Here is a 127,476-nt window from a genome sequence, read left to right on the forward strand (position 1 = left end):
TGTTACGTTCAGAGTAAGGACCCACACGCAGACCAGGGAAATCCAAGAAAACGTTGTCTTTATTCCGTGCGAAGTTCGAAGCCAGGTGATCAGAGATAGTGCGGTACAGAATCGAGTTTCCAGAAGAAAAGTAAAAAGACAGGCAAAAAGTCAAAAACCAGGAGATCAGAAATAGCGAAGGTACAAAGGGGCAGGCAAAAGAGAAGTCAAAGAAAAGCAAAGGTCGAACCAGATCAAACAAAACCAAAAGGGGCAGGCAAACTCGAAGTCGGGCAAAGGGGTGTCGCAAGAATCTCAAAAAACAAAGGCTTACAAATAATCGGCACAATGAATCTGATCAACGTTCTGACAAGAAACAAGTGGAAAAGACTGACATTTATACACTGGGGAAGATAACAATCAAGGAGGGGTTAAGTGAGTGAGGGCGGAGTAACAAACAACATCCAGGTGAAGAACATTAGGATAACTAATTAAATGACAGGGGACTGACAAAACGCGGACTGGAATCACATAGACAACAATGATAACAGACGGCCTGGGTTTAGCAGGTAAAACACGTGCAGAGAGAGAGAGGTGCAGTTAGAGCAAGAGACAGGTGCAGGCAATTGCAGAACTCAGCGTTAGAGCAGGCTAGAAAGAAAAGGGGCGGAGCTACAGCGCAGCATGGAAAAGGGGAGACTGGTTAATGTATTAGTATAGTGATCTAAACTATCAAAAACCCAAAACTAGTGTGTGTTAGTCCATTAGTAATATTCACATGTTAGTATATTAGTGAGGTTAGTACTTTACAATCTATAAGTTAGTAGGGATTAGTAGAAATTAGTAAAACTAGAAATCAGCAGGAAGAAAGTAAAGCGAGACTGGAAAGAAGGGGGGAAACCACGAAAACCCGGAACCACCCGAATAGTGAAATCACACAAGTACAGGGGAGTGAAGCAGCTCAGGGAACACAGACACAGAGACAGTACTGGGGAGACAAGTGACCGGAAATACAGACTACAACACAAAGCGCTTTACAATTGATGCCTCTCATTCGCCAGAGCAGTTAGGGGTTAGGTGTCTTGCTCAAGGACACTTTGACACACCCAGGGTGGGGTTTGAACCGGCAACCCTCCGACTGCCAGACAATCGGTCTTACCTCGTGAGCTATGTCGCCCCATATTATTATATAAATATTAAATATAAATACACTAAAGTTGTACTTTTGTACAACCTTTCTACAACTAGTTGTACTTAAGTGTACTAAACTGGGCTACTTTTTACAAAATGAAAGTATATTAACAATACTAATTGAAAGGGCGATTTGTAGGTATTGGAGATACAGTTTTGGTACAATTTTAATTAATCACTACGATGTTATTTAAATTCTTTATGTTCTTTAAGATTTTTAAACTAAACACTATTCCAGGTTATTTGATGGTAGCAAGTGTATTTATAACATAATAATATCACAATCTATATGATGTTCGAAGTGCACTTGAAGTTCAAAGCTATCGTAACAAAAATACTATATTACGCAGAGTGGGCCTCAGAAGTCTGATGTAACACAAAGCAAAACCATTAACAATATATTTAGTTTTTCTCTAAAATTGATAAGTTGAATAAACTGAATAGGCTACATGAAAACTGGGTGAAATGTAATCAATTTGTGTGCAGTCCATGACTAAAGAAATTACTACTTTAAAAAGAAAAATACCGCACTCTGTAGTTCTTTAACTACTTTTTCTATTTTGTGCTGTTTTGTTTTGAATTTACAAACAACTTCACACGTCCACACAATAAAGCCCCAAACCTAGGGGATTTTGTGTTTTTTCCTTCATCTTCTTTTTCCTGCCTAATTATCATCATATCATCATAAATGCTCCAGGCCTAACAAAGAATATGTCTCCCCATTGGACATTTAGGTACATCAGCCAATAAAAAACATTGGATACACACATAAAATGGACATATAGTATATATGCAAGTGCACTTTTTGGATGAGTGACAGACCCGGGTTCAAATCCTGCTTGGACTCAAGCAAACCTCTGACTCATTACATTGGCTTGCTAGCTAATGAAAAATAAAACATTTAAACTATTGTTTTTGAATCTGTACAATCTTTATGGGAAACTCCAAATAAAATACACCCACATTTATGCAATTCCGCTTTCAGTATTTTTCCCTGTATAACATTAGTACAGATGCCATCCAAAATAAAGCAGCAACATCTGCATTCCAAATTCGGTCTGCTCCGGTAGGTATCGTTATTAGTTGTATAGAAACTGTCTCAAGGTAATGACTTTTTCATGCCAGATAGCCTATATTGATTTTCTTTAAGTCAAAACAGTTCATATTCACTGCTGCGCCTGTTAACTGGTAACTACTTTTAACTAGGCTACTGTAGCTACCCTGCAACGCCACATTTCTAAATTAATGTTAGATAGCCCTACAGATCCCCTACCAACATACAAACAATTACTATGTCTCTTGTGTACAATAGCCCATTAAAAACAATTCCATTTAAAAATATGACATACACTTCCATTTATTTGTCATTCATCATAAAGGAATAATGATTGAATTTATGCCTGTGTTTCTTTCAACTAGAATATAGGCTGTGTGTTTGCATGCATTTATGTGTATGCGTGTTTCTCATAGCCTACATTTATATGGATTACTATTATCACTTACTCATAACAAACACATTACAAAAAGAAATATCTGTTGAACAACACGTTTTCCACGTACAAAAATGCCAAGTTACTCACATATACAAAGCACTGTGTATAAGTCATTCATTCAAATCCAGCCTGCCATTTAAAGTATTGATATCAAAATTGCACCAAGTTACAAAAAACAATGCCTGTGTGTTTTTTTAGAATGTAGGCATGCATTTATGTTCATGCATGTCTGTCATAGCCTACATCCATCCATCCATCCATCCATTATCTATACCCACTTATCCTGGGCAGGGTTGCAGGGGCTGCTGGAGCATAGCCCAGCGTGCATTGCGTGAGAAGCAAGAATACACACTGGACAGGCTGCCAATCTATCGCAGGGCACACACACCATTCACTCGCACACTCATACCTAAGTATTGATATTAAAATTGCGCCAAGTTACATTAAACAATATTGGCTATCTTAGCTCACACAAATTAAGCAAGCTGTATTCCTAATCAATGCTACCCAATGTTTCCTACATAGCATTTAAGTTGCGTCATTCACGATTCCTTTCTATGCCCACAAAAACATACCTAGCGCTTAGTAGCTGAGTAATTGCGAAACTACAGTAAATAAAATAACATTTTCTAAATAACTTACATAGCATACAATGCCTTCGGAAAGTATTCAGACCCCTTCACTTTTTCCACATTTTGTTACGTTACAGCCTTATTCTAAAATCGATTAAATTCATTTTTATTCTCATCAATCTAGACACATTACTCCATGACAAAGCAAAAACAGGTTTTTAGACATTTTTGCAAATTTATTAAAAATAAAAAACGGAAATATCACATTTACATAAGTATTTAGACCCTTTGCTATGACACTCAAAATTGAGCTCAGTTGCATCCTGTTTCCATTGATCATACTTGAGATGTTTCTACAACTTGATTGATTTACCTGTGGTAAATTCAATTTATTGGTCATGATTTGGAAAGGCACACACCTGTCTACATAAGGTCCCACAGTTGACAGTGCATGTCAGAGCAAAACCGAAGCCATGAAGTTGAAGGAATTGTTCAGAGACAGGATTGTGTCGAGGTATAGATCTGGAGAAGGGTACAAAAATTTCTGCAGCATTGAAGGTCCCGAAGAACACAGTGGCCTCCATCATTCTTAAATGGAAGAAGTTTGGAACCACCAGGACTCTTCCTAGAGCTGGCCACCCGGCTACTCTGACAGAGCTCCAGTGTTCCTCTGTGGAGATGGGAGAACCTTCCAGAAGGACAACCATATCTGCAGCACTCCACCAATCAGGCCTTTATGGTAGAGTGGCCAGACAGAAGCCACTCCACAGTAAAAGGCACATGACAGCCCGCTTGGAGTTTGCCAAAAGGCACCTAAAGGAATCTCAGATCATGATTGAACTCTTTGGCCACAATGCCAAGTGTCTGGAGGAAACCAGGCACCACTCGTCACCTGGCCTATGGTGAAGCAGAATCATGCTGTGGAATGTTTTTCAGTGGCAGGAACTGAGAGACTAGTTAGGATCGAGGGAAAGATGAATGGAGCAAAGTACAGAGACATCCTTGATGAAAACCTGCACCAGAGCGCTTGACTGGCCCAGCCAGAGCCTGGACATGAACCTGATCGAACATCTCTGGAGAGACCTGAAAATAACTGTGCAGCAGTGCTCCCCATCCAACCCGAGATAGCTTGAGAGGACCTGCAGAGAAGAATGGGGGAAATACAGGAGTGCCAAGTTTGTAGCGTCATACCAAAGAAGACTCAAGGCTGTAATCACTGCCAAAGGTGCCTCAACAAAGCACTGAGTAAAGGGTCTGAATACTTATACTTAAATATGATATTTCAGTTTATTATTTTTAATATATTTGCAAAAATTTTCGCTTTGTCATTATGGGGTATTGTGTGTAGATTGATGAGAATAAAAATGAATTTCATCCATTTTATAATAAGGCTGTAACATAACTGTGGAAAAAGTGAAGGGGTTTGAATACTTTTCGAAGGCACTGTAAAAATAATGAATGGTCACATTCCTGCAATAATACAGTGCATTGAATCTTCTGGTCTTTTTCTGATTTGCTATTACTTCATGGTTGCTATTGACACTGGAATTCCAGTACAGTACTGGAATCAAGGAATGTCATTGTTATTTGTCTTTGTTGGTGTATCTTACATTGGCTTGAACTTTTATTCCTTTCATAATTTTATACCTACTCTTGCTTTGGTACACCAGTATGAATTTATGAATATTCATATGAGCTTATTTCTTGATTTCTGGTCTTACACTAGCCATGATACATTCACATTTGTATATAGAATGCACAATTTTAAATTGTTGGTGTAATATGTCTGACAGAAACATACACGGAGTGGTAAGATGCACACTGTTTATTTTGTACAGCGGTACAGTGGCACTGTTGCTGTTGCTGTTGATGTTGATGTAGCTGTTGCTATTGCTGTAGCTGTCACTGTAGTGGTAGCGTTACTGTCTCTGGTTACTGTGCGCATCTGTCGAACCAGTCTCACTGCTGGCAGTGCAGATAGAGGTTAGAATTAATCATGTAACTACCCACAGCTGCGACTGCTGGCCATCTAAAAACCACTCCCAGCACCACAACCATGCCGCCCCCTCACAGTTGGCCTACTGTTAGCTAATGATAATTAAATAGCTTTCAAGCTTTGACATGTGGAATCAAATACTTTTTTATTCGGATGTAATTTCCGGAGTTTGAGACCACTATGGAGTCAAATGACAATGTGCAGTACCTCAGTGTTACGATGTTATTACACATTGAATGATCTTCAGGTTTAACTATATGATGGCAATGCCTAGTTTATGATGCTTTCTTTGATTTTTTCTGGTAGTGTAACCAGCTCTAACCTGATGTGTGATGAGGAATGTTTTACATACTGTATGACGTGTCTTACGGATATGAATGTTAATGAGTGCAGGATACATTAAATTTATTACAATTTAATGGATATAATTGGGTTAAAAATTTGAAAGAAATATTTAGAAGACAACCAATTGTCACTTCTGGGCAATGTAACCACAATTTGAATCCAGTTGCCTGCACCGCTAATGACTTACAGACATTGCTTTATATGTGTGAGTAAATTGGCATTTTTGTGCATTGAATGTTTTTGTTCAGGTTATGCTATACCACAAGAGCTTTAATAGGTAAAACCTTTTTCTTTCTAAACTGGAATTTCACAATGCCATCCCTCCCCTAGGTGGAGAGCTGGGATCTTTCCAGATCAAGAGATTCTGAAAATGAGAGCCAAGGTTTTTAGGAGATTAGACAGAGACAGAATATTGAATGTTAAATTCTTTATGGAAAATGAATTACTGTTATACATTCAAACACGCAATTTAACCTGAAGTTCCACTTTAAATACCTATGTATATAATATATTCTATGAGTTGTGTAAGTCACCCTGGATAAGGCTTTTAATTATTGTAGCTATGATGTAATGTAAATAGAGTTTGGCTTGGGTGGAGGGTACAACTACTTTTCTATTGGCTGAAAAAATGGTCACCAAATCAAAAGTGCATCACATCAAAATCATGTCCTTGAGGCACATTTATATGTTGGAGTTGTTTCAAACTCTGTCCCTAATTATATTGCTGCTTACTGAAAAATGTTTTAAACCCTGCCAGAAACATGCCCACATACTATGCACTTAAAAAGTACAACTTGACACAAAGGACCAAATATTGGTTAAGGTTATCATCCTACACTGATATTTATTTTACAGAGCCATCTCACTTTCCTTATAATAAGATGACCCATTGTCATGATGCCATTTTTTAAAAGAACACTGTGACATACCTATAAATTTTGTACATATCCCTTTATGTCTGTATTCCTCAAAGGAATTTAATTAGCTACTTGAACAACAGCATGTACTATACATCACAATACATCAGATGATTTAATGCAACAGAAACAGAATGGGGAAGGTCAAAATGGGGTCCAACAGGAAATACAGTTTTATCTTAGATATTATCAGACCACATTGTGCTTTGTCCATTTGAGTAATACATTTATGAATGCATTGTGTTTTAGAGATGACATACATCAAGAGGATGACAGCTTGAACCTAAAAAATTTAAAAAACACAAACTGTGTGTTTGAGCTCCCAGGAGGTTTATCCAGCTACAACATTATTTCAATGCAGTCATACAAAAATCAGGAAGAATCCTGATCATTCCAGTGTGGATTTTGGTTGGGAGTCCCACAGGGAAAGCATTCCTGGCTAGATGTGTCATCCAGTGAGGTATGTCCTGCCTCACTGTCATAATGACTAATAATTCTCGGATGATGGGACATTGTTATGTAAACAACAATGATTGGGATCTTTTTTGCTTTACCCAAATATAATCTTAGTTTCAATACTGGTCTGTTGGATAGCTTGCCACACCGTTGAAGTAGGTCACAGTCATTAAAAAAAATAAAAACTAATGTGGTTGTCTAGTTTCTATTGTATACAACAATCCCAATAAGAAATATAGCTGTAAGCAGCGATACATGGAGTCCAAGCAGACAGCCAATATTAAGCCCCATAACAAACTGCCAGTATATTGTGCCCTCATGTGTATTTAAAATGTCATTCTGTTTTCTGAGATGTCATCATTGGTTATCCTTGGAAGTTTGGTTGAATTTGTTGTCATCATATTATGTCATTATTTTCATTGCAAAGGAATATGTGAAATCCTTTGGGATTTATAAGCATTTTTCATAAGCCATGCTCAAATGCAAGTTCATTATGTTACTGCAGCTGAGTGTTTTGATGCAGGACTTTTTTAAATTTTACTATTGGCCAATTTTCAGAAGATTTTGCAGGCTGCTAAAAGATTGGAGGAAGAACCTTTGGAAGGCAGCACTGTTGTGTTAAAACTCAAGCAGCTTGGTCATTTTGTTTAGAAGAAATTGGTATTATCAACTTTTTCCCAAGCAACAGTGGCACTTATTGAACAAGCATAACCAAATTATATATACGTCTTTGAAATCTTTTCATGATGATATGTATCTAATTTTGTGACAGATATTGCTTTCAAAGGTTATTACTATTTTTGTTATAAACCACACATACATACATTTTTTTGCTCCTTATTTGTCCATATTTAATTGTATATTGTACCAAATTCTGTATATGTGTTTCATGGAACCTGGTCTAAGAAGGCTGCACACCAAATTCCATACAAATGTAATTTATTGTCTTGAACAATCTGTTTGAAAAATAAACATGAAAATAGAAAGCAGGGTTAGGCATTACATTGGTCACATGCAAAAACCTCACTTGCTATTTACACTGTTGTAACTCTTTTCAGTTCATCCTTCTTTTATCCAGACAGTATGAACTTTCCAATGGTGGTATGGCTCATTGGAAATTTATAACAACGATTGGGAGCCCTGCCCGTGTAACACCATTAATGGTTGCTCCTGCACAGCATTGCACTGTCAACCATAACATTAAGCAGTGGTATACAAGCACCTGTTGAGGCATAATTGTCTATAGAATCTATAGAAGAGTCTAGAACACATAATCACTGATTCTAATACCACAATCGGAGCTGGATGATTCTTAGCCAACAACCAGAGCACATGTGGTTTATTTCTGTCTGGAAGAAATAGACTGAGACAGAATTCTCTAGGTTTTAAGATCTTGTCTATTTGTTGATATAAAAATATATATATTTTGGGGATAGCGAGACTCGAGTTTCCTTTGGTCCCATTTTAATTAAATTTATATTTAAAATCTTGGCTTAAAGAATCGCCTATTTCCATCATCTAAAATGTACTTGTATTATAACATCCAGACACACAGCTATATTTCTTCATTTCTTCTTTTAATGCAGGTTTTAATGCTTGAACATTTGTTTAAAATATAATTACATCATCAATATAATGGGAAATTTTATTTTCTTCACCTCCCACAATGAATTCCTTTATTTCACGAATTTATTCCCCGCCTGCATGCGACAACCATTGTAGTTTCAACTTAGCAGCTTGTTAGCAACTTACTTTTTAAAAGCACATAACGACTTCTAAATTCACGGTTGAGATATGAATGGGTGTAATTTATCTCGTAGAAGAAAACTCTCTTAGGCATACATTAACCATAGACCTTATTTTCAGCAGAAAATGTATCTACTCCCGGTTAGATAGGGTAGTGCAAGCTGGTGGGTTCACTGTAGTACCTGAAGCACCAAACCAAAAAATGTACTCGCATTTTTATAAAAATATTTGAACTAAATACGGTACGTGAGTTTTCCTGACTGAAATATTTTTAAATGTTCTCACTCATCATTTTTGGCTATTTGTTCATGGCTTTCTTATAACAAATCCTATGTGGATGCAGAATACATTTTACATCTATTCTGATTAGTTTATCAAATGCATGTTCCCAAGAACACATTCCTGTTGACAAGCAAGCTAACATTATCCATCCATCCATCCATCCATGAACTATACCCGCTTATCCTGGGCAGGGTTGCGGGGGGTGCTGGAGCCTATCCCAGCATGCATTGGGCGAGAGGCAGGAATACATTACATTACATTACATTACAGGCATTTGGCAGACGCTCTTATCCAGACCGACGTACAACAAAGTGTATAACCATAACCAGGAACAAGTATGACGAAAACCCTAGAGAGAAGTACCGGTCCAAGTGCAGGGAACAACCGCATAGTTCAACTTGGACCCTGAAGGTTAAACTGTTTAACACTAACACAACGAGAACAGCAACAACGCAGTATGCAAAAATACAACCAGTAGTTAAGACAGGTGCATTAACTAAGTCACCTACAAAACAGCTACCTAGTTACAACACCCTCAACAGGCTGTTAATCTATCTCAGGGCACACACACCATTTATTCACCATTTGCTCACACACTCATACCTATGGGCAATTTGGAGTCTCAAAGCAGCCTACCTCAGAAACCCACGCGGGCACAGGGAGAACATGCAAACTCCACACAGAAGAGGCCCAGGATGGTTTCGAACCCAAGACCTTCTTGCGGTGAGGCAACAGTGCTACCCACTACTGCACCATCTGATTACCCCAGAAATTTTCAGATCATCCCAGAAACAAACTGCATGGTGGTTCTGGTAAAGGTCAAACATGTAAAAGATTACAATCCCCATTCAGTTTTAATGGGCACTTCTGTCATGGCCCGTATAAGGTGCAGCCTCTATCAGTCCCTATATTCCTTGTCTGAATTGGATTACAGAGTATACACATGAGCTTTGCAGCAGCCATAGCCAAGTGATTTATGGCAGGAATGAAATTAGAATTAACATATTACTTTTCTGGTCAATAAAACTAAAACATAAACTAGTTTGCCTTCACACTGGATTTCATAAAGAAAAGCTAAGCTAGTAAAGCTGGTGTGCTACGTTAAATTTTCAATAAAACACCACCCTTTAGATGGGAGGTAGTAGTTTGGCACCATAAAAACTGTTGCTCAGACACTTGGATTTTGTATGTTTATGTTTGGTAGCCTGGGCGGCAACTGAGGTAATTTATTGTAATGTAAGCAATGTTAAAAAATGCAAATGTCTCCTGTTTCTTTAAGGAAATTAGCAAAACTAAATGCATGGTTCTTTCCTGTTTCTACAGCTAAGTTGGCACAAATATTTGCCATTTTTGCCACTTAGTAGCTAAACCTGTGTAGTAAAACAACCAGCACTTATGGAACAACACTAGACACAGCGATATGAGACTGATGGAGACTTCCATAGTGAGTTAAATCTCTTGTCATCATGTACTTTGGTTTAAGCAAACTCTAAATTTGCTTAAACTGCCAAAGTGCATGATTTGAAGTGAATTAAGCTGGATTATTGATTTGTACATACTTACTATATCTAAAGTCTGTATAAGCCTCTAGGTGTATACAGTACCAGCCATGTTGACATTCTATAACGAATTATTAATTTCCAAAATTCCAAAATGTATTGCTAACTCAGAAGTACAGAAAGAATTTGTCTAAACAAGATTATTTTCAAAATTTCTACATTTTCCTAGTTGTTTTAATTTCCTGGCAAAATTTGTAGTTGAAGATCATAAAAAATTGAGTGATTGTTTCTTGTGAATATAATGACATTAATGTTGTTACAATGGTACTGTAATTTTTGAAGCAGTGTTTCAGCCAATTTGAATATTGATGTTTAATCAATTGTGCTTAAAGTATAGTATGTTTATCTGATGCATGAATACAAGTTCGATTGAATGTATATAATAATATTAATATACAGTGCAAGTATTGAGCAGTGACATAATTTTTGTTATTTTAGCTCTGTACTCCAGCACATTGGATTTGAAATGAAATTGGGAACGTACGATTAAAGTGCTGACTATCAGCATTAATTTGAGGGTATTTACATCCATATTAAGTGAACTCTGTAGGAATTACAGCTCTTTTTCTACATGATTTCTCCATAGTTATACATAGTAATGGGATCCACAGAAATTGGACAATTGGCTGCTCAGGTGTTTTTTGGCCAGCTGTGTGTCATTGCATCATTAGTTCATGTACAAGAAAGTTAACAAAATGTCTAAGGTTGATTCTAGGTGTGGCATTTGCATTTGGGGTTACTGTTGTCTCTTAACATGTGAACCAAAGAAGTGTAAATGCTGGTAAAGCAGACCATCATGAGTATCAAAAATCAGAATAAATCAATCAGAGACATGGCCAAAACATATTTACTGCATGAATGCAGTGTAATGATGTCAGTTCTGATGAATAGCCCATGATAAATATAAGTGGGAACTTACATCCTTATTATATTCCAATTAATTTAGATTGTTTTTTTTTTTACAAATTTGAGTGAACACTGGGTGTGTCTGGCTTTGAGGAAAATATGTGAATTTGCACAAACAGGAGAAGCTTAATATTTCCAATCACAAATTACCTCAGACACAGCAGAGCACAGGTCTTGGATACTGCAGCTTGGTGACCCTGTTTCCCTAAAGGGAGACCTGATTTATCTTGAAATGAATTGAGGCCCTAATGTCTTTCCAGGATAGCTAAGAAATTGTAAAAGAAAAATTAAAAAAAAACAACAAAAAAAAATATATAACATTATGGGCAGTAAATTACCCATCCACCATGACATTGTTACAGGAATGTCAGCATGTATTTGGCAGCATTTTTTTGTTTAACAGTTTTTTCTCAAACATCTTGCTTTGGATTCTCCCCTTGAGTGCCATGCACTAATAATTTTGCTCATCGCTGTTACGCCATCCGATTTCTTTCAAAGACTGCTTTGAGTCAACCAGAAGGCACTGGCTGCCTCACATCTAGCCTCCAAAGGTATGGATGCATCAGCACTGTGGCCTATTTTAAAACCCAAATTGGCCACAAATCACACATTAAGATGGCTATAATTTCTCTGGACATGCAACTAGAGGGTCTTACTCTGTCAACAGACACAATGATAGTTGTATACTACAAGAAAAGGCCTACAATGATATAATTCAGTATTTTGACTGAACAATTTAGATTCAATATATATGCAAATTTAGAAGATTTTAATTTCAATTAAGTCTGTAAAAGGGCAGTCCTAATTAATATGTGAGCAATTAAAAAATAGCAAAATAGGAGAAAATAGCATTACATTACATTACATTACAGGCATTTAGCAGACGCTCTTATCCAGAGCAACGTACAACAAGTGCATTAGTTCAAGGTGCAGAGGTGCAAAAGAAACACACTAGAGTGAAGTAAAGATCGTAGTGTCAGAAGTGACCACATAGATCAGGACTCCAACTCTGTAGAGTAACCTGTTCAGCAAACAAACAACAATCCTGCCAAGTACAAACTAGTACTGAAATCACATTTGCCTAATCAGAATCAGACAAAAACAATCCTGCCAAATAAAAACTAACATGATCGTATTAGCCTAACTAGGTATATTGAGCTAAACTATAGGCTAGGGAGGGGTGGGGAGAGGTGCAGCCTGAAGAGATGAGTCTTTAGTCTGCGTTTGAAGGTAGTCAGATTCTCTGCTGTTCTGACCACCACGGGGAGGTCATTCCACCAGCGAGGGGCCAGGACAGACAGCAGACGGGAGCAGGAAGTACAGACACGAAGAGGGGGAGGTGCCAAGCGTCCAGAGGTGGCAGAACGGAGAGGTCTGGCTGGTGTGTAGGGTCTGATGATCCTCTGGATGTATCCTGGTGCTGACCCCTTAGCTGCCTGGTATGCAAGCACCAAGGTCTTAAATTTGATGCGAGCCATAACAGGCAGCCAGTGGAGGTCAGTGAGCAGGGGGGTGACATGGGAATGTCTGGGGAGGTTGTAGACCAGACGCGCTGCAGCATTCTGGATGAGCTGCAGGGGTCTGATGGAGGCTGGGGTGGCAGCGGTGGACATATGGGGGACAGACAGCAGGCTTTGGGGTGACTCTAGTAAAGGGAACAGTCGCCCCATTGGTGGCAGTGGGAAACAAATAAGAGTTATGGAAGACCTATGGGTAGAAAACAAAGATACAGAGAGTAGAGTGGATATATAAACCTCCACCAGAAGTATCCTATAGCAGTAGGAAAGAGACAGAAAATCTATATCGACATGAGAATCGTGCATGTAGATAATGGTCTACAGAGCTGATTAATAAATACTTGCCATATTTAACCATGTTTGTTTGGCTTTATTTACCACACATGGTGCCTTTTATATGTCTGGAGTTCCATTTAAGTGAAAAAATGTGATCATGTCCAGCCTGCCAAGCAGCACTTTGCACTTCTACAATACTTCTTTGTCCCACTGGGCTGGATGCTGGAGAAGCAGTGAGGGGTGCTATCAGTTGTTTTTGTTTCCTCTCAAAAGCCTGGGATGCCTTCAGGACATTAGATAGTGGCATCATCACCTACAGGCATGTACACCTGAGGTTGACCGACAGTCAGCCCAGGACTTCCATGATGTTTTTGTGAGGTCAGGTATACGGGCATGGCTGGCTTTGGTTTGTTTGTGTCTGTACTACTAGCTGTTCCATGTCTTTTTTATTTTATTTTCCTGGTTTTCTCCTAGCTTGTAAACAAAGAAACATAATGCAGCTTAGAGAATTCTGACTGTTGAATGCCTGGATGCTCTCTATACTTTCCCTAGTTTATAAAATGGCAACATCAAGTAGGAAAGAACCTTTTCTGGGTATTTACCCACATATCCTCTCCCACAGTGGCTACACAACACTCCCATACTGCATATTGGATCGATAGGGAGGTTGATGTGAGAGAGTGGTGTCAACCAGTATCTAGTTTTCATACCAGTTGGAAAAAGGCTGGAAGTTTAAACAATAAATAGGATGAGAACTTTAATCACAGTGTTCATAGTCAAGTTTGATAACAGGTTGTGGTGGCCACAGTCCTTCATGGTTTTCATTCAATTTCAGAGTATAATTGTTCTGTTGGGACAACTGATACAATTAACCTGAATAATCTTACATGCTTTGTATCCAATGTTTGGTGAAAGGAACTTCACCAAGTCCAAGTTCAGGAACAAAATTAAACGCACAAACGATTGGCCAATATGAAACATCATCACCACCACCATGTGTCTAGATCAAAAACAAAAAAAACTGAGCAATTAATTGAATGGCTTAGTAACTTCGAGTGGTAAATGTCAACCCTCTACGTTGCAATTTACATTTTGGTCAGTTATGGACTATGTCCGGCCAAAGGCACGTCTGATCCAACTTCTGAACACCAATGTAACGTTAATCATCGAGGAATGGCATCACATGGCATCATAGTGTCCAGATGTTAGATAGACGCTTGCTTCCTCCTTGGATCATCAAGCGTTATCATTTACACTATCTGTGCATCCAGGACCACTCAATACTTGTTTTTTTTTTTTGCTGTCAGCATTACATCTGCATATTGATCTGCACCAACAGCCAATAGGTAGCTACTATTACCACCATCGATTGTGAACACGAATAATTCGTGCATTGATATAGCCGTGAGAATATCGATCTACATCATAGCGCATTCTCCACAATCTCTTTGGATAATATATCTGCGAAGTGCGATTGGATTAAGCCGGTTGCCCTTTCCCCTCTAACCCCGTGATGTTGGCTGTTTCCTGCTCGCAAAATCCCTTCTCTGCAGCGGCGCTGGAGCAGCACGGAACACAAAACCTAGCTCAGCGACACGAAGAGCTAGCTAGTCGGCTTACTTGATATCTATCAGGGTCTCGGATAGCGGAGACTTGGCTAGCTAACTGTTTTAGAGATTCCAAACTGACATACTGCAAACTTCGCTCGCATTGAATTCAATCGCATTGAATTCACAGAAATGCGAAGAAAGTCCAGGATATTACTATGTTTCGCTGTTCTTTGGGTGCTTGGCATCGCTTATTATTTCTATTCCGGAACAGGAGTGAATCGCAAGGTAGGAATTCCGATTTTATTCTATCTTGGAAATGGTTTAATAGCAATCCAGCACCGTTTTCTAAGGGAAGTTTGTTCATTGCTGGGGGTTCTGCTGTGTCATGTTGTATTAACGTTACATTTAATTTAACGTTAGCTGACAGGATAGCTCTCTAACATTTATAACAAGTTAGCCTGCTGTTAAGCTGGCTGCACAGCTATATGCCCTTGTCTCTTAGAAGTAGCTAACTCGTCACCTAGCTGGGAACGCTCATCATAGCTTCATAACAAGTAGTCAGTGCACTGTGATTTTCCTGCTAGCGACACTTTGCAGTTGAACGAACGAGCAGTCCCATATCAGTGTAGCTACTTCTTGTTGCTGTGATATAGGGATTGACTAGTTCGCTCGAGTGATGAGTTAAACTCGTTTAACGTGCCAATGCAGTTGATTAAACTTCCCTAATCGAAACGCACATTAGCGTTCCAGCAGATGATCAACCTGGCTCTCCAGCTAGCAGGCTATAAGTTGTTTTTTAAACCTCAGAGCAGTAATAAGACTAAGAGCTGACTGACAAGCTATGAAATTACGAGTTTGAGTTTTGTTCGTTCGTTGCCGAATATTGCAGAAATATCTTATTTAGCGCTTCTTTACCTGGAAGTAACATTCGCTTGACTAAGGTTAGGCTACTTAAAAAAAGGCAAATGTTAAATTCAGTGTTAAGCACACATTCTGTTACTGTTATGAAAACAAAACTTGGATTTAAACTGGCAAGCTGGTTAGCTTGCTATATACATCACTTAAGCCCCCGATTAGATTTTTTGGAAAGTTGGAGTCGATCTGGATATTTTCGGTTATGCTATTTCCATCTAGCCATCTAGCTATACGACCACTTTTTTCGTATTTTAGGGCGCAGTCGATGTTTTGCTGTTCCCATCTGAATATGATTAGATAAAACATGCTTCCCATTTTACGAAACGTCGGCATATCCGTCCCTAAAACAGAACAATGCCGAAAGCTTTTGAAATCTAGAGTGAACCGGTGGTCAGCTTCAGTGCCAAATGGGGAAATTGGCAAATGCTGAAGAATCCTTTCGATTTTGACTGGAAATGCACGCACACATATTTTCTTTATGTATTATATCAACCTTTGTCGTAAGAATTGGTAATCAAACCCACAGTCAGATGCTGTAATCGCATGTACCGGAATACACTAATGTACTCTGCAGGCGTTTTATTTCGTTCGACGGAAATAGCTAATAACCCAGATAAATATGTATTGGTCTCTCACACCAAATGCACGCATTCAAGTTATATATTGTCGGTATTTGGTATTGCACCAGATTGTTATGACATCACTCATAAGAGAGAATGGTCGAAGACAACAGAAATGGAGGTTGGCTATATGTATTATCATGCAATTTACCAAGGCTTTGAAACGGAGATGAGCCGTGACCGGACATGTTTCGTTTAATTAATTAATTAGCGTTAATTAATTAAGTAATTGATTGATTGATTCATTCATTCATTCATTCATTTCAAGAAAAATAAGATTATAGGCATAAATATGCAGTTCATACAAAATAATCCCATTACAATTCAGGAAGTGTTCCTTCCCTTGAAAACACGGATGAGTATTTATGGTTGTGTAAAAACTGTATGCTCTTCACGTGGTTGTGTTGGTTGCCGACCGTTGTTTTCTACCATCTAGCTTGAATAGTGCTACAGCGAAAGATACAGACACGTGGGAATATTGGTATATTTAATTAGCGAATGTCTAAATGCCCCCGCCTCCTTCCTCATTCACCCGTTAATATTTTGCTAAGTGAGGATATGCTAGCGGTCATTGGACTAGAAATTACGTACGTTCAATATAACTTTTTTTGTTGAAGATAGTTTCATTTAGCCTATAGTAACATAATAATGTATAAAAGTGACTTTGTTCATTGTCAAGGGAGTGCTTTGCATGCAACAGTATTAGGATTTTATACCTCTCATTAGGCCTAGGCTACTTTTAGCTATTTTAATTGACACAAGGCGATCCAATGTTATTTCTAGTGATCAACTGAACCCAGCTGTGACAGGATACTGAAGCCACAGAAGAGGGCACCACATGATATAGTTAAATATTTGGGGAGTTTGCAAGCAATATCCACACTGAACTCCCGTTTAGATCTGCAATGATGTTTAGTCTGTGCGGGGTTGTTTGCAGCATGTCTTCATTCCATTAGAGACTTTTGGGATTATCTGTTTATATCCCTGCTGGATTACTCACTAAAATGTTTTCTATTGAGTAAGACTGCTGCATACCCGCACATCCTAAATGGTTCACATCCATCTTTGAGAGCAATGTGTTGTAAACAGATGTTTGAACTTCTGCTGTTTCACTGGGAATTTTTTATTGTTTTCCCCCAAGGATGTTGAAATAGGAGAAGGTGGTACTAAATAGAATAGAAGTGAGCTTCCAGTTCCCCAATGTCAGGAGGTCAGTTGATGAATATTTGATAGAGCTGTATGGAGCACAGCTGGATATAACTGGTTTTCTCAGAGGTTCTGCTTTTGCCTGCAAGTTGAAAGTATGCCAGCAGATTCTGCATCTTTCCTTTACCACACAATTATCAGCTGTCTAAGATTTTTTTGTAATTCAACCAAATTGACCCATTTAAGCCTATTCTACTGATGTATGGCTACAGGTGTCTTTTTAAGTGGTGCAGTGGTATTGCTGGGGTATAGCCTATTCATAACGGGGCAGAAAGAAAGTATTACAATTATTTTCAAACCATATAGATGGCTAATAGAGAAACTATGCAGAGCTTTCACAGTTAACCTTGTGTCTATCTGTTCTAGGAGGGGTGGAGGTAAGAAAAATATGTGATACCTGGCTTGGTGCACCCCAGGCTCTCTCTCCCTTTGTTTTGTGCCTGTGTTGGAGACGTGGGCCAATTTTCTCTCTTTGGTTTGTTCTCTTTTGTTTTTTACACCTACAACAGCTCACATTAGCTATGCGCTCACTTAAATCCGTACATCTGCACGCACTACTGACATTACTGGTTGCCCCACTCCACTCAAGTTTGTTCAGGTTTTATTTAATTAATAAATTGAATTGTTATTCCTTTTTGGCCAAAACTGAATGTGCGGTCTCCCTTCTTTTGCCTTGGGTTTCTGCTGAACAGATTATTATAAAGCCTTAAAGTAAATAAAATAAAAAAAAGTTTTTTGTGACCTGACCAAAAAAGTCATTCATGGCAGAAAGTGAGCGGGGGGTGCAAGTCACTGGTTACTGAACGAGTATAAGATTTAGTTGCATTCCACAAGATACCATTGATGTGGCGAGTCTAGAAGCATAATTGTATCAGATTTTATTTGCCAATACTGTGCCAGCCAAACATGAACGGATAGAGCAATAATCACCGTAACTCTTGATCTACCCATCTGCCTATCTACCTATCATCTAATCACAGCTGTTTTTGTTGCATTGTAAGTGGTAAATTGCCATTTTTAAGTGTCAAATCTATGAACTTGAGAAGATAGTATTGAAGATAGTATTACTTTGTTAAAATAAATATGAATTGCAATTAAGCTTTTTACTTTGAGTTATTTTTATATTTGTGAAATATTAGTAAAATTTCTACTTCCTTTGACAATGACTGGGAGTCTGCAGAAGTATTCTAGAATTATTCTGGGTTTTAAAGGGTTGATTATTATTCAAGTCTTTTATCAAGTAGGCCTAATTGTCAAGTCAAGTAATTGTCCCCCAGCCAATGAAATCGGAGGTGGCGACACTCCATCCTTGGTGGGGGACAACATGTTTACTATTTGCTTGTTCTTTTAAGATAAATTCGGAACGGTTAATTTGTTAATCGCGATTTTGTAAAAAGGGTTATCTTCAGCAGTAAAAAAAAAAAAAAAAAAATCGATATTGCACACGTTTCAAATATTGCCCTCACAGTTTAACCTGACATTAAATTGGTAAAGTCTGGAGTTGTCTTTTCCCTTTCACAGCTGTTCTTGAGTGCAGATGGAGAACAGATTCCTAGTGGCAGTCTTGTTCTGCCCTGACCTTTGTCTTGTTTGTGGTTTTATGTCCTGTCATAAAAGTGTTAGAGGGGCAGCTGTGTCCCCAGGGCCTCCGCCCCACTACTTCCTCTTCAAAGGGTCCCTCTGTCCTATAGAGAGCTGAGGATGCCACGTCCGCCACCCTAGGGGCTCAGTGCAGTGTTGTGGCAGATTGTCCTTGCAATGAGGGGTTAAATTGGCTTGTTACGTTAACCTAGTCATCCCAAATAAGCAAAAGCAAGAAAAATGAATTAAATTTGTGGAATAAGCCAAACCATTTTGGCTGAACACACTAACCCTTTAATTTTGAAGTCATGTTCTCATAACTAACATTCAGCAGTCTGTAAACAGGTTTCAGATTTCCGGTGTGGTGTAATTTTCTTGTAGTTAGCCTGTGGTTGTTAGCTGATAATTTGCATGCCTAAGGTAGCTCATGTTAGCCAATAATAGTCAGTTATTAATCTGGCTAAATGGTAAATGGATGGACTACATTTATATAGCGCTTTTATCCAAAGCGCTTTACAATTGATGCCTCTCATTCGCCAGAGCAGTTAGGGGTTAGGTGTCTTGCTCAAGGACACTTCGACACGCCCAGGGCGGGGTTTGAACCGGCAACCCTCCGACTGCCAGACAATCGGTCTTACCTCCTGAGCTATGTCGCCAAATGTTACACAAAGCAAGTTGTGTAACATTAACTTAGGCAAATGGACAGAGCCAACTAGAAAATTCAGCTGACCTGGTGAGTTAAAACAAAGAATTTCTTTTCTCTGGCATAAGAAAGAATAAAAAAGTAAAATTCCTAAAACTGAAAATTAATAATAATTCTGTGTACGACAAATTAGGAAAGGATGTTCACGTTCAGTGTATGAACTGTATCCCAACCTAGGTTATGAATAAAATTATTGAACTCCCCTAATCATTGTCACCATAAAGGCTCCTATATTGAGCAGATACAATATCCCTACACTGCATGTAGACCACTTTATAAATTAATAATGTATGTAGCTTAGTGTTGTTGTGATCAGTAGGCTATAGGCTATGTTAAATATAATCTATTTAGGCAATACAAACATGTTATTGACATTACCATGTTACATAAAAGTTCACTAATTCTTGTTCAGTAATTTAAGATATTTATTCTTGCTCATAAAGCGTGTCTGGTGACACACTGTCACTCACTCCATATTGTGAGGAAATGTAGTTTTGTTAGTGTAGAACATGATGTAACTGAATCCAGTTTGTGCAATTTCAAAGCCAACTGCCCAGAGAATACCACAATTGAAGTCTTGTAATTGTACTAAAAACAGGCTCCTTGTAATCGCAAGTTGTTTAAATTTCAATGGGGAAATTCATTAGGGCAATTTTCTTCTGGCAGTGAACTCAGTGGAAGTGATGTCACACTTTGGCTCTCTAGCGCACTCACCATTTCAGCCTGGCTCCCCCTACACAATTTAGAAAAATTCTTCCCGGGATGGATGGAGCAGGTGTGTGCATCTCATTTGTGTAAAGTATTCTCTATGCAAATTAATTTGTACAGCGCAACTATGAATCCAGATTCAGCTGGAGCTGTAATTCAATTTATTTACCTTGCCTGATTCTCACCTCAGATGTTTTCAGAAACATTTTAGTGGACTGTTTAGGTGAAATATGCGAGTTTATGTAGCCTACATGTTTCTCCGATTTGAAAATGTTAGGCCAAAACCAATCTAGCCAGTCTGGTGCTGGCAGTGTTCCATCGTATTTAAAAGTAAGTGGGCAAATTTGTGGGCAGAAACAATTTTCAGGCTGGCTTGACATTTATGTTACATTGTTGTACCTCCAAAGAGGTGCTCGGACATCACAATAGGGGCAGGGTTGGAGTGAAATGCAGAAATAAAATTTCAGATGTTAGAGAGCAGTGAAAAGATACTTTTCTGCCAGTTTTTTTCTGCCAAAGCATATTATTTCAGAAATTTCTTTCTGATATTTCAGAAATAATGGCATGAGTTGAAGTGTTTCATTATGAAGTAGGCATACAAACACGTTTACAGCCAAAAAAACAAAACAAAGGTGATCGAGTGTGTAATTACTCTTTAGAGGTCACAAAAACAGCCAGTGTATCACATTAAAATTCCATATATGGACAATTATTGTCCACAACACATTTATTTAAGGTTTCATGTTGATTTCCGTGATGCTACAACACTGTAGGAGATTAAACCTACATAGCGTGATTACTTTGCACGTCCTCACTATGTCACAGATTATTAGACTATAGCATACCATTGTAACAGATTTCAGTGTTTTTTGAAGCCTTTGTGAAGCTTTCTTTTGTTCATCTTTATTTCTGGTACTGGTGAGGTCCTCTACATTGAGCACATGTAGGCTATGTACTGGTTCTTAGCAAAGTCACTGTATATGGAGGCCTTTCATTTTTTTCCTGGCTCTAAATGTTTTCTACTCTTTGAAATTACTCTCAGTTCTCTCTCTGCCAGTAATCTCAAATCATGAATTAGGGCAGACAAAGGGTTATTGCATGATTATTGAATAAGGATTGGTGTAGCTCCAAGCATTATTTAGGCTAGTTACTCATCAGAAGTATTTAAAGTCAGATTATTAATTTGTGTTTTTCAGTGCCTGTGCAAAACTCAATTAACAGGTTACTTTAGTTTTTCCTCAGAATCAAGAATACCCAATCTGGTGTGCCATCAGGATTATGGAATAGAAGATCCTCTAACTTGACACTATAACAGTTCTGATCACCCCAAACCCAAAAAAAGACAAATTAAAATGATTGCTTTCAGAAACCCCCCATTATCATATCAGAAGCAACAAATAAACTAACTGAGATGGTAATATTTGAAAAAAAAAAAAACCCACAACAGAAGTGCCTTGTTTCCTAACATTCTTGTTTTTTTCCCTTAAATGAAAAAAATATTTGTCAAAAGGGCAATGGGTAGTTATGGTGAGCTCAAGTCCCTCAAGCATGCTTTGTTCTGTTTATTCTTTTGAAATTCTGTCTGATTTTGAGTGAAGAGAATGGTTGAGCTTGCTCTGTCTGCAATCGACTGCACAAAACTGTGTATTCATGGTTTATGAATGACATGTCCTAAGTCACGTCATGGTAGCTATCATGGTGGATTTCAGTTTGTTCTGGAAGTAGCCTACCGTTTTTCTTACCCATTGTCTTTCAAAGGGAAACGTCACCAAAAATCATTTCTGATATTCAACCTGTCCATTGATAATACAGGCAAAAATGTATCCATCTCTAGAAAAACCTGCTTGAGTGATGCCTCTGCAACACCCTGAAGAACTAGTAATTCCCAAGAAACAGCATGTTTTGCAACTGAATCCATGATTTGTTTATAGCACAGAATCCAAAATTGTTTTATAGTGACGCCTCCTGCTCCCTGTTCCCTGCCTGCAGATGTCGGGAAGCAAATAACATGCATGAGAGTCAGTCAAGTAAGGTATCTTAAGTGTTAGGCCTATCTATCATTGCTGGTGGAACATCACTTGGTGAAGCAGTTTGTTTGATGACTTTCAAAGAGAATGGGATATAAGGTATGATTTTGAGATCAAAGACATAAAAATGCTTACTTGTGATCAAGTACAAGTCAAGTATACAAAAAGGCGTTCTTGCACTGGCCTTGAGTAGCTAATGCTGCCTCATTGATCAGTGTGTCTGTGCAAAACATGTCTTGCCAGCTAGCTGACATTACCTATTAAAACTATGGATGCTCTTTAACTTGGAAGGTTACTCTTTTTGTCTTGTGGAATGTCTACACATCATTAGAGGTCGCAGCAATAGAAAATGCTGCATTTTTCATGGAGAAAAAAATGAAAACCAAAAAAAATGTGGGCTGCATTCTGAAAATGTAGAAATATTGATTGTGACATTCAGTTCAGTTTTGATTTTAGGGATGTCTGTATTGATTTGCTAAACCTGCAATATGTTGTAATATTCTGAGTTTACAATCATCTGGGAAACAGATTGATTTGCATTATTTTTGAGCTATTTATCTTTTTGCTGATTTTAAACATGTAATTCATGACTCTGTGACTGAAATATGTTCCTGCTTTTAACCTCTGCGCTGCTTTTTAATTACTGTTACTTTGCTGTCTCATTTCCCATTTGATGTTTGTAACTCGTTTGTTTACTGTCTTGCGTAACTTTGTGTTTTATGTCAGGTCCCCCTTGAAAAAGAGATTTTGATTTCAACAGGGTTTATTTCCTGGTTAAATAAAGGTTAAATTAAAAAAAAAACTTTAATGCACATAGCGGTAGGTAGGCTATTAAGTAAACTCCTGTAGCCATTGGCTTGATGTTTGTCCTATCACAGCACACATGCATGTTTTCGCACTTACTGAGTGCATTTAACTATTAGGGTAGCCAATAAATAATAAAAAAATTGTTAACACACAAATTACGTGAAATCAAAAATATTTTTCAAGCGAATTAAATATACTGTATTCAGCTATTTTCATTATTTATTTTCCATATGTGATCATTTTTTGTCATCATCAGCGTCATCATCATGCAATGGCATAAATACAACAATTAATAACATTTTTCATAACAGTAGACTATTAGTTACAATGTCAAAATAACAATGTAGTCAGAATAATATTTTGGTGGAATCGGCATAATAGCATCTTAATTTAGGCTTTATTACCTGCATTTTTATTCATTTTATTTTATTCGGTCATTTGTAACATTTGTTCATCACCATGAATAATGGACGCAAGAACGTTATGGTAGGTAACATTATTAGTAATATCAAAATAACAATGGATCAAAACAGTAATGGCGGTGGATACATGTGATTGTTGGTCATGGTTTAATACTCAGCATATTCTGAAACACTGGTTCTGTGCTGGCAACTGTCAGTTCATCCCTTTTCTACATTGACAGCCTTATACTTACTGAACTGCAATACCGCAAGTAGGGTTGGGTCGGTTTCCTGTTTTGCTGGTCCGGTGTACGAGCTTAAACCGGTTTGATTTTATGCGAATCGACTGAACCGGCATTTGTCATTATGAGACGTAGCCTACTGGCAAATTAAAAAGTAGCCTACGTCAGCAACCTGTGCTGACGGCGCTAAATCAAACTTGTATTGCATTAGTAATAAACAAGACAACGTGATTAACATAATATTATGTTTGTTTATAAATGGAGCCACTAGTGTCTGAGTGCAAAAAAAAAAAGATTGACAGGCCGTGCGCAATTTAGTGCCGAGGCCGGCAACAAGGAGATCCAGTTTCATTATACAAAGGCTTGGCTGAATTCTCAATTCTGATTGGTCCAAGGGTGGGCATTATTTCTCAGTAAAGGGATACCTTGGCCTTTTAGCAGTTCTTAAATCAATGTGCTACAAAATTCAGCATTCTAAAGCAGTAAACAGCAACTTTCGCATTTCAATTGTTACATCCCCTCCCATTTTCAATGTCCAATTTCACAATTGATGGCAACGTTGAATCTCATTTTTAGTTACTGTTGCTAGCTTTACAAATCGGAATCGTCCCTTATTTGGACAGTAGAATAGGCATTACACATTTAACTCATGGCTACGGACACATTTTCATCCGTATGTTTGTGAACAATTGCGTTTATAGTAACCGCTGTTTTGAATACAATTCAGTAGTTAGCTAGCTAGCTGGGATAACAAGCGGGATAACAAGCATGCTGTGAGACCATTCTGAGTTAAAACCAAGAATTTTAATATTGGCTAGGTGACAAGTAACAGCGAACCTGTCATAAAGCTAGCTGGCATTCAAAACCTGTTTCAGAGGGTCTTAGAAAGACGTTATGTATACACTGCGTGACCGCACCATTTAAAAAGCAAGAGAGATTAATTTGATTGACTTTATGGTTTTATGCAGTTTTATTAACTAATGTAATGACAAAAATGACCAAAATTTGTGCTAATTGTATGGTATAAAATGAGAAGGAACTATTTTTTCTTAATAGCATCATTGTTTTCATAAAATTAACGACCAGAGGTTTTCGCTTAACAATGGTGCAAATAGAACTACCAACCAGAGTTTTAGCATAACAACGGTCCAAATAGAACTACCAACTGGAGTTTTGCTTGACAACGGTAAAGCCCGACACTCTCATTCGTGGGGTCTCATTATGTTCCACTCGGGAGCGGCTGAGTCACGTGCGACGCCTAGTGGTAAAATTTGGTATTACCGGTCCGGTATTTGGCTTAATATCAAACCGGTTCGAAAATTTTTACATCGGCCCAACCCAAACCACAAGTAACCACTGGAGTTTTCAAGCTTCACAGAGAATGACAATTCCTGGTCCCCTGGCTTAAACATTAAAACGTTAGCGCTTGATTGGTGGCTCCAATACAATGAGCCAATAAGATGTTTGGTTGACCAAAATCGTCTACCAGTCTGGTTCCAGGGAACGCAGATAGGGTTCCAGCACGTCAGTGACTTTGTGAACATAAAAACTCACCAAAAACTTAACAACTTTTCTCTGAGGGCAAAGACACGGTCTAACTGACCACCCAGACTCCTTAAGGAACTTTACGGACTTCGCTGCTCATCCCAACTCACACCTCGCCTGATCACTGAGAGACAGTTGGCCTGACACCATCCGCGAAATAAATCAAGCAGGTATATTTCCCTTTGACTGCTGTTTTGAGGAACAAATATCTCCAGACCTTCTCCCCACATTGGCCTTGTGGCTGAAGTGTGGAGACCTGTGCACATCCAAAGTCATCTTTGCGGGGAACCCTGGTGGACCCAGACTTCAAAGACGTTTCCGAGGAATCCACGCACCTGCATTGATCTTGGACCAGCTAATGAGCTGACACCATTTAACGGATTTTGGAGTGGCCTTCCGCTTTTGCCATTAAGTATTGAAATGTATTTTATTTAACAATGAAATCAAACAATAGGATAACGTAAGGCTATCCTATTGATTGGGTCATTTTACTGCTGTTTATTGTTGTGTTTTGTTTTGCTATGTTTGTGTTGGTCTGGAAGAGCAAATTCCATGACCTTGTTGTTTTACCTTGTTAAAACTTCATTTTTTGAGGCTGATGAACCACTTAATAGAGGGTAGTGTGTCATTATCCCATAACACGAATTCACCTTCATTAAATGGTAGTATTGTTAGCTTATATATTTAACCATTGCAGAATTATCATTTCCTCTGATTAAGCATCATATAATATTAGTCCTCATATTATGCAAATTATTGTTTTATATTAGCCTGTTCATATATTCATTATCATAGCCAATAAATATATATCGTTTTTCCAAACCATTGTTGTGTCTACTTTATTTCACTAAGTTGGGCTCTATGGATGTACAGAATTCTAATTGGTTGTTGAATTGGTTCTGAATATTTAATGATTATTGAACAAATATATCACCCTGCAGTAGGGGGAACTAGCATGAATATCCCAAATCTAAAACACACAAAATTGGCCTGTGGTGCCTCTAGCTTAGAGTATGTAATATGTAGAGACAGCGACACCAGTAGAAACCTGTGGGGAGCACATCAGAACCAGGAAGTACAATTTCTTTGCTCAACAGACACGCTCACTTGTGTCCTTGGTCACATGCCTAATCACGTGTGCAAGGAGGATAGCGCATAGCAGTGACGTGAGGGCTATGTAAAGCCAATCCCCCTTCTTCACTGGTGATAATTAAATGCCTGTTCTAATGTATGCGAGATTGACAACAATGCACTTCTATATCTGGGGAAAAAAGCACCTGCATTCAAGGATTGTAAAAAACACTACCATATTCAGAGATGTATTTTTGGACCACATAAAACAATTTATGTTGTTAGAACTGACATTAGCGAGCTCCTTCTCAGCATTATCACACAGCTAAAATGAGCTATTCTAATACAGCCAACCAAATTTTATCCTCACAGATGAAAACTGTTATCACACCAAACCTGACGATCATGACCTCATGGCGATGTGCACCAACAGCTTATTAGAGAGCCTATGTACAGAGATAGCAAAGTGCATTTTACTGTTTGTTGTTCTGTTGGCTATGATGAAATTGGCCAAAACAATAAACAGCGTTAATTCAGTGTTCACGGTACTAGGAAACATAGTGTTAATATGTCAGGCCTAGCTACTATGGGAAACGGTACTATAAGCCTGCCATTTAATGAATCAATTTAGCTCAGCTATTAAGGGAATTATTAAGGGAAGTCTTTGGACAAACAATACCAGCTTCACATGCTGTCCTGGATTTAGCTACCTGAAAAAGGGTATTTCCAAGTGCGAGCCTGTACAATAGGTACAGTTCAAAGCAGGCATTTTGACATTTTGAAGTGGCTTACATATCATAAATGTACTAACACTTAACAATGTTAATGGAATACCTCTGAACTCAGGTTAACTGACATTCTGAACTGATTAGTATATTGAATAATATTGCCTTTAAAAGAACAGGACGATAAACACAGTCTTATTTTATTTGGTTTAAAGAAAAAGACTATTCCAAGACGCTCTTTAGAAGTTCTTAAGCTTTGCCTTTTATGCCTTTTATTAGTATTGCAGTATATGCCATGGGACCACATGAAGGGAGCCAATGCTTTACAGTCTTAGCCTCTAGGTTTTATAATCTAGTAAGGGATGCTGGCAGGACAAATTAATTAAATAATTAATTTGTTAGTTCTTTCGTCATAGGTGACTTCTGGCAGCACCGTAATTATGACAGCAAACAACATAAGAAAGGCAATTGTGCTAATGCAGTTTTTCTTTCTGCCTGATTTTAATCTTCATTATCAAGGATCAATGAAATATTCCATGATCTTCGACTTAATCATAGTTTAAGGGCTCGGGCTAAGTAAAACCAGGTTTTGTTTTTGCTCTGTCATGCAGGCCTAAAGCGGGTGGTATCAGCATTGACATCAGTATTGGGTATATGGGAAGTCTCATTTTAGTAATTAAAATTTACTCTAGAATTTCCATATCGCACACCCATAATAACTTTGCAAGCTATGAGTTGACATTCAGTTTTATACGTGTGACATGTTTTATGTATTCATTATCGAATATCATAGCCTACATGTTCACCAACATGAATCTGTCCGTCCATTTTCTAAACCGCTTAGCCTGGTCAGGGTCACTGGGGCCTCGAGTCTATCCCATCTGACATTGAGCGCAAAGCATGAATACACCCTGGACGGGTAACCAATTCATCAAAGGGCCAATACCCATTCACTCACACATTCATTAGTACAAGTACACACTCAAGTAGCCTACAATTTAGACTCTCCAGTTAACCTCACCTGAATTTCTTTAGACTGAAGGAGGAAACTGGAGTACCAACATCTAGCATCTTTGTATGTTAGCTGATTTTTCTCAAATATTGGAAAGTGTTAGGCCTATTAGCAAGTATTGATGGCTGAGGGAACAAGAATTTCACCTAAAGGTGGCTGAGCTACTGCAGTGCGTTTGCCTAAACAATTAATTGCCTGCTGCTAAAGCTGTAGCACATAACCCACTGTATGTTGCTTACCCACTTTGACACAATTGGCTGTACTTTGTTTACCATCAAAGGCTCAGGTATAGACTTTTGTTTGGGGTTTGGCACAAAAAGGAAAAATATTTGCCTGTGCAAACTATCTGTTTTGTTTGATTCTTTATAGAATATTTTTTTGATAGTTTGAAGGCGAGTGCCTTCATTGGTCCTATGTAGCTGTTATCAGTTTGGCGCTGGGATCATTTCATGTGAGAGGTACACTCAGCATTGTGAAAACTTAGGCTTTAGAATGTGTCCACTTGAATAAGAGGGCACAGTACATATCTTAAAACATCTAACTTGCTGGTCCTGGGACTGTCATACACCTCACTGTATCTGGCTCGGTTGCCAGAGCATTTTTGGCGCACAGGATGCAAGAAAGAACTACAGTGGAAAAGGCTGAGCGATTGGCAGTTAACCTTGGAAGTATAGTCCATTAAACCTTGCCTGCCTATTTGTTGAGGAGTTCATTATTGATTGCTGACTCTTATCCCAACCTTTACTGAAGTATCTCCTGGCTCTCAGCTTTAACTGGGTGTTCTCTTTGATCATGTAAAGTCAGTGCTTTCCATCCTTTTCAGTGTTGCATAGCCTATTGTTTCTGAACAGTGCCCTTAAAATGAAGGCTGGCAGTACAAATGAGCAATATAATAGAGTATGCAAGAGGACATAGAATAAACTCAATATGAGGAGTTGTTTATCTTTTTTTAAGCATTGCTGAAAAACTACATTTCCAAGTATATTTAATATGATTACTAAGGTTCTGTAGCTCCGATTTATTTATATATTAGTTTTTTTTTTTAGAGCGCATTTAGATCCGAAAATTGGTTGCATTGTAACACTATGACCTTTAAACTAACAAGAATGTATGGATCTATTTCTTCTGTTTCTTTGGAATGTAATGAAAACGCATAGTTGCGTTTTGGTGTTATGTAGGCTTCCAACTGGAGAAAAAGCTGCCTGCTGCTTGGATACACTGGTAGAGATTTCATGTGCTGATTCTATGTATGATGTTATCTTGAATCCAGTATTTAAAGGTATTTGTTTTAATTCCAAAGTGTGCGGTTATTCATGTAGGTTTGCATGTCATCCTTAAATCTTGAGGAATATAGGCTAGATGTGATCAAATCACTTGTAATTTTATTTTCCCAATTTAGTACACAACTGTTGGATATTCCTATTACATATTACTTATGGTTTAATTTTCTTTCTTCTCTGGTCTATTCTTGCTTAAATAATTGGTCAGAACAACAAAATTAGGTATATCCAACAATTGGATGCCGGTGTATTTTCCGTGCTGTAGGATAACTGCTGAATTGCCAACGCCAGTCTTATAAATTAAGAAATTAATCTCAAAGTGTAGTACTAGTCCACATTTACATAGCTAAATCAATCTGGTATGTTTTATGATAAACTGTCCCTGCTGTTAAATATGACAAATGAAGGGGAAACACCACAATGTTTTGAGTAAAATGTGTGTATGGGGTTATGTACAAGAAATATTGAAAATATCAGAGAAAAGAGGTTGTGCACTCCAAAGTCTGAAAATCAGAAATAGTTTTCTCTTGGGCCAGGGAAAGATCAGATATCTCAGGATTTGGGGCATAGAAAAGGCCACTTTGTGTCTGACATAAAATTCAAGAGAACATTAAAAACATGGCCTCAAGTGTTGATCACTGCAGAGTAGACTAAACTGCACATTCATGAAATACTGTATTCTTTTCGTTAGCCAAATTTAGTTAATTCGCGAAATTAAATGAAAGTTTTTAAGCTGTATTTTTTATTGTATTAACCCGGCTTTTCAGCACATTAAAAATCTACTGTATGTAGCCTACAAAGTTACAAAATCTTTTTTACTTAACCATGTTAATCACATTCTGTGTCCTGCCATAATACTGCTGAAGCTATTGAACAAACATATGGGTCACGGACACACAAATTGACTCATTGTCATTTGGAGCTTGCTTGCCAGTGTCATTAACCTACAACTGTTCTATTTACAGTTGTGATCAAAGTTCACCTGCTTAGATCTGTTAACTATGTTAATCATGTGCTTTGATGTAATTTCACTTTATGAAATAAATGGAAGCAGGAACTACATCGCTTTTAAGTGGCACCTGGACTTAGAAGCACAGCATGTCACAGGTAATTTCTGTCTATCCTGGTACCATTTGCTAAGCTTTTCTTGCAGTTTTTCTAGTCCATAAAAATAATTCTGTTGATGGTACAGCTCCTTTTACTTCTCTTCCCCTCTACAGTGATCTAGCTCATCCACCCTTCTCACATTTAGGATTCTTATGCACAGTGATAGCCCAATCATTGTCCATCTTCTTGCTGAAATGCAAACAAACATTATTGATTTGGCAAACAGATGGCTGTCTGTAACCTGTGGTTTGTGAAAAATTACACGTAATTTGTGAGTCTTTTCTTTATTATGGACACTCGTACAATGCACCATCATGGCCAGAAGGGTTTGGTCAATATTTGAATTAGTTTTTTAACTACTGACACCTGCTCCCTCACAGTGCTTGTGGTCGTTTGTGAACTTGAAATTGCAGTCTGAACACAAAGTTTCAGTACTGTATATTGGTTTCTGAATAATCCTGTAATAATAATAATAATAGTAATAAGGCGACTTTCTGGTAATTCTGTTCATTGGAAATTCCCTTTCATATCTCATCGTAGCTTTATTCATGTCAAGTCATTTCAATGATCCAAGACAGATTAATTTTGAGAAAGATTGCAATTTTCACTTGAAGGGATACATTTTCCTAGCATCCCTAGTTTTGAACTGCAGTAAAGGGCAGTGGAAGTACATTCATGTCAGCTTTATAAGAATGGGATGAAAAATACATTTACCGCTGTATTTGTCATGTCTGGTTATTTTAAACATTAGAAAATGTATTGGTTATGAAAAGTTGCTAGTAATACTGCGTTCACAATGTTCTGGAAAAAGAAGTGCAAGAAGTTATTTTAGTGTACATTCATTGTAGCATTTAGGCTATCACTTATTACTGTCTGTTGCAGGATTTGCCCAGCTTTAGTCTCCTGGGAGGTCTCAGCTGGAAAACTGGCTAGTCAAGTGAGTTCTACTGGCTAGGAGTTGCAGTGGTGGCAGATGATCTGTAACGCTTCTGTTTCTGTTCAGTGATGTCATGTCTCACAGGCAGTGCTTGTGTACCATTCCCAACCCTGAATTTGTGGCAGACTTGCAGCATTGGTTCGGACAGACTTGGCAGTATTGGCAGACTCTTTTTGTGCCTATTGCATGGAAAATGAAATTAACTAGTGTCTGTTGAGTGGGAATGCCTTCCTGCTTATGAAAACCAAAGCATTAAGTTCCTTTTTTCCCCTGAAACCAGCAACCAGATAGGTTACTTCCTCCACGTCTTGCTATGTGAAGATACATGTCTTTCAATAGCTCATTTAATAATGGATTGATTTGTTAACGGGCACCATATACCAACAATAACTATTTTGCCCCTTTCTGATTTTCTTTGTTGTATATATGTCATACTGAATTGTTTCAGCTCATTAAACTAAATGTAATATTAGACAATGAAAGCCTGAGTAAACACAAAACACATTTTAAAAATTATTATTCAATTTTTTTAATGAAAAGGGTTATCAAACACCTATATCGCCCATTTTTCGAATCACTGTGGAATAATTTTAGTCCACTCTTCATTGCAGAACTGCTTTAATTCAGACAAATTAGTAAGTTTTTGCTGCCCTTTTCAGTACCTGCCACAGCAGGTTGGGTTTCAGTGGGGACTTTGACTAAGCCACTCCAAAATTTTAATTTTAGTTTCTTTTCAGCAATTTATATGTGGACTTGCTTTTGTGTTTTGGATCATTGTCTTGCTGCATAACACAAAATATGCTTCAGCTTCAGCTCATGGGCAAATGAGTACACATTTTCCTTATGAATTTTCTGGTGCAGAGCAGCATTTGTGGCAAATCCTCCAGGTCCTGAGGCAAAGCATCCCCAAACCGTCACACTATGTGTCACTGTTGATATGATGTTCTTACTGTGAAATGCTGAATTTGTTTTACACCAGACATAATTGTCAGTTTAACTTGCATCACATGTAAAATACTGGAATCTATCATTAGAGACAAGTTAGAAGTGTTTCAGAACTACACTCTGACGCATACAGCTGGCTGGTGCATTGCCTTGCAGAAGGCCACCATCTGGAGCTGGCTTTTGGTGAAGTCCAGCTGAGATGTGCTGTGGTGGTTCCACCTGTAACAAAGGTCTATGAAGGTGGCCTTTGCGCAGGAGCTGCGTTGTATTGTTTTTGTCATACTTTATGTGGAGATCCTCTAGGACTCCTCGTTTAAAATTTGCCATCATCTTTACATTATTCTCATTCTCCTTGAGAATCTCTTCACTCATCAGATTGAGAATTAGGAGCAGATATGATATGCTCACTTACTCTTCGCCAGACAGAATGTTAGTGAAAGCCACAACAGGCTTCAACGCATCCCAGATTTCCTCCAAGACTTTGATGTCCTGCCAGCTGAGGGTGGGAAGTGGGTACGGCTCTTGTCATCAGCAAAAACCTTTTGTCCTTTCTACCATTGCTTATCTTGAGCCCTGTCACGGTGCACAATCCTGCAATAAATGATATTGGCTATTACCAAATTAGAATGTAAACATCTAGGTCTATCTAGATACAAAAAATAATTGTGGTTGCACACAGTATTACGCATATGTGACTTCAACTGATTATCTGATTTACATATACTTAATAATATTGCATACAACCACTATCCAATTATTTTTTTCTGAGTGTAGGCTATAAGAGAAACATGGGCTACACTGCCAACATGACATGCATGTAGTTCATTGTTAGCGGCTTCATAGATCAAGAAATCACACCCAATAATGGCCAGTATTTATTTTGAAGATAGTGAGATGAGAGCAAAAACATCTGTTAGAAGGTGAGTTTTCTTTAGTTAAATATTGTTGTAACCGTTGAAGTCTGCTACAGAGCATCAGTTATTTGAACTGTTCACTGGCTGTCTATACTCTGGATCTGAATGAATGATTATATGAATTTTTATGTTTATGTGTACTAATGTACTAAGACTAGGAATATTTATGAGAATATACATTTAATGTGCCCAAACAAAAATGAAGAGGATTAACTAATTACTGTTAACAAGGTGTTACTGTAGAAGATAATTCAAATTCTAATTTAAACATTTTAAGAAAGAGAAAGTATTTTTCATTGAGAGAACCCTTCTTGTGCCAAGTTTTCTTTTGTTTTTGTTTTTTTGGACCAAATTGTGGTTTGCAAACGTGAGCATATTTTTAGGGCTCGATCTTGACTGCTGAGGTGATAGGATTTCACTTTTACTGAAATCTCTCAGGGGGAAAACCTGTGGCAGAGAAACAGAGATACATTTTGGCCCCATTTGACAAGAGAGGCATTTCTTCAGCATATGTCTTGAACCAAGCGAGTGGGTAAGCATTGGTGATGGTGGTAGGAAGTTATGAGTAGTTTCTCCTCAGACTCGAGCAATTCATTTTCTGAGGCTGCCCTGACCAGCTTCACTGAGGGGATTCACTGCAGTAACCTATATAGGCTTTTCTCTTGGTGGTCGAGGTGCTGCTGCTCTCTTATGCTGCTCTACTGTTTTACTGTGGGTTGCTGCTACTGCTTGAGGCTGTTCTCTCTGGAGGTCCTGCTGATAGGCTACATGCCATCAAGGGTTTTGGCAACACTTCCTTTAAACTGGGCATCCACAAAGGAGGACATATCCTACACTCTTTACTTCCTCCATACACCTCCGTTACGTCTGTCAATAAGTCATCTTCTTGATTACTACGTATTTCATCATCAATGTATTCTTTGACCGGGTTCAGAGAAGAATCTCTTTGCATCTCTTTGAAGCCAGGAAATCAATAAATTGCAGTTGAAGACCTGGTTTACATCCTGCAGAATGGTATTGTCAGTATATTTCCATGTGAATCTGGCTCCAGCTAGCATTGCTGCTCCAAAAACCTGGAAATCATTTCATATATTGTCCCCATGTAGCAACCATATCATAAATCAGTGAATGATCAGGAATATTCAAGTCTGCTTGTTTCTTTTTCAATCCTTGTTTCGTCTTACATCTTTGAGAGAGTTTCAGGATCAAGTGCTAGCATGCTCTAATCCAGTTTACTTCACTAAATCTTAAAGGAGGGATACTTTAAAGAAATTAATATCAGGTTGGGGGCCAATGTTCAATAAGTCACACTTCTGTTTCAATGCTATATATTGAAACGTTTGAGTTTGGGGTGAACAAGTTTTGAGGACGTGATTGACTTTGCAGTCTTTTTGCAGGTTAGGCTATTCGATGCATTATTGGCCATGGTAAACAAAGTGTAGAAAATTTTGGTGAAAATAACCATTACATTACAGGCATTTGGCAGACGCTCTTATCCAGAGTGACGTACAAAAAATGTGTATAATTAAAACCAGGAACAAGTGTGTTGAAAACCCTAGAGGGAAGACCATGTTTCCTTTCAGGTTTGTGCAAATTCTAAGTAAACTTTTGAAAGGTGGACGTGTATTTTCAACAGGCTTTACAGTAGCCTTTACTATATGGGTCTGGCTGTTAGTGCTAGTTGGGTCTTCACTTGGAAATAGTTTTATTCAGAGCTGGTGTTGGGTAATCTTGCTGAAAAGCTGTAGGAGGAGTAGCATAAAGAATCTTGATCTCTCGCTTTTTCAGTGTCCACCAATGGACCTATAGCTTTGTCTAGCACCCCCTCTTTGAGTGAATGTCCGCTTTGTAAATATGAAAGTAAAGCCTCTCATTGAGATCAGCTTTTTCAAACTCTTCAATTAGTTCTGTCCTAGTGTAAAATGTTTTTGTTCCAATTTTCCATAATTAAAAATAAATTTTATAGCACAATGTTAAGTTGTTTCGAATTAGCTGGCTTCCATGTGCAGCAGTCTGCTTATCAGCGCAATCTGTTACGCATTAGGCTAACTCCCAGTGTTCAGATAACCAAGCGACTGCTGAACAAAATACAATTTTTGCAAAAAGCATTGGGTGGTAATTATGCCAGCCATGTTCTGAGTGGACGCTTGTTGGATTTCAGTTGAAAATAGCACCTGACCTAGCTAACATCTTTAGCTTGAATATGAACTGATGCATTTTGGGTTACAGAAACATTTTCATTGACAAAAGAGCTATAAATACACAAGTATGGGATATAACGAAAGTGAATGCAATGTGAGTACATTGCATATAGGGCCTAGACATTTTTAAAACTTTTTTTCTGAGTGATTTATTCTGTCGTCTGAGATGACAGAATATCTGAGAAGGGTAGCCTATACGATTATTTTCATATAAAAATTAATGAGACCAAGTAACCCTAGAAAGTATTTTTTTTAATGGTTTTGTGATGTGGGTTTGTGTGTAATAAGTGATTGAGGGATGGGGAGGCTCATTTTTTACAGCCATTCACTGCCCTAAGCACTGAAAAGGGAACAAGTTACGTTGTTGGCACGAAAGCAGTACGCTGCAGGTGCTGAGCTTGAATTTGCAGCGTGTTTGTAGCCCATTTTTTTACCTGATTGTGGATCTATGCTTTTCTCCGTTCTGTGGGCACTGACACCTATAACCACTATTGGGCAGGAGGCAAAGGGCTACTCTACAGATTGTTCAAGTTCAAGTTCCGTTAATTGTCATTCTGCTCATTATTGAGAGGTGTAAGAAAAAGAATGGAATACAATGTCCAGGGACCACAGTGCAGTATAAGAACAGCCATTAACAATTAAAAGCAGAAATGAATTAATAGGATTAAAAAAAGGAAAAGGTCAGTGAATGATAAATGCAAAGTATGCATTTTTCTTGCTTTGGGTATTAATATCAAAGACAAATTGGACAGCATATGAGCCAGGAAAACTATAGATTGACTTCTGTATAGGTTTTGATTCTTTGCATTGCTACGCCCCATGTACTGGCCGGAAAATAGAGCCCTCTATCTTCAGGACTTTGGAAATGGGCAGGTTTACAGTTAACAGTGGCCAAAACATCTAAACCACACACAATGGAAATCTGCAAAAGCCTTGTCAGGCATTGTCTGTTGCATTTCCAGACAGACTTTCCTGTTGAATTTTCAAGTTCTGGAGCAGGTTTTCAACCATTCCAGGCATGTGTGTTCTGCTGTGTCATCATCTTTGAGGAGAAAAGAGGTGGGAATCCACAAAAGCACTGCAATGCTTTTACTTCTGTTAAAAATCTCTGAAAAATTACTTACTATTCGCAAAGCAGCCACGGTGGGTGGAATGCGCATGCAATTGAACTGCCAGGGAAATAGCAGCACTGTGCCATCAGGGTCATGCATATTTAAATTGTTATCTACATAAATTTTAGTTCCAAAATTACTCATTTATATGCAAATGGGAATCAATACAGGGCATGTCCGATTCACAAAGAAGATTGCAAATTACCACTAGCAGTCAGCATGGAACCTGGCAGTCATGTGGCACAGTCTGTTTCAAAGCCTTGCTATGTGTAAACTTGTCAATGACTGTTAGCTGTTATAGTTGCAAGACACAGACCTCACTAACGTATTAGGCATGGGGCAGAAGCAGTAATTATTTGTTATTCAGTCATTCCATACTAGAATTACAAAGATGTCATTAAGCTTGCCACCTGTTGTTTGTTTTCTGATGTAATTTAAGTTTAATTGCTATTTGTGCAGAGACAAATTTGGCATTACAAATAGCTTACCTCAATTTGGCATTCACAAATTTTAATTTGCTATAAATCATTAATTCGAAAAGGTAAATTCCAAGAATTATTGAAGAGGTCCATTTGCTGGTCATTCAACCTGTCTTGGAATATCACAGAAAGTTTTGAAACACATTTTGAAAGTTGTGTAGTGTGCACAAGGCATAAAGCTCAGAGTAGAGAATCAGAAGTCAATGACTATGCATTATAGTCTGGAATAATGAGGCTGTGGGAAAAGCAAGTTAGGAACCATTGTCTGTTTGGGTAAAATTTTACATTATGTAATATTATAATTGTTTAATACGTCCAGGAAAACAAACATGAGTAACCCAACATTGCAATCAGTCTGTTCTAATTTGCAGCAGTAAACTGTCACATCACTGCTTCCCACCTCCTGGATTATCCAAAATCCTCATTTAAACGTTAATGTCAGTATGTAATCGAGATGGGCAGCCTGGCGAAGTGCCATCTTTTACATGAGTACAGTCCATTAGCAGTCCATATTTGCAGTAGTGGTACTAGGTATTACTTCTTGACCTCCCTTGTCATATGTGATTGATTGTCCATGTTCACCATGCTGTGAAAACAAGAAAAAAATATGTTTGTTGAATGCATTCAATATTTTCAGTTATCTGAAATTATTTCAGCTGCCATGCTAATTTATTTATTGGTTAATTTGACCCTACATGTTTTTGCCTCCACTGTGGACCCATTGAGGTCAGTTATAAGGCAGTTCACTGTAGCTAAAAGTTTAGCACCTTTCCCCAGCTTTGCTACCCAGACAGGTGTTCATGACACATTTCTTCATTAAATATGGAACTTGCAGTTACAATAGTTTAGGCTATTTCATATTTCATTCCCTCCACATGTACAGTAAATACAGTACATGGCATGGTGAATAAAATTTGAATTTTTTGTGTAAACTAAACCTTTAAGGGCACTGCATGATTCCTTTGTAACATTCTAGTTATAAGAATACTCATTGCAGCTATGGTTAGATTCCTAGTTCAAGTCCCATTTTAAAGGCATATTTCACCGCTGAAATTATTACATGGTGGTTTTTGCTGTTTTTTTTTTGCCATGGGACACTTTATGAAATGTGATGATACTAAAGCTGCATGAAAAGAGAATGAACACATGGACTAGAGCTTCAGGATAACAGAGTAATTCTTTTAATGCAGCCAAGTCATCCATTGTACTATCCATTATAGAGGTTATTGGCGAAGTACACAAACAGCATTGTATTGTAACTGTGTGCTGGATCTACTCTCTTGCAGCGAGACACCTAGTTTATCAAGGATTTGCTGTAAAGCTTTTACAGTTCTGAATAGATCTAGCCTATATTGTGACATTTTTGGGTGTTCCACTTTGGCATATTTTCCTTGCCAGTGAAAATTATTCAAATGGTTATTCAGGTTGTTGGCTGTAGTGTGGAGTAGTGTAGTTTTAGAGTTCCCTAGGTTGGTGGGCAGGGGTGAAGAGGATTACAGAAAGTAAAGAGAGGGAGAAAGGGGTAGAGGAGAAAAAGTGAGTGGAGGGGGCATTTTTATTAGCCTAAGAGCTGAGATTGATGGAGTGAGGGATGAAGAGTGTCCTGGAGGCTAAATGAACAGGGGAGTAAACACAACTGCACAGTTGCCCTTCCTTCTCATCCATGAGCTTCCCTGCTCATCACCATCCATGCGAGTGGTGCATCCAGAGTTTATGAAGGATTTGTCAGAAGGCTCAAGTAAAACTCATTACTAAGATGATTTGCATCATTTAGGCCTATATGTATGCAGGAGGCCAGCTGTATTTATTATTCCTGCATCTTAGCCAAGGTCTCCTCACTGCTGAAGTTGTGGGCTGATTGGCAACGCACTTAGAATACACAGGCAGCTCACACAGCATCAATCAATACCCTCAGGTTGTGTACCTTATTTAAAGCTTTATAACTCCAGTTGGGAGCATTACAGAGACTTAAAATGAAGCTTAAATGAAGCATTTGTACCATTTACAATACTAATTAGATTTGTTTGTATTCATAATTTAGGAAGAAATAATGTGCCACAAATGCAATTGTCTAGGCAAAAAAGCAAAAATGAATTTGCGCTTTTATAGTTTGCAATCAAATAGAGTTTGTGTTTTCAACTCATAGTTTGGTTGCAGTGAAAGTATGAGTTGAAAAATCTCAGGACGCCGGCTTCATGGCCACTCGGGGATTACGCCAGGTCTCCATTATGTTTTAAGGTAACAAAACGTTGCTTTAGTTTATAATTGTCATTTTTCTTGAAAATGTTAGTAGTAAATCAAAGGAAAGGATAATGTTAGCCCTCACTTAACACATGTCAGATTTTCTGTACACAGTGGACCGACTGAAGTGCACGTCCCCTCCTGTTCTACATAAAGGATTGTGCTATTTCAGTGGCATAATAGCCTAATCTACCCCAAAAAGATAATTCAAGTTTGTTTTGAATATTTAAATACTGTTTTTAACAGGTAAAATTCCATGGCTCTGCACTCCTAAATGGAAAGTAGAGTGCAGTCTACATTGTATTTACAGTGCAGTGCGGTTGTTGTTTTGGCGCTGTATTCCAGCACATTGGATTCACATATCACTTATCAGACGATCTGTGTGTAGGAATTACAGCCCTTTTTATACACAGCCCCCCCCCCCCCCATTTTAGGGGAGCAAATTTAATTGGACAAAATAACATAATTTGAATTAAATTCATCATATTTAGTATTTGGTTGCAAATCCAAATATTGGTTTGCATTGAAAGACTGCTTGAAGTCTGAGACCCATAGATATCACCTGACATTGGGTATCTTCCCTGGAGATGCTCTGCCAGGTCTGGACTGCAGCCATTTTTAGTTCCTGTTTGTTTCTGGGGTGATTTACCTTCAGTCTTGTCTTCAGCAAGTGAAACGCGTGTTCAAGTTGGATTCAGGATGGGCGTTTGACTTGGCCAGTCGCCTGTTTTAGCAGTGTGCTGCAATGTGAAGTGCTGTTCAGTGGGTTTTGAAGCGTTTGATTTGATCTGAGCAGATTACCAGATTACCATAGTTCCTGGTAAAGTAGTTCCTGGGACTGAAAGTTCCGGGTAATTTTGGTGGAAACGCGGCTAATGTTTGCATAGAAACCACACTAAATATATGCATACGTGTTTTGTTGAATTTCTCCATACCAAGTTTTTTTCTCAGATTTTCCAAAAACCACCTACATGTGTTTCTCATGATAAATCAGAGCATCCAGATTAAATCAGCATAAATGTTTTCTCACATGAACGCGCTTAGTGTCCTCTCCTACATTCACCATGTATGGTCAGAAAATGCCCACAATGAACCTGTTTAGCATGTATACATCCCCGTTAATTAATATTATTTTCAGTAGTAAAATTTACAAAAGCACCACATGTTGCTAGTCTGGCTAAAACATCAAAATGGGTCACTTCAGAGAAGTTGACCAAACGTAGGTTTGCTATATTTAAGTCCCGATGGTTAATGAGTCTGCGCTGACAGGCATTGAACATGCAGAGGATTTACAAATGCTCCATTATGAATTTAAATCTTAGTTTTATCATAACGTTTTCAATTACATAGTCTAACATACATTTTGAGGCACCCCTGGAGTGGCACCCACTTTGAAAAATGCTGCTGTAGAGTACAGAAAAACATAGGCCTACACGTGTGAATGATTACATATTTAGGTAGCCTATATGTACCACAGTGCATCACAGTGTTTTTGCTTTATTTTTTAAGGCAATATCAGTTTCATCATAAGGGGTAAATATATAATTTTATAATGGGCAAAATGCATTTTATTCAGTTTTGGATAGGTAGCCTATTTGAACCCCTAGATATCTTAGACCCCTATACTAATGAACAGATTGGAATTCCCATTTGAAAATGATGCAAAAGTGAGCTTCACGAGTCTAAAAAAGTTGATTTGTATTGAAATATATGATGTTATAGAAATGCTCAATTTAGAAATTTTGGATAGATTTGCAGACACTAAAGGACGCCAGGGTACACTGATTAAATTTTGCTTCATAGATCTTTAATAGTTTTGCGTGTCACCCTCAGATTTGGCACATTTGTAGTCAAGGAGTGTATGTATGACATGTAGCCTATATTTTGACCTGTTTTATGTTATGTGGCTCTCAATATTTCATTTCTGACTGAAGGAGAACAACTTCACTTCACTTTCACCAAGATAATTACATAACTGGTACATGTGTCCCACTCATTTGAGCCATTTTCCAATTTTGTGTGATGCTCACATCTGGAGTTACAAAGCTTTAAATAGAACACTACCTAAATGGGTGAGGATTAGCCAGATTTGGCATCTGTACAGAGGGGTCTAGATCTCATATAGCCCAATTCAATCAATTGTATCTCTCTCCTGTTTATATTTTTATTTTGGAAAAGATATATGTAGACTCATTTATACATAAATAGGCACCAGCAATTTACAGCAGAATTTGCAGGGTTGATAGGCTGTGTATTTAGCTGTGTATTTAGTATTTAGCTACATACATACTGTAATTTGTCTATACATTATTCCTCAAACAAGTCCATAATTAAGATTCTTGAATAAGGTCTTGATTGCAGAATAATGTATGGACAAATTATGTATGTATAAAAATTATGGGATTGCTTACCTTTCTGGACATATGATTGGGAGTCAGAAAAATTCTACTTGAATATTCTACCATGAGAAGCCATGCACACTTTCGGTGCTGCTACTTGTGTTTTTTTTCCTCCAGAATCATTTTCTCTAGGATGATTTTTTCATCCTCAGTCATTACAGACAGTGCCATGAGATGCGTGACTGGTGCTCTGCCACTGACTTGCTGAGTGCACTTTGTGTATCTTCATCAGATGACCTGCCTTATTTTGGAACATAGATTTGTCAGTCTGGACCACAGGCTGGAAACCAGCTGCGGTTTTATGGCATGGTCAGCCTATGGCGCAAAAATGTAAAATTGAACCGCAAGGCTTTGCTCACACACTAAAACAACAGCAAATGCATGAAGAAAGTGTGCCTCAAAATTTTGTGCCCATATGCGAGCCTACTATGGCGATAACGAGGAAATATTTTTTATGATTTTTACCTCTTGTCATCAGTGCTCAAGTTTTTATCTTTGTATCCTTTTTGAGCAAAGGAAAGTGTTTAATTAAGGAGAACATTGATGACCTGTAAGTCCTTAAATTGTTCCACAGTTTAACTGACATGCTTCAGGTGTAGTAAGCCTGAGGTGTTTCTTCAGTAGACAGACTTTAGATTACAGCACATAGCTAAACCTAACCCAAACACAAGAGTGCGTGGCCTTGTGTAGGTTAAGTGCAGGTTTATATTTCTTTGCTGGTGTAAGATTTCATAGCCAGGAAATTGTAATGCTTCCTCTGAGCTATGGGAACATTTTTTAACATTGAATCAATTGGCCATGCTTGAAAATGGATCTGGAGCTTTATACCAGGTTTGCAAATAATCAATATCATTCAGAGAAATGGTTTTATTGTGATCTCTGCAAAAGGGATGTTACAGTCACAAGTACCTAGATTTTGTCCTTTGTCCTGGGCCTATGAGTAACCATGCAAAGTGGACAAGCAGCCCTATTTCTTTAAAGGAAGAGTGAGCAGTTCACCCTCCTTTTTTATGCCTCTGCGACGGCACAGCCGTGGCCGAAGGCATTATGTTTTCGGGTTGTCCGTCCGTCCGTCCGTCCGTCCGTCCGTCCTTCCGCCTGTCCCGATCCTCCTGAACATGATATCTCAGGAATGCCTTGAGGGAATTTCTTCAAATTGGGCACAAACATCCACTTGCACTCAAGGATGAACTGATTAGATTTTGGTGGTCAAAGGTGAAAGGTCAAGGTCACTGTGACCTCACAAATCACGTTTTTGCCTTGAGGGAATACAAAACACGTTTTTGCCTTGAGGGAATTTCTTCACATTTGGCACATACGTCCATTTGGACTCAAGGATGAACTGTTTAGATTTTGGTGGTCAAAGGTCAAAGCTCAAGATCACTGTGACCTCACGTCCGTCCCATTCTCTCGTGAAGGCGATATCTCAGGAACGCCCTCAGGGAATTTTTTCACATTTGGCACAAACGTCCACTTGGACTCAAGGATGAACTGATTAGATTTTGGTGGTCAAAGGTCAAGGTCACTGTGACCTCAAGCCTTTTTGGCCATAACTCAAGAATTCATATGGTAATTATGACAAAGTTTCACACAAATGTCTAATAGGATAAAATGATGAAGTGATGACATTTCATATCCAAACGGTCAAAGGTCAACTTCACTGTGACATCATAATGTTCTGCAAAAACACTTTTCTGGCCATTATTCAACGCCATAACTCAGGAACAGAAGGGGAGATTGTGACCATATTTCACATTTATTGGCTGAGCATGTGAACACATACAAGAAATTTGACTCTGTTTTTTGTTTCTCTCAATGAACTTACACGCTAATAGCAGAACAAGAACAATAAAGCTGCGGCAAGGAGAAAGACAATGAATAACAAACTAGACTGGCTACTGGTTGACGGAGGCATACAACCATGAGGCAGTATTTCTATTTTATTTAAGTGCCACCATTGAGAGGGCTACAGATTTTTTATTTTTATGGGATCATAGAATTACACAAACTTCATCACAATAATGAAATCACGTAATTCATCTGCCATGAGGAGGGCCCTCAACTGATACATTTATTTTACAATAAAGTGTAGTTTGATGGGATTGCATCGATTTAAATTTTCTGATTAAATTGTTGAACATGGAGAAAGTATTTAAAAATGTCAGTATATTAGTGTGTATTTTTGAGTGTGCCCAAAGAAAATGCATAATGTTATTTTGAAAATAAATGGGAAAATGCCCCAGTTCGCACAGTGCCCCTAGTGGTAGGCACGCTGGCGTTTCAGACATTCCGTGCTCCTGAAACCAAATTATGAGTTGAAAACACAAACACTGTTTTAGCTTTATAGTAGACAATTTCCGGACAACTATGCCAAAGACGGAGTTTCTAAGTGCCACCATTCGCAGTCGCACTGTTCATCCATTTACCAAGCTCCCCCTCTCTGCAGTCTCATCTGCAACTACATCCCTCATGCATGACACACTGGACAATAGTGTCTATCTGCGCATACATGAAAACATTCTTTTACCACTAAAAAGACAAAGACAGTAAAAGACTCTGCACCTGGCGAAATTTTGTCGATGACTTTCGTCATTTATTGGAAAATATTATTCTTCAGAACTTCTGAGCATGGCTAAGGCATATGTTTGCTGATAGACCTAGCTGATGCTGATACTGTTCTCTGGACTAAGTCAGAACTGGGGAACAGCATTGGTTCTGTCTACATCTACTGAACACAGATAAGATGTCATCATCCAAATGTAAGTGCTACTGCTAAAATATTTTGGTTACGTATGTTATTTTTGAAATTAAGTTACTTTAAATAGGTTAGTGGTATTTTATAATGAGGATATTTCACACTGTAATGTAAGCGTTCATTGGTTTGCTAAGTTGTGTTCGTGTTTAATGCACCGGATGTGACCTGAACTGAAACACTGCCAAAACGTGGTGGATGGTTGAATATTGTTTTAATGTCATCCCATCCCCATACAAGAAAACATTAGGAGTACAGAAAAAAACATACAAGAGTTAATGATTACACATTTAGATACTGTACCACATGATGTGATAATGTTTTTGCATTATTTTTTAGATCTGATATCAATGTTTCATCTTAAACCTTCATAAGACGCACATTTACATGCTTTATAATGGAGAAAAAGCATTTTATTCATTTTGGAGAGATTTGGATATGTTTCTGGATCCCTAAATATTGTAGGCCATTGTACTGATTGAAAGCTTGTAATTCCCACTTGAAAATGGTGCAACTGAGTTTCTTGAGTCAAAACAGTTGATTTGAAGTGAAATACCTGATTATGTTGTGATTTACAGCAATGCTTAATTTAGACATTTTGGATAGATTTGACACTGGGTACACTGCTTACTTTTTGCTCCATAGATCTTTAGTAGTTCTGCATATCCACCTTTAGATTTTATGCACCTGTGGTCAATGGGATCCAGGACATGTAGGCCTATAATTTAACCTGTTTTATATATATCTCTCAGTATTTGATTGCAAACTAAAAAAAGAGCAAATTAATTTTAGATTTTTTTCATAGACAGTTGCATTTGTGACACTTTATTTCTTTATAATTTATGAATATAAACTAATCTAATCTTAGTATTGTAAATGCTACAAATGCTTTGTTTAAGCCATTTTTCAAGTCTTTGTGATGCTCACATCAGGAGTTATAAAGCTTTAAATAGGGTACCCCTAAATGGGCAAGGATTGGCAAGATTTGGCATGTGTGCTAAGGGGTTAATATCTGAAGTTAAAGGAATATTGAATACTGTGATTTCACCAGTGATCTCTTTCCTCTTAATGATGTTCCATTCAGTTGATTTTGGTAAGCCTAATGTTTGGCCTGTCTTTGTTTTTTCTTCTTCTTATTGTCAGCCTCATAATGGCGTCCTCGATTTCCTTGGCACAACTCTGGTCCTCATATTGACATACACCAATAACAGACTCCCAAAGCAATCGAAAGACTTGAGTCAGAACTAGATACTGAAAGCTCTCTTAAACCTACACTTAGGAAGCAACTGAACACACCTGACTAATCCGAAACACTTGTGACTCCACTTGTCCTAAACATTATGATTCCCTAAAATTGGGGTGGTGAAACCAAAATGTATAAAAATACATGCACAGCTGGGAATGTGCACGTTAAACATGTGAATTGTTTGATTACAAATCTAAAGTCAGTACAGAGGCAAATCCAGGGAGAAAAAAACAGAACATTTTTGCCCCAAACATTATGGAGCTCACTGTGTGTATGTGTGTGCCTGTAAACAGATATGTACTATATGAGAAAAAGTACCTGGATACCCCTTGGTCTGGAGCTGTTGGTCTAGGCTCCTTAGTTCCAGTGAAGGCAAATGTTAATGCATAGAATTACATTCTAGACAATTGTGTGCTTACTCAGCAGATTGGAAAAGGCCCTTTTCCTGTTTCGGCATGACAATGCCCCTGGGCACACAGCGAGGTCTATATAGAAATGGTTTTGTTGAGAACGGTGTGGAACAACTTGGCTGGCCTGCACAGAGCCGTGACCTTAACCCAATCAAACAGCTTAGTGATCTATTGGAAGGCCAACTGCGAGCCAGGCCAAATCGCCCAATGAGTGCTTGACCTTACTAACGCTCTTCTGGTTGAATGGAAGCAAATCCCTGCAGCACTGGGGGATATATTCCATCATATTCCTTTCCACGATGCGTCTGCAGATGCTTTATCAGATTGTTGGTGTTAAAGTTTCCAATGCTGCTGCCATCCCTTGAAACATTCAAATTGCATATATTGCACTCTACTGTTTTGCTTTTTTTTTACCTTAATCATAAAATACCACCACACAGCTGACATGATGACTGCAGGTAGCTCTCATTCACTTGCTCTGCTGTGTCGCTAATGTTACTCTTGCTATCACGTGGCACACGCTGCTACTTCTTTTTACAGCACGTTGCTCAGAATATGGCTACAAGGATTTAGGCTACGTGATTTTGCTGTAACATGTATTTTAATAATTGTCAAATAAACTAAACTAAACTAAAAAGACCCACAGCCACTACATTGGTGTAAAATTGAAGCTAGATCACTGAATGCCACCATAAGCACAGGTTCACTGCTGTTCTGTCAACTTTCAAATTACGAAGTCATTGCTGTTCTCTGCAACCGAATACAGAATGAAAATGGAGTATTGTGTAATTTAAAGAGCCTTGAACACATCATACGTGTGATGTGTTAAATATGTTTGTCTGACAAGCAAGCAATTGGGCTGCCTTAGCCTTTGCAGCATTTTGAGGAAAGCCAGTCACAATGGAGTCAGTCAAGTTTTATGCTTAATATTCTGGCCCCTGCACCCTGAATATGCTACTTCTCCGCTTCCTACTCTGAATCTAAATAAAAGTCATTGTTGCATTCCTTGCTGGAAGAAATTAATGTGAGTAGTATGCTCCTGATTGTATCAAATTAGTTGCCATATAAATTGCCGGTGGCAGTCATATCCATCTAGCCTACAGCAGCAGTCATGCTTGAAGTTAGGACTGTAGAATTACATTTGCTTTACAAAACAGTTTTAATTGCTTTAACTACAAGGAACACACTGCATTATACAGCCTATTTATCAAAGCATTGTTGCTGAGATGTATTGAGAAATGTTTAATTGCATTTAAGTGATTCTCTTTTGATTGGCATTTAATTCAGAAAGGATTTTGCACTCATGAGCCCAATAGAGTATTCCGCTGCCTTTAGCAACTGGTGAGATTGTTTCTGTGTTTTCAATTCTACATCCAAAGTATGTTTAACTTCGGGAAATCACGAAACAGAAAATAGTTACAAGTTGTACTGGGAAGACTGCACATCCGCCCACCCTTACAGCTGTCTTTGTAAATGCCAATTTCAAATGATCCCTCTTTCTGTCTGTAAAATAAGATTTCCAGGTTGTTAATCTCATATCACATTGTAATATCTATAAAATTGAATGTTTTCTTTATTTCCCCAAAGCCCCAAAGTCTGTCATGTAAATTGTCCTGTAAACTTTAAAACAAATGGACACAAAGCAATCATGTAACCTCTTCTTCACCTTAATAATAGTTTTTTTTTCCTGTGAATGAGCAAAAAACATAAAGCTCAGTCAACAAGAGTGATCATTTGCTCTATTACTTGCTCCTATGATATGATCTTGTTACTTCTGTGTTGTGCACCAAATGCATCTTTCCATCAGTTTACTTATCCAAACTATATATTAAATGAAGTATTAGTTAAATATAAGTTAAATAAGTTCACTCTTAAGAAGGTAAATCTGGAGGGAACATATGACCCAAGAAGAACAGAAGGCTGAGGGGAGCTGTTCCAGGGGTTCTTGCAGCGGGACCCGGGGGTGCTCACGCCTTCATGGATTGTCTTTACAAGTCCTCCGGTTTCATCTCCTAAGCTGTTATTATAAGTGGTTTCATCATCGGCGGCCGTCCAAATAGCTGGAATTCCGTAGCAGTTACTCTGCCTGCATTGCCCTGAACTACTCCCATTATTCACATTGCTCACACGTAGACACAACACAGGCCGTGGGCAATAGATTCGTACTTAGCCATGACACAGTCATAAACAGCATTTTAAATTTAATTGATAACTAAAGCCTCTTTTTTTCAGTGAATAACTTTGCTCCTAGAAGTCCCCCTATTATTATTTGCTTCATTTTCTTTGTTCAAAAGAGGTGATCTGAATGTGCAAAACATTGATGAACATCTAATTGTGGACGTGTCTGCTTTTTCAGCGAGAGCAATGCTTTTTTATGATCATCTGGTCCTCTGTAGTCCCATTATATTGCTGTGTCACAATGTTTTTCAATAGCCAATAATGTTCTAAATGCTTAAACTTGGCACTGCTGTGTGTCCCACTGCTATTGTTTTGTTGCACCACTCTAGTGCAGGAATACTCAAATCTGGCCCTCAAAGTCTAATTTTACTGCAGGTTTTCTCTTCTGCGTGCTTGTCCATTGTCCAAAAGTGTCACTGATTGGCCAGAGATAACACTCACCTGGTGTGTAAGGTTAAATAAATTCCTGATTAGACACTAGAGTTTCTCTCCTCTAGTGTCTGGTTTTGGCACACTGGGAACCACAGCCAGAGTTGAGCACAATCGGCCCATTCACCTGCCTTGGTCCTGCTCACACCACTCTGTAAATGTTCACAGTTTCCAGTGAAGCCGGCCTTCCAGTGATGACTGTCGCATCCTGCTCCCAGCTTCAAATAACAGGAGGGTGGGCAACACTGTTCAGATATTTTGTATTTTTGGGCCATTACCTTCTTTTATATATATTGTAACTGAATTCAGCTGCGTTTCTCACTGCACCCAGGGTAGTTAATAACAGTGCTCATGCAACATAAGGGGTGGTGTTGAAAACCACAGGAGTTGAAAGGCATGAAAGGAATTGCACAAAGACCACTTAGTGTCTGCCCAACAGCCAGGTCAGGTTGCATGTACAGTATATGTGTAATTCTTTTGTTGTTTTTGTCTTTATTACCCTATGAATGCTGGCCTAATGGGGCGATTACGGAATGCTGCTCTGCACCCTGTCCATTTCTTCCAGTGATTAAATCATTTATAACCATACACAAATACAGTGTGGAGTTAGACTACTTGCCCATAGCTGTGAGGGAAACCCGATGGAAAAGGAAACTATAATTGAATGAAGATGTTTTTCACAAACTCTTGACTTGCAATGTCAGTCTGCCCATAATGCATGGTTTCCCAGACTAGTTCATCACTGACCTTTCATATGGCAGTGTAGAGGTTTCACAGAGGCAATTTTCCACTGCTTCAAAGTCATTGTCCCAGTTTAATTAGTAATACAGTGTTCTACAGTCACAGCACAGGGAGCATCACCTCCATCAACAATCTATGTGGTTTCGGCTATGGGAGCAGCTGCAAAAATATGTCGATAGTCCTGGATTGGCACGCTTTGGGCAAAAGTGAAAACATCAAACAGGCTTCTATCTATGTTGTGGATATAATTTGCACATACCCATCTAAAAGTCATGTTTTATGAAATATCATATATTTTTGAGGACATAGATTCCGTCTGATGTCAGCCTCCTCAATTCTAAACATATTTGGGCCTTTTGGCTGGCTGCGCAAATAAAAATTTCATTTATATTGGTTCTTCGACGGGTAGGTTCAAAAAGGAACGCCACCTTCCAGAGCAGTGCGATACATTGATTGGTAGGGGTTCAAAATTTGAAGAAAAGTTCAGAAAATTGATTTTTTTCCTCCATCTAATACATGTTTTTTTTACATTACAATTATTTTTGTGGCCCTCAGAATATTACATTTCTTTCACTTTATTTACAGAGGGGGAAAACAGAGAGGGTTACAGGTAGACAGGTAGACGGGTAGAGATGGGAATACAGCCGCATGGGCATTTGTATTTGGGTTGAGGATCCGCCTCCCTACAGTATGTACTGCATCACATGGTCCCTCTGGAATATGTTATGTTTGACCTGAAAATGACTACTCGTGGTCATGTGAGTGTTCCCTTCAAGTTTTTCAGTTATAAAAACCATCCATAAAAATCGAGCCAGTTAGGCTATTGGGTACCTTGTCCTGCTAAAGCACTGCTTTTGATATAATGATGCACCCCAATATCTCTGGTCGGTTGAGTGCCTCCAATCTGCCTGGCCCAGCTGTGCTTGAAGTGCCCTCCAACATCGTGACATTGCCGATCAACGGGCTGATGACTGGTTAAAAATAAGAGTAGACAACTACAATTTACTGACTAGGGTGAAGTTCCTTTTTAAAAAGGAACTTTACCATAGCCAGTAAGTCTGTAAAACATTTCGAAGAGCATGAAAATAAGACACAGTCCCCTGCCCCCCACCCACAGTAATGAGTAAAATACTGCTGTGTATTTGACAAGCCAGATTGTGCATTGCCTATCATATCCAGTGAAAGGATGGCAAGTGCAAGAAGTTAGTTTAATGATTTTATAGAAGTACTGTATGTAATGTTTGATTTTGATGAGGACACTAGTCCCTATCCTTTTGAGCCTGAATACACTAATGTGGAACGACAAAAGCATGAAAGGCTGTGACAACTGGTGTTGGTTGGTGTGTTACTGCTGCACATGCCGCTAACTGCAGTTGAACCTCCTGGGATATGAATGCATCACGAATGGAGATTGTTTATGGAGTTTGTTTCACACTAAAACTTGAAATTTTTTGTACTTGTAATTCACAACTTGCAGCTGCCTAGCCAGCTGGCTACACTCCCTGCGTTTCATTTACAACACTGTAACAATTAGCAGAGAGTATGGTAGCCTACTCAAAAACATGTTAATAAAGGATATGCTAATAATAAATCCTCACTGTGAGTGGGCTCCTTTCAGCAATGCCATACCAACATAAATTGTATTGAGTAATGTAGGGATTAATAGAATCAAGATTTGTGAGTACTATAGGGATAAAATAAAAAATGCACCTGTAAGGCCCGAAATGCCATGGGAAGATTCTTTGTAGAAAACCTCAGGAAAATCTAAATTAAAGGGATTTCTTTAGATGTCCGAAATATTTTTTTCCCCCCAAAGTCACACAGAATGCCCCATTAATTATTGAAATGATGAAAAGCTTTTTGACGCAACCTCTCATCCCATAAACATATTTTGCACTTTGCACTTTGCACTTTGCACTTTGCACTGAAGTCCAATCCAAGCCTAGGGGCTAAGGACTAAAAACAGCATCAGGAATGGTAGGTAATGTAGTGATGTTTAGTGTTAGAATAAGTCAAGCACTGTGCCTATTAAATCTAACAGGCCTTACTGCTGAAGTCATTCCTCAGTGGGCAGAAGTGAAATTAAACTTTTCTGCCTGGTAATAGAGTCCATATGTTCATAGCTTTTTATTGATGTTGGCAGAGGTATAATATCATTCAGTCAAACTTGTGTTGTCTGGAACATTACAGAACAAGGTACAGTGCTCTCGCCATGCTTAAAGACTGTCTGATCTCTGAGACCGCTAGCTTTGTCACAGGTGTCAACTACTGTATGTTGTTTATAGCAGGTACAGGGGCTTCTCTTCTCAGCCTCTTTCAGAAGAATTTATTTGACTGATGGGTGTCCCGGGAACACTCAGGTACTTAGACTGGGCACGGACCGTCGTCGCTGTGGCAGTGCAGGAGTGCATCTCTTGATGTTGGATGTTCTCGCGGTCATCTATTGTATAGCTCCTTCCCCAGTAGGCCTATGTGCCCCAGAACAGATCTCCCATTGCTGTCTGGGCTGTTTTTCACCCATAACTTCCTGAACCTGCCGGCTGCTCCATAAACCCTGCCTCAGCATCATCACCAAACTTCAATGCCATTTCTTTTGTAATGTTTGCATGCACGTGCTGCGTCTGTTCCTCTGACAAACTGATTCAACAGTGAAAGCATGGATCGAGATATGCAGTTTTGTTCAACGAAATAATTGTTGCTGGGATCACTTTATTTTAATGCTTCCTCAAATCTGTGTCTGTTTTTACTGTCATTTCCCTCCAACTGTGCATTGCATGGGACAGGAGTACAGCACATGTTGTAAGGGCAGAACAGCCGACACTGTGGGGTACTTGTCTGGACAAAGCCTCGCAATCTTGAAAGGTTTCAGCATTCCTGGGCCCGTTGATTTGTTCTGATGCCCAACAGATCAAATTGTACATACTATTCCATTGCTTTATGCAATCATTGATCAATTTATCAGTTTTCATGCCCAGAAAATGTTTATTATCCAAGAGGCAACTGTCAGTAGGTGACCTGTGGAAATTAGCAAACTTAAACACTGTCATATATTTATTTGTTTGCATGAATAGCCTACATCTTGTAATCAAATGTGCCAGTATAGCCAAAAACAGTATTTTAGTTTTGGACAACCTCTGGGACTTTGAAATGTCCTGCACTCCAAAGACACATCATTCCATTTGCTCATGAAGGTATTGGTGTTATAAATTGGGGATATTTATTGTGCATTGCCCCCTGTAGCTTTTGAGATTTCAAGGTGAGCAAAACTGTCAAGGCGATTACAGGTGGATTTTATTGTAAGATGATTTTTTAGCCAGAGTGGTTAAACTTACAGGTTATAGCTGTATCAATACTTGCTACCTAGCTAACCGGCAGGCAAACTCCTAGACCAGTGATGAGTTGAGAAATCTGCAAATTAATAACATACGCATTGTAGTTCTATTCATAACCTACTACAAGTGAGCCACTGTGCCTAATTATGCTTTTTTTGTGCTTTTTGGTCTGATATGTTGCATAGGCCTAAGCAAGCTGTCGGCCTTGCTAGTTGTGATGTTTGTTTTGGTGAGTGTTCGTTAACGTTTCGACCAGCCTGCAGCCGAGCGTTGTCCGTGCTGAGCCTAGTTCATGGTTCTGATGTCTACCTTGACCTACTTTCCTAGTTGCCTAAGTCGTACAACCCAACACATTGCCTACTGTAAAATATCTATCCCTAATTGTACATTTAATTCAAATGTTCTCTTTGAATGTTGAACAATGCTACCAACGGCTGTGTAAATATGATCAATAAACAGCACAAATGTCAGACCAATATCTGCATGTATAGAACGCAGTGCATTCTTCCCCTGCATTTTGGCTGTACTTATCTGTGTAAAAAATGCAGAATCCTGTATTAATGCGACCTCTGAGTCTGATATTAACCTCTTGACCACAAGCACATAACTGGGCATGTGCATGAAATTAAACGGAAAAGATTTAGTCTTGAGTTTGAAAAATCACTATGCAATGCAGGCCTGTAAACAGTGTGGCGCACACTGTGCCTTGAATAAAAAGTTGTCCCCTCAAAATCTTTATCTGCCCTCTCAATCACAGTGGTCTAGATCTGTCTAGCCTTGACTGATCAAAGGTTGTTAATGACCTTAATGATCAGAAATGCCTGCACTTGTAAAGTATAACGTAATACAAAGACTTTGTGTGTTCATGGTTAAGTGTATACTTTACACACTATAGACCACCAAAGTGATGTCGTCATTTTGGTGGTTCCAGGTCGCTTCCACGGTTCCATTTTTTTCCCGCTTATGGTTTAAATGCATTGGATTTTGGTTGCTGTTTACCAATCGTTTTGTCCTTAAACTGTGAAACCGTGACATTGGAAATGCTGCTGAGTGAATTCATTATGTGACATCAACACAATCTAATTAAATAAATATATTCAGTTAAAATGTCACATACTACTTTAAGTAAAGATATCCATATTAAATCCAAAGATATTAAGCAAATGAGTCAGTGCTGCCATCAGACAGAAATACTTTTATACCCCTATTCATTTTCCTGTTACTGACTAGGCAATGGAACCGGAATTCCTTATTTGGATGCAAAATTTATGTCACACTTCGGTGGTCTATAAAATGTCATTTCTGAACCCCTTCTGTGAACCCTTCTGTCTGCATTGCTTTCTTCCAGTTACATCATTTGGAAAAAATGCTGAAATTAACTTCTGTCACTGCCCTGATATAGGCTACTGTGTGCTGCATAGCAAATACTGTCCCAGTTTAGAACTTGGAGCACTTGTCTAACAACTGTAGTATACACCTTTGTGTCTTTGAAGACCAATTAAAGATAATTAAAAGATTGAAACTTAATCAAGCATAACTTTTCATCAACTGGTCATTTTTCTCTGGAGTTGAAGTTCCTCTTATTCTTAGATACTGTTCTGTTTAGCCTAGCCTATATCTAGTGAATCCAATGTTAAATTGTAGAATGCTCACATGTAGAACACATGATCCTTTGGCTCAATGCAAAACACTATTATGATCAGTGGAGCTTTAACTGCAAAAAAAGGTTTGAATGCATCACTTTTTTATTGACCATAATACATATGTGAAAATTGTTTTCTGACACTTTACAATAGATTCACATTGGACATGGAGTATTGGGCTTTTTAGTGTCAATGTGGTTACGCAAGACAAATCAGCCGGGAAAAAGGGAGATTCACCAACAATGAGGTTTATGCTGTGAAGTGAGGAATCCTTATTGCTAAACATGGCCTTTGAATAGGTGTATGTTGTTTTTTGCGAGACAAATAATGGGCCAGAGTAACTCTGGGTCTGGAAATAATTCCTATATATTTTGTTTAAACTCATGTCTTAAAATTGGGACACGTGATATACAGTAATTGGAAAACGCCGTAGAGTAATGGTTAACCGGGCTTGCAACCCAAATGTTTCAGGTCTGATTCCCAGGTAGGACACTGCCATTGTGCCCTTGAACAAGGTGCATTAATTGCTTCCGTATCCAGTTATATAAATTCATACTGTATTAACAAGTTGGTAAGTCATGCTGGATAAGAGGGTCTGCTAAATGGCAGTAAAAAGGGCTTATGACCAGCCTACTGATGTTCAGATGCTTGTGCCCTTGAGAAAGGTTGCTCCTGAATGGGATGTATAAATACCAAGCTGTGTAATGTGTGATACCTAATATGGAGACTATGTATGTCACTCTGGATAAGCCAAGCAAATAAATACTGTTGTAAGTCCACCTAACTGGCGCCTCTGAGAAAGCATGCTTAGTTGTGCTAATCTGGAGCTGTCACCTAGAGTGTAATGAAATTAAAATAACCTCTGCTCCTCTCATAAGTGCCTCATAACACAATCACATCTACATTTAATCTAAATAAAAACACCCATAAATCAGAGGGGAACCTGAGGGGGAGGCATGAGTGGTTTCCATTAGCCAGAATTGTTTTACATTGAAATTAGATTGAAGATGGACTGCAAGGTGCTCATTCCAAGAAACTGTCCAGCAATCACTGCTGACTCAATGCATTACATTTTGTATTATAAAGTGTGGCTATCCATCTGTTAACATGAATATTTTTGGTTTGAGTGTGCAATATAACATCTTGAACATCTGCCTTGAGTTTGTGTACTCTGCTTGTCTGCAGTATTTCATTTTGTATTCTTAGGCAATGAAAGAAGAATACTGTTCTTCAGACTCCTACTTTGAGACTTGTTTTCTATAGGGATGTCAGTTCATGCATCACCTATTTTTCAACCTTAAAATTTCATGATGAGAAATAAAACTGCATTGAAATCTTAAGAAAAACATTTCTCCAGTTGAAATTGCATCAGTTAATCACACCGGCAAAGTTTTGTTGAACAAGCACCTGTCATATCACTCTCCTGTACAGCAAGCACAAAGATATGTTCATAATATTTTCCTTGCATCAAACAATTTAGTAGCCGACAAAAAATAAATAAATAAAATTAAATCCTTGCGGAGAGCTTTAAAGCAGTGGGTGTTCTCATGAGATAGCATTGTGGTTATTCATGTAGTGAAGAGCTTGTCTGTACTTTCAGCTGTTGTATCCATGGTTACCCAGCTGCTTGGTGAGCTGCAAACCCTGATGAGCTGTGGACTTTGATTTCTTGTGAAGGCAGGCACGCATGGTTGGAATATTGACTGTAATAAATTTATATTTCTGTCGGTGCCGTTTCTGACCACTCCATGTACGTTTCATTGGAAACCCTGTGCATTCAATCTCAACCCTTATCTTAAAAATAAAGAAGCAATGAAAACAAATCCTACAATATTAGGACCTTGTAATTCTGTAGATTTTTTTTCGCTAATCAGTGGTGGAGAACCATGTCGTTTGATTGTAATGCATAAGAATGCATGAGCGTCATGGATTTTTGTATAGGCAGCTGCATGGAAAAGTCAACATTTACTGTAAGAGTATGTAAAATATAGCTGTGTGGGCAGAAACACATTGTTACTCAGACAGAATAAATAACCAAGTTAGCTGGCTAACACTAGCTGTGTCTGTACAGTGCGAGTAGCCAGCTAGCATCACAGCACACAGTGATTACTAGCAAGCTAGCTATTTAACATGGTTTTTGACATTGGAAATGGGATAGAAGACTGGACTGAACTGGGCATTATGAGCTGCAATGATTTTGTTTTACACTATAAGCACTGCTTGTCTGTAAATGATTGTACTCCGTGTTTTAATTCAGTGATTCACTGGAAATTGTGAAAGCTGCAATGCACTGCTAACATTTGACTACATTCATTTATGCAAACTCTTTACACTGCCCAGTAAAGTAAATAAATAATTTTACATGTTATGGAGTAATTACTGACGAGAAACTGAAACTTTTTACCTTCCTCATACACCATGATCTCTGCTTGAAAAAAAGTTTCTCACTGAGATTCCAGGGGCTGAGGCTTAACTAGAAAGCAACCATAGTAATTATTAACCAATCATTTTATTCAGTATTCCTTCACAAGTATATTGTTTGAAAGAATCTTAATCTTGTGTACTCAAACTTAATAATATGCATTTAATATTGTTGGAATTAGTATTTTTCCCCAACCTATAGCTTGCCTACATGCTATACAATAGGACCCATCTCAGCTTTACTCAATGGCAGCAGTCTGTTAATATAGAATATTGGGTACTTCACTCCCATGCATATTCTTTTCCTGTAGCTGAAGTGAGTGTGCTTGTTAAACTGCCAACTGCAAGTGAAATTTATGTAATGTTACACAACACCCTCAATCCTGCACAGAACGTATTATTGTCTCATTGTCTAGGGAAATACTGCCAATTGCGAATGTCTGCAACAATTAATTTTGAGGTTGAACCGATGAGGAACTACAAATGGTACACATGAGATGTGAGCACTTCAACACTGGCCTGCCCTTACTACGATTCCCATGACGTCGACAGCGCACACCGTCGGTTTACACAATTCGTTCAAGTTTTGTTTTTCCTAAAAATGTGGTTGGTAGAAATTGCAACAGCTCCTCCTTGTACTTGGATAAAGGGTTTTGATTGCATGTGGATGTCTTCATAAGAGAGGTGGAATTTTCTCAAGCCATACGCATCTTGTGAGTTTCCAGCACTTCTCCGTAAACAACATCGCTGTCACTGTTAGTTGAGCCATTCTGCCTCCATCCTCTTGGGGCTATTCCCTTTGAAAAGTATTCACTATGATGTCGCTTTGGTTCTGGCATGGCTGTTTCCATTTGCTTGTTGTTTTTTATTTTTTTGCTTTCCCCCTCCCAATTTGGAATGCTCAATCGTATATCAACACTCATAACTGTGCCCGTGGCTATCGATTTGGGAGAGTGCAGACAAGGACATGCTCTTCTTCGAATTATGTGATGTGAAGTGCCACTTCTCACACTGCAGCTCACAAGTCAGGCTCACACAGAGATGAATCAGAGGAAGACACTTCATGTTCAGCTTAACAGGTGGACGTGTCGATGTAAGTGGGTTTTCCTAGAGAGCAATAAAATGTGGATCCCTAGTGACTGAACCCTCCCTAACCCTAAAAGCTTTGAAAATTCATTGAGGAAAAATATCAGAAATAGCTTAAATTTGGTGAACTAGAAGTAATCAATATAAATGATAAACTTCAAGTAGCTCTCTACTCAAAATGATTATCAGTAATGACAAGATTCTGGCAGATTTTGCTACATCTAATTTAGTACTTCAGGCTCAAAATTAACTTTTTTCCTTATATTATTTAAAAAAAACAATAAAACAAAAAAAAACAGAAACCACATGGGCCAGATAGTTGCAGTTTTGAGCCCTGTATTTTGAGTGCATGATAAGCTGTTCTTGGGTCAGTCGTATGCACTCTAGCTAAAAAGCACATCATCATCAAGTATCACTGTAGCCCTGGCAAACATGCCTCTATTCCACAGCACAGACAAGTAAACATGGTTATTAGTTTGACCTTTTTAAGCCTGTATGAAATACTTCAAATTTCACAATTTACATGATACTAATTTAATGTACAAAAGTCCTGCCCGTGGTCCATGTCTTGCGTGAAATAAAACTTTCCACAAAGTGTATTGCCCTGATTTTGTATTGGTGGCACCTTACTGTGTTGACACACCTTTTTGCGTGTTGAAAATTTGAACAGTCTTGTTTACGCATATGCACAGTGCTGTCCATGAAAAATGGATGGGGCAACAGCTTGGGGCATACTTTGAGAACTAACAGACCTTTTGAACCAGCAGCTTCAGGAGAGGAGCTGACAATTGCAGAATATCATGACTGACCCGCTGCAACACAGGACCATCTTTAAAAAATATGTTTTTTAATAGAAAATTTTGCAAAGCGTTTATAGCTGTAATGGTAGTGCCACATCTTATTTTTTTGCTTCAGTGCCATCATTTGGAGTGCAGAAAGACATTTCTCAATTATGTTTGTCAGCAATGTTTGGCAAGCGTAACATTGACTTGTTCCTCGTGCAGTTTGCCTCTGCTAGATTAAAGATCACTGAGGGAACTGATTATCAGCGTAATGAATCAGGAATCCTGTGAAGCCTCAGTGCCATGTAATTAGGGTTCCAGTCCAGGGCTTGACAGTAAGGAGTGCCTGCTGGCCCAGGGCCACTATGAGATTGATTCGGGCCGGTTGATTGATCAGTCACTTGCCTAGACATGCCCAAAAATAAGTCTTATCTGGATGGAAGAGAAAGATGTTTTTCACCGTCTTGGCAACAATGCTACATCTTGATCATTTCTGTATCGATACTTGCTTATCAATATAAATGTTACAGCTTGATCACTCATTAATATTTTTGCCAATGCTTTCTTTAAAGTAACTACGCCTGTCCTTACTCTACTGAAACATACTCATCCATAACTAACATTATAGCTTTATCATTCATTCATTTTTTTATTTATGCTAGCTTACCAATTATTAACCTAAGCCGTACAGCTTCATCATTCATTAGTATTTGTACCAACCGACACCAATCAGTTTGACATGTGCACTCATAAGATGAAACAGCTATTGAAGTAACATAACGATAGCTATAGCCAACTCATCTTCATGCATTATGTCTTAAATGCTACAGTATGACTTAGCCACCAGAAAACATGTGCACTTGCAGCAAGTTAGCTGGCTGTGGCATAGCCTACTATTCTAGCTGCTGGGGATTCACAATCGAGAAGGCGGTTCATGCCTAATTTTCACTGTGAATACAAAAAACACCAATTTGTTAAACTAAAATTCTTTATACCACACTGTAGATAAGATCTTGGCAAAGATGTACGTGTAAACTAAGGCTGTCAAAAGTGCCACGAAATTGAGTTTGAATATTAGCTTTTGTAATTAGTTAGCGTTCGAATATATTCGAATATCATTTGCCTATAATTCACAAAAATAAACTGCTTATTGTCAGGCGCAATATGCACGTGATGCTCCCTCTAAACTTGCCTGCGCATTATTTTCCACAAGCGGGCAGTAGAATAGAGGACATTGGTGAACTTTCATACTAGATTACTACATCCGGGGCCTCATTTATAAAACGTATTTTAGATCAACTGTGTGGCACGTACATAGAAAATCACGTCAAAGTAGTGATTTATAAAATTTCAACATGACTCGATTTGACCGTGGAAACGGTTGTGGCTCTACGTCAGGTCTTCACTTGATGTATGCACGCAAGTAAATTTTATAAATGAGCCCCCTGCAGTTTCTATAGCCTAATGCCCAAATTAATAAAGTACTTTCTAGTGGATGTAATTTTCCACAACTCGGCATTTATATTCACAATAATAGGGAAATGATTGTTTATAGGAAATCCAGTTTATTTCTTAACACAAAAACTATTCAAACGGCTAACACCTGTAGCCTAAAACAACATAAATTACTTACTCTGTTTAGTTTGTTTAACTTCTTTCATCATCCAATTTTATCAAAATCTTCAGAACAGGAAGGAAACAGCCTGCCATGGGAACATTATTTTGCCTAAATTGTTAGCTGACCAGTAACGTTAGCACAGGATTCGCCGGATGAAATTAAAGCCTGTACATTTATGTTAGCAGGAATAAGTAAACCATTGTTTGTTGTTCAATTTATAATACAGTATGTTCCTTCGGGCGTGTTCTTTTTTTTTGTCTTTTGATTGTTCCCCAAAGTTGCAGATAGGGGTTTGTTTGGCTTTTTTGGATGGTGTTTGTGGTTTCTTGTGAAGATCAGACTTTACTGGTTCTTTGACAAGACCGCACCTTTGAGGTATTTAAATGGAAATTTTCACAGAATGTCTCTCACCTTTGGAAGAGTTTGTTAACTAGTCCATGGGGCTGAATAAACAACTATGTTGGAAATAGCCTACTTTCTGGAACTAAGAGAGATTAGAATGTAACATCACACTGATTTTGTTCTTCAGGGCTGTGGTCAATCAAACGTCTTTTTCTTCTTACTGTTTTAGTGCAGCCATGTATCATAACCATCTAGTAATTTCTGTGGCAGGACTAGATAATATTTACCTTTTCCCATATCAGTTTTGGTGTTCTTTCTTTGAGTTGTGAGTGAGTGTGCTGAGTGTGTACCAGTACCTGTTTTCACTTTTTTATTGTGAAACAGCTGCGTAAAATTAACTTTATATCAAATTCTTATAGTAGAACTGAACCCCTTAAGTCCCGGGTCAGGGTGGGTTTATTTGCATTCATTTTTTTTTTTTTTGCAGCAACATTTTCAACTTTTCATCTGGTTACACAATATGCTGTTTGAAAGTATTACATTACATTAGAGGCATTTAGTAGAATGCCATTGAGAATACATTTTCAGGATTCGATTAGCAGATTTGAAACACACATTTGTTAATTAATTCCCGGTACTTGGACATTTGGAACTGGTCTCGATACACAGCCCTAAAAACCAGTGTCCTTATCATGGCCACAATCCAGCAAACGAGATACGTAGTACTTTTTAGTCCCAAAAACATGCTTACTTACTAACAGTAGAATATTCAATAGAATGTCCATTGTTTACTTAGCAATTCTCTGGAGGAATTATCATCGTTGTCTTTTTCACTGTTGCATAGCTTACATGCTGAAAGTATTGTGTGCATGGGAATGTTATTTGCCATATACACAATATTTCTCTGATGATTACTGGCCAAGCAGTCCCTCAGTATAGCCAATGTGACACGCCATGCACAAGCAACAACTTGACCTGGACAAGTATGAGTTCTGCCCAGTACACAGCTGGCCAATGGCAAGCTATTATAGTGATGACTGAGAAGCATTTTATCCAATAAAATTATGTTTCTAATGGTTCATATAGGCTTTCATAAAAGGACACACATTGTTTCTCCTGCATAAACAAACCACTTTTTCAGGATGCACGCTCAAAATGTTATGAACAAAAAAATTCTTTACACTTTATGCCTAAAAAAAGTTTGTTTTGCTGTGGAGTCAAAGCTGTTTTCACTGTCCTGCTCATAAATATTCACTCAGATGAGTGATTTCTTCCAAGACCACCAAATGCTGAGTCTTTTGTTTAGAAGGCTGTTTAGTGGCACGTGAAATTGTGGGATGTGTTTGACATGTTAATGGAGGTGGGGTATTTAATGAAAACTTCAATCAATAGATAGCTAATGTAGTTATTCTCTACAATCTTCCTGACCTGCTGCTACCAGAGTTGGCAAAGAGAGATCAAGGAGAGGAGGGAGGGGAAGGAGAAGGAGGGGGAGGGTGACAGACAGGGGCAAAGCAAGCTAATTTCAGCACACGTCTTCAACTTGCATATAGTATACAGTATATAGTATTTGGCACTTCTAAAGACCCATAATATCATTTATTTACCAAGTGTCCTTTTGGAGTCTCCAAATGGACTTTTTGGAAACCCACATATACATAGCTTAGAAAAAACACTGCAGAATGCTTGGTGGTATTTGTTTTGTGATGTGGCTGTGGGTTCATTGTATTCACACCCATGAACCTTTATATCCATTCAAAAAAGCTAATATTTTTGGTGAGAAAAATCTCCACTGCTTTCTGTAATATTTAGAGTAATTATGACTCTTGGAAAACAATCTACCAAGAGTTACCGGTCAGACAATACTAGGATTATGCTTGCAATCAAAATGGTTCAAGAATAGTAACCATTTTATTTTGGGTATGTCATTTTCAGACTTGTGTTAAAAACGGGGCACTACAGAATGGGTTAAACAAAAATGTGAGGTATTAGATTGCTAGATAGGCTATGGTGTTTGGTGGATGCTACCTGGTAAGATAAACCTCACATGAAATCCAAGCCTACTTGAAATTCGAAGTACTAACACTTGCTCTGGAACATATAAAATAATGTGTAATGTGAACTAGCCTATGTATTGTGTTGTCAAATAGTCTTATTGTTGGGCAGTCCGTTTGCAGTACTCTTATTTATTTTATCTGCTGATATGGCAGTTTATGTTGAGAGAAGTCACGTGGCAGTGAACTCAGATGCCCATCCACTCAGGAGTTTCCTATGACTGCGCTTAAACTTTTAGTGAAAAAGGATCTCTGATGAGAATCAAATATTCGACTGCATGCAATTGAGGGAAAGGGTGCTCTATTAGCTAGTCCTGTTGTAATGGTTTGTAGTATAGTTATCTTACATGGGAACATTCCTTCACCTTCCCCAGTTTGGCTGGGCATAGTTAAGTCATAGGTAGTCAGCCATCTTCTATTCAGTCAGGGTGGCCTGGCTCTCTAGAGGACAGAACACTGGCATCCTGAGATTGTTCAACTCAGACATTCAGTGCTCCAGCAACCAAACTATGAGTGCAAACAACAAACTCTGTGTCCTAGCTTTATTTGTAGATGGTACATGATAACCAAGCCACATACAGAGGTACTAAGTACCATTGTTACATAGGTTGCAGGGCTGGGCCATATATCGCAGGGATAATTATCGCGTGCAATAGTGGTCGTCGCCACCGTGTGGTGTACCGCCTTTATTTTTGTCTTTTTCTCTTATATTAATTATACCTGTCACGATAGGCCGCGTGAAACGCTTTCCGGAAAAAAAACGTCACCTATTGCGTGGCGACTGGTGAGCTGAAAATTGGTGGGGCACAAGACTTTCCTTTAAACTAATCATTGATCTCAAACTGTTAAATTTTCAGTGATTAACAAGCATGCAAACGATCTGACTAATCATTTGGAAAGTGACACACAGCTTCTTCGCATTGTGTTAGGGAGATTAAATGATAAATGCGATTTAGAAAAATGTGTTTTAATCACTATGCAGTGGCGGAAACTTCCCCTGATTTTCCTTGAGTATCAATACAATTAATCCACAAAATAGGCTACTCAATACTATTATATATGGCCTGCTGGCCCCAAATAGGCAGTTTTAGCGAGTAACCTAGGCCTTATAGCCTACATTTATTTTCATTTGCAGTACGACATTGTGCACATTTTTAATCAGCATTATTTGCGGATACATGCACTTCTTTCTCCGCACTCGTATTCATGGCCAATATCTTCAATGCGTAGATTGTAAACAATCTTGAAGTGCAGGTTTTGTTTTTGCTGGTTATTCTGAAAGCTAACATGGTAGATTACAGACTGGTGTATCTTGTAAGTGTAGACCACTTGGTGATTAAATCTGATTTTTAACGGATAAATTGAATTTATGATTTAATCCCCCTAACACGGTATGAAGACACTGTGTGTTAGGCTACTTGCCATTTTTTTTTTAGTCCGATCGTTGGCACGCTTGATAATAAAGGAAAATTAATGAAAACAGGTTGAGATCAATGATTAGTTTAAAGGGAAGTTTTGCGCCCCACCAATTTTAGGCTCGGCTTGCTGCTGATTGGCTGTCTTGGCTGTCAACACCCAATAGGTAACAGCGGTTACGTTTTTCTCTGGAAGCATTTTACACAGCCTCTTTAGTTGTTTAGTAACGCTTCAGCTATAATTAAAAAGAAGAAGACAAAAGAAAGGTGATACGCCATACGGTGGCAACGATCACTGCGATATATCGCTAGGTTGTCCATTTAACAATTACCCCCTCCCGGCGGTCTCATCTGCACCTATATCCTCAAGCATGACAGACTGAACAATAATGTATATATTAAATTTCTTTCACCGACAAAATGTGAATTCCATCATAGTAAAATTAAGCTAACAATTGCCTAAAGGTAGCTATATCAATACAGCAGTGAAAAACGGTGCTCACTGAATAGTGAAATGAACTAGTGGAATTCTGGTGTAATTATACTGCCTCATTATACTCTCCATATCTGACTAAATATGGAATAAATATACAAACTTACCATTGGTTTTGCATTGTAAAGATGTCCCTTTCAAGATTCAGTGGTCATTTGTCTTGAACAATCCATTTGAGAAATAACCACACAAATAGAAAGCGGGGTTACGCATTTACATAGACCACACTCAAAACCTCACTTGCTTTTTATGCCATGATTACTCCTTTCAGTTCATTCTGGTTTGATTGATAACACTTTCATCCAGTAGAGGATAGTATAAGCTTTCCAGTGGTGTATGGCACGTCTTATTTTAAATGTATAACAACGATTGAGAGCCAAACATAACTGCATGAACCCTACCGTCTGCATATTGCAGCAGAAAGTGAGATTCGTCAGGCCCGGAAACATTTTTCCAATCTTCAGTTGTCCAGTTTTGGTGATTACGTGCCGACTGTAGCCTCTTCTTTCTATTCTTAGCTGACTGGAGTGAGCCATCTTCTGCTGCTGTTGCCCATCTGCTTCAATGTTTGACACTGTGCGTTCAGAGGTGCCCTTCAACATGCCACTGTTCGAAACAATTGTGGCCTTTCTGTTACCTTGAATGAGTCTGCCCATTCTCTTCTAACATCTGTAATTAAGACGTTGTCACCCATAGAACTGCCATTCACTGGATGTTTTTTGTTTATCGCACCATTTGCTGTCAACTCTAGAGATTCATGACTGAAAATCCCAAGAGGGCAGCTGTTTCTGAGATACTGGAACCACAACACCAGGCACCAACGATCAGACCATGGTCAAAGTCGCTTAGATCACACATCTTGGCCATTCTGATGTTTAATTGAACAATAACTAAACCTGTTCACCATGTCTGCATGCCTTACATAGTTGCAGCCACATGATTCACTGTTCAGAGGAGTAGGCTATTTGCATTAACATGCCGGTGTTCCTAATAAAGTGGCCACTGAGTGAGTATATAGGAGTGTAGCTGTGAGGGTATACACATCACTAAAAGGAAAGCACTGTTACTGTGTGTTGTGAAACCATGGTGTTTTGAATGCAGAGCTGTTAGATTTCCAGATTGGGCTTTGCAGACTGACAGGCTGAACATCTGAATCAAAATATCACTGGCTGAAAGAACAAAAACACTGAAGGAAGAAGGCAGGCAGAAATTAATTTATAAATCAAGTACATTACTTCCTCTTACTGAAATGACCGTATTTGTGTTTTAGTCATTGACATTCATAATTACACTACAGATTTAACTTGAGTTAAAAATTAGCGCAGTTCTTCAGTTAGGTTCCCACAACTTTTTTCTGAGGAGGTGAGTGCCTTGGGAAGGGTGTGTGTGTGTGTGTTGGGGGGGGGGGGGATGTGTCTAGTTGATCTTTGCTTGGCAAGGCTATTAAAATTCTCCTACCCTGCTATGGGTGATCTCTAAGAGTCAAAGTACTTTACATAAATGGAAAAGTAAAAAACTTCAAATTTTCATGTATAAGAAAAATAAAGGACAAAATTATGTATAGAAATTATGAAATGCAGAATCTGAATATCGACCTTCGAGTGTACGTCATTGTTGCAAGCACAGACTATGAACTGCTGTTGCTGTATACCACCACAAATCCTTTTTTACAAATAAAATTCACCTAAGAGGTGAGTTTACTCTGTGCAGAAGCATCAATCAATCATGTGTATAGGTATGGCTGGGTGCTGTGAGCTTTGGGCTGATACCTTCTAGGAGTGTCATTGTTTTGTTTAAGTACTGTGCCAAGTGACAATATTTCATAGGAGGTTGAAGTCAGCCTCTTGAGATGGTACGTTTAGTCTTTCATCCAGTCAGAGATGCAATGGTGTGGTAAATAATGGCCTGTTTAAAAACTCCTCATCTTCATATTGACTGTAGTCAACACTGTTCCTACGTGGTCCCCCTTAAAGGCTGAAACCAGTGACTCATAAGTCTCTGAAGTTAACCTCTTATGTTGGTCCCCACTGAAAGACTCAGGCCAGGATTCAAACTCAGGCCCTTCTTGCTGTGAGGCGACAGTGCTACCCGCAATGTTGAAATAATGTTTTTTTATTTTTTTATTTTTTAAACTATGTTTTAAAACAATGTTGACACGCAAACTAATGGCTCTTTTTGAATGGTTAATTTTGGTGAATGTAGGAAACTGATTCTTTTTGGTGAACGATCCATTTAGATAGGCTCCCCCCCCCCCCCCACCATTAGCCAAAGTTATGCAACCAGACGGACATTGGCGCTGTGAGCTCTGGAAAAAAAAGTAATTTAGTCGCTATTACACATTCATAGAATTATCCATTTCAACTCTCTTCCTTTCTTCCTCTAAGATGATGATCGTGGCGCTACAGTTAATACCTTTCCCTACACATACACAAATGGAGCTTGTGTGAGTGAAACCAAGTTTTAGAATGTAGGGGAAGGAAAGACAAATATCTCTGGTTTTCTCAATAATGGGCATTAAAGTGGAAAAGACTACTGGACTTAATAATAAATAAAAAAAGTCACATTAGGGTGTCATAGTTGTAGGAAGTGATTGAGTCCTATTTAATTAAACTGTGGGTAATTAGTCATTAATATATCACATTAAACAATAAACATGGACCTATATATTACGCCAAATAAAACGATTGCTAGTTCTTTGAGTAGGAGGTGTTTACGCATACAATGACACAATTTATTAAAATATAAATGATAAAAAGCCATTACCATCTAATTGTTTGGGTCACAAAGATAATTTCATTAGCTTTTCATAAGTGTGGTTAAAATGTTAAGAATCAGTGCCTGACATAGTATTTTTCTCATTATTAGAGTGGGCTAATAACAGATAGTTATTCCTCTGTCTGTGTCCTTGTCTGTGGGATATGATGGGTCATACTCAGTCCATTATTACAGACTTTTACTTTTTTAATCCCATTTCTACATTTTAAAAGATTTTTACTTTTCGATGTTATCAAGTCACCAACTCTGTCTTTCTTCCCTGCAGTTTGATTTCTTCATTTTGTCATGTGAGAAAGATGATGAAAACAAAATATTTAAAGAATTTTTTGTGTTTGGAGAAACTTAGAGCTCACAGCTGACAGGAGGCCTGGTGCTCATGTGTGATATTTGGAGGCTGGTTAACTGAGAGAAAGCCTTATCTGTTTGGCTTGGGACCAAAAAATGTGCCCAGAAGCATTCGGCCAATTGGAGAGGAGCAGCTTCTGTCGGGTGTTCTCAATACCAGCTGAGATGGGCATTCTCTTGGGATTTCCCTTGACCTACAGCTGCTCTCAGTGATCAACCCATAGACCTAGAACACTGCATGGACTGCAAGATGAACGCATCCATCCCACATTGACCCTCTGGTTGTATTCTCTATTCAGTATGAGTTGCTTAGATTCCTTCGAAGATGATTCTCACACTGCTACCCCCATGAAGACTGGAAGCAGCTCAATTATTTATTCAGTACTCTTGTATTTTCTTTGGTGATGATTCAGTTGCCATTCAATGGATAGGGAGCATTGTGAGGAATTAGATACTTGGATAACAATAAGCATGATTCTGGTCCTTACCTGACCCATCTCATTCTTTAAATTAAGTTTTATTTGTCTTTGAATTTCAAAGTGCCAACTCACTGTTATAATGTATTACTTTATCCACTCTAGGTGTTTCAGCTTGAACTGGGATAGGGCTAGGGTTGTTCTATTTGGTATTATCCTTTTTTCTGTGGGACAGATTTAGTCATCCAATATCTTATTAGAAATTTGGTTTCATCCTTCATTTGAACATATTACTCAAATTTCAGTATCGAACACGGCATGCCGAAATATGTAAATTGGCCCTCAGGATCTAAGAGAAACCACTCTGCCAGCCCCCATCGACACCCTGTTCATGTTTAATAACAATTATGATAAATGACCCTTCTATGTCGCACTCTGAACAAACTGCGGTAAGGAAGTGTGGCAACGACAGGGTGACAGCTAATGTGTAACATAATGAGGTGGTGATGTCCGGTACAAAAGATCAGTGTCATAGTTCTGTGTACTCCTTGTGCTCCTCTGAAGGCTTGGTTGTTTTAATCTGCATACAGATAATTTGTCCCCTGCAGCCTGCTTCCCAGCCATTGCTGGGAAATTACAGTTGACCATAATAAACTTCAGTAATTGCACATGTCCTTCTCTTGCTTAGTCTTCTCTCCCTCCGTCATCTTTTTCTCATTCTTTTTGCCTCCTCCTCCTTCTTTGCCTCCCCCTTCTTCTTTTCATTTTTCTTATTATTCCATTTCATCCACTACATTACACAGGCATTTAGCAGATGCTCTTATCCGGAGTGACTTACACAACATTTTACATTGTATCCATTTATACAGCTGGATATATACTGAAGCAATGCAGGTTAAGTATTGTATCGTGCTCAAGGGTACAAAGGCAATGTCCTACCCGGGAATTGAACCTGTGACCTTTAGGTTACAAGACCGGTCCCTTACCCATTATACTACACTGCCAGAAATAAAGAAATAATATATATGCAAAAAATGCTATATATATTATCTTTATCGAAATTACAAATAATATAAACAATATACAGATACAAAAGTATTGGGACAATTTTTGTTGTTTTTGTTCTGTACTCCAGCTCACTGTAGTTGAAATAAAACAATGAATATGAGGTTAAAGTGTAGACTGTCAGCTGTATTTAAGAGTATTTACATTCATTGGAGAAATGTATATATGAAAAATGAAGTCCTCATATTTAGTACTTGGCTGCAAAATTCTTCTTTGACTTAATTTAAAACGGGTCAGTTAGACCCAAACCAAACACAAGGGTTAAAACAGACATACCAAAGCTCTGTTTTGTAAACTAAAATGTTCTTTTTCATACGGTTTAAATTAGCCTACTAAAAATTGTCTCCAAACCTTAAATGGTGTCAATTCAGTTAAAATTGGAGAACTCTATGTCTCGGATTAAACGCAGATGGGCCTGTGTTTCATTTTGAGAAATTGCAATGGTTTAGTTTCTCCCAATGCTCTCTACCGCTTCAGGCTGCTTGGTTTCTCTGTCTGCCTGATGTCTTCCAATGACCCAGTAATAAACTACTTCTGAAAAAACACTTGTAATTGCTCCAGTTGTCATGTTTGTTTCTGTTGTGGAATACTCATTTCTGCTTTAATTGCGGTTTTCCTTTGCCCTCCTGTGAATAGATCACTTGCTTGTAGTTATTGTTTGTCACTTTGCATGCTGTTCTAGAAAAATGTGGCTGCTGGAAAGCATTTTATTTTTAGTGCAGCCAGCATTCAGTGTAGCCACCAATGCTGAAGAATGTGTCTTGCACCCCCTGCCAGTTTTGATTTTGCCGTTCATAGTACAGAATGTGTTTTCTACACTCCATCAGCATTTGATGTCAGCCTTCACAGGGACAACGGATATGGTAATTCAAGTTGCGAAGACTTCTGTGATTCCCTTGCTTTGATTTTTAAAAAGTTTGTCACTGAAAAGCATGGCTCAAAATGGTAAAACACTAAAAAATAATTACGTATTATTTTAGTAGTATTTATTCAGACAGTGGTGAGCACAGGCTTGTTAGCAGACAAAACATGCTCAGCTTTAATACGAGGGGAAATCAATCCACTGTACTGAAGGGAACGGAGTAAATTTTAATCTCATCAAAAAAACACAAATTAAACAAGCTCTGTTTCAAAGCAGTACTACCCAAAATTTCCTGTATAACTTAATGTAGCTTGGCCCTGCGTTTATCTTACTATCTGAAGAGAATGTGGTCCTTCAAACTTTAGGGGCTTTTTTCCAGCCGGTGCATAGCATGTTGAGAGCTGATGCATTGGCAAAGTGGTATTTCCGTCATGGATTTTGACACAACTGAGCTCTGCGGTAATTTCCTGATTTGTCATGCGAGTTGCTGCTGGGTGGTGTCAGTCAAGATTGAGAAGCGGACTGCAATTTTGATGCAGCTCATAACAATTTTTCGGTCCCTCTGGTGTGCAGTTTGAGCCCTTGCCACCCGCCTTCTCAGACCAGGTCCATGGAGGAAATCACAGCCCAGCATCGGGTGGATTGCTAATTACAGCGCTGAATATGACATTAATTGGGTTTGACAATTAATGCAATATTTTGTAACAATCTCTTTTTGACATAATAAATGTAATTTATTAATTAAATATAATTTACATTTGTTAATGTAATAACTCTCAAGCCGTAACTTGGCAGACTGGCATACCTGCCATCCTGATTCAGCTCTAGTATAATTTCTGAAAGTCCAAAAGGAAATACAAATTTTCCTTTCAGAGAAAACCATACTCTGCCAGATTTGAAGTAACACAATATTGTGTTGTTGACCTAATCCTAGCACTATGTACACATGTCACCTTTCTTTAGGGGACTGGATTCATCCCTCCATTTATTCCTTTGTCCCAGGCACAAACCTCGTGCTTGCTGTCATCACATAAATGGGGTTATATTCTACTGCAATTTGGGGGTTTAAACGAGACATCCCAAGTCTCTCCCTCAGTATGTAACTTTGGACTGCTGTTTATTTACTCCTACGCTTCGGCACCAAAGCGTCTGTCTGCGACTGTCCTTTAATTATAACACTGACAGCATTGGCAATGATTGTTGGTTCTCTATTACGTGGGCTGCCTATATATTAGTAACTGTCACCATATTTCCCTCCCCTCGGACTAGGTACTGTAGCTATAAGGACTCCCTCAGTGGCATTTGTCAATGATTATTAATTTGCCTGTTTATTTTGTTGTTTATTTTCTTTGTTGTAGAGCAAGTTTAGACGTTTAGTTGCAGAACATATTGTCAAATGAAGGATTATCTAGTTTATGTACCTCTTTCCTCTTTGAACTTTGACCATTGTTAATTATGGTTTTATAAAAGGCAGAATTTGTGGGCTTAACAGGCAATTACACTAATCCTCTATGTAACTCCAACTGGCAAGTGATAATGCTATGACAAGAATTGTGATAATTGTATTGTTATTCCACATGTATTTCAGTACTCCACCACAAAAGGGTCAGGTTCTGTATTTCAAGCCATGAGTCAAATAGTCATTCAATTAATTGTGGCACTCATCTCAGTTAATCATTCAATTAGCACTTAATTTGGCACAAGAGGAATGAGAAGAACATATTTATCTTTGTTGACACTTATGTACATGAGAATCAGTGTAGTATATTATTGAATTCAGCAATGAATTAAAATGTCCACCAAAAACTAAAATAGTTTTTCTTTGAGGAGGTAGGAAATGTTGATTTCAAATGAGTGGCCTGCACTACCGTGGTAAAATTATGAAGCTAAAAAATTGAGCAAGCTGTTTGCAGTAGGGGCACGCAAATCAAAACTAGGGCAGCTGAGTAATGGAGTTCATCATTGTTTGGTAGTCCCTCTGCCTTTGGCGCATCACAGCTTGGTCAGCCAGGAATGATGGTGAAAACGATAGCATCAGATCTATTTTTCCACCCCTGCCGTCATTTAGCCTAAATCATGCTGCTTATCACTGTTCTCTTTCATGATTTACCTTCACATTTTATGATTTTCTCTAGATAATCACAAGCTGCTTTGTCCTTGCATTTATTGTTTATTTCGTTTTAATATTTTATTTTTATTTAAAGCCCATTTTACTGCCACTGACCTTCTTGAAGGCATTTTCTCCATTGTAGGCTAGCCCGTGCAACAAAGCTCTTTGATTGTTGTAATCTTTTTTGCATGGCCTGAAGATTTGTTAGAAGATAATTTGTTAGTTAATTAATGTTTTGTTAGTGCAGAATTAAGTGAATCCTTTGGTTTGCAATGTAACAGCAAGATATTGTTTTACTGTTGTCTGTTTTGATGTTGTTTGTGTGTGTTGATGTTTCATTTCCTCCACACTTGCTTCACAGGATCATTTTATTGTTTTGCACTGATGAACACCACTTAATTAGGCCCTGATTTGATAATTAGTCATGTTTCTGTGACTGCCAAATCATTGTTGAACTCAGAGTGCCTACAGGGACACTTGCAGAATAAAATTCAGGTCGGCAGCCCAGATACATGATTATTTCTTGCAGTCAGCGGTAGAATTCAGGAGGACACTTCGATTTGCATTTGCTGTTTCATTGAAAAAAATGTTCTGCATGCCTGCTGTCTGATTCAGATTTAGACCATAGACTTGAAGTTATGATTAAAATCTAAAATGCTGCTGCATATAAGGGTCTTTGTTTCCTTAAAACCTTGTTGAGTGCGCTGGATGGATTGAGGGACCAAAACTCCATGAAAAAGACAACCTGGTTGCCATAGAAACAGGGATACATTGGAGATGTAAAATCCTTTTTAAAGCTACCTTGAACGAAAACAAAAACAGAACATCAAGGGCTCTTTTGTCATTCGCAAGCGCATTTCTCATGCCTAAAGTCTTTTCCACATAGAAAAAAGGGTTTCAGAGTTCTGTCTAAAGGAAAGATTATTTCCTTTCCAAGAATCTGTGTCTATTCCCACATAGCAATGATACAAAAAATGTATTGTTTCATGCATTAATCACTCCTTTGTCAACGTGTTGCACTGGAAACATCAGTCTTTAAAAATATTTAATGGTAAAACTGTTATACTGCATTCACCTGCTGAGCAGTAACAATGTTCCTTTGTCTGGATTCTTGGAAGCATATTAAAGGGGTTATACAATGCTTGGGATGAAAAGGATGGCTCTATTAGTCAGCATCTCCGGTGTATAAGCAAGTGAGGCACCATCCATTTACGAGGGTTTAAAGGATTGAACTCTGCACACAAGAAACATAAATCCAAAGGCATAAATAATACTTTTTAAATAAACCCAGATAACCCTTTTTGAATTATTGTGTTAAATTTGACCCTTTATACTTTTTTTCAAAATAGAAGAAATAGGCTACATGCACTAAGAGTCCGTCTGTTTCCCGTGCATGGTTTTGGTGATGGTTAAAGTAGTGCACTGGCTGTGAGATGTGGTTTTTGTTGGGGTTGAACATTTTTTGTTCAGGTACACAGCAGTGTATTCAGGTGTTCTGATCACAGCTTGAGATGTGATGGAATAAACCTGATCATCCACCTTCCCACACATAATACAACTATACTTTAGTGTATAATGAAGACATCATGCTGGATGGGGAAAGAGCTCTGTACCACTGTTTTCAGGGTCCTGGCCCCTCATTTACATTTATAAATAATTGTTGTGATAAATAATTGTTGCTTGCACATTTTAAAAGAGTCTTGGAGTTCTGAAGCTAGCATTTCTTACTTTTTTTTTTACACTACTACTCTATCTGGGATGCCACATCTGTGGACAAAAATACCTGTTATGCATCTAATTAAACATTGATAATTGAAAAACCAGAGTAAACTGAGCCTGGGGAAAATATATTACTGTGGTGTGATATGAGGCAGGTATGCTTGGTGATAAAGTATGGCAAAATCCATGCTCAAAATATCTCTCTGTTTTTCAGGATGACTGGGCTGGCATTGATTCGTCAAAGAGGAACCAGTTACACAGCAGTTCAGATGACAAAGCCCACAGCCTGGAGACACTCCCCCCAGGTACAAATGGTTACACCAGTTGTCAGTGGCCACTTCAGTTTTTTAGCTATGTGATAAACACCCCAGCCACCACCCCAGACCCCAGTCAAATTAATTCATATCGAGAGCTGAGATGAGCGAGCAGTCAGAAATTCTCCAATCAGACTAGACCAAACTTTTGATCACACCCTTCATTTTCATGGGAAATTAATTAAAAAAATAAAATAAAAACCGCTATATTTGGTTGACCATGCAATAATCTCATGCGTAAGTGTATAGTCTTTTGTCCTCAGTTAAAACACTGAGGTCGAAGCCTGCATCCCTTGTGCACTAATTTGCAAGCTATCAACCAGGTAGCAACCAATTTATGGGCTACTTAAAAAAGTATGCCTCAGGTACACATACATTCTGACTTATATATACTCTTTGGTGCAGTGTATCATTGGTGGAATTGGACGGTATTTCTGAACTCAGAAATCTCCCATCTCTGGAGAGCTGTTCCACTTAATTTCTATAATAAACATTCCTCACCCCTGCCCTATGGAAAGGGGAAAATCTGATTCTTTATTGCACAAGGTATGATTATTACCTCATCTGCAACTATATGCTTGACCATGAGTAGTATATTGTCCACGGGAGCCCTTTTTCAAGGTTTTAATGTTCAACTGTGTCAGTGACACTAGTGAGGCATCAACAGTTTGAGCAATGTTAATGGATATGACATCCATTGAACAGGTTTTGCAATGTCAACGAACATCTGTGTGCCTGCACTATAATATGATCACCTCATCTTATAAAACTGTAATTAAAGACTTATTAGGACATTAGCTCATATGAACCATAAGCCTGGTCTGGGCTGAAACATGTTACTTCATGGTTCGTTTGCCTCTGCCACTCTGCAGCCTTCATTGCCTTCTCATTGCCTACCCAGTAGAAAAGTTGGGCACCTCAGTGGCTTTAACGTGCTGGAGTATGTCTGCTCCACTCTTATAGAGCTAGAGGCTCAGGCTGAACAAATGACCTTTGTTTGACCCCTTAAAGGATTTTCCCTGCATAGTCCTATTGCTTTGAATCGAAACTGAAATAATGTAAAGCTGTTAAATGTTAAATTGTATGCATTCAAACAGCCGGACATAATTCACAACCTAGTCAATAGTAGGATAAAAAGTGTGCACGTGCTATAGCCCTCCAGTGCTTTTTGCTTCTGATGGCTTATGAAAATTTTAGTGAATGTACTGAATGTGCTACTATGCTAGCCACTACTACAATACCAATCTAGAAAGTGTTAACTCCTCAATAAAGAAAAAGAACAGATTAAGGTGTTTCTTGGAAATGCCAAAGGGCGAAAGGTGCCTTCTCATTAGTCAAGCTTTGTGAAACTCTGCTTCAACCAGTGGACGTTATATCAGTTAAGGGGCAGAAAAGGGTAATTCTGGTAAATGGTAATTGTCCAATCTGTAATAGTAATGATACTAATAGCTTAGGTCTATAAAAAATTTCTCTCAAGATGTGTGTTTGAAACCTTTGTGTTCCTTTTTTGGTGAGTGCAGTGCTTCCCATTGGAAACATATATTTTAATACTTGCAACCCAATTAAGCAATTCAAATTAATTAGTACTGAGCGTGTATTTTTGTACTCACTGTCAGGCAAGCAAGGATTAATTAAAAATATATTTATTTTCTGAATCACAACCAAAGAACCACCACCAAAATACAAAGAGAAAAACTCTGCTTCTCCAAGATCAAATGTCAAACATGAATATGTAAGGATGTAATTCAGTTCAGCTCTTGAATACCTTGAATTAAAAGAATGGAAGTTTATCTCTGCATCTACAATGGGGTGATATTTGTAGACAGATAATTGTCAAGGCCAGCCAGTTGTAACTTCCACCAAAATATTTTCCATATAACAAAACCAAATCATATCATGTTGGTTTCCTCTTAAAACTGGAATTGTTTCAAAAAAATGGAGATTTACATTACATTACATTACAGGCATTTGGCAGATGCTCTTATCCAGAGCGACGTACAACAAAGTGTATAACCATAACCAGGAACAAGTATGACGAAAACCCTAGAGAGAAGTACCGGTCCAAGTGCAGGGAACAACCGCATAATTCAACTTGGACCCTGAAGGTTAAACTGATTAACACTAACACAACGAGAACGGCAACAACGCAGTGGAAAAAATACAAGCAGTAGTTAAGACAGTTAATGCACCTAAGTCACCTACAAAACAGCTGCCTAGTTACAACCCTAAGCTTACAGTCATTTACAGGGAGGTAGGGAGGGATGGGGAGAGGTGCAGCCTGAAGAGGTGAGTCTTCAGTCGTCGTTTGAAATGGGTCAGTGTCTCAGCTGTTCTGACCTCCAGGGGAGATGAAGTCTGCCTTGCGCGTAGCAGTCTGGCAGTTCCATAGCCCCCCTGTGACCGTGAAGTTCTCACAGGGGGTCAGCGGGGGGTAGCAGAGGTTAGAGGGGTTCTGTTGTCGAGGGGGGCCACGTCGCTGGAAGCGCCTTCTGAAGGGGAGAGCACAGACTGGAATGGGGAGCTGGCTCATAAACTAGGAGGGAGCGACGCAAGCGTCGCTCCGAGTGTACCTAATTAGCAACTGCCAGGTGTTAAACTGTTAAACTATCAGGTCTCAACACCATTATCTGTATAGACATTAAGATTTTCACACACTGATTTCACAGATTGCATTCAAACTTGAATGTGTTCAGCATGTAGCCATGCAGGGTCTCTGACCCCCAGTATGATGTCCTGTGGCTTCTGGTTAGTCTCTTCTGAAACAAATTCTGCTGGAGGTGAAATCCATAGATCGCCTGCCTAGGTTAGGATATCAGTGGACTTTAATTTGTAACAATCACATTTGCTGCTTGTGGAGGGGAGAACAGGCCACATTCTTAGAAACAATATCATATTGTATCCAATTCACTGTTTCTCTCTCTAAGGCCATAGTCTAAACACTAGATTTCTGACATCACTATTGGTCAGTCTTATCTGCTTTGCTGTGACAGAACTTCTTTGTGAGAGGCCCGCTTTTCAACATTTATTTTGTAGCTTACCAAATTTACCATTTCTTTGGAATATTTCAACATTCTTTCAGTTTCTTGAGGGGCTAATTTGAAACAGCAATGTGCATCATGCCCAGAAGCACATTTTTGTGGTGGAAAAGTTTCTACTTGATTTGAGGACTGCTGACAGTGTCTCTGGGAAAGTTCTGTCATCTAGTCACTTGGATTCTCTCATGGCTAATAGAGTCATTATTCTGTTGCAATTTCCAGCGACCCACTGTCTTCCTGTGCTCTGAATGAAAAGGCTGGCATGAATCACATGGTTTAGTCTTATTTTTCTTTGTCTGCCCAGCTTGATCTTTGTCCTAAAATAGTATGGTCTTTTTAATGGTCTCTCAGCATTACGAAATCATAGGCTTGAGTGTCTTAATGGCCGATTTGTTATTCATCTGTGTTTGCTTGTAATAGTGTGCCAAACACAGAGCTTTGTGGCTTTTTACTGATGGACATAAGTTTAGCAGGAGAAAAGGTCACTGAACTAGGTTTGGGTGTCTCTTGTCAGTCTTACCCCTTTGGGTCACTCAACAGAAATATTCAGTGAGAAAATTGGCAACAAAGATGTATTATTTTGAGGCATTTAGATTTATAGTGAATTATAGTGAAGATGGGCTGTCAAGCCTCTATGAGATTATTAACTTGTTTTATCCCCCTTGCCCCCTCCCTTTGATAGTGAATTCAATTGACCGCTGTCATGTGATTAAGTGTCCATGTTTGCATAGCAATGAACAGAATTATTAATCACAAGTGGTATCAGTACATGTTAAGCCAAAGAGCCATCTAGCTCTTTGCTATCAGCTTGCTGAACATACATACCCTAAACTTAGTAGACCTGCTCATATACTGGGGGGGAAATTGCTAATCCAAAAAACTAAAAACCTTGGGATTAATGAGCCGCAGAGGTTCGGTGGAATTTTAAATGGGAAACTAGCCAGTCAATTGCTAGAAAATGGTCTCGGATTGAACATCGTCTTAGTCAAAGTTGTTGAAAAGGCTTTGATTGACAAAATGGTTTCAGTAATTCAGAAAAATACTATGAAAACACTATGTTAACTGGTTGGTCTTGGTCTGCTCACAAGCTTGGTAGCCCTGGTCAGCTCACTAGCCAAATAGCCCCCAAGACTGGCTACCTGGCAAGTAGCAGAAAATTGTTGTGCTTGCTGATAGTGCTTGGAAAGCAGTATCCAGAAGGGAAGGGATGTACTTCTTTTGATGTTGCTCAGGTCAAAAATGCAGATGCAGAGCAGTGTGGTAAACCACACTGGTTGATGTGATTAGCATAACATTGATGGCAGTGCAGAGACAAAATGTCACATATATCGTACAAGTGTAGGAGTAACCATGACTACTCAAGATAGAGCTGTGAGTTTCCCCTACCGATACGGGGTTGGAGGGTTCAAGAGTTGACACCTTGGACACCTGGTAGGCACAAAGAAGATGGCGTGGATATCTAACTTTATATATCCTTTATTATAAAATAACATTGTCTTAATTAGTACAAATTTACTGAACGTTTTTCATAGCACTTACATTGTATTCATTTATACAGCAGGATATGTACTGATACAGGTTAAGTACCTTGCTCAATGGGACGATGGCAGTGTACAACCCAGGAATCAAACTTGTGACATTTAAGTTACCTACTCATTATACTACACTGCTGCCCCACTCGACTGATATTGATTTTATCAATCATTGATTCAATGTGCATGGCTATAACCTGTATAGTGTTGTAAAGCTTTGATTTTTGCACTTTGATGCAAAAAGCCCTGTTTCGATCAGTATAACCACTAGAGATAATAAAATCATTTACGAAGCAGGAGGGCTGAAATTGACACCCTAGGTTGAGGATTATGGTATTTTATAATCCAGTAATTGTCCACATCAAGTCAAACACTACAGTAATGGAATTGACGCCACCAAAATCCCCCTCTTAGTCATAAGCAATCAAATTTGATGCATTGCTTCAATTGAGCTGAAAGTATTTTTAGGACCAAGCATTTCTATGTACATAAATAGAATTTCTAATGTGGAAAGTTCCATTTTTCTAAAGAAAAACATATTCTTACCTTACAAACACTGAAAAAATGATCTCAATTAGACATTCCAGGCAGACAGCCAAAAAAAAAAAATCTACCTTCTCTATGATCTAATGTGATTTTTACCCTTGCTTGGACACATTACAGTAACCTTACAGTCTCGTAATCTTCAAGCTAATTTCTGCAGCTTTTGAAATTAGTTCACGGCTTCTTTATAGCTAAAATAATCACTGAGATATTCCATTGCATAACCAGCAGCTCGCGGGAGGTTTTTGCAGAATGGAAATACAGCTTTGTGCACACACCATCTATTGTTTATAAGTGCTTTGTTCATTGTCGTAAAAGCCAAATCATGGTAAGCAAGCCAATTCCATTTGTATTAGTATGTCAGTGCCCTGTGATAGATTGGCAGCCTGTCCAGGGTGTATTCCTGCCTCTCGCCCAATGCACACTGGGATAGGCTCCAGCACCTGTGACCCTGCTCAGGATAAGCGGGTATAGATAGTAGATGGATGGATGGATAGATTGTATTTCACTCGTAATAATAATAATAATGTGAACTGGTTGGATACTAGTAGTAGTAATGTTATTATTATTATTATTATTGTTATTATTATTAATAATAATAATAACAATAACAATAATAATAAGTGAGAGATAGCTAGAAAAAACAATATTCACAATATTCCCATTTGGAGAGGTTTGGTGCCTTTTGGAGAGGTTTTGGGGACACTTGGGCCCTCCTTTGTTGAAACGCATGTTACATTTTACTGCTTTATTCAGTCGGCTGCAATATTTTTTTCCTAGTGTTGTAGACATCCTGAGGTATGATTGGAAAAAAAACTTTTTTTGTCCGGTATCAGAAATACATGTAATCACTATAGAATAAAGAAGTTATTCAGAATAAATATGTCATGTATGTTACAGAGTACAGCTTTTGGAAATAATGGGGTTTATTTAAGAGAGAGGGGATTCTTTCAAAAAGCACTGGGTTTTAAGTGGTTATGCAGATCTGTGTTTAGGAGAAGTAAGAGGACCAATGTTTATGCTCAGTATGTTCCGGTGAATAATGGAAGGGGGCAAGGCAGGCAGCCCTGTAGATTTTGAGTTATCTTCTTTGACTTCTTCAGAAGGAGTATAATACAGGCTTATAATGGATGAGGGGTTCAGATTCTGGAGGGGTGAGGGGCATGTAAGGAAGGTTAATTATAAGGAATTTAGAGAAAGAATAAGGAGAGGAAAATGATGGGAATACTTTTTATTTCAAAATAATATATTTAATTACAAAAGATTTAATTAGTGATTAGCAAGCATGGCATTTTTCTGAAGCTCTTGAGCCATATAGAACATAGGCTACATTCTAAAGCATGTGGTGTGATTTACTCTAGCAATGAGTCAGATGTTGAAGCCATTCACCTGATCTCAGTATTGAAATAATTGTTAACAGTCTTGCGGAAGATCTTTGTCATGAAATGTGTACAAGCTGTATATTTTTATTATCAACTTCAACCCATCTGGACCTGGGACATTTAATGTTTTAAATATTTGTCCAGGATGAGATTTATTTCTCTAAGTTAAATAAATATGAAGTCAAAATGTTACCAGGTGTTCCTTCCCATTTTCATGTCTCCAGTTTTTTTGGCAGAAGGAAAGCGATAAGAGCCTCTTTTTCTCTGCTGTACTGTTTACAGGGAAAGTTAGGTGGCAGGACTTTGACCAGGATCTTTACGTGGGTGCAACTGTGGTGAAGCCAGGGCAGGATCCCTACGCTCGGAACAAGTTTAACCAGGTGGAGAGTGACAAGCTACGGATGGACCGTGGCGTCCCGGACACCAGACATGACCAGTGAGTCTGTTTCACAGCTGTCTTTACCTGTGTGCACCTGTGCAAACCCATAAAAAAGTGTTTTGGATCCAGAGCCAATGAGTCTCTGTTTCACACTTTTCTTAACTGTGTCCTTAGTGTATTTGTGTGAACTCTAACTAGGGATGCCATGATTTGAGTGTGCCCTGGCATGATAACCATCCTGAAAGCTACAGTGGTACAGTTTCAAAAAGTAATATAAAGAGTGTTATATATGAATAAAATTACCTGGTACTAGCATGTATATATATATATATATATATATATATATATATAAGTTGAGTTTATGTGTACATTTACATTAATATGCATATATTTATTAAATTAGGTAGAGCCACCCATGGGTGCCACTGACCATAAGTTTGCTGTATTCCAGTGGTTCACAGATCCCCTTTTAAGGGTGACAGATGCCCCTCTCCCAATTACAACCATGGCCTTGAATCTCACAAAAGTATTATCTGAGTATTAGCTCACATATCACACTTATTGTGATATGTAAGCCCCTATCTGCCTCTTCCAGCACTCATGTAGATAATCCATTCATTTTCTACTGGATATTCCATAGTCAAGGTTTTCCCCTGTATTATCTGCCAATATAAGAGATTAAATTAACCACGCTGACTTAATGTTAGCCATACGGTAGGGGCTGTAGTTAAATAAGCTGTGTAAGCTCCTCTGGAGAAATGGTCTGCAAAAAAAACCTAAAATGCACTGTAAATGCATTTAAGAGTTAGTCTGTAACATCCTTACAGTGATTACAGCTAATCAGTCTGGAACTTTTAACTTTTCTGTTGTCGCCTCGTGGTGTAAGGAGGCAGTCACCAAAATCAGCACAGCTTCCTTCAGCAGTGTCAGTAAGCCACTAAACTTGACGATAGAGACACCCAGTGCCTTTGCAGTTTTGTAAACCGAATGTCAGTAAAACCTCTGTGAGTCTTTGCACTTTTTGTTGTCCGACCATTATCTTTTAATTCCCTTGAGCCAGACACGCATTTAAGCTGTGCAATTTATATCAAATACTACGGTAAACCACCAACACAGTTATCACAGTAGGGGAAAACATTAATGTGTGAGTCGGTGAGTTTGTATCACAGCATATCCCAACCATGTCCTTTGTGTATTTGCAAACCACAACAAATCTCTTTCTCTGTGGATACTGACATCTTTTTGCAACATCTCGAAATGAGTATGGTGGTAGTGGCTTTATGCTGGATGTGATGATGCATCCTCTGATTATAGAATGTCCATGTGATGGTCTTGTGTTGTGTAGTATTGAGCTCGTAAAACATCTGGTGATCGTTTTTTTTCTTATCTTCTCACAGTGCTTTGCATGTCCTGCATTTCTTTCTTTTTTTATTCTTGTTGGTTCTGAAATTAAAGTCATTTTGGTTACAGTTGGCATATTTGAAAAATGTCTGTAGTTTTGATGAGCAAAATTATTAGAGAAGGTCCTTTATCTTTAAACTTTAAGCAAACTTTTAAGCAAAATTATGGGGCGACATAGCTCAGGAGGTAAGAGCGGTTGTCTGGCAGTCGGAGGGTTGCCGGTTCGATCCCCCGCCCTGGGCATGTCGAAGTGTCCCTGAGCAAGACACCTAACCTCTAAATGCTCCCAACGAGCTGATTGGTACCTTGCATCGCAGCCTTTCTCTGTTGGTGTGTGAGTGTATGTGTGTGAATGGGTGAATGAGAGGCATCAATTGTAAAGCGCTTTGGATAAAAGCGCTATATAAATGCAGTCTATTTACCATTTGCAGTCCAATTTTATGTTTTTATATATTGTTTGACCTGCAGGGTGCAAAGTCTATCTGCTTCAAAGACAGAAGTCCAAAAATATTTACAATACAACTGTGAGGGGTCATGGCAATATGCCATATATGACAGTAAAAGACTGGTATGCCGATTCATTCTGCATGGATGGGACTCTCCCTGCTGTGGTTCACATCTGCTGGTGAAATTGTGAAAAAAGCCATGCAATTTAGGGCAAGAAATTATGAATGTTTTCCACAGAATAAATCCAGCCTATAAACTGCTTAAGGGCTTGCTTCGGCTTCTTCAGTGTGTAGCCAGTACATACCATCTCCACAGTCTTCTTTTAAACTTAACAGTAAAAGACATGCTCATTGAGTACCCCCACCAGGTGTGGCCCAGCAACCATGTAAACCTGATTACAGGACAATTAAGAAGACCTCTATTGTATTGTCTGGAGATGTAACTGAATCACTGCCCTGAGAGTTATTTTCCTAAGGCACCTGAGGAATAGAACAGATTTGTTGTTTATGGTGCTTTCTATGTAATTATTTAAATCCAGGTTCCCATTGTTTCCCCCTGCAGTGCCGTACTAACCCTGCTGGAATACACTTTAAAAGATATTGCAGCAATAAACAAAAAAAAAAAGAAAATAAATAAATAAATGCACATAAAATTAGCATCTAAGGAGCTGTTTGGCCCAACACTTTTGTTGAAATGCTGCAATGCACTGTTTTTTTGTGTCACTTGACAATTCTAACTCACAGCATCTGTCTTCCCCTGTATTAGGCTACAAAGTGGAATGAGTTTCCATATATAGATGCTGTACCACCACACACACAGCCCAGTCTTGTCTGTGTCTTAATGTTTCAAGCCTGACATGCCTGACTGCTGTATTTGCCAGCCTGCCAGTCTTCATATTTAAATTTCAAAGGGCTGGAGAGTGGATTGTCTAAACCAAGTTTGTGGTTAGCAATCTCACTTTAGCTATAAGGTACAGTTTAAACAATAATCTCTCCACTGTCTGTCCCCATCCCTCAGGAAGAGTTTATCCAGCACGAAGCTGTGAATGAGACAAACCTTGATAAGAAGGCCAAAGTGGGGAGAGCAATGATGGACCAGGTGTCACTGAAGTGAGAGCTCTAAAATTGAGTAAAGTGGTAGTGGATGTGTATAAATTGAAAGTGCAGCGTCTGTGGTAGCATGTTTCTTTCCAGCATGTTTCGAATCTCTGAGCATCGAAGACTCTTATTAGTTTCTCTTAAAATGCTTTGGACTTTGTAGCGTCTACCCAAGGGGCCCTTCTAAAAGTGCAATTGAATTATTCCTCTCTGGCTCAATTTATTATAGTCCAGTCAACAGCCTTTAAAATTCTATGGCTTGTCTGTGGACTCAACTCAGTTCTACATAGCTCAGGAGGTAAGAGTGGTTGTCTGGCAGTCGGAGGGTTGCCGGTTCGATCCCTGCCCTGGGCGTGTCAAGGTGTCCCTGAGCAAGACACCTAACCCCTAACTGCTCTGGTGAATGAGAGGCATCAATTGTAAAGCGCTTTGGATAAAAGCGCTATATAAATGCAGTCCATTTACCAACTCTCAGTAAAACATGTCTTGCTGTGGTCATATGCTTCAGAATCTATTAGTTCAATTTTTTGTTGAGGAAGTCTTTAGGAAATGGCTTATAATTTTAATATTACTATTTCAACATTTAGTATTATATTAGAGTGAGTAGTATTAGTATTCAGTATTATATTAGACTCGTGTGTAAAGCACTGCAGTTGAGGTGTGTGCACTTCGGTAATAGGAAATGTAATAACACGCATCACTCCCATAAACTCAGAGGTGCTGAATCCCCTCAATAGCAAACTAACAGCAACACAACAATACAAAGCATTCGTGAGCATGCTGAAGATGCCTGCGTGCTGAAATTTAAATGTATTTAATTTACATTTAAATTAAATGTATTAAATCTTTATGTCCTTTATATTGGTATGATGTCCTTTTCTTCTATTAACTGTAATGCCAATGTGTTTCTCACACTACAGGAGCACAATGCTACAGAAACCAGCAGCAATCATAGGAACATTTCTCATTGATACTAGCTAAGAGCCTGTAGGCACCTGACATATCTTCAGACAGACCTACTGCAGTAGTAATCTGAGGAACCATGGCTGATTTAAACCCATGTAGCGAGAAATAGATTAAAATTTTAATTTTGACCTTTATGTACCTTTTTGTTGTTTACTATATTTTTGTTAGATACTTTTGTAATAATTAATAGGGAGGAGTGTGTTTGCTAGCTGTTTTTGAAAATCATAAAGAACTTCAAAGAAGCAGTCACCCTTGATTATCAAAAACCTTTTACTAGTAGAGTTGGGACACTTGCTTAATTCAGGAATCTTTGTGACACACCAGATAAGTTTGGAATCGGTTTGGAATCCCTCCCTGGCATTTTTTAATGAACATTAATGGGCGGGGAGAAGTGAATGTGTTTTATGATGTGGCTGCGAGGTCCTGAGGACGTACAGTCCCTAGCTTACTTCTTCATGTTTGCAGTTTGCAGGCTTCAAAAACTTTAGTCTCTGTCAACCCACCATGGGGGTCTGTGCTAATTACGTGTAGCCTACGTATTGTACATTTCCCAACAAAAAAGCTCGGCTCACTTTCCTCAGCTTTTTAAAGTGAATTAGCCATTTCATTCCCTGGTGACCAGGCCAATCAAGCAGCATATAATTTGCATACTGAACAAGTTGACTCTGCAGATTTAACTTGGAGTTAAACAGTTGCTTCTTTGAAATGTAATGTTTTTGTTTTTTTACAGTTGTGATTTGTTTTGTTTTTTTGTGAGGGTCTTTTATTACCTATGTCTCTGTTAATCTGCTCGTGAAAGAATGGTCCATAAGTATTTGGACAGTGACACAATTTTCATCATTTTGGCTCTGTATGCAACCACAATGGATTTGAAATGAAATAATCAAGATGTGATTTAAGTGTAGACTTTCAGCTTTAATTTATGGGTTTTGTAAAAAATATTGCATGAACAATGTAGGAATTACAACCATGTTTATACATAGCCCCCCCCCCCCAATTTTAGGGGTTCAAAAGTAATTGGACAAACTTACATAATCATAAATTAAATCGTCATTTTTAATACTTGGTTGCAAATCCTTTGCAGTCAATGACTTCCTGAAGTCTTGAACCCATACTCATCACGAGACGCTGGGTTTCTTCCCGGATGATGCTCTGCCAGGCCTCTACTGCAGCTGTCTTCAGTTCCTGCTTGTTCTTGGGGCGTTTTGCCTTCAGTTTTGCCTTCAGCAAGTGAAATGCATGCTCAATTGAATTCAGGTCAGATGACTGACTTGGCCATTGCAGAACATTCCACTTCTTTGCCTTAAAAAAGTCTTTGGTTGCTTTTGCAGTATGCTTCTGGTCATTGTCCATGTGCATTGTGAAGCACCGTCCAATGAGTTTTGAAGCATTTGGCTGAATCTGAGCAGATAATATAGCCCTATACACTTCAGAATTCATCCTGATGCTTTTGTCAGCAGTCACATCATCAGTAAATACAAGGGAACCAGTTCCAGTGGCAGCCATACATGCCCACGCCATAACACTACCTCCACCATGCTTCACAGATGAGGTGGTATGCTTTGGATAATGAGCAGTTCCTTCCCTTCTCTTCCCATCATTCTGGTACCAAGTTGACCATCTGTCCATAGGATGTTGTTCCAGAAATGTACAGGCTTTTTAAGATGTTTTTTGGCAAACTCTAATCTGGCCTTACTGTTTTTGAGGCTTACCAATAGTTTACATCTTGTGGTAAACCCTCTATTTACTCTGGTGAAATCTTCTGATTGTTGACTTTGACATAGATACGCCTACCTCCTGGAGGATGTTCTTGATCTGGCCAACTGTTGTGAAGGGGTTTTTCTTCACTAGGAAAAGTATTCTTCTGTCATCCACCACAGTTGTTTTCCGTGGTCTTCTGGGCCTTTTGGTGTTCCTGAGCTCACCAGTGCATTCTTTCTTTTTAAGAATGTACCAAATAGTTGATTTGGCCACACCTAATGTTCTCTGTTGTGTTTTTTTTTTCAGCCTAATGATGGCTTGCTTCACCGACAGTGACAGCTCTTTGGACTTCATATTGAGAGTTAACAGTAACAGATTCCAAATGCAAATGCCACACTTGAAATCAATTCTAGATCTTTTATCTGCTTACTTGTAAATGAAATAATGAGGGAATAACACACACCTGGCCATGGAACAGCTGAGCAGCCAATTTTCCAATTACCTTTGGTCCCTTAAAAAGGGGGGGGGACCACATACAAAAAGTGCTGTAATTCCTACACCGTTCACCTGATTTGGATGTAAATACCTTTAAATTAAAGCTGAAGGTCTGCACTTTGAGCTCATATTCATTATTTAATTGCAACTCCAATATACTGTGGTAGACAGCTAAAATAACAATAACTTTGTCAATGTCCAAATATTTATGGACCTGACTGTATATATATTTTTTAAATTTTTAAATTTTAAAATGTGTTCGTAGTAGCCTATTGCAGGACAGAAACATTTTCAGCCAGTAGAACATGCTCAAATAAACTTAGTGGCGGCCATTTTTTTTCTTTCACTCTAGCATTAGTTCTTGGCTCAATGGGTCTGTCATCTCCCACGGTTTCTCATTCCATTTGACTTTGCTTTGCTTTTCCCCTCTTTCTTTCCATCAAACATTTTGCATCTCAGCTTATCTGAAGGACATCTCGGACTGTCATCTTAAACTCAATTTACCCCTGGGCTTCTTCTGCTACGAGAAGTTTAGGGGTAATCCCTAGATCCTCTCCTTCTCTCTCCATATAAAAGCAGTGAGTCAAGTGTGTTGGTTTTCTGTACAGCATCCAAAGAATCATCGCCTTCCTTACTACCTACTGTGCATAGCTCTTAGTCCAAGACCTGGTATTCTCATGCCAGGACTAGTGCAATATTCTTGCCACCCTCCTCCATGTGCCACTGAACCCTTGCAGCTACTATAGAATGTAGCTGCACAGCTTCAATCTATCCAAGCATTCATGTGTCACACCTATACGCATCTCACTTCACTGACTACTGCTAGAGGACACATCAGTTTTATAGCCTTGGTACTAGCCCACAGGGTGTTGAATGAGGTAGTTCCACCATACTTCCACACTCTCCATTCTTTATCCTTGTTGTTTATCCCCTCCCTGCCCGGTTGCTTTTCCCAGTCATAATTAGTGGTTGGACCATTTACTCAAGTAAACCAGAACTTGCCAGTAGATTCTCAAGTGTTTAGAAAAAAAATGTCATTAGAAATTTGGAAGACATTTTCAGGATTAATTGCCATAGTAAAAAGCATGCATAGCTTACATATTGCACTTTCCACCCCAAATTCCCCTCTACCCTCCTACCCACCCTACTCACTGGGAGTAAATGTGGAAAAATGTTGTTGTACAGATTTCATATTTTGCCAGAAGCTTAATTTTGTTCATGTAAGTGGTCAAGCATTTAATAAAATGTGAAGCAAATAAGGGCCCTTAAGTGAAAGGTATTAGAGAAACAAAGTGCAAACAAGGTGTCTGCTTAGAAAATTCAGTGACGTCAGCAAAGCAAGTGCAACCAGGGAGAAAGTTGTTATTAAATTTATTAACACCTTTAAACGAGATTTCTGTCCAATTCAGATTTTATATCAACAGCATCTGCTAAGGAGCAATACCCGTGCTGCCCTTTAATTAAAGGTAAATTCCAAGTTTATTGCAAATTTGTAGTCACACTTCAATAACCTTCATCTGTTGAGACATGGTGGTAATGAGGAGTGATGAAGCTGACTTGTGCTGGGAAGACAGAACTCTGTGGCTCTAGTGCAAGCTGAGCTGAAGTAAAATAAACAGAAAGCATTATGAATGCACAAATGTATTCACTGAAAACATTCTAACATTAACTTTCTGTAGATCAAAAACCAGTCTAACAATCAGTGAAATTTATATTACACCATTAGCAAAGCACTTTACAAAGGGAAATTTAAATTTAAAAATTTGTAAAGAGGGGAAAAAGGAGGGAAAAAAACTCTAATTGAGCCTGTTTTGGAAAAGCCTTTCTGTTTAAATCAACCCAGATTAGTAATGTGAGGATACAGTTTCACAATGGGCTGCATGATTCGCAATGTAGAGCAAAATTTCCTTCGTTATAATGACATTTCAAAAATATTAATTTCAACAATGTGCAGCTCTGGGCCTGGTTTTTGTTGTCATGTCTGTCTGGCTTTCATCTTGTACCGACCCTTTTTTAAGACAATTTGATTAGTCCTAGGATCAGTTTAAATCAGAGCTGATGTCAATCAGGAGGCAAATATATACTGCTGAGGATCCCACAAAATTAGCTATATTGTTCATTCCAAGACCAGGGTTGGTTGCTGCATATGAAATTGTGCTTTCCCCAGTCGTATGGTATAATTGAAGACATCAGTGCATCATTAACATGGATAAACTTTCCAAGTGCCTTGAAATTAGATTTGGTGCCCATTACACCCAGATCAACCTTCAAGAACAGCAGGATAGAGTTTTCATAATGCAATAAAAAAAAGTTATTTTTTTCTGAACTATTAAAACAACACTAAAGGAATGCTTAGTCAGTTAAATGGAAAATGGCAAAATGCAATGAAAGCAACAGTGGAAGTAGTATTTTCCAGAAACATGACCCAGCTGACTGGAAACAGAGCTGTCTAATCCAGGGAGGAAATTATGAAGACTGCTCACAGGCCTTGCTTCGCTGACAGACTCTGTGTTTTTGCACACAAGTTGAAGATTAAGCAAGCTTACACACATAGTCAGGAAGCGGCTGCACGTGGTATTATTTGGCCATGAAAATGTACGCTAACAAAGCATACACTCTTTATACATTGGTTTTAAAAAATGCAATTCCTAAAAGCCTGGCTACGTGCCAAATTACTAAATGAAACTTTCACCGGTGTGATTCACAGAAACTAAACAAGCTGACTAAATTGTAAATCATCCCAGGGCAAAGTTACCCGTGTTTTTCTACATTTGTTCACATAACTGAGCCCGGTGTGTCTTCATCTTCCCATCTGATCTCTCATTTGGTTTCTTGTTGCATCACCTCAAACATATAAATCCCAGCCAAAGTTGGCTTGAGTATGGCAGACTCCATTAAGTGTACGCAAAGCTTTCCAATGATGTTTATTTGGTATGTCCTGAAGATTCTTTTGAGACTTTAGAGTACTCTGACTCACTGAGTAAAGGATTACAATCTATTGTATTAGACTAACCAAAGAAGGACTCCTGTGAAATATGGAACATTTAAGCCTGTCTGGCTCTCCTGTGGTTCCATAATTTAGTGATTACTGCTTGCAAGGTCTGGGTTTGTTATTGCCCTCCCGCTGAAAATGCAGAGAATTTTCGGAGAGCCCAAACCATAACCACCCTCCCCCCCACATAAACACTCACAAACAAACTTCTGGTAACTGATAGTACAGATAAGAGGGGGTTGGTGGGGTGCGGACAATATCTGCATCTTAAGGGCACTAGGTTTCAGATTCGTCCCTCTTCTAATGAACAAAAAACAGACATGACTCTACTTTGCTTTCACTTGACAGAAAAAAGTGCTTCAGCTTTTGCTCTGAACTTTTCTCTTGCAGTACGTATTTCCCTGCGGTCAGCATGGCCTTATCAGCATCTGGGCAGGAAACGTCCCTTCTCGGCTGAAGTCTCCCCCATTTTCCCTTGTTCAGGTCATAGGACGTGTTCTGGGAGCGGTGCTTTTTTCCATCTTTTGTTTTGTCTATGCAGACAAAACAATAGATGGAAAGATGGGAGGGCTCCAATCAAAACTGATACCTACCCCTTGTAGAGATTCCAGTCTTCCCTCTGTTCTTGGTCCTAAGACAATCCTGCGTTGTGTTCCTTTGTTTTCGTTCCAGCAGTGCTTAGCCTTGAGAGCACAGGGGGAGTTAACAGTTTTTCTGTCTTTAAGACCCTGGAGCTGTTCTTGCTTGAACAAAATAGCAATGCCAGCTAAGCTACTTCACTTAGCGTGATGGCCCAAGCGTGCATCACAAAAAGAGTAGCTTGTTAAAGCCATGCTCTCATGTAGTTAGATAAATCCAGTTAGATAAAGATGGTAGTGGCACTACAGATAAAATGGCTGGTAGAGATATTATTCACCTTTCAGGAATGTTCTTGGCAGGCAGGACTAAGTGCACAGTGCAGTGACATGACAATGGAGTAGAGTTGGCCCTTTTTCCATGCTCACTTACTGTCTGGTACAACCTGTGGGAACACAGACTGGACTGTGACATCTCCAGTCATCGTAGATGGGTTTGGGATGTAAATTATTTATATATGAATTAGGTTGGTGTTACATCTTCAAACCACTAAGGAAGAACTGTTCAACTGCCAGTCATACACAAAAGCAAAAGTTTATTCAATTTGGATGGCTCTTAGTTATAGGACTACCAGACATTGAATGACATTTATTTTTATGTGAGGCTATTTTGCATTAGATTGCTTGCAAGTAATTCATTTGTGCCTATTCTTTTTTACCTTCTGCCTGATTATAGAACTGGTAAAGGCATTAGGAGATTGACACATCAATATCTGTAAAACTGGGAGCCTATTTGTCCTGATGGTGTTCTATTTCAGAGCTCGGTCTCTCCCTTTGATACTTGTTAGGCAGTCTGAAATTGCAGGCAGTCTCATTGATTGGTTGATTTATTTTTGTGCTGACCTGTCTGGTTTAATCCTCTCCAATTAGTGGATGTCTCTGACAGAGGACTGAGATTAATTCTGGACAATGGCGCACTCTTAAAATCTTTTCTTCCATTTTCCTTTTGTCATGTCACAGGAATCTGATAAGACGGAGTGCTTATTTTGATTAACAAAATAGCCAAAGATCATCCTCCTTTACCCCATCACAGACTAAGGTCCAAATGATTTGCATGCCACGTACTGGTGCGATGTCAAGTCAAAAGAAGGAATATGGTTAAGAATCTGCTATTGCGGTTCTGTGATTTTGCAACCTGTGATTTTCAGTAAATTCAGCCTTGGTTAAGGCTACTATCCATTCATTCATTCATACCATTCATTTCATCTTGTCATAGTGCTTCACTGTTTAATATGTATGTTTTTTATTTTACCAATGTTTTCTTCAAATATGAAATGGGCAATTGCTTGTGTTTATGCTCATTACTGCAACCTCCTCTATTATTTTGGGAGAGAGCAGCCAAGCATGCTCTTTCTTCCAAAATGTGTGATGTCAGCCGCTGCTTCTTTCCCCCCTGTAGTCCGCTAGTTAATCTTGCACAGACATGAAGTCGAAGACCCTTCATGTGCGTTTTGTGCAGGTTGACCATGTTTGCCTCATTGCTGGTGCACGATGCATTTTTGATATTATATAGCCTAAATTATGCTCCCTGAACCTCCCGTTTCTGAAGAACTATGACCTATGACTGCCAGCCAGAATAGAAACTACACTGCCCAAGATATCATAATATTAAGTGATATTTTTATAACAGTGGAATAAAAATGAAAATACATTAAAAGTACTAGCAAAATGAAATGAACTGGAAAAAATGATTATTTAAAACAGTTTTTTATGGAAAACCGTTACATTGTTTTGGTGCATATAGGCTACAGAAAGTGTGCATACACTCAGTGGCCACTTCATTGGGTACACTCATCTAGTACCGAGTAGGCCTCCAGAACAGCTTGAATTCTTTGCAGCATGGATTCAACAAGGTGCTAGAAACATTCCTTACGGATTTTGGTCCATGCTGATTTGATAGCATCCTGCTGGTACTGCTGATTTCTCAGCCATATATTTATATTGTGGACCTCCTATTCTACCGTATCCCAAAGGTACTCTGCTGGATTGAGATCTGGGGCCTGTGCAGTCCATTGGAGTAAACTGAAGTCACTGTTATGTTTGTGGAACCAGCTTTTGGATGATGCGTGCTTTGTGACAGGGCCCATTATCCTGCTGAAAGTATCCATTTAAAAATAGGTTGACAGTGGCCATAAAGGGATGCACATGGTCAGCAACAATGCGCAGCTATGCTGTGGCATTCAAGTGTTGCTCAGTGGGTATTACGAGGCCTAGTGTGTGCCAAGAAAACATTCCCCACACCATTACACCACCCCCCCAGCAGCCTTCACTTTTGACACAAGGCTGGATGGATCTATGCTGCTTATGCTAAATTCTGATTCTGCCATCTGCAGAAGGAAAAAGGGATTCCTCAGGTCAGGCATGCTTTTGGTTTTTGGTGATCATGTAACCACTGTACCCTCATCTTCCTGTTCTTGGCTGGCAGGAAGCCAACATGGTCTTCTGCTGCTGTAGCCCATCTGCTGCAAGGTTCGACGCATTGGAGATCCCCTTCTGCACACTACTGTTGTAAACAACTGTTATTGAGTGTTATTGTTAGCTTGAACAAGGCTGCCAATTCTCCTCTGATCTCTCTGATTAACAGCTGCTACTCATTTTTTTAAAATATCGTACCATTTTCTGTAAACTTTAGACTAGTGCTTCAAAATCCCTGGTGGCCAGTTTCTAAGATGCTGGAACCATGTTTGGCATTAACAGTCATACCACAGTCAAAGTCTCTTAGATCACGCATCTTTACCTGTCTAATGTTTTGTCAAAAAATAACATTAGACAGGGAAAGCGTTGGAGACCGTTGCGATTGCCCACCTGAAATAGATGCCGGTGAAGACAATTGTGTGCTGTGGGACTGTTCTGGTGCAGTGCAGCTGCAAAAGCCAAGTGAATTTCAGGTTCCCTTTCTGAATCACACATCTCTGGTTACATATAATTGATTTTTCTGCTGGGAAGTGATTGATCTTTGCTCTTGAATGCAGGCACAATCGAATGCAGTTAATATGCCAGTGTAAGAGCTGCATGCATTTATTTCAATACATGTAGGAGTTTGTAATGTACTGTACCTGTAAGGCCTTTAAATGCTATTTCAGCTGTGAGCTAATTACTGCCATGAATTGACAGCCAAATAATGGCATGATGGAGCAGGGGAATTGTGGTGTCAGGTAGCTGCTGCCAATTTGAAATTGACCTTTCGCTTGGCTTTCTACTCACCTGAAAATGATTTGTACTCTCCCTACAGGAAATATAACTTGAAATAATCTCAATCAAGCCTGTGGGCAGCCAAAGGCCAATCACGAATGCAGGAATGTGCCGCATAAGTGGGCTCCTAATTAGGTGTCTATGTGGTGTGCATCCATAGGTATCTACCATCTCCTATCTTTACAATTGATTTTTATTGATTTGTTTCCCAAGCTTAGAAATCTAAGTGAATGCCTTATCTTTCACCTTCTTTTCCTATGGACGTACCTCAGTTCCAGCCCCATGATTCATGTGAGTCCTGATAACCATGTGTTCCATTAGGAGCTGTACTCTCCAAAAAAATTTTACTCAGTCTGTTTGTCCTTCTGAGACAAAAAATGCATTACATGAATGCATTTATTTTTAAATTATCTGACCAAAATTTTCTGCATTGTCATTAAAACACCATCTTCTTCCTGGAAATCATGCTAACCGTGAAGCGAGAAGAGCATTGATATACCAACTGCTCATGTCCTGTCAGTGTCAGTGTTCTGATCCAGTAGCCAAGGATGTACATCCATTGATTAGACTCAAATTACAGCTTTAATACACCGACTTTTAAGAATCTGAAAAGCAGTGAAGCCTGTTATGACAGATGACTTGGTGTAGTTGGATGGCATCCTGGAAAAAGGATTAGTTCTAAAAACCAAAATAGCTGAACAGCTCTGTGTATCAGTAGTTTTTCCCCAATCAAGAAGTACATGTTTTAGAGTTGGTGAGATATGAAGGGAGGTTAACTGTTAAGCCACTGTTGGCCCTCTGTCTCTGTGGCCCTTGGGTCATCTCTGTATCACAATGTGAAATGGCTGTGGGAGCCACAATATTGTGTGTTTGGATACTGGGTTTGGACAATGTTGCTCATATCTGCTGGGTAAGCTACTCAAACATAAGTGCCTCAGCAGATATGCTGCTTTATAAACAGATAATACAGTTTGTGCAATGTAAACTAAGTTGTCTGAGGCTGTAAATGGCAAAAAATGAATTGCTATCAATTTACACCAGTCTTTACTGTCCTTCATGGGTATTGCTGTCTATGTGCTAATAATTTACCTCTGAGTTGGTACTGAGAACTGAGCACTGTCAGGGCCATACAGCCAATTATTTGTTGTTTATCTGATGCAGGCCAAGAATGTTATATGTGATTAAACTTTTCTTACATTAATTGCACTTGTATATTTTTAACTCCAAAGCATTTCGGATGACCTTTCAGAAACATATGTAGTTTATGTTTACACCCTGAGTTTAATGCTGAAACTCTATTGCATTTATGTCAAATTTAAGGTTTTAATTTTGGAGTGTGAGCACTGAAGGAACCACCCCCCACTCCCAGTCAGTCGGCTGGGCCTGATCAGCACCCATTTAGGGGCCAAATTCCTTGTTTGCTCTTTTCTTGCTGATCCTTGTTGCTTTAAGTCCATGAGATCTCTTGCTGTTTAAACAATACTTTTTCCCCCCAAGTGTTTCTCTCATGGGGGACACATGGTCTATGCATTTATTTATTTATTTATTTTACCTTAACTGGCATAAGTCAACGAATCTTAATGAAATGTCGCCTTTGGGTGTTTGCCATGCAGCTTAATGAGACTGAGCAGAGTCTCCTGCAAATCAGACATGTTTGGCAGATCATTGTGGGCTTCTGTGGTTTGTTTCACGTATGTTACACAGTTTCCTGGTAAACTCACATACAAGTGCATTTGGCTAATTCTCTTTAATTTAACTAAAAAAAGCAAAGTCAGTTCCCATTTATCATACTATTTTAGATAATTTGAAATAAAAGTCTCATTATCTTTTTTAACTAACCTTCTGAGGTCATGTGGATATTCAAGAAAGTGATATTATGTACTGTAACAAAGTTGTTTATACCAACATACATTGGAATTATAACTGAGATGCAAAAGTGATTTGTTCAGAAAATTTAACAAAATATGATATTTTTAGCTCCCTCCAGTTCCCTCTCCTCTGAATATAGAATGCCCAGTCATATTAGCCCATGTGCCATCCCGGTCACAAACTCCAGCAGTAGTGAAAACTGAATTCCACCCTCTGAAACGTACATCGGCTGGGCAGTGCTATGTTTCTCTGGAGTTTTTCCAGCTGTGCCACAGTATTGTCACTGTAATATCATTTTCAAACAAAAGGTGATTTCCTTGCTCCTGCAACAAGGTTATCACCTTCACCATCTTGAAATCCTATTCATGATGTTGATTAATAACATGCATTGCATTGGAGCCATTTAGCAGACACTCTTATCTAGAGTGACTAGCACAGATTACATTCTTTTACGATACAATCCATTCATACACATGCAGGTTAAGTATCTTCCTCAAGGGGACATACCACTTCCCCACCTGGGAATTGAACCAACCAACTTGGAGTTGTAAGCCCAGTTCCCTAACCATTATGCCACACTACCAATTTAACCACTGATGCACACGTGAATACGTTGTGTTTTGCCAAAACAATTACAGTGTTGTTAGGTATTGACACACGTTTAGCTTGAGTCATAGGCAAGAGCGTTTCATGACAATGAGTGTTCAGTGGAACAGGGACACTCGACTGACCATGTGTTTGTGTGTTCATGAAGCAAATGGGTTCTTACCCTCATCCCTCTAACTCACAGCGTCTGTAATGGACTTCTTTACATATCTCAGTGCCTAAAAGAAAATTATGGGTTATTGCACATGTACTTCAGTCCTCTGACAGAAAGACTTGATGGAGCCTCTGTTTTAAATCAGTAATCGTTCAGTTGCCATATATTCTGGCACATGAGAAAAATGACAACTTACTGTTGCTTATTAGACAAAGCAGCAATAAATTCAACTGTTAAACAAGAATGCATAAAATAGTTTTTTTTTTTTTGAGGAAAGCTGAAATATAGATTTAAATTGGACAGTCTACTCTATATTGTTAAAAAATATTCTAAGGCAAAAGAAGCTGTTTGCAGCAGAGGCACATAAATACATTAAAAACACCTGCAAATGTCACATATTTAAATGAAATAATTCAGTGCTCTAAATTTAATCATTATTGTCAGATAGTTTACCGTCTCTTCTTTCAGAGACTGGCAAGTAGCTTCTATTTCAATGTATAACCGGGAAATACTTTTTCAGCTATATTCCATTGATCCAAAGACATTTGAGACATTTGACATTTTCTTTAATGTGCAGTTCATCATTTTTATATTCAGTGACAGTCCTTGTCAAAGTCTGGAAAAGAATCACATTTTGACATTCCAGACTGAGAGAGGTGTTCTACATGCAGACTACAAACTTGAAAAACCCTGACAGCCATCAGGAATTTTGGCTTTTTTCGCAACAAATTTAAAACATTGGTCCTAGCATACCAGGCAGTCAAGGGATCAGCCCCAGCATACCTCCACAAGATATTCAAACCCTACATGCCAGCCAGATCCCTCCGTTCTGCTACCTCAGGACGCCTGGCACCTCCCCCTCTTCGCACCTACGCTTCCCGAACACGTCTCCTGTCTGTTCTGGCCCCACAATGGTGGAATGACCTCCTCGTGGAGGTCAGAACAGCTGAGACACTGACCCACTTCAAGCGACAACTGAAGACTCACCTCTTCAGGCTGCACCTCTCCCCATCCCTCCCTACCTCCCTGTAAATGACTGTAAGCTTAGGGTTGTAACTAGGTAGCTGTTTTGTAGGTGACTTAGTTAATGCACCTGTCTTAACAACTGCTTGTATTTTTGCATAGACTGCGTTGTTGCTGTTCTCGTTTGTGTTAGTGTTAAACAGTTTAAACCTTCAGGGTCCAAGTTGACCTATGCAGTTGTTCCCTGCACTTGGTCCGGTACTTCTCTCTAGGGTTTTCGTCATACTTGTTCCTGGTTATGGTTATACACTTTGTTGTACGTCGCTCTGGATAAGAGCATCTGCCAAATGCCTGTAATGTAATGTAATGTAATGATTGAATCATATTTTCTTTTCCAATGGATCAGGTTCATAATATCTTGTGTGCTTTTCTGTTGCTTAGTTTAACGTTTTAATATATGGTCAATTTATTCTTATGTCTGGGCCGTGAGTCTATTGTGCTAGTTAAATTAAAGTTAAATATGCATCCATCACCTTTATTGTAGGTTTCCTGAATTCTGTCTTCCTGATTCTCAAACTACAAGAATGTCATTAAAAGCCTTAATTAGTTCTCTGAGCCCTAGTTGTGTAATTAGTCATGTGTGTGCCGATTGCCAAAGAATCGCTGAAGTCAGAAAGCATGCTGGGGCACTCGGAGGATAACTGCTGAAATTCAGGTTGACAGCCCAGAAGGCCACATCCTCAACATTTTCTCCTAGCCCTGGCATATTTCCACCTTGTTTGTGATGAAAGGCCCACAGTCAGTGGAATGTGAGCATCCTCAGTAATGAAAAACAGCTGCTCTGCTGTGTCCATCTGGGAGGAACCGCAGAGGGACACACAGATCAAGAATCCAATCAAATTTTATTTCATAAAAAGCTCTTAAGAATGGAATTGCCGCAGAGGGCTTCACAGAGTGTGCGTGGAATAATTTGAGTCGTCGCCAGTGGAACATGAAAACAGTGGAAAAGTAAATGCACTTTTCCAGCAGAGCAGAACTCACCAAGACCAATCGCATTAGTATGAATAAGAATTATGCAGATTGTGCTTCTCCCTGTATAGCGATATGGTGTGGTTATACCACATAGTTATGCCACTGTATGTCATTTTTGTTACAGAGAAAAAATGAAGCAAACAGCTTCAAAAAAACCAAAAGAGAACAGTTCAGTTAGTGAAGAAAGTCATCAAAATGTTCAGTCTCCTAATTTTAACAAAAAACTAATTCCCAGACCTTTGGGAATCAGAGAAGTTTCGGAGATGGTTACAGTGTTATTGGTCAACAGCTGAAAAGGAGGGAAACATTCACATATTAGGGATTGGTGGGGTGGTGGTTGTGGGGTGGTAGTGGCTGCACGCAATGTTATTAAGAATGGTAGGACAAACTAATTAAGTTGAAGAAGTCACATATACTTAATTGCATGCAGCATGTCTATAATTTTCTTAAGCAAATTCAACGATTTTATTTATTTAGTAAATCCAACCATTTATTTTTTGAGTCTAGTTAATAATACTGCGTATAACCACTAGCCAACATTCTTGTGTGTCTCTGTGTGTGTAGTAGAGTTTTATATCTAGTGTTGGGCAGAGCTACTACCTTAACTAGCCTACGTTTTCCAGTACCATGTGTTTAGTTTCTGTTTGTAAAATGAAGTAGTTACAATTGTAGCTACTTGATTCTAGCTGTATTGGCTTTTTGGATTTCTGTATTGAGTTTTTTACTATCACGTAAAAATATAAGCCAGATTGTATTGAAGCATGTATTGGCATGAAATTAAAATCATTACACCAATATCATATCTGGACAAACCCCAGCTTTTAGATTCACACCATTATCCGTCGGATACTTAAAGCGAAATTCCCTGCCTGAATTGGATCTACATATAAAATGTAAGTTATCGTGTTTCTATCATATAATTTTGGACATTTACATGACTATACAATGAATGAATAGGCACTCCTAATGTAACAAAGTTCTCAACAGCAGCAGATTGGCCTCATTTCATGTCAAATCAAGCGTACCTGTCTGTTAGGCAGAAGGCCCCCCCCCCCCCCACCCCCCGCAGCATAACGGACTGTATATGAATATACACCAGTAAAATAGATTTTTATGTTCAACAAACATTCTCTCTTGAATAGTTTTCCTTATAGATCTTAATTTTCATTAAAAAAAAATTCACAACTGTGCAGTGCTTGAGTTTTTGCAAGTTCTGAAAAGTGTATTGCTGCTCCGGGGAGAAGAGGCTCGGCGAGACTGCAAACAGTCTGCCTCAGTCTCCACTCGATCGCTCACTGACAGCCTATTCACCATAATCGGGATGCGTAATGCGACAGCACATCTTGCTCACCGAAACAGCATCTGTGGAAAGGCAGCTGCAGCGAGGGAGGTGATGTTGCTCGGGAGTTAGCTTGGGAAAATGGAGCCCCAGAAATAGAAGCCTCACCTGGAAGCAGCACTGGCCGGCAGGTTCCTCTCTATCAAGAACTCTGCACGTGCTACCACACTGATTCACACTGGCTGAGGAGTGGCTGTGCAATCAATGCCATTGACACATGGACTCCCACTGCTTGCCCTTCTGTACAAGGCTCCCCTAAGTGCTAGACTAGTCCATCCCTGTCAGTTTCTAACCTTCCAGGGGTCTTTGCTAAGATTTGTATTAAGTAAATTCAACTGGCTGTCAATCAGATCTCCCCTGTGCTCCGCGGCTCAGCTTAATCTCTTCCCTAGGGGGATTTTACTTGTGCCGCGTCAGTAAGACTTCGGTGGTGTGTGCTTTCTCTTTGGTCCTGATTGTGGCAACTTGTAAGCCAGCAACTCCTCTTCCATTATGGCCACGGAACTTCTTATTTTTATAGTTCATATGCCATGCACACCTTGTGCTTAATGCATTAAGGATTTATGTTTAATGTAGGGAAATGTGTACTTTGCTAAAACATTCTAATGAATTCAATTCTAGCAGTCAAGATTTTTTATTCTTGGTCTGTACTAATTTCCACATGGAACTGGGTTTTCAGATAGAAATGTTTTTGGCAAAATCAGTAGCATAATGGATAACGTGTTCAGGTCTTTAAAGGGGGCAGCTTTTGTCAATCGACTGATCCATCGCTTGTTTATTTACTTTATTGAAAGCTTTATCGGTTGCCTCTGTTACAGGGCATCTCATCTATGGAAGTTAATTAGCGTGCATTCCTCCTCTTATCTATTTCAGCTGTCGGCACAAGCTGTGGCAGACTGACTTGCCGGCCTCCAGCGTGGTTATCACCTTCCACAATGAAGCTCGGTCGGCCCTCCTGCGCACCATCATCAGGTAAGGCCCATCTGTCGATGAGTGCCAGTTATCCGTTTCCCACTGCACTCGTTTCGGATTAGTTTCAGTCACAAACATTACATGTCATAGGATTCGGTTTAGTTGGTTAGCTGAGCCTGAAGCAGTGATAAGCAAATCTGAATGCATTTAATCAGTAAATTGTGAAAACGCTAAGCTAACATGTTCTGTAGTTATAGGAAGTATTTTTTGATCATTTATACTCTTATAAACAGTGTCCCTAATATACCATGCCATTGTACTTTAACTGTGGTAATAATCAACCATTGATGTGCACGATATGGTAATAACGAGCCGTTGATGGCTGTGGTTCTTGTTGAAGTGCTGCAAAATAATGACTCATTCTTGCATTCGTACAATATTGTGTAGGCCCAAGTATTTTTGTCCCTTCTTATCTGTTGCATATATGGAATACACTCAGATAGTTGTAAAATGTTTTCTATTATCACTTCTGCAAAAGTTGTGATTGCCTTATTTGTCCCTTATTGCAAGTTATATCTATAACGTGATGTGCTTACCAAATGATATCTTAAACCATGTGCCAGTATTTTATCACTTTAGAGTGAAGTGCTGCTGAAATTGTGATCCATATGTTTGCACATTAAAGTCAAGTGTGACTGTGATTCAACAATCCATCCGTGTCTCACCCTACATTTCTTTCTAGCGTTCTCAAGAAGAGCCCTCCCCACCTTGTCAAAGAAATTATATTGGTGGACGATTACAGCGACAACCGTAAGTGGTACCATTAGCCCTGTGACATTTGACAAGTCTCTTTTCTGTCAACTGGCAGCCATGTCTTTTTCTGGCCGCAGTCCTTAGCCCTGAGCAGCCTTGGATTATGGGTGAAAGTCTCCCTCCTACACTCTTTTAAACAAACAGGCTGCATCTGTCAGATTTACCTGGCATGTTTGCGCTTAGCTGTTTAGCTCTGTGAATAAGGACAGATTTTTTGCCTTTTGAGACATACCTGCTTTAAGTATGCTTTGAACATGGTGGAAACTAGGGGGATTTGTGAAGGAAGCTAAAATGTGACACCTGCTAGCTGATAATAACCTTCATTTGTCTGTTGAGCAACACTCATTGTTTCGTTTCTGCAGCGGAAGATGGGTCCTTGCTGGGCAGAATAGAGAAAGTACGAGTCTTTCGTAATGACAGACGAGAAGGTGGGTGGACCTGCTGCTTGACAGCAAAGCTGTAGCACTTTTCCTGTGCACTGTTATTACATATTGAAGCAAACTGAGTACTGTGGGCTCATGGTATTTTGCACAGCTTCTGTGTTACAAGTAATACAAGTAAAAGTGAGTGGTACAAGTAATTTGAGTGAGTTTTCATGTTTTCTTTTTTATAAAATACAGTATGTACGGTGACATGAATGAAATTAATTGATCAGTTCACTTATTTGCGGTCTTGCATCCCGCAGTGGTACATGAGATAAAATAATAAGTCTAAAATAATTTTGATTGAATACTGTAGGATGCTAAAAATCCAAATTCTTCAGTGACAAGAACCAGTTGTCTAAATATAAGAAATGTTTCCCTTTAAAATACTACCGCGGATGAACTTATGCAAGAACATTGTCAACATATCTCCTCAGTGTGTGGCTTATTTCAACTCATGAGACAACTATGTTTTTGAGAAGTAGGTTGATGTTATTTACACTGAAATGACATGCTTCCGTTTTGTCAAACCCTTTAAGGGTGGCTGCTGTGACATCTATGTGTTTACTTCTCTAAGCTTTGTAATTTACTACAAAAGCATTGGTTCAGACATGCATGTTAAAGCCAGAAAAATTCTTATACCTGGGAAGCTTCACACTGCCGACATTAAAATGCATTATTTGATTTAAAAACACAAATTAAGCCCACCTCAAAAAGATGTAGATAATATTTTTCCCAATATATGTAACTTATGTTCCATATTGTCTATGATAATGGAATACTGTGTTATATACGTATCGTAAGTGGGAAGTCCAGTTTCTGTAAATTCATCCGCCATTCACTTGTCACTAGTCACATGTGGTCAGTGTGCTTCCTTGAGTGGTACTTTTCTCCGATCCCCAGGTTTGATGAGGTCTCGGGTACGAGGAGCAGACGCCGCCACGGCTAAGGTCTTGACTTTCCTGGACAGCCACTGCGAGTGCAATGAGCACTGGCTGGAGCCCCTGCTGGAGAGAGTGGCTGAGGTCAGAGACTTCCCACAATGCACTTCTTCCCACGTTTGTCAAATTACATATTGAGTGTCTAAGCAGTAGACCATCTAGCAATGATAGTGACAGTTTATTAATCAATATTATTAATCAATGTTTTTTCAGGTTTTTAAAAGCATTTGTCATAAAAACACTGAATTACACTGCATTGCCAAAAGTATGTGGACACCTGACATCCAACATGTCATCCAAAACTATGGGCATTAATATGGAGCTGGTCCACCTTTGCTACTATAACAACCTTCACTCTTCTGGCAAGGCTTTATGCTAGATGTTGGAGCATTGCTTCAGGGATTTACTTCCATTCAGCCAGAAGAGCATTAGTGAGGTTGGGAATTGATTGGGCGAATAGGCCTGGCTCGCAGTAGGTTTTCCAATTGATCCCAAAGATGTTGGATGGGGTTAAGGTCAGGGCTCTGTGCAGGCCATTCAAGTTCTTCAACATTGTTCCCGACAAAACCATTTCTATTTGGACCTTGCTGTGTGCCTGGGGGCATTATCATTATGAAACATGCTAAAACTGTAAATGTAATTGCGTGCTGTATCATTAAGATTTGCCTTCACTGGAACTGAGGAGCCTAGCCAAAACCATGGAAGACAGCCCCAGACCAAGGGGTGTCCAGATACTTTTGGTCTTATAGTGTACTTTGCTGTGACAGGAAGATCATGAAAACTAAATACAAATACAATACTTTATGTAGCATACATCACAAACTCTGGAAACATCACAAATCTAAAATCCATCCAGCTTTAGCCAATATGACCTTTTTTGGTAATAACTCATGCTGAAGTTCATCTGATTTCATACAGATTCAGTGCTGTCATTATACCAGCAGTTAAGTGCAATAAAAGAACAACTGAAGTGTGGCCTGGTTGTTTAAAGCTGTGAAAGAGCTTTACAGTAGGTTTACTTTTAGGTAGAGTTGTGAAGAATCCCTTGTGAAGTAGGAAACTTAGCAATCGGACTTCGCATTATCTCAGCAGCAACACCATTCAAAGGACAATTAAACAAGCACATCATTGTCTGCTTTGTTTTTCTTTCTGAGCGTCCGTTATTTATTCTCAGGAAAGTTTGTCCTCCTCTCATGCTAACTCGTCGCTCTTCTCCACAGGATAAGACGCGCGTCGTCTCACCCATTATCGACGTTATCAACATGGATAACTTCCAGTACGTTGGGGCTTCTGCAGATCTCAAGGGAGGTGAGTCTGTGCCAAATGGAACAGTAATATCTTCTTAGATCTGCAGAGCTGTTGGGAGCGGATCTCAAAGTGTAACGAACCAAATCTCACTCTGCCCAAAAAATATCGATTTTTTTGTTGTTGTTGGGGAGCCAGGTGAGGGTAAATTGAGGAAAATGCAAAAGAGCTAATGCACTCCTGAGAACATGTTACAGTACAGTGCCCTTCAAAATCCTTCACACGCTTGAGCTACTCAATCTGTTTTGAGTAGCTGGAATAGCTGAAATGTTTGATTTCCACAAAATGGAGGGTAAAAAGTAGTGCAGCATTTCAAATTCCACAGTGGTACAGTTGTAAACTTTATAGCTTTTTAATGAAATTAAATTTGCATAGTGTTATCGGTGTCCAATTGGGACTACCAGGTCTTCCTAAGACATTGAGGTTTTCACACTAGTAGTTTGTCTGGGTCCTGTGTGTTGCTCTAGCAACCAGAAAAGGGACGTTAAATTATCCTACAGGGTATCTGGCCCACTTTATCTCCTCAGGGTGAGTGCCTGATCTGAAATAAGAAGTGAGCAAGATAAAATTCAGCTGCCATCTGAATGGCCCTTGAGGTGCAGTGTGCTGGAGTCAGCTGGTGATACAGGGGTGATTTGCCCCCCTGTGGCGCTGAGGGAAAGTACAGGGGGTGAGAACAAGGAGAACTTTGCTGATGGGAGAAATCCCTGCGCAGGGAGAACTCGGACCCACTTAGGTAACATTGGAACCATGTCTCAGTTTGTTTATTCTGTCCGTAGGATTTTAAAAGAGGCCAAGGCTGATGGAAGGTATTGAAAATGATGTTCTGCTATGTCTGTTGGTGGGCCCTAAACCCTGTCAGACATCTTTATTTGTTCTACAGAATTCTCTCTTGCTGGTGGTGAATTGTTTTTTATTCTGTGTGAAGCTAAACATGTTTTAATATTAATCCTGATGCCAATGTCTTTGAACTGCACTGTGATTGTTAATGCTTTTAATTTGATCATTTGTACTGTAAGTAAATGGTAAATGGACTGCACATATATATCACTTTTTATCCAAAGCGCTTTACAATTGATGCCTCTCATTCACCCATTCACACACACACACACTCACACACCAACGGTGAAAGGCTGCTATGCAAGGTACCAATCAGCTTGTTGGGAGCAATTATGGGTTAGGTGTCTTGCTCAGGGACACTTTGACATGCCCAGGGTGGGGGATAGAACCGGCAACCCTCCGAATGTCAGACAACCGCTCTTACCTCCTGAGATTATGGTAAATGGTATCCAGATTATGGTAAATGTTATAAAGTGTTTCTAAAAAAATGTTAAAGTGTTTCTAAAAAAAGAAATACCTTTCTTCTTCAAAGATTATGTGTGATACTCGCATCATAGTGAGTGCCATAGGTGAGTAATAGAAGAGCTTTCAAATGTTTTATTTCAAATACAGTATGCGGAAAAGTGCACTGTTTCAGTTTGTAACTAACATTCTAACTTGGTGACTCTCAGGTGCACCTGTGCTCCTGGGCCCACATCTTAAGCTCCCAGGGTAAAATTGATGAATTTGAGACATCACCTGAGATCACAATCTAGGCCTGCTGTGCAATGTATTGATATCGAAAGGAGGCAATGAAGTTACAACAAACATGATTGGCTATCTTTGCTCTCACAAATGAAGTTCTATACCAAAGCAGTGCTACCTTATATTTCCTAAATTGTTTCACCCTCCACACCACCAAGAGTCTCCCCCTCTACTATTCTCCTATAGGAAGTATACTCCCTCTCCCCTATGGACACAAGGGAACCATTAAAAATCTAGTGACAGTAATGAGATATTTTGTATGATGGAAAGTGACTGTATGCTTTTATCTGTCTGAGATACGTTTCTATGGAGTCCCAAGGTGGTGGTCTTTCTACAATCCCAACACTTATGTAGGCAATACATACTTGGGATAAACCTCCCTATACCATCTTATAGCAGCTCAGTGTGCATGTCACTACAACATACATTATCCCCAGTATTTCAGATGATATTATTCACAGTCCACCACATGTATCATACCATTCCCAGTTATTCACATGCACATACATATAATGCTTTCATCAGTCCATAATGTGGGTAAAGGTCAACCAGGTTCCTGTCTGACTTAACAGTGACTGTGGGTACTTTTTACGACATGCAAACAGACACTGTCCTGGTCATCTGTTTATCCTTGTTCCTGCAGGTCACACGTGTTGGTGGGGTAAAAAGGTCGCGAGACTGTCCCACGGCAATCTCTTGATTGTGGAGCAGTTGTCCTTTCAGCTGTGTTTACAGCTTTCTGATCTCTACAACTCCACTTGAATGCAGGCAGAGATCCACGGGCAGTCAAAGTTTTACCTTACATTACCATCTGAAGAGAATGCGGTCATGACAGTAACCACAACAATTTAATTTTAAAAGCATGTTCCATTCGCTGAAATAGCATCACATGTGCACTTCCTGATATGTACATTTTGCCTGTGTATCCGAGTATCCTGCAGTTGGCTACTTCCATCAGAGTACTTTGATTGGATGATGTAATTGGTGGATGTAGCTAAATGCCCTGTGGGAAGAATTATTGATTGTGGGACTGGAGCATTATGTGATAATGAAATCAGCAGGAAAAAGGAGAAAAAGCAAAATAACCCAAGTTTGGGGCTTCATTGTGTGGATGTGTGAAGTTGTATCTGAATTCTATGTGTCTACATCAGAGGTCAGAAGGTACAGAAGTTACTGTGCTTAAGGGCTGTGAGTCTGTGGTCATTGCAGTTATTTCTGTAGAAATCCCTGAAAAGTGTCAAACTCTTGGTGCTCTATAGGTATGTAGTATGCCCCACAAAGCCGTAATACCATCCCAATTAGGGCCACCCGTTTGTCTACACCATGTGACCTTCAGGGATTTAAACTTGTATTTAAATGATTATCCTTAAGGGTTCTCCATAGGCACTCCCAACCGCACGGTGTAGTGACTATTCATACAATTCAGTATTGAGACGTTTATAAACAATGAATTGATCTAATATGGGGGAAGTCAGGAAGTAAAGTGAACATTGATGGAAGTTTAAATGCTATGAAAAGCATATCTTTGAGCTAGTGGCTCTCACTCCTGGTCCTAGAGAGCCGTAGGGTCTACTGGCTTTCATTGTAACTCAGAACAGCACAGCAACTAATCAACTGATTACTCAGTTAATTCAGGTCACCTGGTTTCATTGGTCTGAGTTGGTCACTGACCTTAATGAAAAAACTAAAACCAGCAGGCTTTATGGCTCTTCAGCACCAGGATTGAGTATCATTGCAGTAAAAAGAAAAACTGCATCCGTGTAAAGAATGGGTGTTCAGTCTTCAATTCAAAAAGGGCTGGTGTGGGTGCAGGTTTTTGTTTTAGATCATGATTAATTATTGGAATCATGAATGTATTTTAAAATCTAAATTATTTAGGAAACATTGGGTAGCATTGCATTGGAATAGAGCTTTTTTAATTTGTGTGAGCTAAGATAGCCAATATTGTTTCTTGTAACTTTGCGTAATTTTGATCTCAATATTTTTAATGGCAGGCCTCGATTTAGCAAGTTTGAATTAATTACTTATAGACAATGTTTTGTATGTGCGAGCAACTTTGCATGTTTGTACAGATATCATTTCTTTTCGTACTGTGTTTGTTATGAGTAAGCAGTAATAGTAATGCATATAAATTTAGGCTACGAGAGAGACATGTATACACATAAATACATGCAAACAACACTTATACGTCCTAGCTGAAAGAAACGGGAATGGATTCAGTCATTCTTTCTTTATCGTGAATGACAAATAAAGTGTAATGAGTTAGAAGTTTGCCTGAGTCGGATTGGGGATTTGAACCCAAGCTTGTCACTCGTCTAAAGGTCCCATAGACAAACGCACTACCCACTGATGTAATGTGATGCCCAAAGCTAATAAAATAATTCCGAATTCTACAAATGACTGGGCTTATTAGAGTTAAAAGATATTAGCAGTAGAGACTACCACATTCCGTTGCATTAAATTAATTATATTCTTCACAGATTACCTTATCCTAGCTAACTTAACTTATATTTCAGTTATTATTCATTTTTGCTGCTGGTTGTTTTACTGAATAAATTCAGGACAAATACCTTGCACAGGGATATTACACATCTGAAACTGATCCATATGCAGTTTTTAAACTGGCTGCTATTTAAGTCTACAGCAATGGACACAAGCCGTTTCACATCTGAAATTGATCCATCCAAAGGAGTTTTAAAGTTGGCTGCTCATTTAAGTCAACAGATCGTTATTTTTGTCAAGTGCTTTCATACCCTTTAGTTCTGACTGAAATGGTACACATATATGTATTATGCCATCTGCAGGGTTTGACTGGAACCTGGTGTTCAAGTGGGACTATATGACCCTGGAGCAGAGAAAGGCACGCCAAGGAAACCCCATCGCCCCCATAAAGTAAGATCATAAGTTTTTTTCCCCTTTTGTTTTCCTTAAGCTCTCCAACAGTAGAACCGTGGGATGTTACTCAATATAGAGCTATTTGACAGAAGAGAGCGGATATATTCACTTCCAGCTGGTTCTAACAGCGGTTTGGTTCAAGACAAAGTGTAGTGTTTTTAAACTAAAATTACTTTGTTGAATGGTATGTTACATTTTCTGTTTTAATCTGTAACAAGAATTCTTATGGTTCACGTTCCAAAGGTAGGTTATGCCTGCAGATTAAAAAGGAGATTTATATAACTATCATTATTTCACCACTGTTTTGGGGAATGTAGCTAATCAAAATAATATCTTTCTTCTCTCAATAACTGCTCCACTTACTTTTTTTATAATGCTTAAATGACTCTGTTAATTTGTATTAAATTGTAGAATTTATCTTTGTAGGGCTAATTAGTTCATACTTTTTAACATTTATAAAACACATTTTCATTTTGGGGTTCAGTCATTACACAGTGACGACTAATAACGACGTCCAGTTTGTATATCCAAATTTGCCAAAACTAAATGTATACTTGGCAAAGTTTATGTGAGACATGATGCCTATAAAACACACATAAAGCCTTAACATTTTAATTATTAATTATTATCTGGTATGATGAGATATTGAAAGCATTAGGCAAAGAACCATCTTAGTTTAAGCACTAGGGCTCTGTTTTCTGGCTGGTGCATGGCGTGTTGCGAGCAGTCGCACTGATGAAGTGGTATTTTTTTAAAATGGATTTTGGCGTGCGTGAGCCGTTTGGTAATTTCCTGGCTCACTGTGCGCCTGAGTGGCACACCCCCAAAGAGTCGCTGCTGGGGGTGTGCTAGTCAAGATCCAGCAGCAGATTGCCATTCTGGTGCAGTTGATTGATATTTTTGTGGATCATATGCTGTCCAATTTGACTTTTATATAAATCCCACAAGCAGGAAATGTGCATACTTTTGCTTTATTTTTCATAATTGTAATTCCTGTATTTAATTCGTAGTTTATGGCTGTTCTTGGTAAATGATAAAGCGCTTTACAATGGATGCCTCTCATTCACCCATTCACACACCAACGGTGAAAGGCTGCCATGCAAGGTACCAATCAGCTCGTTGGGACCATTTAGGAGTTAGCTGTCTTGCTCAGGGACACTTCGACACGCCCAGGGTGGGGGATCGAACCGGCAATCCTCCAACTGCCAGACAACCGCTCTTACCTCCTGAGCTATGTCGCCCTGTTCTTCTGTTCTTCTGCTGATCTGTGGTCCTGGGGGTACTTTTTTTTTTTTACTTGCACATGTCTGTAATGAGAAGAGAGACAATAAGTGCAACTTGAACAATATTTGAATTTTAATTATGTGCCTGTGGTTAAAATGAATGTGTGTGCCATGATGCACCTAGAACAATATTCATGTGAATATTTCCAAAAAAGTTATCTTCATAAAAGGCTTAACAATTGAATAATTAGGCTGGTTACATCTACATATGTATCGGTATCAGGCTGAATATAACAGTGCCTATAATGAAGTGATTTGTGCATGACACTCCTGTGAATTAAGGAGACTATTTGCGAAGGCGATCTGAGGTAGATTTGACAAATCGCTCAGAAGGATTAGCCTGTTTGGTAAGACAGAAAAAGCTCTGTCATATCTCTGTGATTTCTTGGGTCATACATCGTTGTGGATTTCTCTATAATTCAATTTGTAGGCAAAATTGAGTACATAATTACGCACCACAGGTGCAGAAGTTATACTGTAAAACCCGGATATATAAGCACTGCCTTTCCTTCTGTTACCCGACTGATGAGGAGTGCTAAAAAAAGCGAAATCAATCCCTTGCAGTGCTGCAGTCAGTCTGCGGGATAGTTGCTGGTGACATGGAGGGAAAGATAACAGGTTCCTGAGCGCTTCTAGTTGTGCTCAAAATAACGGCAGTCCTTGGCTTTCTGGCCTCTGGTTCATTCCAGCATACCATCAGTTCGGTGCACTGTCCGTTCGGCTAGTCATGCAGTTTGTTTAAGTCCAGTCAAACATGCCAGTGAAAAATTGTTTTTCCTTCATCACCTGATTGCCAGTTCAGAACTAAGCAAGAATGCCTGATGCTAAGTTGGATTTCCCAGCGTTTTGGGTGCCATCGATTGCAGATCCTTGTACCCAACTGCTCACCTATATGAATCAAAAGGGTGGTCTACTCCACTGACATTCAGGTGATCTGCGATTACCTGACACTGACTGTGTTTATTGACACAATAAACGAAGCATTTAGACTTTACTATAATGCAAAAACATTGTTATACTTTCATGCATTTTCTATACAACCAGTGGTGCCACCCAACAAAGATGCATTCTGAAAATAGATTATTTCCCATGCTAGGATTCGATTTGGAATCGAGTATATTATGCAATCCCTCAATCTGTGAAATAATTGAAAATCACCTTCCCTAGAATTTACTTAAATGGAAGTGACAGATTGCTAGCTGTACGTCACGACATGGCCTATGTCACTGTGATCGCTAGAAACTCACAAACGGCAAATGTCAGCAAAGCTGTTTTCTACGCCATCACTCTACTTATATTTTATTCGTTTTAATTTGGGTGAAGTAACTTCATTTATGAAATATATTTAGCAGGGACAATGCACATCCACATTTCAGTTTTTTCACATTTATGTACATTCAATACGGTGATAAAAGTAGACTTCATTGGACTGCCTTAATCTAGATGGTTTGATTAGGGCCGTCTGTGTAGTGTAGAGGTATAAGCACTCGCCTACCACCTGGTCAGACGTTCCTACGAACACAATTGGCTGTGTTCGCGGGTGGGAAGCCGGTGAGGGTATGAGTCCTGATCGTTGCATTAGCGACTCCTACTGCTTAGTCGGGGCACCTGTTCAGCAGGGAGGGGATCTGGGGGAGATAGCGTGAACCTCCGCGCGTGTTACGCTTTCCCAGTCAAACTCCTCGCTGTCAGGTGAAAAGAAGCGCCTGGTGACTCCACATGTATCGGAGGAGGCATGTGGTAGTCTGCACCCTCCCCAGACTGACAGAGGATAGCACATCGACCAGGGCTGTGATATACAAGGGGAATTGGTATAACGACTAAATTGGGGAGAAAATGGGAGAAAATGGCAAAAAAAAGATGGTTTGATTTAATTGCATATGCCCTTGAACAGTCCAGTAAGTCCATTTGATTTAATCTGGGGAATAAAGAGCAAAAACTGTTTTTTCGCTAATAAACTATTTTCATTTAAAAATTCTTGATATCTACTTAAATAACCCTGTAATTCTACAATTATTTATATCTTCATTAATAACCCTGTAATTTGAAATGTCCCTGAAAATAGCATTTAAATTGAAAATATTAATTTGGGATCTGTTAAAACGTTGCAGGGAAACATACCGCTAAGAAAAAATCAGCACTTAACTCGGCTTCTATGCATGTTTTGCAGTGCCACATGAAGATTTGAACAACTTGGCTGTGAATTCATCCTGAATAACCACTAGCTAGTGGCTAAACAGTTTTATTTATGCAACACCTAGCTTTAATTGCCCCAAGCAAGCATTATTGTTTCGTTTTCTGTAGTGCCCACTGCTCACATCTTATAATAGTTCATATTCAGTGTTCAGATAAAAATTTAATTGATTTATAGTGTTCGTGTTGTGCTTGTTGTTTATTGTGCTTGCTCCAAAGTCATTCTTAAGTGGTAAGAGATTTAGGACAGGTGCAATGTATTAAAGCGGTGTCTTGTCAGTTTGGCAGTTCAGTCCATTAATGAAAGTTACACCTGCTTTGCACTCATTGAATGAACCCTGAAGACTGTTCAATGTCACCTATTACCCTGGAATTTCTCCTCTTAGACATCTTCCTGGCTTTACCAGAGTTCCTTTGTATGAGTGATATGCTTTCCTCATTAAAATCGCATCAAGTTTCCGTTCATTAAGAGATGACTTTAAAGCAGCTCTGCCAACGTTACATTTTATGCCTGTTGCACTGATCTTCCTCAAACCAATTAGCTGCCACATTTGCCACCTTTGCCTTTCAACATCTGCAGGACTCCAATGATAGCAGGTGGCCTGTTTGTGATGGATAAGGACTACTTTGAAGAACTGGGGAAGTATGACATGATGATGGACGTCTGGGGTGGTGAGAATCTAGGTAAGCAGAGGGAAATACACAGAGCCAGAAACCATCAGAAGAACTATACTGGATCCGTTGTTTTGCTGTGGTAAATGAGATGTGCAGCATTCAGAGCATTCAGAAATGCTAGCAGGGTACCCTGGGGTGGTTCAAGGGTAAAATACCTGAGGAAACCATTTGGGATTTTAAATTTTAAATAAATCTTGCAAGGCCCATTAACTTGTGTGGCAGGGGTAGATATCTAAATGTTTTTTTGAAGCATATATTGAGTCCCCCCCCCCCCCCCCCCCCCAGAAACAATTAATTGTAATTTGTTTCTCAGTTGGATATTACATGGTATTATTATAGTAAGTAACCAGCTGATTTTGGAGGTAGTGTAGGTGGTGTACGTAGGGCCAATTTAATCAGCAACTGAATATTTTTCCATGGGATTCAGACCATAATTGACCTTAAACCCTTTGCACAGATGCCAAACCTGGGCAATGCTCACCAATTTATGGGGTGTTCTGTTTAAGGCTTTATAACTCCAGGTGTGATCATGACACAGACTAGGAAAATTACTTAAATGAAGCAAGACATTTGTACCATTTACAATATAACATAGATTATATTCATAATTTAGGTAGAAATAAAATGCCACTAATGCAATTATCTTGGCAAAAAATGCAAAAATAAATTTTTTATTCAGTTTGAAATGAAATACTCAGAACATTTTTATATATGACAAGTAAAACTATGTATGTTGTAAACTCCTTGACCACAAGTGTGCAAAATCTGAGGGTGATATGTGGAACTACTAAAGATCAATGAAGCAAAAAGTAAGCAGTGTAAATTGTGCATTGCAGTAAATCATATATTTCACTACAAATAAACAGTTTTGACTCTCAAAACTCACTTTTGCATCAAGTCAGTTGGAATATTTTCGTTAGTATAGTGGTCTTTGATATCTAGGGGTCCAAAGACCTATCCAAAACCTCTCCATAAATGCATGTTGTCCATTGTAAAGCATATACATTTGCCCCTTATGATGGTTTAAGATGAGGCACAAAAATAATGCAGAAACACTGTGGTACACATACCTAAATATGTAATTATTCGCAGTTTTTCTGGACTCAACAGTTTTTGGCAGAATTGTCTTGTAGGATTTACTAATAAAGCTAGAATGCAGAGTTTGTTGTTTCCACTCATAGTTTTGGTGCAGGATCTGATTTATGTGTTTGCATGTGCTTGTTTATGTGTGTGGATGCATGTTTATGTATGTGTTTGTCTGTGTGTGTTTTTTAAATTTATTATTGGTGTGTGTGTGCATGCACGCCACCTATATGTATTACAGAGATCTCGTTCCGCGTGTGGCAGTGTGGAGGGAGCCTGGAGATCATCCCCTGTAGCAGAGTGGGCCACGTCTTCCGCAAGCAGCACCCCTATACCTTCCCTGGGGGAAGCGGTACAGTATTTGCTAGGTAAATATGAAAAAAGAAGACGTGTTGCCGCACCAGAGAACAGAAACCGACCGTAGCGTGTGGGGTCTCCCATCGCCAGTGGAGCTGCTCTGCCACCTTGTGGATTCACATCTATACAGCTGTTCATTGAAGGGGAGCTTCACTGTATCATGTCAGAGCAACAGGCGGTCTTTGGTATCTCTAGCATATGGGATGGAATGTTCCATATTTGATTCATGAATGTGTATCAGACTTTCCTGGCGGTGTGCAGCATTGTCTGTTATCACTGCTGCTTCTGAGTACTACATTTTGTACTGTGTTTTTATAAGCATTTATATAATTATTTCTGAATTTTTCTGCTTTTTGGCATGCTTATGCACTAGGGGCTTAATATACGTTTTAAGAAATTGTATATGCTAAATAAATGAGAAAGTTGGAACAATAATTTATATACACTTTAAAAAATAGTGTATTTCATACTGCAACATGAGTTTTTCTTGAGGGTTTGAAGTGCTGGTTAATGGTGTGCAGGAACACAAGACGGGCAGCGGAGGTTTGGATGGATGAGTTCAAGAACTTCTACTATGCTGCTGTGCCCTCTGCCCGGAACGTTCCCTATGGCAAGTGCGTAAACAACCCCTACCCAGTCAAACAGATTTTTTTTTTTCCACCTGACCATATATTAGTTGTTGTTGAACTTAACAGTGCAAATAGTGCAGGTTCACCTGCATATTGTCAAACGGGGCACCATCAGACTGCCATTAGTACTTGGATAAGGAACTCCGGTGGCATTATCCTGATAAGCCCATATACTGCCGCATCTTACATTCCTGTTATTGTATGTGGATGTGTACAGTTCAGTTCTGTTGCAAGGAGAGGTGTATATCTCCTACAGTACGTCTTTCCTTTTGAAAATGGAATATCTGTAATCTTGTTCAGTCCATTGTATAAGACAAATTCCCCAGTTTCCAAGAAACCTTTCATTACATTATATTACAGGCGTTCTTAGCAGACGCTCTTATCCAGAGCGACTTACATTGTATCCAATTATACAGCTGGATGTATACTGGAGCTGGATGTATACCCTTGCTCAAGGGTACAACGGCAGTGTCCTACCGGGGAATCGAACCTGCAACCTTTAGGTTACAAGACCAACTCCTTAGCCATTATACTACACTGCCGCCCCAGAAATCTATTGATATTGGATTGATTCTCTTCTGGAGGGAAAAATGGATGTGAAAATGGGTTTAGTTGGGCTTGGCTGGTCCTGGCAGGATTGGTAGTGTATGTTCATCCGTGTGTATGTATCTGTATTTGTATCATCTTTGTCTATCAGCATTCAAAGCAGGCTGGAGATGAAGAAGAGGTTGGCCTGCAAACCGTTCAAGTGGTACCTGGATAATGTGTATCCCGAGCTCAGGTATGGACTGTCTTAGTGAATTCTTTCATCTGCACTTTGAATAATTTACTGGCATTCTTTCAATTGGAGGGTGAACAGATGGATAATGCATACCGATAAACCATATGACTGTTTATTTGTCGTGACTGTATTTCATTGCCTCTGCTCAAAAGGTAATTGGTAACGGACAAAATATAAATTGGGTATAAATCACTTTGTTTCATGCTTGTAATGCCTGGGGAGAAATAGATGCAGTTTCTCTGACTGTCTGTCTCTCTGACAGAGTGCCGGACCACCGAGACATTGCCTTTGGAGCTTTGCAGCAGGGGACCAACTGCTTGGACACCCTGGGGCACTTTACTGATGGCGTAGTAGGGGTGTATGAATGCCACAACGCTGGTGGAAACCAGGTACAGTGCCACCAACCAAAGTACCACCAAAGTACAGTTTGTGACCAGTTAAAGCATTGTGGTCAGGTGCAGAACAGGGCCACAGTCCACTTTGGTGCCACAGTCAGGTATAGCATAACAGTCAGGTTCCATTTCAATGCCGTCAGGCCACACTGGTGTGGCACATTATAGTGAGTAATCTATAACTTTGGTAATGTATGATTTGGAGTCTTCAGCAGACGAGGGCAATAGGTTTTTAGTTTGGCTGGGGTTTCATGAGTAACTACCGCTTCAGCACATTCCAGCATACGCTCCAAGCACCTACGGGTTATCAGCTGTCGTCAGTCAGAGATGAGGTTAGCCTCAAGCCAGTGCTTGCTTTTATGTAATGTACTGCTTTAGTGTGGAAATGGGCCAGCCGAGTAGGCCTCTGGCGGTTGTAATGCAGCTCATCACAGCACAGCGCAGAGATCAGCCGTACAGCCCAGGATGTTCCTGGAAAGGCCTGACCTGACAAGATTCAGCATTAGCATTAATGTGGCATGGCAGTTGCTTTGTGGGCTGCACACATTCAAGGCCTTGTTTGGTCTCCATTTGCAGGAATGGGCTCTGACCAAGGATAAATCAGTCAAGCATATGGACCTGTGCCTGACAGTGATAGACAGGATCGCTGGCTCACAAATCAAGCTCCAGGGCTGCCGGGACAATGACACCAGACAGGTGATTGAGGCCATTGAAATTCTGGAACAAGCAAACTTCGGCTTTTGAAGTTAATGTTTTTGATGTTTGTTTTTCTACAGTTTCATCACACTTTGAATATCCGTTCTTTGGGGAGTCTGTTGGTTTTATAAGATACTCACCTGGGTTTGATGGTGCTGAGATTAGATTGTTTGATGCAGGAAAGATCTATCTGCTGGTCTGAACACCAGACGATCTTTCTCCAGGGCATCTGGAAAAGGAAGTTTCATCAAAATAATACCCTGCATTCTGATTTCTGATTGGTTCCAGCAATTTCCCCCTGCCATGTTATAGGTCAATGGTGAAGGCTGCGTGTTTGTCATGGCAGTCGCAGATGAGATTTTTGCCCCTTTTTATTTATTTATGTTAATTAATTAATTAATTTTTTTGCAGTTTTGTGACTTCCTCCATTTTTTGCCATTTCTGCGATTTACCCAGTTTTTAGTGCTTTCTGTGATTTTTCAGCAGTTTTGGATGGTAACTATCAACCTTAACGTAGCCTACCATGGCATTTGTGTTGCCGTATGCATTTTGAGCAATATTGCCAAATTCTGGGAGAACCAAAGTGCAACAATGTATACAAATTCTGGAGTGGAGTTCCCATCCAAGTCAGTTGTTGCAATCAGATGTTTGATGGCCACTGTTAATAGTGTTGATGCCCTGAAGTCCTTCCCCTGTTACGGTAACTTTGTCAGTGGCATTCTATAAAAGACAGAATATTGTACAGAATTTACAGAAATAAAAATGGGCACACAATAACCCGGCTTTATTATATTTGTAATGCAGGCTCTATTTATAACAACATTCCGTTAAAGGCAAAGAAGCTTGCTCTTTTTAATGATGAATTAAATTAAACTATTCCATGCACCAGCCTTTCAAAGTATTTGTTCCTAGCAGTCAGGCTATTTGTTCCTAGCATCCTAGACTGCCTGTGGATTTTTTTTTAAACTTCAAGTATATATTACTCTTGCTACAATCCTGCGTGTTATTTCAATGGTTTTGGCACTGCTGCGCATGAGATTTATTAATTTCATAAATGAATATATATTTTTAAAACAGTGATTTCTCCCAATTTTTTTGTTTTTTCAGTTTTCCACAATTTTCAATAACTTTGCTGTGACTTTTTCTTGACTTCAGCCAGTGTTTTTCCTGACAAACACCCAGCCTTGTCTATGGTTAAGTTGGCTATGGTTATTGCTGTCTCCAACTGCGGCCCCTACTACTTAAAGACAGAAGTACTGGCGACTGGCAACATTAGCGAAGTGCATCCCCAAAAAGTTTGACAAATGCATGTTACTGTAAGGTCATGAGTCTGCCAACTTAATTTCCCCCAGCCTACCACAGGGGCTCAGTTGTGCTTCTGTGTGCCTGTTTGTCACTGTGTGTTCCGCCTGTTCCAGAAATGGGAGCAAATCGAAAGCAACTCCCGGCTCCGGCACGTGGGCAGCAACCTGTGCCTGGACAGCCGCAGTGCTCGGAGCGGTGGACTGACGTTGGAGGTGTGCGGCCCCTCCCTCACGCAGCAGTGGAAATTCACCCTCAACCTGCAGTCCTAGAACTTCTCTCCCCCACGACATGCCCCTGCACAGAGGACAGATCGCCCAAACTCACCCAGCGTGTGCTGAACACCGTGACTCAAGAAATCTGATTCAGGGGCAGGGGGGAAAAAAAACGACAGAGCATGACGACGGCCAAGCTCTCTGTCAAACTATATACCTCAGTGTTTTATCTCGGCCCAAGTTGGACGTTGTTTTGTCAGCGCAACGGAATAGTTTTCTCATTGTGTTGTTTTTTTTTTTTTGCTTTTCCTTGTATTCTTTTGTGTAGAATTTCTCAGCATTCCTGAAATGGAGATCAACCCTTTTTAATTTTATTTCGATTTGCGAATATCTTATCCTTTCAAATGTAAATGACATCACAATGGTCCAGAGTTTCAAAAAACAAGCAAACAAAAAAACACAAGTCTACTCTATTCGCTGTGTGATCCCCTTATGGTCCTGTTTCTTAAGTGTTGAGAAAAGCATATTATACCAATAGTGTGCTTTCTTAATAGGGTCTTCTATATTGAAGAGTGTTCTAAGAAACTGACCTGGGTGCAGATGTACTGTAATGCTGCTTGATTTTTATGGAACATAGCACTGGCTGCTATCGTTTTATAGTATTTAACCATTTTCCCTCTCATTTTATATGAGATATTATTATTATTATTATTATTATTATTATTATTATTATTATTATTACAACAACTACAACTAATAGTCATAATACTACTACAATACTACTAATAATAAGAAGTCTATTTCATTAAAAATACTGCATTTTCTATTGGTCTATTTTCTTCACATTACATCATATCCTGTAATCAAAACACCTGAAAAATCCACACCAGTTTTCCTGTACGCAGTCACCTTGCTTTCTGACTGTCCTTTTGTGAGTAAATGGGAATCTGCCTGTTGTTTTTTTGTGTTCTATTTTCTTTTTTCTTAGCTTGATGTGGATTTGTGCAGTTTCACTGTAATAATTACCTTGGTTGGATGACATTTCACCAGGTAGAGATGTAACCGGAAATGTCGTGCACTCTTACGTCGGAGTATCTGTGGGTTTTATTCCACCTCTTTTCATTAAGTTATGTTGAGTGTTTCAGTGCAGGTTCATTGCAGCTATCACTGAGCAAAGTGCTAATTTAAGTCAAAGTTTGGAATTTTGGGACCCTGCTCAGGGTAATGGTGAGATAATTGCCTTCTACAGTATCTGTCATTTGAGAAAGGTGACATGTGACATAAGAATGTGACGTGTTCCACAAAACAGTTCTCAGGATGACTGTGGAAGGAAATGGTTATAAATTGTGTAACTGGACAAACAGAAGCAAGAAGAGCAATAAGGTCACCAGTTTTATTTTTTTTAATTGTCATGTTACGCTTGTGCCATCACCTTTGGCGGATTTTATGTTGGGTGTAGATTGGTTACATTTTCCTGACAAATGTCGTGTAGCACTTCAAACTCCAGAGTCTTCAGGAAATACAACAGACTGAGGAGCCTGTGACAGATGAAGGTTCATCTGTGTTTTTATCTTTCTATATTTGTGTAGGATTGATATTTCCATGATTAATTTAACCCAAAAGAGGCATTTGCTTGTTGTGAAATGGTATGTGTTAACTGTGTTTCGTTTGCCTTTAAACCCAGAATGGTCCTTTCTGTGCCATCTTGTTTGGACAAAGGGAATTGAATGTGCTTGGTTAAAGAAAAGGTTCACAGTGGTGGATGAAGCTCTTGCAGGCAGAGATTCATTCCATCTGTCTTTGCATGGGGGTGCAAACATGTGGATCTCCAAGTTCGCAAAAGCCCTTTTTGAATGTTCCCAGTGCCTCAGTGGGCCCAGCACAAGCACATGTCCAAGGAGTTGGTCACAGAAATTAGGGTTGTTCCATTTCTCTCTCTGTCAGGAAGACTCGGTTGTACCAGTTGAGGACCATGTAAGAAATTCTGTTTTGAATTCTCTCATACATTGTGTTAAGAATAAAGGGAACATTGTCTGCCCCATTGTAGAAACCATGACCATAATTCATTGTCACCTGCCAAGGCAGTCAATTGCAAAGTGTCCACCTAACCAAGATGGCTAATTTGAATAATTTGTGCTCATTGGTGTCATTATCTTGAAACTGGTGTACTAAGCCTTTTTTACCCTGTGTGGTTCTCATTAAAAAAAAATAATTTTAAGGCAAATGGATAAAACTGGCATAATGGAAGCAAAGCTGTGAATGACAGCTATGCTGATTTGCAATTGGATGAAATGTTTACATAGCACAATGTGCCAAAGTTATTTACTGTTTATTTAAATTGTTCATGCATTTGTACTCTGTTAGGAAGGTTGGCCAATGATGAGAGTGAGTCCATGGTAATATGGATGAGGCAGTGTCTTAATACGTTACAGTACAGTTCCTCTGTGGGAAAAATATCACAATAGGAAAGTGATTTTAATTATGATGTGAACTGATATTGGATGTAATGGGTGAGGGAAGGGGGAGACGATTGCAAGAGCTGAGTGAAACAAAGACTAGTTTTTATATATGTAATATGTCTATAAAAATCAAGTTCATGGTGAGTTGGTCTACTGTACAGCACTTGTAATTGTTGTTTTATAGATATGGCAAAATGAAAAAACTAAATGAACACAAAATGTTACTAAATAAAAGTTTATACATAATTGCTTTGTATCTGCATTGAATTATCTGTCTTTCAAACCCCAGACATTGAACGTTTCTTGTGACAAATGGCCGAAGTGTTGCTACTGAATCACATTTGGCAGTATTTTTGATGCTTTTAGCTAAGTGATGTGATGTTACATTTCACATACTGTAATTATTTTATGCATTTCCCACTTTTCAGCTCAGTTTAAAATTCCCAATTGCATACATCAGCACTCATTGCTAAAACCTCCTACATCAATTCAGGAGTCAGCAAGCAAACCAGTGCTTGCTCTCCTCCAAAGAACATTCTGCCAGGCATCATTAGTTTTCACAACACAGCCAGATGTATCCATTTTGGGGCCCCCAAAATTCCTCCTGACAGTGTGCTGACAAAGCGGTTTGCTTTAAAAGCTACAATAGAATATAGCAAAATTCTGCCATATTGGCCAAACCATTGTGTTTTCTAAAGAAACCAACTCCCCAGCCCCCCCCCCCCAACCTCCCCGTCCCTGAGGCACCCACCCCCCTCACCTCTCTCCTTCGCTTCTGCAAATCGGCCTACAGACATATTTTGACTGCAAACATCAAGAAAGGAGGAGGGTCAATCAGCCACCTAGCTGGCCTATATGTGTGTGCATTTGTGTATATTGGTTGATAGCATTATGCCTCAATGACATCTTCATATTCATATTATTTTAGCACCTACGCTTTTCAGGATATCTGAACATCCAAAATTTAGCTTTACACAGCATTAAGGTACAGTTAGATAGTAAAAACATCCTCTTGCCTTGTAGTGCTTCTTATCCATATTGAATTTCGATATCCATATTGGTCCTTTCTTTAAAAGGACCAATTTTTTTTTTTGAGTGCCAATAAGGTGCGTTTCATGGCTGCTTTTGGGTGAGTGAGTCTAGAACCATACTGTAGGCCTATCTCTAAAAAATGTCTTTTAAAAATATTTCCCCTTTATCTTTGTATGGAGACAGGATGTGTTGTTTATAAATTCAGATGTTTTATGTAAATTTATCTTAGAGAATGCACAAATTACGTATTATCAATATTCAAGGTTAATATGAAGCCTACTGTTTGTAGCCAGCTGGGGTCCCCAAGTCTTTGGGGTCCCAAACAATTGTACGGTTTGTATGGTGGCCACCTGTGAGCGCAGTTCTCAAGTCTGGCTTGCACAGCGATGAATCGGAGGAAGACACATCGTATGCAGCTTAACAGGAGGACTTGCAGGTGCCTGCTCGAACAGAAAAAGTCATTAGAGAGAGACATGGATCCCTGCCAACGGAACCCACCCTAACCCTAGGCAACACTACTGCCAATGAGTCAACCTGCGATCTACTAATTTCTCTAATATTAGTAAATATTAGTTTTCTATGTGCTTTTTGTGTTTTCCTTATTAATCTTGGCTATTCCATATGTTGCCATTCCATTTATATGCTGATCTCATAAATTGCAACCCTCATTGGATAAGAATATATTGTCAAATCTTGTAAGAAGAGGAAATCAGAAATGATTGGTGTTGCTGTGTTACTGCAGGTTTTTTTTTTTACTGATGTGGGTGCAGTCACAGTCATTTTGGGGGCATTGTCACTGTTCAGGAGGCTGTCTTCTGGGTCCCACCTTTATCCAGACTGCCATTACTGCAGATCTGATTTATTTCCCAATTTCCGTGCTGTACTCTGTCTGCACTGTGGGGAAGCAATTCTTTCTGGACATGCTTCAAGTGTTTGAGTCTCCCACAGTGTGGCATGAGAACAAGATCGATGGTCTTAGGGAAAGCTTCAAGAACTGCTGTGACATTTTTTTATTATTTTATTTTCTAAAAGCCTCTCAGGTTCACCTCTTACCGTAAATTGGATTTTGTGCTGTTTCTTTGCAGAACCCTCTGTCATGCCGAGCAGTCCGACTGAAGCATTTAGTGTCATCAAGAGTGGGTTTAGTAGTCAATGTGCGTGATGGGAGGAGAGAAAAGGAAGTGAATTTCAGCTCAGTTTTATCTTTACTTTGATTTTTATATTATATTCAATTCATACTTTAACTGACTGTGTGCTTCTCCTGTGGCTTCTTAAGTCCCCCAGACTTGTAAGGGACCTAACGTAGGACTTAATTTGAATCTAATACATAGAGTTAAAATGGGCCAAAAATAAAAGTTAAGTAGTTTTATAATATCAATAAAGTTTTCCTTTATTTGAGAAGTTTCAATGCTTCAACAGCTTTCTTTATATTTACAAAGGGGGAAAATTACAAGTGGAGTTTTGACTGATGGTACATACTTTGTATGATTGATCGTTTGTGCCCCTGTCTGTCCAAGGAGCAGAAAGCCCATTCAACTCTGAAAATGGAGTCAGCCAGAGTGGATAGAATATGTTCTTTTATCTCTTTTGCAGGATTATAGCATCAAATTATAGTGCAAGGCTTTCTCGACCTTGTTGGACTCAAAATTTAATCTTGACCTTCACTTTTTCGGGTATGGATATAATAATGCTTTTACTAGGTAAGCTATTTGTATGCTTTTCAAATACCAAATCCAGCACTTCACAGCCAATTCACCATAAAATCTAAACATGAAAATGCTGAAATTCTTTGCCGTTTTTAATGAATTAAGTTTTTCTTTCTTTTGCCAAAAAAGGCCATGGGCATGAGCTCTGTACTGGTTCATTCATGCAATTGGTAACAAAACACAGTGTACGGATCTGCAAAATTGTACAGCATCAAGAAAAGTATACGAGCACACTGAACACTGATGTAGATGTAATATGAAGTGCTCTAGAGCCAGGGTTTCAACAGGGTTTTTCTCCCGGTCTGGGTGTCCAATCCCCCAGTTTGCAATCGCAATCTCCTCCCTTGCAATCTTTCCGCTCCGGTATGAGATTGCAATTTCAACTATATCACCACGAGCACCCCTCCCCCCATTTCTTTTTTTTACTTAACTAAAACCCAGCTGAAAACCCCTGTTCTGTTTACATGGGGATCACTGATACATATTATTTTCTGAGTTAAGAGACAGACTTGTGTCTCCTGTTAATAAAATGCACACCATAGATGGTGCATTAAAACAAACGTTTGCTCTGTCGCATGCATAATCATCTTTCAGATGTGGTGATGACGCAGATACTGTTGCTGTGTGCCGACATTATTTGAAACTTGTTTTATGATTTACAGTCTCCAGTAGTAATTTAATTTCATTGTCACCAGATATTGAATATGGATTATGGGACAAATATGTCAAGTAGCAATATAAATGCTATTAATTATTTATTGTCATTATTATGTCATTATTATGTCTTGAATAAACTCCGGCTTTATTCTGTACTCGCTCTGTAACACACTCACGTTCAAATGTTGGGGTTTTTACTCCACGGCTGCCGTAAAGCAGCACCTCCCATTCACTTTACTGTAACTGCCATAACATCTGAATACACTGAATTTTACCATATATGGCAAAAAGTATATTTGGAAATCCATGAGTATATTGTGTTTACCTTGCTGATGCACACTGCAAATCTAATTAACCAAACCCAGCAACAACTACATTTTTTAAATGGTTTACTTGTGCAGAGTGATTTCATACTTACCATTCAGGCCTTCCACCTAGATGCGAAAAAGGTGACAGAAATTAGATTTAATTGGTTCAGATCTATCCTCTCGCTGACGTAACACTCTGTGAAGTCTCTGTATTGGCCTGCTGTTATAAAGATGAAAGCATCTGAATCGTAAAAAGTCATTAAGCCTATTCGGTTGAAGAATGGGTTCACCAAAAGCCCCAAAAGAAGAATTACAGCCAAATCATGCTTTGCGAACACTTTTTCCTCATGTGTGCCAGTGTGATAATATTCATGTGAAGCCACAGGTAGCCATGAATAAATGTAAGAAACAGTAAGCTACAGTAATTATCAGTGTGCCATCACAGCACCCTTGTGCTTTGTCAATTAACTGAAGCATACAACGAGTCGAATGCTTGCAGCTGGCTTCAGTGCTACTCTGGCTTAAAATTTTAACAGGGGCCATGTTTCCATTAGCAACAATTAAGGCAACCACATCATTTTTATAAGAGGGTCTGACATGTGAGTCATTACAATACCTTTCCTGAGGGCTAAGGCTGTCAAAAGTGCCATGAAATTGAGTTCGAATATTAGCTTTTGTAATTAGTTAGAGTTCGAATATATTCGAATATCATTTGTGAATATAATTCACAAAAATAAGCCGCTTATGTCGGGCGCAATATGCACGTGACGCGCCCTCTAAACTGGCCTGCGCGTTATTTTCCACAAGCGGGCAGTAGAATAGAGGACATCGGTGAACTTTAATATTAGGTTACTACATCTGGGGCCTCATTTACAAAATGTATTTTAGATCAACTGTGTGGCGCGTGCGTAGAAAATCACGTCAAAGTAGTGATTTATAAAATTTCAACATGACTCGATTTGACCGTGGAAACGGTTGTGGCTCTACGTCAGGTCTTCACTTGACGTATGCACGCAAGTAAATTTTATAAATGAGCCCCCTGCAGTTTCTATAGCCTAATGCCCAAATTAATAAAGTACTTTCTAGTGGATGTAATTTGCCACAACTCGGCATTTATAATCACAATAATAGGGAAATTATTGTTTATAGGAAATCCAGTTTATTTCTTAACACAAAAACTATTCAAACGGCTAACACCTGTAGCCTAAAACAACATAAATTACTTACTCTGTTTAGTTTGTTTAACTTCTTTCATCCTCCAATTTTATCAAAATCTTTAGAAAAGAAAGGGAACATAGCCTGCCATGGGAACATTATTTAGCCTAAATTGTTAGCTGACCAGATCTGTTGAACGAAGTGAAAAAAGAGACTGGCTCGCGAGGCTAGCTGACCAGTAACGTTAGGCGTCATTAGAGCTGAAAGTATCACCGGAGGTTATTGGCAAGGAAAACCAGACGATCCACTTGCCCTGGGTACAAACTATCTGAATTCCACCAGCAGGCACTCCTTTACTGGAAAATGCTATATAAACATAATTTTTCACCACGACACTCCTATCTGGAATAACAGATGTATCTTATTTAGACGTAAATCTATATTTTTAGAAGATTGGCTGGCAAAATGTATTTGGTCAATTGTTCACCTTATGGATGATAATGGGAATATCCTGAGTCATGATGTCCTTCGTAAAACATTTAATCTAAACTGTTCAATAAAAGAGTATAATATGGTCATCAAGGCAGTTCCTTTACCTCTTATATCACTTACAAAAGGAGTTGTGGTGTACTCTAAGTTGACTCCCAAATTACATCCTTCTATAGTTGGAAATTTTTATTTTAATGAAAAGAAATGTGACAATAAGACTATAAGATCAATCTTAGCAAAAGACTTCTATCCAGGACTACTAAGAAGGAGACACATTTTACAAGATTATACAAGAGATGCTGCAAGTAAAATTCGGACTAGATACCCATTATTCCCTCTTCCTGCCAAAGCCAAAGAGGTACAGGAAATGAACTTTGCGTGCATGAACATGATTCGCTGCATGAAATTAAAGCCTGCATGTTAACTTTGCGTTCATGAACATGATTCGCCGCATGAAATTAAAGCGTGCATGTTAATTACAATACGCGGGATCCAAAACTAATATTCGAATGCTCAAATTTAGGTTCGAACTTTAAAAAAAGAAAGATTTTCGAATAGTTTTCGAACTTCGAATATTTTTTGACAGCCCTACTGAGGACCACAGACAACAGTAATTCCTGTCCAGTAGGACTACAAATTTCATTCTTAATTCCAATGATTAAGATTCACTCACATTAACTCTGGTACTCATAGAAGTAAACAGAGGCACATTCTAATGATGATGGGACATGTTAAAACATTCAGGGTGACTTCATGGTCTCATTATACTTGGACAAAATGGAGTCTGCCTGCCTACCAATAATCAAGTCTCATCAAAACATTTTAGTATATAAAAGCAAGGATGCAAGGCTTGCATTCAAACTCATGTCATCTGCATACATACTTTTTTGGGTTTTTGTTTTATTAGTGCTTCCGGAAAGC

At 38.9% G+C, this 127,476-nt stretch overlaps 1 protein-coding gene across 1 annotated transcript; it reads left to right on the forward strand.

Moving 5' to 3' along the window:
* The first annotated feature begins 14,733 nt into the window (after positions 1 to 14,733).
* LOC118221104 (polypeptide N-acetylgalactosaminyltransferase 2) lies at positions 14,734 to 121,454 on the forward strand. Its single transcript, XM_035405823.1, has 16 exons — positions 14,734 to 15,070; positions 74,412 to 74,502; positions 81,286 to 81,439; positions 101,145 to 101,243; positions 101,926 to 101,993; positions 102,359 to 102,424; positions 103,322 to 103,443; positions 104,580 to 104,667; positions 109,053 to 109,140; positions 113,200 to 113,303; positions 114,619 to 114,745; positions 115,256 to 115,348; positions 116,061 to 116,144; positions 116,407 to 116,533; positions 117,113 to 117,232; positions 118,651 to 121,454. The coding sequence occupies exons 1-16, from the start codon at positions 14,975 to 14,977 to the stop codon at positions 118,804 to 118,806; spliced, it is 1,683 nt and encodes a 560-aa protein (XP_035261714.1). The 5' UTR covers positions 14,734 to 14,974; the 3' UTR covers positions 118,807 to 121,454.
* Positions 121,455 to 127,476: the final 6,022 nt, after the last annotated feature.

This window comes from Anguilla anguilla, chromosome 2, assembly GCF_013347855.1.
Source record: "Anguilla anguilla isolate fAngAng1 chromosome 2, fAngAng1.pri, whole genome shotgun sequence".
NCBI lineage: Eukaryota > Metazoa > Chordata > Actinopteri > Anguilliformes > Anguillidae > Anguilla > Anguilla anguilla.

What these genes read in the sequence shown, in the direction of transcription:
- LOC118221104 (XM_035405823.1), top strand. Translation starts at nt 14,975, where the DNA reads ATGCGAAGAAAGTCCAGGATATTACTATGTTTCGCTGTTCTTTGGGTG. An exon ending in CCTGGAGACACTCCCCCCAG is followed by an intron (nt 74,503 to 81,285) that starts GTACAAATGGTT and finishes TACTGTTTACAG; the next exon opens with GGAAAGTTAGGTGGCAGGAC. An exon ending in GGACGATTACAGCGACAACC is followed by an intron (nt 101,994 to 102,358) that starts GTAAGTGGTACC and finishes TCGTTTCTGCAG; the next exon opens with CGGAAGATGGGTCCTTGCTG.